This window comes from Phytophthora ramorum (genome assembly GCF_020800215.1).
Source record: "Phytophthora ramorum isolate Pr-102 chromosome Unknown Phyram_PR-102_s0003, whole genome shotgun sequence".
In the NCBI taxonomy this organism is placed as follows: domain Eukaryota; phylum Oomycota; class Peronosporomycetes; order Peronosporales; family Peronosporaceae; genus Phytophthora; species Phytophthora ramorum.
The window spans coordinates 49,313-178,621 of record NW_027150649.1 but is presented as its reverse complement, the minus strand read 5'-3'; the positions used below and the strand labels follow the sequence as shown (position 1 = coordinate 178,621).

Below are 129,309 nucleotides of genomic sequence, written 5' to 3'. Positions count from 1 at the left end.
ACGGGAACTGGTGGTGCTCTGGCGCTCTCCGGTGGCGGTGGCGGCAGTACTGGCGGCGCATTGACGTTCGCGAGCGGCAAAGCATCGAGCGGCATCAGTGGATCTATCACGCTGAACACTGGCGATGGCCTCGCGGCGACAAGCTCCAGCGTGCTATCACGGTAGCGTCTGGACCTACGTCTTCCGGGTCGAGTGGCTCGATCTCTTTGTCGACGGGTGCGTCGACCAGTGGAGGCACTGGTGGCGCGATCTCGCTGTCGGGTTGGCAGTGGCACAGTTGGCACCGTGGCAATGTAAACGTCGCCGCAGGTGGGACTACCGCTGCTAGCAGTGTCGGTGGATGGTTGACATCACGAGTGGTTCGGCGTCGGCGTCTCTGTCGACCAGTGGCCAGGTGACGTTGCGGTCAGCGACCGGTGGTTCGTCTGCCTGGTGACGGTGAGTTCCGGTACACTACTAGTGGCGCGTCGGTTCAGTGCGAGTTGTGTCAGGAACAAGCTCTGGCGGTGCCAGTGGACAAGTCACTGTGAGCGCTGGAGATAGCAGCGGCACGGCTGGTGTTGGTGGTGCGGTCTCGATCTCGAGCGGCTTGACGAGCAGTGCGGCCGGTGCTGGCGGCGCTGTGTCGATCACGGGCGGTACCGGCGGCAGCACGGGAACTGGTGGTGCTCTGGCGCTCTCCGGTGGCGGTGGCGGCAGTACTGGCGGCGCATTGACGTTCGCGAGCGGCAAAGCATCGAGCGGCATCAGTGGATCTATCACGCTGAACACTGGCGATGGCCTCGCGGCGACAAGCTCCAGCGGTGCTATCACGGTAGCGTCTGGACCTACGTCTTCCGGGTCGAGTGGCTCGATCTCTTTGTCGACGGGTGCGTCGACCAGTGGAGGCACTGGTGGCGCGATCTCGCTGTCGGTTGGCAGTGGCACAGTTGGCACCGGTGGCAATGTAAACGTCGCCGCAGGTGGGACTACCGCTGCTAGCAGTGTCGGTGGATTGGTTGACATCACGAGTGGTTCGGCGTCGGCGTCTCTGTCGACCAGTGGCCAGGTGACGTTGCGGTCAGCGACCGGTGGTTCGTCTGGCCTGGTGACGGTGAGTTCCGGTAGCACTACTAGTGGCGCGTCGGGTTCAGTGCGAGTTGTGTCAGGAACAAGCTCTGGCGGTGCCAGTGGACAAGTCACTGTGAGCGCTGGAGATAGCAGCGGCACGGCTGGTGTTGGTGGTGCGGTCTCGATCTCGAGCGGCTTGACGAGCAGTGCGGCCGGTGCTGGCGGCGCTGTGTCGATCACGGGCGGCTTGACGAGCGGCAGCGCGGGCGTTGGCGGCGCTGTCCTGGCCACAGGAGGCACTGGTGGTAGCGCTGGTACCGGTGGTGCGATGACGATATCTGGTGGTGCTGGCGGCAGTACCGGCGGCGCGTTGGCTTTAGCGAGTGGGAGCGCTTCGAGTGGTCTCACTGGATCAGTGCTGGTGACAACAGGCTCGTTGACGGATACAACGACGGCGACCAAGACGAGTGGTGATGTTACGGTAGCGTCTGGACCTACGTCTTCCGGGTCGAGTGGCTCGATCTCTTTGTCGACGGGTGCGTCGACCAGTGGAGGCACTGGTGGCGCGATCTCGCTGTCGGTTGGCAGTGGCACAGTTGGCGCCGGTGGCAATGTAAACGTCGCCGCAGGTGGGACTACCGCTGCTAGCAGTGTCGGTGGATTGGTTGACATCACGAGTGGTTCGGCGTCGGCGTCTCTGTCGACCAGTGGCCAGGTGACGTTGCGGTCAGCGACCGGTGGTTCGTCTGGCCTGGTGACGGTGAGTTCCGGTAGCACTACTAGTGGCGCGTCGGGTTCAGTGCGAGTTGTGTCAGGAACAAGCTCTGGCGGTGCCAGTGGACAAGTCACTGTGAGCGCTGGAGATAGCAGTGGCACGGCTGGTGTTGGTGGTGCGGTCTCGATCTCGAGCGGCTTGACGAGCAGTGCGGCCGGTGCTGGCGGCGCTGTGTCGATCACGGGCGGTACCGGCGGCAGCACGGGAACTGGTGGTGCTCTGGCGCTCTCCGGTGGCGGTGGCGGCAGTACTGGCGGCGCATTGACGTTCGCGAGCGGCAAAGCATCGAGCGGCATCAGTGGATCTATCACGCTGAACACTGGCGATGGCCTCGCGGCGACAAGCTCCAGCGGTGCTATCACGGTAGCGTCTGGACCTACGTCTTCCGGGTCGAGTGGCTCGATCTCTTTGTCGACGGGTGCGTCGACCAGTGGAGGCACTGGTGGCGCGATCTCGCTGTCGGTTGGCAGTGGCACAGTTGGCACCGGTGGCAATGTAAACGTCGTCGCAGGTGGGACTACCGCTGCTAGCAGTGTCGGTGGATTGGTTGACATCACGAGTGGTTCGGCGTCGGCGTCTCTGTCGACCAGTGGCCAGGTGACGTTGCGGTCAGCGACCGGTGGTTCGTCTGGCCTGGTGACGGTGAGTTCCGGTAGCACTACTAGTGGCGCGTCGGGTTCAGTGCGAGTTGTGTCAGGAACAAGCTCTGGCGGTGCCAGTGGACAAGTCACTGTGAGCGCTGGAGATAGCAGCGGCACGGCTGGTGTTGGTGGTGCGGTCTCGATCTCGAGCGGCTTGACGAGCAGTGCGGCCGGTGCTGGCGGCGCTGTGTCGATCACGGGCGGCTTGACGAGCGGCAGCGCGGGCGTTGGCGGCGCTGTCCTGGCCACAGGAGGCACTGGTGGTAGCGCTGGTACCGGTGGTGCGATGACGATATCTGGTGGTGCTGGCGGCAGTACCGGCGGCGCGTTGGCTTTAGCGAGTGGGAGCGCTTCGAGTGGTCTCACTGGATCAGTGCTGGTGACAACAGGCTCGTTGACGGATACAACGACGGCGACCAAGACGAGTGGTGATGTTACGGTAGCGTCTGGACCTACGTCTTCCGGGTCGAGTGGCTCGATCTCTTTGTCGACGGGTGCGTCGACCAGTGGAGGCACTGGTGGCGCGATCTCGCTGTCGGTTGGCAGTGGCACAGTTGGCGCCGGTGGCAATGTAAACGTCGCCGCAGGTGGGACTACCGCTGCTAGCAGTGTCGGTGGATTGGTTGACATCACGAGTGGTTCGGCGTCGGCGTCTCTGTCGACCAGTGGCCAGGTGACGTTGCGGTCAGCGACCGGTGGTTCGTCTGGCCTGGTGACGGTGAGTTCCGGTAGCACTACTAGTGGCGCGTCGGGTTCAGTGCGAGTTGTGTCAGGAACAAGCTCTGGCGGTGCCAGTGGACAAGTCACTGTGAGCGCTGGAGATAGCAGCGGCACGGCTGGTGTTGGTGGTGCGGTCTCGATCTCGAGCGGCTTGACGAGCAGTGCGGCCGGTGCTGGCGGCGCTGTGTCGATCACGGGCGGTACCGGCGGCAGCACGGGAACTGGTGGTGCTCTGGCGCTCTCCGGTGGCGGTGGCGGCAGTACTGGCGGCGCATTGACGTTCGCGAGCGGCAAAGCATCGAGCGGCATCAGTGGATCTATCACGCTGAACACTGGCGATGGCCTCGCGGCGACAAGCTCCAGCGGTGCTATCACGGTAGCGTCTGGACCTACGTCTTCCGGGTCGAGTGGCTCGATCTCTTTGTCGACGGGTGCGTCGACCAGTGGAGGCACTGGTGGCGCGATCTCGCTGTCGGTTGGCAGTGGCACAGTTGGCACCGGTGGCAATGTAAACGTCGTCGCAGGTGGGACTACCGCTGCTAGCAGTGTCGGTGGATTGGTTGACATCACGAGTGGTTCGGCGTCGGCGTCTCTGTCGACCAGTGGCCAGGTGACGTTGCGGTCAGCGACCGGTGGTTCGTCTGGCCTGGTGACGGTGAGTTCCGGTAGCACTACTAGTGGCGCGTCGGGTTCAGTGCGAGTTGTGTCAGGAACAAGCTCTGGCGGTGCCAGTGGACAAGTCACTGTGAGCGCTGGAGATAGCAGCGGCACGGCTGGTGTTGGTGGTGCGGTCTCGATCTCGAGCGGCTTGACGAGCAGTGCGGCCGGTGCTGGCGGCGCTGTGTCGATCACGGGCGGTACCGGCGGCAGCACGGGAACTGGTGGTGCTCTGGCGCTCTCCGGTGGCGGTGGCGGCAGTACTGGCGGCGCATTGACGTTCGCGAGCGGCAAAGCATCGAGCGGCATCAGTGGATCTATCACGCTGAACACTGGCGATGGCCTCGCGGCGACAAGCTCCAGCGGTGCTATCACGGTAGCGTCTGGACCTACGTCTTCCGGGTCGAGTGGCTCGATCTCTTTGTCGACGGGTGCGTCGACCAGTGGAGGCACTGGTGGCGCGATCTCGCTGTCGGTTGGCAGTGGCACAGTTGGCGCCGGTGGCAATGTAAACGTCGTCGCAGGTGGGACTACCGCTGCTAGCAGTGTCGGTGGATTGGTTGACATCACGAGTGGTTCGGCGTCGGCGTCTCTGTCGACCAGTGGCCAGGTGACGTTGCGGTCAGCGACCGGTGGTTCATCTGGCCTGGTGACGGTAAGTTCCGGTAGCACTACTAGTGGCGCGTCGGGTTCAGTGCGAGTTGTGTCAGGAACAAGCTCTGGCGGTGCCAGTGGACAAGTCACTGTGAGCGCTGGAGATAGCAGCGGCACGGCTGGTGTTGGTGGTGCGGTCTCGATCTCGAGCGGCTTGACGAGCAGTGCGGCCGGTGCTGGCGGCGCTGTGTCGGTCACGGGTGGCTTGACGAGCGGCAGCGCGGGCGTTGGCGGCGCTGTCCTGGCCACAGGAGGCACTGGTGGTAGCGCTGGTACCGGTGGTGCGATGACGATAGCTGGTGGAGCTGGCGGCAGTACTGGCGGCGCATTGACGTTCGCGAGCGGCAAAGCATCGAGCGGCATCAGTGGATCTATCACGCTGAACACTGGCGATGGCCTCGCGGCGACAAGCTCCAGCGGTGCTATCACGGTAGCGTCTGGACCTACGTCTTCCGGGTCGAGTGGCTCGATCTCTTTGTCGACGGGTGCGTCGACCAGTGGAGGCACTGGTGGCGCGATCTCGCTGTCGGTTGGCAGTGGCACAGTTGGCGCCGGTGGCAATGTAAACGTCGCCGCAGGTGGGACTACCGCTGCTAGCAGTGTCGGTGGATTGGTTGACATCACGAGTGGTTCGGCGTCGGCGTCTCTGTCGACCAGTGGCCAGGTGACGTTGCGGTCAGCGACCGGTGGTTCGTCTGGCCTGGTGACGGTGAGTTCCGGTAGCACTACTAGTGGCGCGTCGGGTTCAGTGAGTGTTGTGTCAGGAACAAGCTCTGGCGGTGCCAGTGGACAAGTCACTGTGAGCGCTGGAGATAGCAGCGGCACGGCTGGTGTTGGTGGTGCGGTCTCGATCTCGAGCGGCTTGACGAGCAGTGCGGCCGGTGCTGGCGGCGCTGTGTCGATCACGGGCGGTACCGGCGGCAGCACGGGAACTGGTGGTGCTCTGGCGCTCTCCGGTGGCGGTGGCGGCAGTACTGGCGGCGCATTGACGTTCGCGAGCGGCAAAGCATCGAGTGGCATCAGTGGATCTATCACGCTGAACACTGGCGATGGCCTCGCGGCGACAAGCTCCAGCGGTGCTATCACGGTAGCGTCTGGACCTACGTCTTCCGGGTCGAGTGGCTCGATCTCTTTGTCGACGGGTGCGTCGACCAGTGGAGGCACTGGTGGCGCGATCTCGCTGTCGGTTGGCAGTGGCACAGTTGGCGCCGGTGGCAATGTAAACGTCGCCGCAGGTGGGACTACCGCTGCTAGCAGTGTCGGTGGATTGGTTGACATCACGAGTGGTTCGGCGTCGGCGTCTCTGTCGACCAGTGGCCAGGTGACGTTGCGGTCAGCGACCGGTGGTTCGTCTGGCCTGGTGACGGTGAGTTCCGGTAGCACTACTAGTGGCGCGTCGGGTTCAGTGCGAGTTGTGTCAGGAACAAGCTCTGGCGGTGCCAGTGGACAAGTCACTGTGAGCGCTGGAGATAGCAGCGGCACGGCTGGTGTTGGTGGTGCGGTCTCGATCTCGAGCGGCTTGACGAGCAGTGCGGCCGGTGCTGGCGGCGCTGTGTCGATCACGGGCGGTACCGGCGGCAGCACGGGAACTGGTGGTGCTCTGGCGCTCTCCGGTGGCGGTGGCGGCAGTACTGGCGGCGCATTGACGTTCGCGAGCGGCAAAGCATCGAGCGGCATCAGTGGATCTATCACGCTGAACACTGGCGATGGCCTCGCGGCGACAAGCTCCAGCGGTGCTATCACGGTAGCGTCTGGACCTACGTCTTCCGGGTCGAGTGGCTCGATCTCTTTGTCGACGGGTGCGTCGACCAGTGGAGGCACTGGTGGCGCGATCTCGCTGTCGGTTGGCAGTGGCACAGTTGGCACCGGTGGCAATGTAAACGTCGCCGCAGGTGGGACTACCGCTGCTAGCAGTGTCGGTGGATTGGTTGACATCACGAGTGGTTCGGCGTCGGCGTCTCTGTCGACCAGTGGCCAGGTGACGTTGCGGTCAGCGACCGGTGGTTCGTCTGGCCTGGTGACGGTGAGTTCCGGTAGCACTACTAGTGGCGCGTCGGGTTCAGTGCGAGTTGTGTCAGGAACAAGCTCTGGCGGTGCCAGTGGACAAGTCACTGTGAGCGCTGGAGATAGCAGCGGCACGGCTGGTGTTGGTGGTGCGGTCTCGATCTCGAGCGGCTTGACGAGCAGTGCGGCCGGTGCTGGCGGCGCTGTGTCGATCACGGGCGGTACCGGCGGCAGCACGGGAACTGGTGGTGCTCTGGCGCTCTCCGGTGGCGGTGGCGGCAGTACTGGCGGCGCATTGACGTTCGCGAGCGGCAAAGCATCGAGCGGCATCAGTGGATCTATCACGCTGAACACTGGCGATGGCCTCGCGGCGACAAGCTCCAGCGGTGCTATCACGGTAGCGTCTGGACCTACGTCTTCCGGGTCGAGTGGCTCGATCTCTTTGTCGACGGGTGCGTCGACCAGTGGAGGCACTGGTGGCGCGATCTCGCTGTCGGTTGGCAGTGGCACAGTTGGCACCGGTGGCAATGTAAACGTCGCCGCAGGTGGGACTACCGCTGCTAGCAGTGTCGGTGGATTGGTTGATATCACGAGTGGTTCGGCGTCGGCGTCTCTGTCGACCAGTGGCCAGGTGACGTTGCGGTCAGCGACCGGTGGTTCGTCTGGCCTGGTGACGGTGAGTTCCGGTAGCACTACTAGTGGCGCGTCGGGTTCAGTGCGAGTTGTGTCAGGAACAAGCTCTGGCGGTGCCAGTGGACAAGTCACTGTGAGCGCTGGAGATAGCAGCGGCACGGCTGGTGTTGGTGGTGCGGTCTCGATCTCGAGCGGCTTGACGAGCAGTGCGGCCGGTGCTGGCGGCGCTGTGTCGATCACGGGTGGCTTGACGAGCGGCAGCGCGGGCGTTGGCGGCGCTGTCCTGGCCACAGGAGGCACTGGTGGTAGCGCTGGTACCGGTGGTGCGATGACGATATCTGGTGGAGCTGGCGGCAGTACTGGCGGCGCATTGACGTTCGCGAGCGGCAAAGCATCGAGCGGCATCAGTGGATCTATCACGCTGAACACTGGCGATGGCCTCGCGGCGACAAGCTCCAGCGGTGCTATCACGGTAGCGTCTGGACCTACGTCTTCCGGGTCGAGTGGCTCGATCTCTTTGTCGACGGGTGCGTCGACCAGTGGAGGCACTGGTGGCGCGATCTCGCTGTCGGTTGGCAGTGGCACAGTTGGCGCCGGTGGCAATGTAAACGTCGCCGCAGGTGGGACTACCGCTGCTAGCAGTGTCGGTGGATTGGTTGACATCACGAGTGGTTCGGCGTCGGCGTCTCTGTCGACCAGTGGCCAGGTGACGTTGCGGTCAGCGACCGGTGGTTCGTCTGGCCTGGTGACGGTGAGTTCCGGTAGCACTACTAGTGGCGCGTCGGGTTCAGTGCGAGTTGTGTCAGGAACAAGCTCTGGCGGTGCCAGTGGACAAGTCACTGTGAGCGCTGGAGATAGCAGCGGCACGGCTGGTGTTGGTGGTGCGGTCTCGATCTCGAGCGGCTTGACGAGCAGTGCGGCCGGTGCTGGCGGCGCTGTGTCGATCACGGGCGGTACCGGCGGCAGCACGGGAACTGGTGGTGCTCTGGCGCTCTCCGGTGGCGGTGGCGGCAGTACTGGCGGCGCATTGACGTTCGCGAGCGGCAAAGCATCGAGCGGCATCAGTGGATCTATCACGCTGAACACTGGCGATGGCCTCGCGGCGACAAGCTCCAGCGGTGCTATCACGGTAGCGTCTGGACCTACGTCTTCCGGGTCGAGTGGCTCGATCTCTTTGTCGACGGGTGCGTCGACCAGTGGAGGCACTGGTGGCGCGATCTCGCTGTCGGTTGGCAGTGGCACAGTTGGCGCCGGTGGCAATGTAAACGTCGCCGCAGGTGGGACTACCGCTGCTAGCAGTGTCGGTGGATTGGTTGACATCACGAGTGGTTCGGCGTCGGCGTCTCTGTCGACCAGTGGCCAGGTGACGTTGCGGTCAGCGACCGGTGGTTCGTCTGGCCTGGTGACGGTGAGTTCCGGTAGCACTACTAGTGGCGCGTCGGGTTCAGTGCGAGTTGTGTCAGGAACAAGCTCTGGCGGTGCCAGTGGACAAGTCACTGTGAGCGCTGGAGATAGCAGCGGCACGGCTGGTGTTGGTGGTGCGGTCTCGATCTCGAGCGGCTTGACGAGCAGTGCGGCCGGTGCTGGCGGCGCTGTGTCGATCACGGGCGGTACCGGCGGCAGCACGGGAACTGGTGGTGCTCTGGCGCTCTCCGGTGGCGGTGGCGGCAGTACTGGCGGCGCATTGACGTTCGCGAGCGGCAAAGCATCGAGCGGCATCAGTGGATCTATCACGCTGAACACTGGCGATGGCCTCGCGGCGACAAGCTCCAGCGGTGCTATCACGGTAGCGTCTGGACCTACGTCTTCCGGGTCGAGTGGCTCGATCTCTTTGTCGACGGGTGCGTCGACCAGTGGAGGCACTGGTGGCGCGATCTCGCTGTCGGTTGGCAGTGGCACAGTTGGCGCCGGTGGCAATGTAAACGTCGCCGCAGGTGGGACTACCGCTGCTAGCAGTGTCGGTGGATTGGTTGACATCACGAGTGGTTCGGCGTCGGCGTCTCTGTCGACCAGTGGCCAGGTGACGTTGCGGTCAGCGACCGGTGGTTCGTCTGGCCTGGTGACGGTGAGTTCCGGTAGCACTACTAGTGGCGCGTCGGGTTCAGTGCGAGTTGTGTCAGGAACAAGCTCTGGCGGTGCCAGTGGACAAGTCACTGTGAGCGCTGGAGATAGCAGCGGCACGGCTGGTGTTGGTGGTGCGGTCTCGATCTCGAGCGGCTTGACGAGCAGTGCGGCCGGTGCTGGCGGCGCTGTGTCGATCACGGGCGGTACCGGCGGCAGCACGGGAACTGGTGGTGCTCTGGCGCTCTCCGGTGGCGGTGGCGGCAGTACTGGCGGCGCATTGACGTTCGCGAGCGGCAAAGCATCGAGCGGCATCAGTGGATCTATCACGCTGAACACTGGCGATGGCCTCGCGGCGACAAGCTCCAGCGGTGCTATCACGGTAGCGTCTGGACCTACGTCTTCCGGGTCGAGTGGCTCGATCTCTTTGTCGACGGGTGCGTCGACCAGTGGAGGCACTGGTGGCGCGATCTCGCTGTCGGTTGGCAGTGGCACAGTTGGCGCCGGTGGCAATGTAAACGTCGCCGCAGGTGGGACTACCGCTGCTAGCAGTGTCGGTGGATTGGTTGACATCACGAGTGGTTCGGCGTCGGCGTCTCTGTCGACCAGTGGCCAGGTGACGTTGCGGTCAGCGACCGGTGGTTCGTCTGGCCTGGTGACAGTGAGTTCCGGTAGCACTACTAGTGGCGCGTCGGGTTCAGTGAGTGTTGTGTCAGGAACAAGCTCTGGCGGTGCCAGTGGACAAGTCACTGTGAGCGCTGGAGATAGCAGCGGCACGGCTGGTGTTGGTGGTGCGGTCTCGATCTCGAGCGGCTTGACGAGCAGTGCGGCCGGTGCTGGCGGCACTGTGTCGATCACGGGCGGCTTGACGAGCGGCAGCGCGGGCGTTGGCGGCGCTGTCCTGGCCACAGGAGGCACCGGTGGTAGCGCTGGTACCGGTGGTGCTCTGGCGCTCTCCGGTGGCGGTGGCGGCAGTACTGGCGGCGCATTGACGTTCGCGAGCGGCAAAGCATCGAGCGGCATCAGTGGATCTATCACGCTGAACACTGGCGATGGCCTCGCGGCGACAAGCTCCAGCGGTGCTATCACGGTAGCGTCTGGACCTACGTCTTCCGGGTCGAGTGGCTCGATCTCTTTGTCGACGGGTGCGTCGACCAGTGGAGGCACTGGTGGCGCGATCTCGCTGTCGGTTGGCAGTGGCACAGTTGGCGCCGGTGGCAATGTAAACGTCGCCGCAGGTGGGACTACCGCTGCTAGCAGTGTCGGTGGATTGGTTGACATCACGAGTGGTTCGGCGTCGGCGTCTCTGTCGACCAGTGGCCAGGTGACGTTGCGGTCAGCGACCGGTGGTTCGTCTGGCCTGGTGACGGTGAGTTCCGGTAGCACTACTAGTGGCGCGTCGGGTTCAGTGCGAGTTGTGTCAGGAACAAGCTCTGGCGGTGCCAGTGGACAAGTCACTGTGAGCGCTGGAGATAGCAGCGGCACGGCTGGTGTTGGTGGTGCGGTCTCGATCTCGAGCGGCTTGACGAGCAGTGCGGCCGGTGCTGGCGGCACTGTGTCGATCACGGGCGGTACCGGCGGCAGCACGGGAACTGGTGGTGCTCTGGCGCTCTCCGGTGGCGGTGGCGGCAGTACTGGCGGCGCATTGACGTTCGCGAGCGGCAAAGCATCGAGCGGCATCAGTGGATCTATCACGCTGAACACTGGCGATGGCCTCGCGGCGACAAGCTCCAGCGGTGCTATCACGGTAGCGTCTGGACCTACGTCTTCCGGGTCGAGTGGCTCGATCTCTTTGTCGACGGGTGCGTCGACCAGTGGAGGCACTGGTGGCGCGATCTCGCTGTCGGTTGGCAGTGGCACAGTTGGCGCCGGTGGCAATGTAAACGTCGCCGCAGGTGGGACTACCGCTGCTAGCAGTGTCGGTGGATTGGTTGACATCACGAGTGGTTCGGCGTCGGCGTCTCTGTCGACCAGTGGCCAGGTGACGTTGCGGTCAGCGACCGGTGGTTCGTCTGGCCTGGTGACGGTGAGTTCCGGTAGCACTACTAGTGGCGCGTCGGGTTCAGTGCGAGTTGTGTCAGGAACAAGCTCTGGCGGTGCCAGTGGACAAGTCACTGTGAGCGCTGGAGATAGCAGCGGCACGGCTGGTGTTGGTGGTGCGGTCTCGATCTCGAGCGGCTTGACGAGCAGTGCGGCCGGTGCTGGCGGCGCTGTGTCGATCACGGGCGGCTTGACGAGCGGCAGCGCGGGCGTTGGCGGCGCTGTCCTGGCCACAGGAGGCACTGGTGGTAGCGCTGGTACCGGTGGTGCGATGACGATATCTGGTGGTGCTGGCGGCAGTACCGGCGGCGCGTTGGCTTTAGCGAGTGGGAGCGCTTCGAGCGGTCTCACTGGATCAGTGCTGGTGACAACAGGCTCGTTGACGGATACAACGACGGCGACCAAGACGAGTGGTGATGTTACGGTAGCGTCTGGACCTACGTCTTCCGGGTCGAGTGGCTCGATCTCTTTGTCGACGGGTGCGTCGACCAGTGGAGGCACTGGTGGCGCGATCTCGCTGTCGGTTGGCAGTGGCACAGTTGGCACCGGTGGCAATGTAAACGTCGCCGCAGGTGGGACTACCGCTGCTAGCAGTGTCGGTGGATTGGTTGACATCACGAGTGGTTCGGCGTCGGCGTCTCTGTCGACCAGTGGCCAGGTGACGTTGCGGTCAGCGACCGGTGGTTCGTCTGGCCTGGTGACGGTGAGTTCCGGTAGCACTACTAGTGGCGCGTCGGGTTCAGTGCGAGTTGTGTCAGGAACAAGCTCTGGCGGTGCCAGTGGACAAGTCACTGTGAGCGCTGGAGATAGCAGCGGCACGGCTGGTGTTGGTGGTGCGGTCTCGATCTCGAGCGGCTTGACGAGCAGTGCGGCCGGTGCTGGCGGCACTGTGTCGATCACGGGCGGTACCGGCGGCAGCACGGGAACTGGTGGTGCTCTGGCGCTCTCCGGTGGCGGTGGCGGCAGTACTGGCGGCGCATTGACGTTCGCGAGCGGCAAAGCATCGAGCGGCATCAGTGGATCTATCACGCTGAACACTGGCGATGGCCTCGCGGCGACAAGCTCCAGCGGTGCTATCACGGTAGCGTCTGGACCTACGTCTTCCGGGTCGAGTGGCTCGATCTCTTTGTCGACGGGTGCGTCGACCAGTGGAGGCACTGGTGGCGCGATCTCGCTGTCGGTTGGCAGTGGCACAGTTGGCGCCGGTGGCAATGTAAACGTCGCCGCAGGTGGGACTACCGCTGCTAGCAGTGTCGGTGGATTGGTTGACATCACGAGTGGTTCGGCGTCGGCGTCTCTGTCGACCAGTGGCCAGGTGACGTTGCGGTCAGCGACCGGTGGTTCGTCTGGCCTGGTGACGGTGAGTTCCGGTAGCACTACTAGTGGCGCGTCGGGTTCAGTGCGAGTTGTGTCAGGAACAAGCTCTGGCGGTGCCAGTGGACAAGTCACTGTGAGCGCTGGAGATAGCAGCGGCACGGCTGGTGTTGGTGGTGCGGTCTCGATCTCGAGCGGCTTGACGAGCAGTGCGGCCGGTGCTGGCGGCGCTGTGTCGATCACGGGCGGTACCGGCGGCAGCACGGGAACTGGTGGTGCTCTGGCGCTCTCCGGTGGCGGTGGCGGCAGTACTGGCGGCGCATTGACGTTCGCGAGCGGCAAAGCATCGAGCGGCATCAGTGGATCTATCACGCTGAACACTGGCGATGGCCTCGCGGCGACAAGCTCCAGCGGTGCTATCACGGTAGCGTCTGGACCTACGTCTTCCGGGTCGAGTGGCTCGATCTCTTTGTCGACGGGTGCGTCGACCAGTGGAGGCACTGGTGGCGCGATCTCGCTGTCGGTTGGCAGTGGCACAGTTGGCGCCGGTGGCAATGTAAACGTCGCCGCAGGTGGGACTACCGCTGCTAGCAGTGTCGGTGGATTGGTTGACATCACGAGTGGTTCGGCGTCGGCGTCTCTGTCGACCAGTGGCCAGGTGACGTTGCGGTCAGCGACCGGTGGTTCGTCTGGCCTGGTGACGGTGAGTTCCGGTAGCACTACTAGTGGCGCGTCGGGTTCAGTGCGAGTTGTGTCAGGAACAAGCTCTGGCGGTGCCAGTGGACAAGTCACTGTGAGCGCTGGAGATAGCAGCGGCACGGCTGGTGTTGGTGGTGCGGTCTCGATCTCGAGCGGCTTGACGAGCAGTGCGGCCGGTGCTGGCGGCGCTGTGTCGATCATGGGCGGCTTGACGAGCGGCAGCGCGGGCGTTGGCGGCGCTGTCCTGGCCACAGGAGGCACTGGTGGTAGCGCTGGTACCGGTGGTGCGATGACGATATCTGGTGGTGCTGGCGGCAGTACTGGCGGCGCGTTGGCTTTAGCGAGTGGGAGCGCTTCGAGCGGTCTCACTGGATCAGTGCTGGTGACAACAGGCTCGTTGACGGATACAACGACGGCGACCAAGACGAGTGGTGATGTTACGGTAGCGTCTGGACCTACGTCTTCCGGGTCGAGTGGCTCGATCTCTTTGTCGACGGGTGCGTCGACCAGTGGAGGCACTGGTGGCGCGATCTCGCTGTCGGTTGGCAGTGGCACAGTTGGCGCCGGTGGCAATGTAAACGTCGCCGCAGGTGGGACTACCGCTGCTAGCAGTGTCGGTGGATTGGTTGACATCACGAGTGGTTCGACGTCGGCGTCTCTGTCGACCAGTGGCCAGGTGACGTTGCGGTCAGCGACCGGTGGTTCGTCTGGCCTGGTGACGGTGAGTTCCGGTAGCACTACTAGTGGCGCGTCGGGTTCAGTGAGTGTTGTGTCAGGAACAAGCTCTGGCGGTGCCAGTGGACAAGTCACTGTGAGCGCTGGAGATAGCAGCGGCACGGCTGGTGTTGGTGGTGCGGTCTCGATCTCGAGCGGCTTGACGAGCAGTGCGGCCGGTGCTGGCGGCGCTGTGTCGATCACGGGCGGTACCGGCGGCAGCACGGGAACTGGTGGTGCTCTGGCGCTCTCCGGTGGCGGTGGCGGCAGTACTGGCGGCGCATTGACGTTCGCGAGCGGCAAAGCATCGAGCGGCATCAGTGGATCTATCACGCTGAACACTGGCGATGGCCTCGCGGCGACAAGCTCCAGCGGTGCTATCACGGTAGCGTCTGGACCTACGTCTTCCGGGTCGAGTGGCTCGATCTCTTTGTCGACGGGTGCGTCGACCAGTGGAGGCACTGGTGGCGCGATCTCGCTGTCGGTTGGCAGTGGCACAGTTGGCGCCGGTGGCAATGTAAACGTCGCCGCAGGTGGGACTACCGCTGCTAGCAGTGTCGGTGGATTGGTTGACATCACGAGTGGTTCGGCGTCGGCGTCTCTGTCGACCAGTGGCCAGGTGACGTTGCGGTCAGCGACCGGTGGTTCGTCTGGCCTGGTGACGGTGAGTTCCGGTAGCACTACTAGTGGCGCGTCGGGTTCAGTGCGAGTTGTGTCAGGAACAAGCTCTGGCGGTGCCAGTGGACAAGTCACTGTGAGCGCTGGAGATAGCAGCGGCACGGCTGGTGTTGGTGGTGCGGTCTCGATCTCGAGCGGCTTGACGAGCAGTGCGGCCGGTGCTGGCGGCACTGTGTCGATCACGGGCGGTACCGGCGGCAGCACGGGAACTGGTGGTGCTCTGGCGCTCTCCGGTGGCGGTGGCGGCAGTACTGGCGGCGCATTGACGTTCGCGAGCGGCAAAGCATCGAGCGGCATCAGTGGATCTATCACGCTGAACACTGGCGATGGCCTCGCGGCGACAAGCTCCAGCGGTGCTATCACGGTAGCGTCTGGACCTACGTCTTCCGGGTCGAGTGGCTCGATCTCTTTGTCGACGGGTGCGTCGACCAGTGGAGGCACTGGTGGCGCGATCTCGCTGTCGGTTGGCAGTGGCACAGTTGGCGCCGGTGGCAATGTAAACGTCGCCGCAGGTGGGACTACCGCTGCTAGCAGTGTCGGTGGATTGGTTGACATCACGAGTGGTTCGGCGTCGGCGTCTCTGTCGACCAGTGGCCAGGTGACGTTGCGGTCAGCGACCGGTGGTTCGTCTGGCCTGGTGACGGTGAGTTCCGGTAGCACTACTAGTGGCGCGTCGGGTTCAGTGCGAGTTGTGTCAGGAACAAGCTCTGGCGGTGCCAGTGGACAAGTCACTGTGAGCGCTGGAGATAGCAGCGGCACGGCTGGTGTTGGTGGTGCGGTCTCGATCTCGAGCGGCTTGACGAGCAGTGCGGCCGGTGCTGGCGGCGCTGTGTCGATCACGGGCGGTACCGGCGGCAGCACGGGAACTGGTGGTGCTCTGGCGCTCTCCGGTGGCGGTGGCGGCAGTACTGGCGGCGCATTGACGTTCGCGAGCGGCAAAGCATCGAGCGGCATCAGTGGATCTATCACGCTGAACACTGGCGATGGCCTCGCGGCGACAAGCTCCAGCGGTGCTATCACGGTAGCGTCTGGACCTACGTCTTCCGGGTCGAGTGGCTCGATCTCTTTGTCGACGGGTGCGTCGACCAGTGGAGGCACTGGTGGCGCGATCTCGCTGTCGGTTGGCAGTGGCACAGTTGGCGCCGGTGGCAATGTAAACGTCGCCGCAGGTGGGACTACCGCTGCTAGCAGTGTCGGTGGATTGGTTGACATCACGAGTGGTTCGGCGTCGGCGTCTCTGTCGACCAGTGGCCAGGTGACGTTGCGGTCAGCGACCGGTGGTTCGTCTGGCCTGGTGACGGTGAGTTCCGGTAGCACTACTAGTGGCGCGTCGGGTTCAGTGCGAGTTGTGTCAGGAACAAGCTCTGGCGGTGCCAGTGGACAAGTCACTGTGAGCGCTGGAGATAGCAGCGGCACGGCTGGTGTTGGTGGTGCGGTCTCGATCTCGAGCGGCTTGACGAGCAGTGCGGCCGGTGCTGGCGGCGCTGTGTCGATCACGGGCGGTACCGGCGGCAGCACGGGAACTGGTGGTGCTCTGGCGCTCTCCGGTGGCGGTGGCGGCAGTACTGGCGGCGCATTGACGTTCGCGAGCGGCAAAGCATCGAGCGGCATCAGTGGATCTATCACGCTGAACACTGGCGATGGCCTCGCGGCGACAAGCTCCAGCGGTGCTATCACGGTAGCGTCTGGACCTACGTCTTCCGGGTCGAGTGGCTCGATCTCTTTGTCGACGGGTGCGTCGACCAGTGGAGGCACTGGTGGCGCGATCTCGCTGTCGGTTGGCAGTGGCACAGTTGGCGCCGGTGGCAATGTAAACGTCGCCGCAGGTGGGACTACCGCTGCTAGCAGTGTCGGTGGATTGGTTGACATCACGAGTGGTTCGGCGTCGGCGTCTCTGTCGACCAGTGGCCAGGTGACGTTGCGGTCAGCGACCGGTGGTTCGTCTGGCCTGGTGACGGTGAGTTCCGGTAGCACTACTAGTGGCGCGTCGGGTTCAGTGCGAGTTGTGTCAGGAACAAGCTCTGGCGGTGCCAGTGGACAAGTCACTGTGAGCGCTGGAGATAGCAGCGGCACGGCTGGTGTTGGTGGTGCGGTCTCGATCTCGAGCGGCTTGACGAGCAGTGCGGCCGGTGCTGGCGGCGCTGTGTCGATCACGGGCGGTACCGGCGGCAGCACGGGAACTGGTGGTGCTCTGGCGCTCTCCGGTGGCGGTGGCGGCAGTACTGGCGGCGCATTGACGTTCGCGAGCGGCAAAGCATCGAGCGGCATCAGTGGATCTATCACGCTGAACACTGGCGATGGCCTCGCGGCGACAAGCTCCAGCGGTGCTATCACGGTAGCGTCTGGACCTACGTCTTCCGGGTCGAGTGGCTCGATCTCTTTGTCGACGGGTGCGTCGACCAGTGGAGGCACTGGTGGCGCGATCTCGCTGTCGGTTGGCAGTGGCACAGTTGGCGCCGGTGGCAATGTAAACGTCGCCGCAGGTGGGACTACCGCTGCTAGCAGTGTCGGTGGATTGGTTGACATCACGAGTGGTTCGGCGTCGGCGTCTCTGTCGACCAGTGGCCAGGTGACGTTGCGGTCAGCGACCGGTGGTTCGTCTGGCCTGGTGACGGTGAGTTCCGGAAGCACTACTAGTGGCGCGTCGGGTTCAGTGAGTGTTGTGTCAGGAACAAGCTCTGGCGGTGCCAGTGGACAAGTCACTGTGAGCGCTGGAGATAGCAGCGGCACGGCTGGTGTTGGTGGTGCGGTCTCGATCTCGAGCGGCTTGACGAGCAGTGCGGCCGGTGCTGGCGGCGCTGTGTCGGTCACGGGCGGTACCGGCGGCAGCACGGGAACTGGTGGTGCTCTGGCGCTCTCCGGTGGCGGTGGCGGCAGTACTGGCGGCGCATTGACGTTCGCGAGCGGCAAAGCATCGAGCGGCATCAGTGGATCTATCACGCTGAACACTGGCGATGGCCTCGCGGCGACAAGCTCCAGCGGTGCTATCACGGTAGCGTCTGGACCTACGTCTTCCGGGTCGAGTGGCTCGATCTCTTTGTCGACGGGTGCGTCGACCAGTGGAGGCACTGGTGGCGCGATCTCGCTGTCGGTTGGCAGTGGCACAGTTGGCGCCGGTGGCAATGTAAACGTCGCCGCAGGTGGGACTACCGCTGCTAGCAGTGTCGGTGGATTGGTTGACATCACGAGTGGTTCGGCGTCGGCGTCTCTGTCGACCAGTGGCCAGGTGACGTTGCGGTCAGCGACCGGTGGTTCGTCTGGCCTGGTGACGGTGAGTTCCGGTAGCACTACTAGTGGCGCGTCGGGTTCAGTGCGAGTTGTGTCAGGAACAAGCTCTGGCGGTGCCAGTGGACAAGTCACTGTGAGCGCTGGAGATAGCAGCGGCACGGCTGGTGTTGGTGGTGCGGTCTCGATCTCGAGCGGCTTGACGAGCAGTGCGGCCGGTGCTGGCGGCGCTGTGTCGATCACGGGCGGTACCGGCGGCAGCACGGGAACTGGTGGTGCTCTGGCGCTCTCCGGTGGCGGTGGCGGCAGTACTGGCGGCGCATTGACGTTCGCGAGCGGCAAAGCATCGAGCGGCATCAGTGGATCTATCACGCTGAACACTGGCGATGGCCTCGCGGCGACAAGCTCCAGCGGTGCTATCACGGTAGCGTCTGGACCTACGTCTTCCGGGTCGAGTGGCTCGATCTCTTTGTCGACGGGTGCGTCGACCAGTGGAGGCACTGGTGGCGCGATCTCGCTGTCGGTTGGCAGTGGCACAGTTGGCGCCGGTGGCAATGTAAACGTCGCCGCAGGTGGGACTACCGCTGCTAGCAGTGTCGGTGGATTGGTTGACATCACGAGTGGTTCGGCGTCGGCGTCTCTGTCGACCAGTGGCCAGGTGACGTTGCGGTCAGCGACCGGTGGTTCGTCTGGCCTGGTGACTATAAGCTCTGGTGCTAGCAGTGCAGGTGTTTCTGGAGTAGTTAATGTGGTGTCAGGAGCGAGCACGGGGGGTATGAGTGGACTGGTGACGGTCGCTGGCGGAGAAGGTACTGGAGTGGGCGGAGTCGGTGGTGCTGTGGTAGTCGCAGGTGGTTTGACGAGCGATGGTGCTGGCGTCGGCGGAAAGGTGTCTGTTACAGGCGGCCGCGGTGGTACATCAGGGACTGGTGGCGAGATTGAGGTAACGGGTGGTATTGGAGGTAGTACTGGTGGCGCTTTGTCTTTTGCAAGCGGCAAAGCAATGACTGGCGCCAGTGGAGCTATCACACTAAGCACTGGATTATTAAGCGATACAACCGCAGCGACGAGCTCTAGCGGGGCTATTACAGTGGCGTCTGGCCCCGCGTCATCCGGCTCGAGTGGTTCGGTCGCATTGTTGACGGGCGCATCCACTGGTGGCAAGGGTGGGTCGATCTCGCTCTCAGTTGGCAGTGGAACAGTCGGCAATGGTAGTGGGATTGCAATAGCTGGTGGGGGTGCATCTGATGCTACTGCAGGTGCTGGTATTGGCGGCAGTATTACCATGTCTGCTGGCGATTCGGTTTCTGCAACAGGTGGCCTCCTCTCATTAGTCAGCGGAGCAGGAACTGCCAAAAGCTCCGGAAAAATTGACATTCTGAGTGCGAACGGAGGTACCAACGGCGTTAGTGGTAATGTACAACTGGCATCTGGGACTACCGGTGCTGGCAGCTCAGGCTCTCTCACACTTTCCACTGGAAATGCAGTCGGTGGCTCTGGCGGTGATATACTGGTGCAAGTTGGTTCTGGTTCTGTCGGAGCTGGTGGGGCGCTAACAATGGCATCTGGAACAGCCACTGCGGCGGCAGCAGTTGGTGGTCAAGTGTCAATTTCGTCTGGCAACGGCGGCGCTGGTGGTGGAGGTGTGACGATCCAAGCTGGCACAAGTAGTGGTGGTTTAGGCGGATCTATTACTCTATCAAGCGGCACCAGTTCGTCTTCGGCTGGCAGCGGAGAAATTATTATCGCATCCGCAAGTAAGTCAGTCGCTGGTGCGAGCGGCGCAGTCTCCTTAAAGACTGGATCAACAACGTCGGGCGGCAGTGGTAGTGTTTTGGTTTCTTCCGGGTCCACTTCAAGTGGTACTGGCGGAGCCATAACTGTCTCTGTTGGTACCGGAACAACTGGTGTTGGTGGAGGTTTGAGTCTCACTGCTGGCCAAAGTACAGGTGGAACTGGTGGAGACGCTTCCACAACTGCAGGTGGCGGTACAATCGGTGGCATGGTATCACTCGCTGGCGGGCCTGGGACTACAGGTGACGGTGGCCGCATTTCAATCACTAGCGGAGCCAGCACAGGCAGCTCCAGTGGGCCAATCCAAATTGCATCAGCTGTCGGTGGCACTGCTGGCAGTGGAGACACATCTCTTGGCTCTGGAGCAGCGTCTGGCCCGACAGGAGCTTTAACGCTATCCACGGGCGCTTCAACAAATGGCCTAGCTGGCAGCATGTCCCTAACTGTTGGATCGGGTAAGGGAACTTCGGGTGGAAGCTGGACAGCCTCAGCAGGGACAACTACTGCTGGGGTTGGTGGGCTTGCAACAGTCAGTGGAGGAGTGGGGAGTAGCTCTGGTGGTGGCGTTCAGATCAAGGGTGGTAATGGTGGCACAGCAAACGGAGGCGATGTTAGCCTGTCAAGTGGACAGAGTGCTGGCGCAGCAGGAGGCGCCATCTCGCTGACGACTGGTACAGGCGCTTCTGGATCTCCAAGTGGGACTATTACGCTATCATCCGGGACGGCGACAAGTTCTGCTAGTGGCAGTATCATGCTCCGTAGTGGCGATTCATCTGGAGGTGCAGGTGGAGCAATTGCAATGTCTGTCGGAGGAGGAAACACCGGCGACGGCGGGGCTGTCACAATTGCTGCTGGCGACACATCGTCGAGTGGCATAGGTGGCTCGGTCGATTTGAGTGCTGGTGATGCCACCTCGGGCACGGGTGGCTCAGTTTATGCGTACGTTGGTGCAGGGTCGTCGACTACAACAGATGGCGGCTTTTACGTTAAAAAGTCCACCGTTGGCGCGGCGAATATTCTCAAGGTCACAAGTATGGAATTGTCTGGCAGCAGCGCTGCAGTTGCTTTCTCTTCGACGACCTCCACGATAACTCTCACGTCCGCAACGTCGGTCATGATCGCCGGAGCGTCGACGACTGTTTCGGGCGGGGCTCTTCATGTGGACTCGCACAATTTCCGCGTGTCCAAGACCACGACGACAGACGTCTTGTTTGTGGACGTTACGGGGAGCGTTGTAAATGCCCTCGCGATGAATGTTCTTGGGCAATTGAATTTAAGTGCTGCACAGGCGTCCATCGTTCATTCTTCGACTGGGCCTACGGACACGCTAACGGTATCTTCACCAAACTTGAAGTTGACGGGCGGTAATGTCATCTTCGATGGCAGTGCTGTGACTACTGCGTCTCCAGCTCCAACCGGAGGAGGTTCGTGCACCGTCGGAACACTTCTTTACGATGCGAACGCGATCTACTTCTGCGGGAGCGGGGCTGTGTGGAAGAAGATCCCCCTGCAGACGTATCCATAGGGCATTAACTCTAGCTTGGTAGTCAACACATGCATGTTTATATGGGGGAAAAAATACATATCATTTACATTTACTGTGGAGAACGCTGAGGCTGGGCAAATGCAGTCGTCTGTGCGCTCTGCGATTGCGTTCGCTCGAAGGTGTACTCCCCGAGCATTAACAGCGACAGAGGTCTATATTCGTTTAGTGTCGTCGACTATAGTTGTTGCCTTCTGAAGATAGGACCAGGTTGACGACACGGTAGATGCAACTGCAACAGAATACGTCTACTTTGGGACAATGTTCAGCAGTCCGTGGGCGCCTTGTTTCTTGGGGGGAACCAAGATGGCCTTGCGCACGTCACAACCCTGCATATGGCGCTGCACTGCGGGCGAGGCCAATGCCAGCGCCAACACGGCGTCCGAGTCTCGAGCCTCCAGCAACGTGGGGTCCACCAGAATCGTATCGCGCGGCTTGCCTTGCACTTGCAGCACTACTTTCACTTGAGCACAGTCCAGCAGCGCCGGGTCGTACGCCGGCCATGTGCAGGTATGCACATCAGCTGCCTCATTACCGTCCTGCAGAGCCTGGAACATCTCTGCAGCGGTATGTGGGGCCAGAGGCGCCATCATCTGAACCAGCGCCCGTAGAGCCTCCTCGTAAACAGCAGAACCTTGAAGTTGTGTGCGACGCTCGCCAAGCCGGTTGGATAGCTTCATCAATTCTGCGATGGCGACATTGAACGACTGGTAGTCGTTTAGTGCTTCAGTCACGCGCTTAATCGTCCCATGCAGCTCGTGGCGGAGTTCCTTCTCGTCTTCCTCACTAGCAGAAATACTAGCACTCTGACAGCGGTGAGCCAACGCACCATCCAACAGCGACCAAATGCGTGCCAGCCAGCGCGATTGGCCTGCGAGATCTGCCTCATCCCACTCCAACTCGTGCGCGGGTGGTGCCTTGAAGAGCACTGCGAGGCGAGTCACATCCGCACCGTGGCGTGAACGGATTTGCTCCGGATCCACGCCGTTGTGCTTCGACTTGGACATCTTTTCCCACAGCGTCACCACCGGCAACCCAGTCTTCTTTTCTACCACCATTGCACGACCATCATCCATCACCTCTTCGTATTCACTGGGTGCTAGCGGTCGCAGCGAACCGGGAGACTTGTGAGTGCGTCCGAGCACCATACCCTGCGCCAAAAGCTGTGCGAAAGGTTCATCTGTGGCCAGGTACCCTTGGTCAAACATGAACTTGGTCACGAAGCGCGAGTACAGCAAGTGCAGAATCGCATGCTCGATGCCACCGATGTAAAGGTCCACCCCCGCGCGCTTTAGCCATGTTCGCGCCTGCTCGGGCTTGAAAGCAACAGCATCGTTTCGGGCATCACAGTAGCGCATATAATACCATGAGCTATCGACAAAAGTGTCAAGTGTGTCGGTATCGCGCTCAGCTTCACCACCGCAACTCGGGCATTTGCAGTGCTTCCAGCCAGCCATGCGCGCAAGCGGGGAGTCACTGCTACCTTCGCCGCGTAAGTCGTCAGCCACGTCCTCGCCCACGGGCGGCAGTTGCACTGGGAGCTGCTCCGTAGGAACTCCAACTGGCCCACACGACGGGCAGTGAATGATCGGTACGGGTGTACCCCAATAGCGCTGCCGCGACACGAGCCAATCTCGAAGACGAAACTGAGTCATAGCCCCACCGACGCCTTCATCCTCAAGACGAGCGTTGATCGCGGTTGTCGCCTCTTGCGACGTCATGCCGGAGAGCTCGCCACTGTTGCGCAGCACACCATGATCTGTGAACACTTCGTCTTCGTTGCACACAGCCCCATCGCTGCTGCCTACCACAGAACGCACCTCAAGGTTGTGGTGCCGCGCGAAGGCCAGATCTCGACTGTCGTGCGCCGGCACACCCATGACCACACCCGTGCCGTAATGCGCTAATACGTACTCGGCCAAGTAAATGGGCACGTGGCGGCCCGTGAGCGGGTGTCGCGCATACAGCCCCGTGAACACTCCCGTCGTCGTGTCACCCTTACCGCGGTCGTCCTTGCCCATAGCGCGCACCTTAGCGACATACGCGTCGACAGCAGCGCGTTGTGCTGCCGGAACGTGAGCGAGCAGAGCCTCCACCTCCACACTTTCAGGAGCCAACGAAACAAAGCTCACCCCGAAAACCGTGTCGACGCGCGTCGTGAAGACGGTCAGCGAGATCGGCTTCGCAGCGGCTCCTGGGGCGTCCACCACGACTAGAAACTCGACCCGCGAGCCCTGCGAGCGTCCGATCCACGACGACTGCATGCGCTTGACAGCGTCCGGCCACTTGTTGAGCTACCCAATTACACGCCAGATTCTGTTAGCTCAGACCTCCCCACCTCAGCCTTCCCCCGTGTGCCGTACCTTGTCCAAGTCGTCCAGCAGTCGATCCCCGTACTCCGTGATGCGGAGGAACCACTGGTTGAGCGAGCGCTGCTCGACGACCGCGCCGGAGCGCCAGGACCTGCCCTCCGCGTCCACCTGCTCGTTGGCGAGCACCGTCTTGTCCACGGGGTCCCAGTTCACGAGCGCCTCCTTGCGGTAAGCCAGCCCCTCGTGGAACATCTGCAGGAAGATCCACTGCGTCCACTTGTAGTAGTCGGGCATGCACGTGGTGACCTCTCGGTCCCAGTCGAAGCGGATGCCCAGCGCCTTGAGCTGCCGCTTGGCCTGCGCAATGTTGGCCACCGTCCAGTCCGCGGGCGAGACGCCGCGCTCGATGGCCGCGTTCTCGGCCGGCAGTCCGAAGGCGTCCCAGCCCATGGGGTGCAGCACGTCGTAGCCCTGCATGCGCTTGAGCCGCGCCATACAGTCGCTGATGGTGTACACGCGCACGTGGCCCATGTGCAGCTGGCCCGACGGGTACGGGAACATGGAGAGGCAGTAGAACGGCTCCTTCGTCGTGGGCTCGGCGGATGGCGGCTGCAGCTCCTGCTGCGCCCAGCGCTTCTGCCACTTGGCCTCGATGGGCCCCCACGCGTGCGTGGGCGTCGCCACAGTGGCGAAGCTGCGGCGCGCCGCGAGCGCCCCGCGTCGAAGACCGCAGCGCAACATGTCAAGTGTCAAAATGATACTTTGTGTGGCTGGGCGGGGCGATAGGAGATTGTACTATAATACGGTATTACTTTCAAAAGATTTTCAAGTGAGCAGGCGCCGACGACTGACGCATTCATTGAGACGATGGTGGTCGCGGCAGGAGACATCTCGACGTTCAACATCCAGCACGGCTACGTGGAGGGGCTGGTGCGCGGCTTCCGCTCGGGCTTCCTGGATGACGTGGACTACCACCACCTCACGCAGTGCGAGAGCCTCGAAGGTCGTTTAGGTCGTTAAGAACCAACTGCTGGGATCGGTTATTAACACGTGATTGTATGCCGCCCTGCAGACGTGAAGCTGAACCTGCAGGAGACGGACTACGACCAGTTCCTGGCGGACGAGGTGCATGCGCCGCAGAAGAGAGGAGACTGGGGAGCTCAGAGGCTGACTGGTGTTTTTATCTGCTGCTACAGTCCGGTGCGATCTCGCCCGGCTTGATTCAGGCTGGCACGACCAATAAGCTAGTGGAGGAGTTCAACTTCCTGCGCGCGCAGGCCATGGAGCCGCTGGGCCAGTTCCTCGACTTCATCACGTACGCGACGCCCGCCTGTCTGGTGTTCTAGGCACTCTGTGTTTAATCGTTTGTTGCTGCGGGCGAACAGGTACGAGTACATGATCGACAACGTGATTCTCCTTCTCAAGGGAACGCTCAACGGCCGCGACGTGAACGAACTCATCGGACAGGTGCAGAACAGTGGGTGGTCTTTTAGGTGGGTAGTCGTCTAATGCCATTCCTTCGTGCTGTTGTTATTGGTACGAGCAGCTCCACCCACTGGGGAAGTTCGACGAGTCCATCATGCGCAGTATCTGCACGTTCGAGCCGAACGCCAAGGGCTACTCGGACCTGTACGAGACCGTGCTGATTGATACGCCCATCGGTACGCGAGGAATGAATTGAGTTGGCGCTATTGGTCTCTGTCAGCTGACGCCATCCTCTGCAGGAACGTACTTCAGCCAATTCCTGGAGGAAAGCGCTGGCGGGGACCGCATGGACGGCACGTCGGACGTGCGCAACGTGCTGGAGGAGGTGCAGATGGAGCTCATCAAGAACAGCATGCTCAAGCTGTGGCTCGAGGACTTTTACAACTTCTGCCAGGTGCGCTGCTCGTTGGTCGGATTGGTTCGGTTGCAGGGTGGGACGGACTAAAGTATCTTGTCCTCTTGCAGGAAATCGGTGGCGACACGGCCGTCATTATGGGAGAAATCCTCGAGGCACGAGCCGATCGCATCGCCATCAACATCACGCTGAACTCGTTCGGCACGCCACTGAACGAGGTATTGAGTTGGCACGACTTCTTTTGCGAGGTTCCAAACTAATCGTTGCCATTTGCTTCCTCAAACGTGCTTACTCTAGCCTGCCATGCGCATTTCGGATCGCACGCCGCTGTACCCTTCAATCGGCACGCTTTACCCCGACGCAACGGCGATCCTGGCGGAAGCCGGCGACGAGTCGGCGCTCGGAGCGGCGCTGGATCCGTTCCCAGTGTACCGCAAGATCTGGGAGGTGCACCAGGGTGAAGGCGTGGACAGCAAGTCGATCGATGACGCGTTCTACGAGCGCGATGTCCAGATGGCGGAGTTGGCGTTCCAGAGCCAAATGCACTTCGGTACGTTGCCATTGACGACTAAACCCTATCGAGTTCACCCCGTGTGTTGCTGACCCGTGCGTTATTGTTGTTGGCGCAGCCTGCTTCTACGCGTACGTGAAGCTGAAGGAGCAGGAGGTGCGCAACCTGGTGTGGATCTGCGAGTGTATCGTGCAGAACCAGCGTGACGCCATCAACAACTTCATCCCGATCTTCAGCGACAGCGCCCCGTGGCGTGGCAAGGGCTCCAGCAAGCACTAAGCAGCCAGTCGAGAGCTGGCGCACTCGTGCATCCATGCAGGCGGCCAGACCGCCGTCACCGGCCCTGACCGACCGTTTTAAACTTGAATAAGCATTTATCTCTCCTCCATCAGCGGCTTCCTCCTTCGCCAGCCTCGCACGCTGGTGACCTTGGCGGCGTCCCGTCTTTGGCGCCATTTTGCCCTGGTCACCCCGAGAGCTCATTTAGCAGGGTCGACGAGAGCCGCACAACCGCCGCTGCCATGGTACGCTCGGCCGCCTCCGCTGTGCTGGGCTTGCACCTGACCCTGCGCGTTGCTGTAGCACCGCCTGGCTTCTCTAGCGCAGCGCTCGACAGCGAGACGTTCGTTCTCCACGGCGCCGATCTTTCATCGAGGTGCGTAGCTCTCTGGGGTTGGCTGGCTGGGAAGCTCCCAAGCAGGAATGATCAGTATACTGATTGCCACCATGTTCTTCTGCAGCGACCAAGAGGCAGCAGCGCAACAACATCGCGCTCCTGGGGAACAGCGACGAGTACGAGTACCTCAAGGATGAGGTGGCGCGTCGCCTCATCGACCGCCTGGAGGTGCGCTTCGAGTCGAGGGCGAGCGCACTGCTGTCTTCACATGCTGAAAAGGCCTGACTGTGATGCTGCATGGCAGGATATCGAGCGCGAGTTCCCGTTGGCGCTGGATTTGGGCTGTGGCAGTGGCCATCTCTACAAGAACCTGAGCGTGGACGACGGCCTGGGTGGCGTCAAGAAGCTGATTCAATGCGACTCTGCTGGTGCGTCACTCTCAATGAGCGAACAGCTTGGGTCTCTGTCTGACCGGGTTCATATTGCAGAGAAATTGCTACTTCGTGACGCTCTGGAGCCAGAAAACACTACGCGTGCGAGTGGACTGCTGGTTGATATTGCTAAAGAGAGGAGGCTGGCCTAACTCTTGTTTGCTGGCCATCACTATCTATTGCAGTGGTGACGTCCCGCTTGGTGGCGGACGAGGAGTTCCTTCCGTTCCCGAAGCGCCACTTTGACCTGGTCATGAGCTCTTTGAGCCTGCACTGGGTGAACGACCTCGAGAGCACATTTCAGCAGGTGCTTGACACGCTGAAGCCCGACGGTGCGTTCATCGGCGCGGTCTTGGGCGGAGACTCGCTGCAGGAGCTGCGGTACGTTTAGCGTCGACCTGCGCACGTCAAAAACTGCTAACACCGATGCTATTGCAGGAGCGCCTTCATCCTCGGAGACCAAGAGCGCCAAGGCGGCATCTCGCCACACATTTCTCCCTTCATGAACGTCGCCGACGCCGGCAACCTGCTCTCGGCCACCGGCTTCAACCTGTGCACAGGTGAGCCCACTGACATCTCTCTCTGCGTGCTGCATGGCAAGACTGAACTTGTTGTTGCATGCAGTGGACACTGACTACATCCAAGTGGACTACCCGAACGCCTTCGTGCTCATGGAGCACCTGCGCGGTATGGGCGAGAACCACGCCGTGCAGTCGCGAGGAGCTCCGGCCACGCGCGACTCGCTATTGGCCACCGCTTCCATCTACCAGTCCATGTTCGGCAACCCGGACGGCACGGTGCCGGCCACCTTCCAGGTTGTCTACCTCATCGGTTGGTCGCCGCACGAGTCACAGCAGAAGCCGCTGCGACGCGGCTCGGCGGAGCACTCGCTCAAGGAGCTTGGCCACTGAGGCGCAGTAGTCTACTCGTTCCCTCATCCGAAAGGAGCAGCTCACTAAAAATTCACATTAGATGTAATACCTTGATAGTTTTTTCAGGCTGGCTCATTCTCTTCTAGTCCATTTGAACCAACACCTGCACGCACGTGCTCCCCGTGCAGAAGTTCTCGCCAGTGAGAGGATCGAGGAGCGTCAAAGCTTTACTTCTCTTCTGACGGATAGCACGTCCTGCGCATGCTGCATGTGGTATTAGGCGTAAGCGCGATAATAATATTATTGTAACGTGGGTTACGCTAGTCCAAGGTCGGTTACGCAAGTGGTAGCGTAACCCACTACAACTACCGAGGTTGTCTGGTAATAACGGTTGAGTCCACATTATAAAAGGCGGGAAACTCATGGCGGACCCGGCGTGGGGCGCGATGTCGCTGTCCGACGAGGAGATGGCGCGCGCGCTATGCGCCTTCCAGCACAAGGAGCCTCTTCCCACGCAGCGCCGCCGCCCTCTGCAACCCCGTCCGCGGCAGCCGGAGATGCCGCAGCTTGCGGCCGGTGCTCGAGCCGCCAGCGGCCTCTCGGCCTTCGGGTACCCGAGCAACGGCGCGACATACCACACGGCGCCCATGTCTGCGCGCCAGGACGAGGCGGCGTCGCTGCTCATGGGTATGCACTCGCCCTCGACGTCGAGCGACGACTGGCAGCAGCAGCAGAAGCGCGCGATACAGGAACAGATCGAGCAGCAGCAGCGCGAGCTGCAGGCCCAGATGCAGGCACAGCAGCAGCGAGATATGCAGGCGCAACTGCAGCAAATACAGGCACAGATCCAGCGACAGGAACAGCTTCATAGGCAGCAGGAACAGGTTCAGCAACACGTTCAGAGGCACGTGGAGAGGATACAGCAGTCCCCGTACGCGTCGGGGATAGATCAGACGAGATGGGGTGGGCACATGAGCTTGAGTGATGGTGGGAGTCAACGAACTGCTGTACAGCGGCCCACGCAGTTTTATGATGGAGGGTTCCAGCGCAGTCAGCTATTGCCGGTGAGACCTACGACAACAACTACAACGACGTCTGCGTATGCGGTGGATTACGCCGAAGATTCGCAGGCTGGGGTGTCGATGAGTCGGAATGAGGGGAGGTTTGCAGCCCAACAGGGTCCACCGCCAGCGCAGTCGCATTTTCGGGCGCGAAATCCTGAGCATTTTGCGGCGAGTGCGTTGCATCCGTGGGAAATGAGCGAGCCGTTGTCATTTTCAGGGATCCAGGTGGATCGAACGAAGATGCAGACCATGCAGCAGTTCATGCCTCAGCAGCACCAACAGCCTCAGCCGTATCATTCCGCTGAAGTTCACCAGCGCAGCGACCACGAGGCTTCAATGCTGATGCGTGCAAGCCGGGTGGCCCCCGATGTCACTTTCTTGAATGGCGTTATGAGGCACTTCCCGACGAGTGGAGGCTCCAACGTCGGTGCTCTTACCACAACTGCTACATCTAACGCTGTATCTGGTATGTCTCGTGATCATAAGCTCATGTTCACTCCAGCTCCAGCGCAACTTCATCCTCGGGCTCAATATCCAGTTGAAGTGCGGGCGCAAATGGATGCCCAGTCGCGGATGCCACTTCCACCAACCGGCACGACTATTGTCCCTGGTGTATCGCTGGCGTCACAGCCGACGCGCCTTATAAGCATGCGGGATCTTCTCAATGTCGAAGAGATGGCCAGCAAGGTAGCCTCGTCGCGAGGTCGACCCCGAGGAAGCAAACAGCAGTTGGCGCCTCCGAAACGCAAGCCACAGAAGAAACCTCCAGGAAAGCGTCAGCGAATGCCGCAGCAGCGAAACGAGCAAAGACCACAGCAGCCACTAATCAGTAGGCCTAACGGTCTCCTATCGAACCAGAGCTCAAGTCTAGGGCCCACTGGAGCTTCCACGTTGATCACCAAGCCGTGCACACCGATGTATTTAGCGTTCATGGAATCCCGAGCTGCTCGTGCATTACAGCAGACTTCTGGTATCACAAGCACGAATCCGTCGGTTCCGGTAGTCCCAACCACGCAGCCTCAACTCTCTGCACCGTCCTCTGTAAAATCTCCCACCCAAGCCATTAAGCAGGTTGTGGGTGTTGCCACGGATGGATCAGCCCCGGCGAAAAGGAAGAGAGCTTCGTACAAAAGGAAAAGAGTGGATACACCACCAGGTGTGCGTGATCTTCCGGTTATAACTCAGCCTGAACAGCAACAGCCTCTGTTCATCAATGGGCCAGAGCAGACTGCAACAAAGCCAGAGGCATCTGTGCGTACACAAGAACCAGACTTTTCTCTGGTGAGCACTGTCGAAAGAGCTTTGACAAATAAGCAGCACACGGTTGCAGACGATCACCCCCCCCGTTCAGCCGGCATTTCTAATAACCCGGTGGATTGTGCATTTGAGCAGCAACAGCTACAGCAGCAACCTGGCCGACCTTCCGTATTCAACAGCGTCCAATCCCAGAACAAGCTGGAAGGTGGTAGCTCGACACAACGTATACACAGACCAAATTTACCCCAGGCAGTGTCGAATCAGTTGGCTAAGCATGGCGGAGGGCAGCAGGGCGCAGATAATGAGCGTTCATTATCTGCGCCTTGGGGAATTCCTACGGTAAGTGGATCGAATCCAGCCTTCGCGGCTACATCGCCTTCAGTGGCACAGGCGCTTCCGGGATCAAATCTGCCCCGCGTGGAGAATAGAACAGTGGTGATATTTTGTAAACGGGACTTTATGCGCTACCAAGCAGCTAAAATATGGCGCAAGTACCAAGACCAGCTGAAGAAACAAGAAGACTGGCGTGAAGTCCGCGTGGCTGGTAAGCGCACGCGGTATCTTAATTCTCGATATGCTGATGGACTACGAAGACAACACAATAAAACTTACAAACGAGCTGCAAGACCTCGGAAGAAAACGGCGCAGGGGGTTCAAGTTGCTTGCAGCCATGAGGCGACTTCATTAGCAGCTCACGCAGACCCAGTGGAATTAAGGAAAGCTCTAGCCAAGCTGGTCAATAATGATGCTGGTAAGAGCTCTCCGCCAGGGACACCTGAGCTGACAGCTGATGCTGACTCGGGATCGTTGGCGAGTGCAACTGAAATTGTGTCGAATGGGAAACATGACAATTCCAGTCTCGTGGTGATGCGACAAAATGCACCAGTGAAACAACAAGAGCAGAATTGTTTGCACATCTCATCAGACGGGAGGGAGACCAAAAGTGCAGCATCAAACAGTCATAATACTGTGGTTGTTCCTACCGACCTACAAGCGCGTGCGGACGTCACCAACCCGACATCAGATGGGAATTTCAAGACAGCCGCCGCCCCCAAAGCGAATGTTGTAGCCAACGCGACATCAAATGCCAACATCGAGCTCACTACTGAAGCATCCGAAGGCAATCTTCCAGTACACAACGCAGTATCTGATCGTCACCTTGCTGCCTCCCATGAAAGTCCCAGTGGTAACATCAGCACCTCCTTTATTGGCGAGTCATCCAGTGGAAGCATTGCAGTCAGCGACGCGGTACCCGATAACATCGTCATTGTAAGGGCTGCGAACGAAGCACGTATTGACAGCATCGACAGTGCCATCACTCGTGCTAATGACAATATGAACAGCACCAGCCCGGAGTCCAATATCAAGTTCGGTATCGCTGTGGTGGCAACAGGGTCTAATGGAGAAACTGTTGTCACCGCTTGCGTTGCCGAGAGCAATACTGATGAACCTGTCATACCGAGTCAAGCAACAAAAGAGCAGGCGATCAACGACCCAGACGATGTTTTTGGAGACAACCCGTCGCAGCCGTCGGCAGAAAACGCAGAACCACACCCGTTGCTGGGGGAGATGTCGGCTAAGTCGAAGGATCATTGCACAAATTTGGCTACCCCAATGATGGAGTGACAACGGCCAACATTGCTGCTGCTGTTACCGAGACTAAGGACTGTTGCACGAATTCGGCCACTCAGAGCGGTATCCCTTCGAGCTCTACTGATTCTACGGGTGGAGTGACGTTAGTGCTGTTGCCGAGATGAAGGATCGTTGCGTAGATTTGGCTACGCCCAGCAAGGACAGCCGATGGTTACTGATGGAGGAGCGACGGATAGTGTTGCTGTTACACGAAAAGCTGCCGCCCAGGTTCTGCCACCCGAGGATGATTCCTTGCGGATAAAGCCAATCCTTACTGATGGAGCCGACCACGGATAACGTCGGTGCGATCAAGTTCGGCGAGTTTGACCAATATCCATCCAGACACACCAACGTCGTGTACAACAGATTCAGCAATGGTGACGCAACAGTTTTAAGTAGCGAACAACATCAAGATTTTTTTTGCGGGCACGTTGAATCGGCATCGGAGTCGTGCTGAGTAGCGGTGAACTGTACCCTACTTGCATGCGAGCCTTCTACCGATCTCGCTCGTCCTCGTTGTTGCTGGCGAACTCAATCCTAGTGGAACACCGCGCCTTTGACGCCACCTTAGTTCCTATTGTACCTCTACGTGTAGAGGTGGCTGCGAAGGGCTTTCTCATCGTGCTATTGGTGTTGGCCCTGCCGTTGGTTGGCAACCTTCGACCTGCGGTAGAAATCGGTGTCTGTTGCGTGAGCAGATAGTCCAAGGTGACTCCGCGAGCCTGGAGAGCTTCTTCTAAGCGGCCCAGTTGCGTTTGGGCCTCAGCCAAGTCGTGCTCAGCCTTCTCAGCTCGGGCTTCAACAGCGTCGGCCGCGTCTTCGGCAAGTTGTCGCAGCCGAGTCTCCTGCTCTTGCGTCTCTCGAGCTACAACTTGAGCTTGCTCCGCTTCTCGAGCAGCAGCCTCCGCAGCAAGCACCTTCTTCTGCAGCTGCTTCGTGGTGATTTCCAACTTGCTCAGGCGCTGGTTCTCGTGGCGGGACTCGGTCTGGTGGTCGTTGGCGACCTCCCAGAGCTTGCGCTCAAGCTGCTCCAATTTCGCCTGGAGATCGTGCTTGTCTTCCATAAGCTCGGCAATCTGAGCGGCGCTTTCGGCTAGCTTCTGCTTGCCGACCTCCTCCTCACGCAAAAACGCTTGATCACGCTGCTCCAACTTCTTCTGCCACACCTCCGCGACGTCGGCGCGCTTCTCCTTGGCGTGCTCCAACTGCTTCTTCAGCTGTGGTAGCAGCGCCAATTGGCCCTGGAGCGTTTTCGCGCAGCGTGCCAGTTGCTCGTTCTCCTGGAGGGCTCTCTGTGCCTCCTCCCGCTTCTCCTTGAGCATCTTCTGGCACTTCCGCTTGGTCTCGTCGATCACGAGTTTGGTCTTCTTGAGCTCGTCCCGCAGAGCCGCGATCTCCTGCTCTTTCTCCTCCAAGTCTGCAGACGACTGAGCGGTGACTGCGGCTTTCTCAGCCTCGACGTCAGAGACTTGCTGGAGCGTGCTGGCTTCCAACGCAGCATTTCGAGCGGTGAGGGTCTGGATCTGCTGTCTCAGCTTCAGGTCCACGGCCTTGTTGCTGCCTTGCTTTGCAGTCTGGTTGTCTCGGCTGGATCCGGGGGAGCCTTTTCGACCGTAATGAGTCGGCTCCTTCCGAGCGGCTGAACGGAGCTCTTCCTTTTCCTGACGCAGCAAGACGAGCTCCTTCTTCAGCTCGCGCGCTTCTTGCACCGCTCGCTTCATCGTGCTCTCCACGGCCTTGCGCGCCTCGATCTCGGAGCGCAGACGGCATTTCACAAGACGCTGCACCGTTGACAGCAGAAGCCAGGGAATGGCGTTAGGTCATCGCTCAACGTCAACAGTGCAGCCACTTTGGGCACCTGCCATGGACGACGACTCACCTCGATGTCCTCTTCTTGCTGTTTTCTAGCGTTCGCTGACATTTGGCCCCCTCAACTTGCAGTCTGTCCTGGTCGAAGCCACAGCCCTTTGAGCTAAACTGGTTGTGTCACTTGCCCCCCGTGTTCATGGACTTCCACTGCTGAAAATAGTCGACGGCCGATTGAAGTGGAGGGCGGCGATAGCGTTTCGTGCGGATCCGTGCTTCCAAATCCGTCGGTCTCTTCGTTGAGCCTCCCGATCCATGGCGGTGAACGCGCCCATCAAGTCGAGGGAGGAGTTCCAGCTGGGGTCCGACCGCGGACCGCCGCTGGTGTATCTAGACCTGTGTGTGGGCGACCAACCCCCACGGCGTCTGCACATTGAGGTGCGTCTGGCTGGTTGTATGAGTGGAGATCTCGTCTCGACTGGATACTCGCTCATGGGCTCGACTGCTTAGCTCTTCCACGAGGAACTGCCGACCACGACCGACAACTTCCGTCTGCTCTGCACCGGTGCATGTTCCTTTGATCGATGGCGTGCATATGGCTGCTGAGTATCGCACTCCTCCGTCTGGGTCGACTGACTATTATAGTGCGCTGCTCCCTGCAGGCGAGTTGAGGGGCAACGGCAAGGTGAAGGCGCTGTGGTACAAGAACACGCGCTTCCACCGCGTCATCCCTGGCTTCATGATGCAAGGCGGAGACATCACGCACGGTGCGCCCGTCGCCTTGACGGCAGACGCAGGTGGACCCGTAAGTCAGAGCCGCAATAGACTCGAACGTGCCTTCTTCACTGGCGCAGGAAATGGCGCGGGGGGTGCAGCTGCAATGGGGACGACGTTCGAGGACGAGGTCCGTTCTGCGAGGATGTTGCTCTAGGAGTCTGCCATTTGCATTGGCAGAACTGCACCAGTGCATGGCTCTTCCCACTCACTTTCACTCGCACGTTGCCACAGAGCTTCCTCTTCAAGGTTTGGCTGGTTCTGTCGCTGCTGCTCGATTGCCGCCGCGTTCTGACGTCCGCGTGCAGCACCAGGTCGGGGCCGTGGCCATGGCGCACCAGAACTCGAGTAACCGGTCGCAGTTCTTCGTCTGCTTCGGCGCCGTACGTCCACCCACGCCTCGTCTCTTGTGGATAACATGTTGAAGTTGCTCAGAGTGATGGTCTCTCTCTTGCTACAGCCCAGTTGGCTGGACGGGAAGCACGTGGTGCTGGGGCAGGTGCTGCGCGACGACCTGCCGCACTTGGCCGCGTTCGAGGCCGTGGGCTCCGCCTCGGGTCGCCCGCTCAACCCCATCGTGGTCACGGACGCCGGCCAGGTGGGCGGCGCGGGCTTCACGTCGACGCCCATGCTGCGCTCCTGACACAAGAACTATCGGTGGGTTTCGGCCAATCACAGTCTGCCAACTCAAACCACGGCGCTTTTCTTGCGATATCCTTGCTCCAAGGCAAATGCTGGTTAGCAGGTCGTTTAGCGACTCGGCAGCGTTTTGCCTCGAAATGCCGCACCGCCGACTATGATGTAGTAAAGTTTCTCGACAGAACCGGACCCTTTTTTTTATTGCTGCCTCTTTGCGCTTGCCATTCCCCAATTCGCCATGGCCTCGTACGACCGCCCGGAGGACGCCGACTTGCTCATGGACGACTTCCTGTTCCAGGAGAGCGACGCCTTCGCGCTGCCACTGCTGGACTTCGACCCGGACGGCGCGCTGCTGACGCCCACAGAACTGGCCATGGCCCAGACGCAGCTCCCAGACAGCCACAGCGCCAGCTACCAGCCGAGCAGTCCCGTGAGCACGGACGACGGTAGCACAGACGCAGAAGTTTCCACGCCACCGCCGACGTCCGCCCAGCAGCAGGAGCAACAGACGCTGTTGTACCCGTCGGACGCAGCCTCGTCACCTGCGGCGCGAATGTCGCTGCTGGGCTCGTCGGCGTCGATGCACTCGCCCCTGCCCAGCGACCAGAAGCTGCTGGCACCGAGATCGAGCAATAGTCACGACAGCGGCAGCAATAAGAACGGTAACCACGCAGGAACGTCTATGACTTCGGCGGCAAACTCTGGCAGGCCAGTGCAGCCCAGCAAGATGCTCCCGATGCAGACGCCGACGCTATTCCCGAGCACCCTGCCCTACGCCATGCCGGTGGCGTACTTCCCACCGGCGCTCAACGCCACCCAGAAGCGGCCGTGTCCACAGGTTTTTCCGGGTGCGGCGTCACCCGAGGCTGGTCCAGTACCCGCTGCTGCATCCGACAACGACCCGAATGCCAGCAAGTCGAAGCGCGAGATCCGCCAGATGAAGAACCGCGAGAGCGCCAACAAGAGCCGCCTGCGCCGCAAAGCGCAACTGACGACGCTAACGACGGAAGTGACGGAGCTCAAGCAGAAGGAGCAGGAGCTGCAGACCATCATCGCCGGCCTGCGCGCCGAGAACAAGTCGCTGCTCGACCAGAACACGTTCCTGCGCTCGCTGGTGACGAGCTTCAAGCAGGAGCCGTCGTCGTCGCTCAGCAACCACCAGATGGCTGCGTTCGCGTCGTTGCCGCCGCCGATGGAACAGAATTGCCTGGCTCTCAACATGCTGGAGAGCGGTCAAAAGATGGACGTGGACAGTGACGCACAGACTGCAGACGTGGATCTCACAGCGGTGCGGCCAGGCAAGAGGCGTGCAGTCACGTCGACGCTGTCGACGGCGAGTCTGGCTGTGTGTGCTTCTGTGTTCGGGATCACGGTGTTCACCGACTACGACGCCGGTGCAGTCGACTCGGGCAACATCCGTGGCGTTGGACGCGTGCTTCACGAGGCGCCGACGGCGTGCGGTCTGGAAGGTTGCTCGCCCGAAAGTTCGTCGTCGATGGTGGGGCTGGTCGTGACGGCGGTGAGGTCGTGGTGGCAGTTCGTGTCGTCGTCCGAGCTGGTGTTCGGCGTGCTGTTGAACGTGCTGTCATTTATCGCGATTGTGGCGGTGTATCAGCTGTGGCAAACGCACTCGGCGGGTGCGTGGTCATGGAAGTTCCCCGTGCTGTCAACGTCGGGATGTCGTGGTGTGCGCCACCAGGCAAAGTCGTCTGCGAGTGGTAGTGCAACCAGGGACGAGAAGGAACGGAATGCAGCAGGGCGGGATGTCCGAGTGCGTGAGAAGCCGGACATTCGAGGAAACTAAAGGTGCCGTGCTGTAGAATGTCTATCAGTCTAGTCGACATGTAGCGTATCTGCGTAATTTATTCTCGAGAGGTCTATTGCAAATCGAAGTACATCTTCAGGTCTGCCTAATGCTTCCGAAGTTGTAGCAGACCGCTACATCTTCTCAGCCCTCAAGTAGTGGTTCATTCATTACGCAGACACTTCAATGCACACAGCGTCTTCGAGAAATTAATTACTAGTACCAGTAGTAGTCGGACAATCGGTATCCGTCGTCTTGCGCTCTAATGTCCGCGCAAGAAGGGCCAACGCACGCGTCATGGCTTCACGCTCACTCGTACGGGAGGACTTCGTCTGCATACTTAACACGGCGCGCATCTCCGACTCTTTACTATCAGGCTCCAGCTCGATGAAGGCCGCCTCAGGGTAAATACCGCGAATCACCTCTTCTACCTCTTGCACCTCCTTTTCTACGAGACGCGTCACATCCTCCGCATACCAGGAAAGAATAAGCGGTAGATCGTTCTCCAAATCTTTTGTCTCTAAAAACACTGGCTTGTACCTATCAAGCAAAACGTAGCATCATCAGTGCCAAAGCTACACACAGGGCAACCATATCACGACGCGTACATTCGCAGTAGCTTCGCCGCCAGGTATGTTCCGTCAAAATCGACTTCAGCCTGAGGCAACACCACAATTCACATGAGTGAGAACGACAACCCCACAGAACAAAAAGGAGGGATCTTCTCCAAGGTGCCTTCGTACCTTGTAGCTAAACGTCGATGGCCCGACCCACTGTGACTGGACAGCGTACACGTTGTCAATAGACGGACGCGCCAGCAGCAACTCGCGAATACCCTTCTCAATTTCGGGCTCCACCGATTGACCCAATAGAAACTTCTGGTTCAACCGGATGAGTGACACAGCAACACCGCCCAGAAGGAGACCGATAGAAATACTTGCGAGACTATCCCACAACGGGTTGCCTGTGATGTGAGTGGCTCCGATGCCGCATCCAGCCATGATAACACCCGTGCACGCCGACATGTCCTCGAGTAGCACCGCCATCATGAACGGGTCCTTCGTACGCTTCACGTGCTGGTAGAACGACATGTTCTTGGGTTTGGAGGCCAACAGCTCCTGCACCGACCGCTTCAACACCCAGCCGTCGATACTGAAGGAGGCCGCGAGAACACACCAGATCTCCCACGACAGGACAAGCTCTTTGGGCGGGTCCAGGATCGACTGGATCCCGTGGAAAACAGTGACGCCGGAGCCCAACCAGAAGATGCCGAGCGCCGAGATGAGCGACCAAAAGTACGCGGCTCGTCCGTATCCGTACTGATGCTTCTTATCCGGCACGCCCGACGCCTGCTTCAAGCCCAAGATGAGGATAGCCTGGTTGCCAGTGTCGACGAGCGAGTGGATGGCCTCCGAGAGCATGGCATTGGAGCCAGTCTTGAGCCACGCCAGCACCTTGAGCGTCGTGATGGCCGTGTTGCCCGCCATGGCTCGGAACACCACGTCGCGCGACGTGGAGCGGTACACTTTGCCTGGGAAGTAGGCTTTGTTGATGTCTGTGCGCGGCTTGGGCATCGGGTACGTGGGTTCCACGATCTTGGTCAGGAACGGCTCGTCTTCCTCCTCCTTGCCGTCTTTCTCTTCCTTTTTCTTATCGGCCGCGTCTTTCTCATCAGGAGCGCCCGTCGCCAGCCACCGGAACGAAGGCGGGCGCGTCAGCAAGAGCGACTCGTAGCTCCGCGTGGGCGGCAGCGCCATCGGCAGGGGCGCGCGGCGGCGCAGAGGCGCGAATGACAAGCCGCGCAGACTCTGCGGCTGTCGCAGCGACGGTCGCACCGCACTCAGAGCGCGAAGAGACCCCAGCATGGCTGCAGGCAGCAAAGCTCGAATGGTGATGGGTGCAATACTAGCAACTCGACCCCAGATTGCCCTGATGTGCCGCACACTATGTACATTACTGTAATGCTCCGTCTAAATACGTATCAGGCCATGTGCTGATGCCACAACAGAGCCAGCCACGATGCGACCAAGAGCGAGCGGCGCCATGACGCGACTAGCGGATTACTTCGTGGAGGTCGTCGCGGAGCCGTCGGGTAACCCGCACTGAGAGCTTTGAGTTCCCGGTTGTGTGTGTCACTGACTGCCAGGTCTGTCGTCCACGCACCGCAGACGCATCGCTGCAGCAGCAGAGCGAGGACTTTGAGCGGAAAATCGTGACGCAGATCCCTTCGAGCGACCACGAGGACTTTCCTCTGCCCGACGGGGTCCCGTACGTAAGTGGCCAGTGCAGATCATCGTTGGATACTGGCTGGCTCTCGATACTGATGAAGTGAGTGCTGCTGCCCAGTTCTGCATCCCGGAGAGCGAGGCGTTCTTTAATCCGTCAGTGTACGAGCGCAAACCCACGTTCTTCTCCTTTATCCTGACGGGGGGAGATGGTGTGCATGCCTATGGATTCGCCTTGCACTTCTTCGAGGAGTATACTGCTGCTGGTGGGTCTGAGCAGTGGCGAACAGTCTGCACCGGGGAGTCTCACGCTCGTGATATTGTTCCTGCAGCGTCGGACTGGAGACCTCGGGTGCTGTGTTTGATCTCACATCACCCCTTCTTCTCACTATTTAAAGAGATTGTCAGGTATTGTGATTGATATCTTGGGGAACGTATTGTATTTGATGAAAAGATAGGGGGTTGCGCTAACGAATGACTTGTTGGTTGGTAGCTGGACGTATCGAAGCCGCTACTTGAAGACGGAGGATTCACTTGTGCAAACGAAAATCGCGTGTGCGTCTGAGGACTGCAGCTGGTTTCTTTCGCCACGGCATGCAGGGCCCGTATCACTGCCGCAGGAGCCGCAGAATTTCAGCAGAGGGCCCATTGACCGAATCCGAGCATCTGCTCCTGGGTGGCAAGACAATCATCACAGCAAGGTTCGAGAGCAGCACTATCGGATCCTCCCGCAGCTTCTTCGAAAAGCAGGGCGACCTCTGCCAGGGCGAGCGCTGAGTATCCGGATGTACGGACGAGACTTTTTTCGCTACCATGTGCAGCGAGGGAAGGCGGTGCATCTAGATGACTACTGTTTTCAGATGCTCTTTCAGTGTTTGAGTCTGAAGAATGTTATTTACATCATCAACTGTCTGCTTCTGGAGCAGCGTGTCTTGGTCCACTCGAGTGTAAGGACATGCAGCTATTTCATTTCTGCTTGGACCCTGCACTAAACTGTGGCTGTACGCTTTGCGCGTGGTTGTGGGGTTTAGCACCAAGGTCTCCTTACGCCGATTTGCGAGGCGCTCTGCGCACTACTCTTCCCATTCAGCTGGAGACATGTTTTCATCCCATTTCTACCTGTGAAGCTCATTGAATATTTGCAAGTACGTGCTGAGGTTGCTCAGTTCATACTCTGATCTGTGCAATTGTTTCTGAGCTCACTAACCATTTCATCTTTTCTTCTCCCTCTTAGGCTCCAGTGCCATACTTCATTGGTATTCAGACGAGTTCATTAGCTACTCGCGTGGGCTCTGAAATGTTTGCGTCGTGCGTGGTTGTGCACTTGGACAAGGATAAGGTTGTATCTCCTATCTTTTCGCAAGGCGATGATTACCCTGTGGACCTCGTCTTACCTCGACTACCTTCTAAGGAGGTGACCGCCCTCCTTTCATCACTTGAGGACGTCGTTCCAAGCCCCGTTGGTCACACAGCCAATACCCGGAATGGAATGGATCCAACCTCGGAATCGCCACAACAAGAATCAAACACTGTTAACGAGATCGAACTTACGTTTGGCGAGGGACCGGTACGTATGTTGCTTTTCATTCTCCAGATGTCGTATCAATATGAATCACTAACGGGATGTTTGTCGCTTATCTTCCTTAAGCTTGGGATCACTTTCGAGTCTACTCATCTTCGTCTTCTAGCGGCCAGCAACTTCGATCCCGGTCGGCAACTGGGCGGATCAGCCGTCGTGAAGGCACTGCCCAGGCTCCCTAATGGTCTTGCTGGGCCAGCGGAGCGATCAGGACTGATTTTCGCTGGGAGTTATTTGATTGGTATCAATGGTCAGTCCACGTTGGACTTGACTTTTGACGAGACCATCGACTATTTGCGCCATGCAAACCGCCCGATCCGCCTGCGCTTTTTGAATGCAACGCTACCGTACGAAAACGCCTGTCATTTTGCTCAGCGCCTACAAGCTCTGTCCCTTGTATCGGCACTGCAAACCGTTCACGAGAACCAGTTTTTGCCGTGGGTGGATACGCTGCGTGGTGCTTTTGCCGCTATGTTTGCGAGCATATTCCATGACTATCAACGGCACATTGACGTATACCGCAGTGAGGCAGATCCTCTTGATACATCGGGCAGACATCATACACTTCCAACGCCCGAACAGTACGGCCGGTTGCGACGCCGTTCATCAGCACTAGCGTTCCGCGTGCAGTTTGACTACGACTCGTTCTGCAGTGAGGTGCCGGCCTACCAGAGATTCCTGCACGAGTTTACGCGGACGCAGTGTTTTGCAGACTTCATCAACGAAAGCGTCATGGGGACTTCTTCGACCCACCCGCGTGATACGTCCACTCTGTTGGATCTTTTCCAGGAGTGTATACATCTCATTCGCGAGGCGAGCTCTGGTCGGGCAGCCGTGATGCTTCTTTTTGAGCGGGACAGATCACCAGTGGAGTCAACGGTACTTGATCTGCCCATGGTTCCAACAAAAGCTGGCGAGGTGGGCGTGATGTCAGGAGGCTTTAATGGTTCTTCGGACGATACAGACTACTCTGGCAAAGCCGAATTCAGGTCCAGTTTCGAGGATACGAGTGCTGGTTCCGCTGCTGAGGTGGGGTTGATCGAATCTCCATATTCATCTTCGTCTTCTTCGCCTCTGGACGGGAAAGTAAACCCACTTGATGATACGAAGCACTCCCCCGAACACGATCCTGTACACGCCAAGAAAAACGTCCCTGAAGATGATTCGTAGCTGTTGAAAAGCTTGTCGGCCTATTTATTGACTACTGCAGCTGGAGTGAGGTATTATAATAGCACTTCAACGCAACTTTTTTTTATTGTTGGCAAAATAAATACTACGTTCATGAATCACGGACGGAACTAAAGCACAGCGGATCTCATTTCGGCACGAAGCTACTCGTCCCTGGTTGCACTACCACTCGCAGACGACTTTGCCTGGTGGCGCACACCACGACATCCCGACGTTGACAGCACGGGGAACTTCCATGACCACGCACCCGCCGAGTGCGTTTGCCACAGCTGATACACCGCCACAATCGCGATAAATGACAGCACGTTCAACAGCACGCCGAACACCAGCTCGGACGACGACGCGAACTGCCACCACGACCTCACCGCCGTCACGACCAGCCCCACCATCGACGACGAACTTTCGGGCGAGCAACCTTCCAGACCGCACGCCGTCGGCGCCTCGTGAAGCACGCGTCCAACGCCACGGATGTTGCCCGAGTCGACTGCACCGGCGTCGTAGTCGGTGAACACCGTGATCCCGAACACAGAAGCACACACAGCCAGACTCGCCGTCGACAGCGTCGACGTGACTGCACGCCTCTTGCCTGGCCGCACCGCTGTGAGATCCACGTCTGCAGTCTGTGCGTCACTGTCCACGTCCATCTTTTGACCGCTCTCCAGCATGTTGAGAGCCAGGCAATTCTGTTCCATCGGCGGCGGCAACGACGCGAACGCAGCCATCTGGTGGTTGCTGAGCGACGACGACGGCTCCTGCTTGAAGCTCGTCACCAGCGAGCGCAGGAACGTGTTCTGGTCGAGCAGCGACTTGTTCTCGGCGCGCAGGCCGGCGATGATGGTCTGCAGCTCCTGCTCCTTCTGCTTGAGCTCCGTCACTTCCGTCGTTAGCGTCGTCAGTTGCGCTTTGCGGCGCAGGCGGCTCTTGTTGGCGCTCTCGCGGTTCTTCATCTGGCGGATCTCGCGCTTCGACTTGCTGGCATTCGGGTCGTTGTCGGATGCAGCAGCGGGTACTGGACCAGCCTCGGGTGACGCCGCACCCGGAAAAACCTGTGGACACGGCCGCTTCTGGGTGGCGTTGAGCGCCGGTGGGAAGTACGCCACCGGCATGGCGTAGGGCAGGGTGCTCGGGAATAGCGTCGGCGTCTGCATCGGGAGCATCTTGCTGGGCTGCACTGGCCTGCCAGAGTTTGCCGCCGAAGTCATAGACGTTCCTGCGTGGTTACCGTTCTTATTGCTGCCGCTGTCGTGACTATTGCTCGATCTCGGTGCCAGCAGCTTCTGGTCGCTGGGCAGGGGCGAGTGCATCGACGCCGACGAGCCCAGCAGCGACATTCGCGCCGCAGGTGACGAGGCTGCGTCCGACGGGTACAACAGCGTCTGTTGCTCCTGCTGCTGGGCGGACGTCGGCGGTGGCGTGGAAACTTCTGCGTCTGTGCTACCGTCGTCCGTGCTCACGGGACTGCTCGGCTGGTAGCTAGCGCTGTGGCTGTCTGGGAGCTGCGTCTGGGCCATGGCCAGTTCTGTGGGCGTCAGCAGCGCGCCGTCCGGGTCGAAGTCCAGCAGTGGCAGCGCGAAGGCGTCGCTCTCCTGGAACAGGAAGTCGTCCATGAGCAAGTCGGCGTCCTCCGGGCGGTCGTACGAGGCCATGGCGAATTGGGGAATGGCAAGCGCAAAGAGGCAGCAATAAAAAAAAAGGGTCCGGTTCTGTCGAGAAACTTTACTACATCATAGTCGGCGGTGCGGCATTTCGAGGCAAAACGCTGCCGAGTCGCTAAACGACCTGCTAACCAGCATTTGCCTTGGAGCAAGGATATCGCAAGAAAAGCGCCGTGGTTTGAGTTGGCAGACTGTGATTGGCCGAAACCCACCGATAGTTCTTGTGTCAGGAGCGCAGCATGGGCGTCGACGTGAAGCCCGCGCCGCCCACCTGGCCGGCGTCCGTGACCACGATGGGGTTGAGCGGGCGACCCGAGGCGGAGCCCACGGCCTCGAACGCGGCCAAGTGCGGCAGGTCGTCGCGCAGCACCTGTCCCAGCACCACGTGCTTCCCGTCCAGCCAACTGGGCTGTAACAAGAGACCATCACTCTGAGCAACTTCAACATGTTATCCACAAGAGACGAGGCGTGGGTGGACGTACGGCGCCGAAGCAGACGAAGAACTGCGACCGGTTACTCGAGTTCTGGTGCGCCATGGCCACGGCCCCGACCTGGTGCTGCACGCGGACGTCAGAACGCGGCGGCAATCGAGCAGCAGCGACAGAACCAGCCAAACCTTGAAGAGGAAGCTCTGTGGCAACGTGCGAGTGAAAGTGAGTGGGAAGAGCCATGCACTGGTGCAGTTCTGCCAATGCAAATGGCAGACTCCTAGAGCAACATCCTCGCAGAACGGACCTCGTCCTCGAACGTCGTCCCCATTGCAGCTGCACCCCCCGCGCCATTTCCTGCGCCAGTGAAGAAGGCACGTTCGAGTCAATTGCGGCTCTGACTTACGGGTCCACCTGCGTCTGCCGTCAAGGCGACGGGCGCACCGTGCGTGATGTCTCCGCCTTGCATCATGAAGCCAGGGATGACGCGGTGGAAGCGCGTGTTCTTGTACCACAGCGCCTTCACCTTGCCGTTGCCCCTCAACTCGCCTGCAGGGAGCAGCGCACTATAATAGTCAGTCGACCCAGACGGAGGAGTGCGATACTCAGCAGCCATATGCACGCCATCGATCAAAGGAACATGCACCGGTGCAGAGCAGACGGAAGTTGTCGGTCGTGGTCGGCAGTTCCTCGTGGAAGAGCTAAGCAGTCGAGCCCATGAGCGAGTATCCAGTCGAGACGAGATCTCCACTCATACAACCAGCCAGACGCACCTCAATGTGCAGACGCCGTGGGGGTTGGTCGCCCACACACAGGTCTAGATACACCAGCGGCGGTCCGCGGTCGGACCCCAGCTGGAACTCCTCCCTCGACTTGATGGGCGCGTTCACCGCCATGGATCGGGAGGCTCAACGAAGAGACCGACGGATTTGGAAGCACGGATCCGCACGAAACGCTATCGCCGCCCTCCACTTCAATCGGCCGTCGACTATTTTCAGCAGTGGAAGTCCATGAACACGGGGGGCAAGTGACACAACCAGTTTAGCTCAAAGGGCTGTGGCTTCGACCAGGACAGACTGCAAGTTGAGGGGGCCAAATGTCAGCGAACGCTAGAAAACAGCAAGAAGAGGACATCGAGGTGAGTCGTCGTCCATGGCAGGTGCCCAAAGTGGCTGCACTGTTGACGTTGAGCGATGACCTAACGCCATTCCCTGGCTTCTGCTGTCAACGGTGCAGCGTCTTGTGAAATGCCGTCTGCGCTCCGAGATCGAGGCGCGCAAGGCCGTGGAGAGCACGATGAAGCGAGCGGTGCAAGAAGCGCGCGAGCTGAAGAAGGAGCTCGTCTTGCTGCGTCAGGAAAAGGAAGAGCTCCGTTCAGCCGCTCGGAAGGAGCCGACTCATTACGGTCGAAAAGGCTCCCCCGGATCCAGCCGAGACAACCAGACTTCAAAGCAAGGCAGCAACAAGGCCGTGGACCTGAAGCTGAGACAGCAGATCCAGACCCTCACCGCTCGAAATGCTGCGTTGGAAGCCAGCACGCTCCAGCAAGTCTCTGACGTCGAGGCTGAGAAAGCCGCAGTCACCGCTCAGTCGTCTGCAGACTTGGAGGAGAAAGAGCAGGAGATCGCGGCTCTGCGGGACGAGCTCAAGAAGACCAAACTCGTGATCGACGAGACCAAGCGGAAGTGCCAGAAGATGCTCAAGGAGAAGCGGGAGGAGGCACAGAGAGCCCTCCAGGAGAACGAGCAACTGGCACGCTGCGCGAAAACGCTCCAGGGCCAATTGGTGCTGCTACCACAGCTGAAGAAGCAGTTGGAGCACGCCAAGGAGAAGCGCGCCGACGTCGCGGAGGTGTGGCAGAAGAAGTTGGAGCAGCGTGATCAAGCGTTTTTGCGTGAGGAGGAGGTCGGCAAGCAGAAGCTAGCCGAAAGCGCCGCTCAGATTGCCGAGCTTATGGAAGACAAGCACGATCTCCAGGCGAAATTGGAGCAGCTTGAGCGCAAGCTCTGGGAGGTCGCCAACGACCACCAGACCGAGTCCCGCCACGAGAGCCAGCGCCTGAGCAAGTTGGAAATCACCACGAAGCAGCTGCAGGAGAAGGTGCTTGCTGCGGAGGCTGCTGCTCGAGAAGCGGAGCAAGCTCAAGTTGTAGCTCGAGAGACGCAAGAGCAGGAGGCTCGGCTGCGACAACTTGCCGAAGACGCGGCCGACGCTGTTGAAGCCCGAGCTGAGAAGGCTGAGCACGACTTGGCTGAGGCCCAAACGCAACTGGGCCGCTTAGAAGAAGCTCTCCAGGCTCGCGGAGTCACCTTGGACTATCTGCTCACGCAGCAGACACCGATTTCTACCGCAGGTCGAAGGTTGCCAACCAACGGCATGAACAGAGCCAGCAGTACGACCAGAAAGCCCTTGTCAAGCACCTCAAGGGACCCAGCGAGAAGCAGAGCTACAGTAAAAGTGCGTGCCCCGGATGGGGACGCAAAGGCCCCGAGCAGGACGAAGGTGGGGCGGAGCACCAACAACGAAGAAGAGTAAACCTCGGACGAGATAAAAGCGTGAAACAAATAGCAGCAACATCGCATTGTGATCGGCCGTTGCTGCGAACATACACAAACTTGTTGAGGGCAAATACCTGAGTGTAACCTGGGTTTTGTCTAGAACCACCAACTCCTCCTGTCAAGACTGCAACAGATCTTACATCGCGGCGTAGTCCGTCTCGAGAGCGCGGCCACCAGTAGCTGTGAGCTCAGCGAAGAGGTTCTCCTCCCGCTGGCGAGCAATGGATCGCTGCCGGACGAGCACCGCCCCCACAACAATGATCACGAAGACGATGCAGGCAATAACGATCCCAGCGATGGCTCCTCCACCTAAGGCAGCGTCACCAGAAGAAGCGCCACCAGTAGAAATCCCAGTAACTATCGTGTTGCCAGATCCTGTATCCGTCCCAGTCGTTGTTGAGTCGGTCGTACCAGGGTTGGCGTACGTGTCCCCCGCAGACACACTCGTGGGAGGCGCCGTCGTAGTTTTGTCGGTTGTCGCTCCTGTTGATGAATTCGTTCCGGTCATCGTCGCCGGTTTTGTCGTCTTGGATGTCTTTGTTTCCGTCGGGTACGTTGTCGATGTTTCTCCATCGGTTGTTGACGCTGCTGGTGTGGGCGTCGGCTCATCGTAGGACTTCGTCGGAGCAGGGGTTGATTCACCTGGCTCAGTTGGGGCGGGTGTCAACTTCGTCGGAGCAGGGGTTGATTCACCTGGCTCGGTTGGGGCGGGTGTCAACTTCGTCGGAGCAGGGGTCGATTCAAGTGGCTCGGTTGGGGCGGGTGTTGACTCATCGTTGAGCTTTGGCGGAGCGGGTGTTGACTCTCCTGGTTTTGTTGGAGCGGGTGTCGACTCGTCATTGGGATTCGTCGGGTCTGTTGGAGTTGGTGTGGGCTCGCTTGGTCCTGGGGTCGGTTTGTCCGGCTCCGTCGGGTGCGGAGTAGGCTCGTACGGCTCCGGCGTTGCATCTTCATTCGGCTTCTCTGTTCTTGGAATCTCTGTCGGTGCTTCCGTCTCAGGTATTGGGGTCTCCGTAGAATTGTTTTCGCATTCATAGTACTGCCCGTACTCACCAATAACCTTCATGCAGTGGACGAACTCTGGTTTGTGGGGCTTCTTTGGCCTCTTGGTTGGACTCCTAGTGGAGGAGTCACTCGACTCGTTTTCCTTCACTTCTTCCCACGGCTTATAGTCCTCGGTCACATTCGGGAGATGACTCTCAAAGTCATCATTGTTGTAGGGGTAAACAGGAGCAAGTGTTGGTGGTTCAGTCGGAACATCACAAGGATGGCAATCGTCTTGGTCCCATCGCACATCGACAACGGTTGTCTGCACTTCACTATCTTCGATTGCCGGTTGCCCACTGGGTTGTTGACCAGATTGCTCACTCGGACTTTCACTCGGCTGTTCAGGCTGACCTCCGGCAGATTGCTCAGTCGCTTGCTTACTCGACGTTTCGCTTGGTTGCACATTCGGTTGGTCACTCGGACTCGGCTGCTCAGTTGCTGGCACACTCGGTTGCTCACTTGGTTGTTCACTCGGTTGATCGTCCGCCGTCCGTCCCTCTGATTGCAAGTCTCTCGAGAACAACGAGTGGTGTTCATTCCACGGGACGGTATTGTCTAAAAGCTTACCATTCCCTCGCGATTTCGTAGATGTGGTGTCTGATCGTTCGACGTACGCGGTAGCCTCCGTACGATGAGGCTTAACCTTCGTTTTCTCCGTAGCATCGTAGTCGCCCAACTGAGGCCTACCGTTGTTCCAGGGAACAACAGGTCCCATGGCAGCATCGTACACCGGATCATTTTCCTCTGCCTTGTCATGACGGTCGACTCCAGGCGTCTCCGTATTGGAATAGCCACGGGTCTCGAACGCTTGGCTCCGCCCATCAACAATGGAATATGACGGAGAGCTTGCCCTGCTGCCGTATGAAGAATCTGTTTTCCCTTTGTGAGCAGAGCCAGCTGCTTCATCGGATCGAGTTTGCGTGTTCTCGCCATGTAGGGAGCTCGCGTCTGGGCTGTACGGAGAATTTGACTTCTGGGCATGCCCAAACCGTCGGGTTTTATCGTCTGTCGCGGTCGCCTTGGGGTCAAGCAGATTCCCATCCAGCACCGAGTCGCTCTCTTCGGTCGTACTTCTCTTTTCAGCATTCGCGGAATCACCATCCGTTCTCCCAACACCGTGTTCACCACCGTCACCGATTTCGTCAGTTTTGTACCTAGACACTGCTGCACTCGAGCGGCTGGGTGACTCAGCCCAAGCGACGTCAACATCGTGGACTCCATCACCAATGACGGAGCGTGGTGCCGTCCGTGAACTCTCGCCCGACAAACTGTGTTGCTTGTTATTCGGGCTAGACGTAGCATCGTAAGAAGCCGTAGCCTTGTCATCTGATGGAGAGCGCGTTTCCTTGCTGTACGTGGAGCTTGCCTGCTCCTTGGACAGAGCGTTTACGCCTTCATTTCCTGCCTTTTCATTGCCCACAGAGGTCGTCGCTGGTTCTTGACGTAGCAATAGAGACGCTACTCGATCCTTGCTTCGTTTCTCATCTCCATCGTTCGGAGAGCTTGTCGCGTGGCCGTCCGGAGTGCTGGTCTTTTCACTGTATGCAGGAGGTGAAGCAGACGCTTTGGGGAGACCGACTTCGTGGCTGAACGTTTGCCACACAGCCCAATTGTCGCGTGCTGGCAGTGCTGGGCTGGAGTCATCTTTCTTTTCCCTCGGAAGGCCAACCGCCAGTACTTCACCACCATGCTTTTCTCCGCCCGTGGGAAAGTACGACACTGCGCTCCCCGTCTCCCTTGTCGGCACATTTGTCGCTTCATGGTACGGTGGCAGCGCCTTCTCATCGTGCAACATACTAGTTGACGGGGAGCCAGTCTGCGGCTCTCTGCTGTACGGCTTGTTGTTGGACGGAGCCTTCGTTTCCGGACTGTACGCAGAGGTTGTCTTCTGGGTGCGGGCAGGCAGTCCGACGATGTCGTCAAGTGGGTTCTGCAACGCGGCACCCTTGTCGCTATTCCGTCCCCCAGACAGCCCCGATTCGTGTTGCTGTAACTCGTCCCTCTTACCGGCAGCCTTCTCGTTCTCGCCAACCGTCACGCTTGCACCATTCCCTTGCTCCTCAGGCTTTGGCGAAGGTGACTTTGTGCTGGAATAGCGAAGATCTCCAAGAGCTTCCCAAGGCAGAATCACAGCCGTCACCGCCCTGTGCTCCGCGCCAGTAGTGCTATCAACTGACCTGGGAGCAGAAGTTGCCGTGTCTCCGTACGGAGCATTCGCCTTCTCCGGGTTGGTACGAGTTGCAGCCGTCGAAGCGCCTCGAAGCTGGCTGGTCTTGTCTCCGTCGTCCGACAGCCCTGGTTTCGTCCCCGCCTTCCTCTCAAAGGGGTCCGCGAGGTAGTTGTCAGCAGCGGAGGCCCTCGAGACCAGCAGCAGCAACGCCACCGTCGCCCAAAGGAACCGCCTCATGTCGAGCCTCTGCTCAAGACGCCAAACGCTTCTCGGTAGTTGACCGCTTCCTTCTGGCAAGATCCGCAGAACGCAGAATGACAAGCTGCGAGATCCCACCAGACAAGCAAGGCAAGATACACTTTGACACGCAAACGGACGGCGCCTGAGCGCCGGATCTTTGCGCAAAGGTCGCAGTCGCACAAGTCGCATGCCACACAATATTGTGTAGCGTATGCCTGTCACCCAGGCTAGTGGCACTGCGGTCACGTACCCGCAGGCCTGTTTCGCACGGCGTCAGGCCTTTGTCTGCGCGCCGACACAATAGCTCGAGTCCGTAGTGGACGTGGTAGCCAGGTATCCACGCTTGATCTCTTCGGTGACATCGTCGTCGGCGACTCGACGGCGTTGGGCTTGAATTCGTCTGCGGTAGGATTTGTGCTGCTATACATCAAGGCACCTAGCTATCTAGGACTATACCAGTTTGCTCAGAAACAATGGACTAAGGTATTGGTGTCATCAGTGTCTCTTGTTGTTGGAGATCGTGAGAGAGATAGTCGAAGTCGTAAGCATCTATCCAAACGTGGGTATGGTATCAATGCCGTACTGCTCACATCGGGCAACTCTATGGACGCGGACGCTTCAGAAGCACAGCTTCGTGTCTCGCAGCCGGAGCTTGCGCTTTGGTCGCCTTGGTGGCGGCCTTTTCAGCGTCGACTTTACGCTTCCGTTCCTCTACTGCCGCGGGGATAATGAGCGGCGGCGCAGTCGAAAGCTTCTCCTCAAATTTGCTCGCAAACTCGGCGTGGAAGGCGGCAAAGCTGTCCGTGTCAATGGCCGTTCGAATCTCGCGGAAGAAACGATAATAGTGCTGGAGGTTGTGCAGGTACAACAAGATATCACCAAGCATCTCACGGACATTCAGCAGGTGGTGGATGTACGCCCGAGTGTACTTTTGACAGGCAAAGCAGTCACAACCGGCCACCAGTGGGCCGAAGTCCGTCGCATATCGACTCTCACGCAGGTGCAGGACTCCGCCAGAGCGTTCGCGCTCAGCGTTGCGTTCACTTGCACTGATCCCGTCCTCGTCGTCGCTGGTCCAGAAGACTAGTGCTGAACCCGCCTTGGTGACGGAGGCAGGATATGGCGACACAAAGGCGTCAATACCACGATTGACAGCGTCCAGCACGTCGAGCGGGTGGCCAATCCCAGTGACGACGCGCGGGAGCGATGCCGGTGACAGCTCATCCACGACAGCGTCAATGAGTTGCAGACGCTCTGCTCGATCAGTGCACGAGCCCAACCCACTGAGCAGTACGGCCTGGATGTCGCGCTTGCAAGTCTCTGCGGCGCTCATCTGCCGCAGCGTTTGGTCATTTCCACCCACGACCACTCCGCACATGGGCGTACCCGACGAGTTGAGTGCCTGGCAAGCGTCCAGCCATTCCAACGAGGTCTGGACCGCGGCTCGATGCCGGTTCCGCCCCTTCTCACTCGAGATTTCGTCGGCGAGCGGCACAACGAGCTGCGGCTGCAGCAACTCGGTCGCTTGCATGAACTCCTCAATCGAAACTGCGCGCCGTCCGCCACTCGTCTCGATCATGAAACCCGTCGCCCGGGAGCTTGGCGGGTTCTACAAGATGCACCAGAGAATATTAGCTCTCACCCTTCCACTGGCAATTGCAAAATACAGCAGCACGCACAGATTCACTGATGTAGTCCCTGGCCGAGAGCACGAGCGCGTAGTCAGCGACATTCAGAAGCTCTCGGAAGGGCCGCGTGTGTGTCGCCAGCTGAACCAAACTCGAGCTGTATCCAGCCCACTCGTCAGTGTGAAGTGGAACCCACACAGCAAACCCAACGAGCAACGCACATGTCGGCAAAGTCCACCACCTGCGCCGTCAGGTCCTGCACTCTGCTGCAATTGTCTGCGCACCATCAGTGAACACCTCGCCCAGCAGTCTCAAAAACGTCCCACCTGGAGTCAAGTGGGGCACGTTGCCCGCGATGCTCGGCGGCAGGTAGCACGGCGTCTGCGTCCGGCTGAAGAGCCTCGTCACGCGGGACAGCGTCGACTTGGCCAGCATGTCGCCCTCCAGCGGCTTGGTCATTTCAGAATTCCTTTTAAGTACGATTGAAGCAGTTCTATTCGGCCGATGGCGTCTGCTGGAGCTCTTCGCCGCCACGGGTGCGAGGCGCCTCTGCACCCGTCGCAGATTGCGGTGCGTTCTGTGCAGTGCTTGCCTCAGTCTGTGCTGCGTTGCAGCTCACTTGGTGGCGCGTAGGTGGTGGCGATTGGGCTGCTGTCGGCGGTGGATTTCTACGGCTTCAGCGTCAAGGAGCTGCCGGAGCTCATGCGACGCACTGTCGTGCCGCTTTTCAGCGTGCAGTTGGCGACCACAGTCTTGTTATTCGTCATCGTGCGTTGCACTAGCGTTAGTTTTGTGGTGCTGCTCTGTTAAACTCATTGGCGTTTTGACAGATTTCACGCTTCGATCCGGGACAGCCGAGAGATCAAGCGACGCACCCAGCCGAGGATGCTGCGTCGGCTGATGAGACTCAAGTGGTGGTGCCCAGCACAGCAGCCGTTGCGATGGCACCGCAGACCAAGACGAGGCCTGCTCTGCTGTCGTCGCATCCGGTCGTCGCGACGTGTCAGGATTGCGGTCGCTTGGCTCTCACCCCCGATACGAGGCACTGCGGCAGATGCAACAAGTGCATCCCGGGCTACGACCACCACTGCGTCTACCTCAACACGTGCATCGGCTCACGCAACTACCCGCTCTTTGTCGGGTTGTTGTCGTGCTCGACCCTGTTGTTGTTCACGCAGCAGATCGTGACGGGGTTCGCCATCTCGCGTCTGCTTGCTTCGGGACAAGGAGACGGCAGCAACACGCGAGCTGTGGTGCTGTGCGTACTTTCGATTCTGCCTCTGCTCGAGTTCTTCTTCCTCGTGGTGCTTGGCTCTTTCCACCTCTACATCGCGTTCCGCGGGCTGACAACGTACGAGTGGCTTTATCAGTGGCTGGGACGGAGGCATCCCGACCACGCTGACATCTCTTTGCACGCAGCAAGCGCAACAGAAGAAAGCCGCACACCTCTCTGAGATGGCCAGAAGACACCTAGAACTGTAGACGAACGCCATCCATTGACTACTTAACTGTTCGAGACGACATTACCTCAAAAACTGAACTCGTTTCAAAATTGCATCCGTGTCGCGGGACACTTGCATGGCAGCGAAGTCCCCACGGTTCACAGCGACAGCAACAGTGGCGCGATTGGTACCTTCCTCAGCCACCAAGTTTACGAGCAGGAGGTCGTCGCCAGGAGACCACATTTCTGCTGGCGAGGCGCCTTTCAAGAAAGCTTCAGCCATCTCGACGTCCCCACTGCAGTAATACAGGGCGTGGACCACTGTCGGCATGTCGTGCTGCGTTTTGAGCTGGAGCTGGCAGATGAGTTTCTCCGTTTCCTCATCTGTTGCTTGCTCCACTTGTATTATCCTGGACTGCCGTCGCTCCCCACTATCCTCGCCGCCTCCTTCTCCCGTGGGGGCCTCCACGCCACTCGGATTGGAACTCGCGGATTGTGAGCTACGAGCTTGAGCTGCCGAAGGAGGCTCGAAGTACCTTTGCAACATTCGCCTCTTGCTTGGGTCTCTACTCAGACCAGCCCACACACTGCAGAAGAAAATGCCATTAACGCTACTCTTGCTGCCAACACTCTCGGCATCGCTGTCCTCCATTTCCGAGTGCGATGGGCTCGCTTCCTGGCTGTGTGAAGCGCTACTGCTTGGCGTACGCCGTTTCCGGTTTTGATGCCTCTTCCCCGTGCGTCGATTACCTTCTGTTAAGGAGTTCGCTGGACTTGCTGAGGCGGTCGGGGTAGATTGGGTGACTGGAGCTTCTGAAGTCGCGGGGGTAGCTGGGGTAGCAGAAACTATTGGAGTAGTCGGAGTGGCAGTCAATGTCTGCGATACACTTGCAGGAGGCGAAGACGTCAAGGCTTCATCGAAGGCTGGACCTTCACTGAGTTGGAGTCTCTGCGAGATCCTGAGCGGGGATGTCGGCTTCCGCGACCTCGTCCTCTTGTCCCTCACACCAAATTTCTCCTCTTCCACCTCCTTCAGTCGAGTCTCCACTGTGCTAAACTCTCGAGTCGCTGGTTCGTGATTCGTAGCAGAGCTCGCAGTTCGTCTCGAAGACGATAATTGCGTCAAAGTGGTTGACTCAGGGGGAGTGGCCCGTGCTCGAGCCGGCGGGTCCTCTACCTCCATCTCTTCCTCCTCCTCCCCCAGCTCCAGCAACCTGGCTCGTATCATCGCCTACAACCCACCACCAGCACAACCGTTAGTTAGTCGATTTTGACCTCCACGGCCAAGACTTTACCGCGGCCTTGGCCATGATGATCCGCTGCTCCATGGGAGTCTTGCGCTGCAGCTGCTTCCTGAAATGCTCGTGCATGCTCTGCGCTGGGTGAAGTGTCACATTCTCCTCCTCCGCCCGCCTCCATGCACTCTCCGGGACCGAGTCCATGGACTTCCAGTCACGCCGCTTTGCGAAGTGAAGCATCCTGGCGTCCTCCTCGAGCGTGTACTTCATCCTACCACGTCGCTTGGAGCCGCTTTCGCTCTGCTCCGTCGTGAAGATGCCCCCTGAGTACTTGGCCGGGTCCTGCAGCGCCCGGGAGGCCACCGAGTCCTTGATGAACTCGGTGGAGATCCACTCGGGGTGACGTGCGTCCAGTCGCTCGCAGTCCACGATCTGCATGGCGCCCGCGGGGGTCGCAGACACCTCACCACCATTCTGCTCGACCAACTGCTTCAGCTCCGCCTTGGCCTCGACCGACAGCGTGCGCGTGAGGTAGAAGCGCAGCTCCCGGAAGAGCAGCGACGCCATTTTCGCGCGCGATTCAAAACGTAGGGTTCTCTAGGGTTTTTGTAGGGTTTTACTTAATCCCCCATTCACCGATGTCAGAGGGTACGACAAGTCCGAAATTCAGAGGCGACACGTTGATGTCGGCTATTGTGTGAAGGAAATCCACAAGTGTAGGAAGTATAATGCACTTGCGAGGGGAGTTGCTGGCCTTGCTGCCGAGTCCAGACATGGTCTGTCCGTGCAGCTCTCTCAAGTCTAACCTAAAGCTCTGCCCTACCAGTCATATTGTATACCACCTACGCAATTGCCTCCCAGATCAAAACGCATTGCTGACCGCACGCATTGTTCTCATGAACCCAGCTTCAGCAACCAATTCGAAGGTGTTCCCGAAGGTGTTGTTGTTAGTACGCCCCGAGGTTTCGTTGCCAGCGCTTCACTACCCCAGCAAGTTCTCACTTTTCCTTTAGCTCTGTCAAACGGACTCGTTCCGTCTCCAAGCCCAAGCGCTATGTCGGCCAAGGGTGCGCCAGGAAAACGTAAGCGCAAGCGGCAACCCTTTGAAGACGCGGAAACCGACGCAATCGGCGCTGAAGTCGCTTGTACGGACACGGAGGATGAGGATGAGGATGACCTTGAAGAGGATGGCGTAGATCTTGATACGGACGCCAAATCAGGAACGACACGTCCCGGCAAGAGGCCCGACGTCGCCGAGCGCATGAAGGACAACAAGAACCACAGCTTCGTAACTGTGAAGATGTCGGTAGGTTCCTTCTTGACAATCGAGGGGAAGCTGTTGCTGTCGTTTGAAAGCATCCTCATGGACTTGAACATTGGATTTCTAGATGCCTACGCGCTGCTGAACATCCACATGCTACGGTTGTGTGGCAATGGACTCCCCATTTCTCGATTTGAGCAGAAGTTTGTTCGCCAGTGCTTGACAGCCGTGATGATTGAGGTGAAGCGACCTGGGTCAAATTGCCGATGATGGGAAGACATCGCGTCTGCACTGATTGGACTAGAAGGGTTGGGGTTGGTGCCGGATATATCCGGATAGCCCAGCACCTGACTTGGTACCTCAACGATGGTACAGGTAATTTTATTTGCCTGGTACTGCCCTTTCGGTACAGTCGATCATCCGGACACTTGCGATCACCCAGACATCTGCGATCATCTGGGCATCCGCGATCATCTGGACTCACCGGATCAGATCGACATGGTGGTACAGTTGGATCGGATGGATGCTGGGTACAACGTTACTGTCATTCCGATACGAGGTCAAGATATACAGATGGAAGTTCAAGTGTGATGTGCAATCGGTGGGCACGCAAGCGGGATGGGGATAGGGAGAGAGATCTTTAGGACTTTTACCTTTGCTTAAATAGATCCTGATTTGCCTTGCAAGACACAAGTGACGTCCACACATCCCGGGGAAGGAACTACATTGGCCTACCCGAAGAAGGACTCACCCAGTCAACCAAGGACACGACGCGAACCTGGATAGCTTGGCCAGGGGGCGATCGTATAGTCTCATCTCAACTCAAGACCCCGCCAGAGGAGGCGGCAAGCAACGGAAAGGGCTATAACAGCACACCCAAAGGGCACCCCCCACGTGATCGACTTACCCCAAGACCCGATCACCAACCACCGACGACCGCGTGAAGGATACCCGCGTGGCCGTCAACCCCCCCCCCCCCCCCCCCATTCCCCGGAAGGAGCAGTCCAGCTCCAAAAGTTCTGCCTTGGTCACACCCTTGACGTCCTTCAAGTGAACACCGGAAGAGCGTAACCCGCCCCGCCGTCGGGTACACAAGGTGACTACAAGGTTTTCTGATCACGCCTGATCAACGGAGTACCCCCTCCGATAGCCGGCAGTCCGGGCGTACCGCTGGTGAACTTGGGTCGCATCATCCATTTTTGCGATCCCGCTACGCCACATGATTAACGACGGTAACGTGCGCATTGATCCCGAACTTTAGCGATCATTGGAGTTTTACAACTCATTGAGATACCCTACAGATCATCGCGGACGTCGTACTGGCATCAAGTGCGGATGGCAACAGTGCGCAGCTCAGGAGATGATGCGGGCCATCCAGAATGCACTCGAAATGGATTTTCTTCGGCGCTTCAACATGGCGCTGCGGACTCAATACGGTGTAGACAGAAGCACAGCTCACACACTGGTGGCACGCGTTATTACTCCAGAGTTCGAGCGGACTCCACCCGGGGTTGCTAATCATCAGCGTCTCGACAACATAGTTAACATGTGACGTGGAGAAGTCCCTCGGCATCGGAGCGGGCTGGTCGACTACACGGCCTACCGACTGGTGCCTCTGACGTCTTGATTCCTGCAAATAATCGAGGGGCATAACGACAGAGTTGAGCAACGAGTTGCTGCAGCTCGAATGGCACGGGCGTCTGACTTTGAAGTTAGACTGATCCAGGCTGAAGTTATGAACACGTTCACTGTTCTTCCAACGAAGCAAGTTGGCATTAGTCATCTTACGATGGACTCGATTGGGCTCCGGGAACGTTTAATCCGAAATGACATTGCTGTTCCTCCATACGGGTCGAAGTGGAATGAGGTGAGATACGTTTACTGAAGGCGGTTCGTTCGCATTGGCAAGGTGGAGACTACAGACTCTGGGGCATCGCAGGTTTGCGCGAGAGATCTCGACGGACGGCAAGTCGGTAAGTGTCAAAGTTCGCAAGCCAAAACGTGAAATTACAAGGCCCATTGCAAATGATCTCCAAGCTGCCGAGTTTGACTCCAGATGGGGGCTGGATTCAGGTAAATGCAACCTGTTGGTCGCCACAAACCAGGACGACGAAACGGTTGTGTGCTCTGGCAAAGAGTATCATGAAGATGCCTACGTTACCAAGAGCATCCAGAAGCATTTGAGATGGATATGAGATCGTCCAGATATTGGATCTGTCTTTGAGAGCATGCCGACGAAGCAGAGCATATTGCTAGACCGGTGGCGTGATTACGTCACATTTATGACGCAGCACCTGCATCTGCTAGTGACCTTCATGCAGCAGAAACCATACCGTCGCAATCGACTTCTCAAGAGCTTCTTTAAGAAGAAAAAGCTACGTGAGCTCTGCCGGAAACTTGTGCGTCCCGGAGAGTGAGTTGTTGTTGGGTTTGGCAACTGGAGTAACCATGATCCCAATGGAGTGATCAAAGAGCAGCCGTCAACACCCGTGAAACAGTTAGCGCTGAAGTTGTCGAAGACGCCGAACTGTACCGTCGTTTTTATTGATGAGTTTCGGACCAGTAAAGTGCGCTTCGATTGCCAACGAGGGCTGTCCAAGCCATTTCCGTTTCGAAAGGCCGCTTCCCACGTACGCGCAGTCCACGAGAGAAGAACCACGTACCCTTTTACAGTGTACTCCATTGCAGAAACAATGGTTGTTCTGGTATGACCGTGAACAGGGACGTGAAAGGTTTGAATAATATGCTACGCCTGTGTGACGGGGCACACAGCACCTTGCACAGAGGAAGTGCTAGAGAGCGTAAGCTCTCGGTGAACAACAAGTTCACGGTTCCCGGTCTAAGGGAACCGACTTCGACTTAGACGGTAGGTTTAAAGACTGAATATATTTTATAGGTGGGCCAAGCTGGATCCTTACAAACTCTAAGTCAACTATAGTAACAGCTAAACAAATGCCCAATGGTTGGCTTACCGCCAACCGGTACCACGTACCATGGGCACAAAAGAGAGACATCCCGTCACTCTTTATGTAACATGGGTACACGTCGGTGTACCCCGTTACATCCTCCCCCACTTATCGGAGAATCACACCTTATTCTCCAATCAGAAGGGAGAGAATTGGAACTCCCAAATTGGGAATTCCCGGGCGCAGCCACAGCACGGCTGGCGCGCCCTCTCGACAGTCACACAGTGACTTGTGTCCGTGGCGGGTACTGCGAGGTGCTTCCTTGCACAAAGGACGATGTCGGCCGCGAAGCCAACGTCCTTAACAACTCGTGTTGCGGTGCTAGCAAGCGCACAGCGCTTCGGCACGGGATGCTACTGCATCCAAACTTGCGGTGATTCTCGTTGACCACCTGCAGTTCACTTGGGAGGAACCGTGGGCCCTCCCTGACACTTCGTGTGTCTTGTGTCTCCCGTGTGGGTTGACACCATCCCGGGTATCACATAGCCCAAGAGTGGAGGGAGCTCGCAGCTCACCTCCTGCCATGACTAGCGGACCCGCATGGGCCACGCTAGTCATGGCTGAGCGCGTGGAGCATTGGGGCCTTACACGCGCTCAGGTCATTCGTTGACCAAAGCACTAAGCATCGTGCTTCGTCGTAGTGATACGGCGGCTGCCTTTAGCAGCCTGCTCATCACTAAGAGCATTTCAGGTAGAGCAGCAAGCTCCACCCCGCGTCTAGGTCGTCGTACCATAGACGCTTCGGTGTTGGACATCGACACCGAGGTACCCATCGGTACTTGAAGCATGGTGGAGAGTTACATGCACTATCTACCACCTTCACTATGGTGCCGGCGATTGCTTCGTGCATCGCCAAGACCAGGGCACGGTCGGAGTGTGTGCAAGCCTGCACGACACTCGGTCGTTTTCATGACCACGACGGCGTACGGGCCTGTGAGCTCATACGCTAGTGGTTCGCCGTGTACTACGGCTACCACTAGAACATTGAGATGTTCCGAGTGCGTGCAAGCATGCACGGTACTCATCACCACATGTGACCGCGTCGGCGTACGGGGCTGTGCTCCCGTACACCAGAGGTACGCCGCGTGCTCAATGTACCACGGCTGCCTCAAGTGCCGCAAGCGTGCAGCTCTGATGCAGTACAGTTGTTGGCTCATGCCACCAACAGCTTCCGTGAGGAAGCTAGTCCCCTTAGAGACTTGGGAGGAGAGGAATTTCCAAACACCTCCCCCTCTTACGATCGATCCCCCTCCGGGATAACCGGGTCAACCGCGGCTGGAATTCTTCCAGCCCGGGAACAGTTTGAGTCTGTGCGACTTGACTTGGGGAACGATGTTACCCACGTCGGGTGAAGCCACCATGGGCTCACCTCTTCCGTGACTGGTATGTGGAACTATGTTACCCACACAGGAAGCGCAACCCGCGTCTTCCTCTTCAGTTAAGGTCTGGGCGACCGGGCGCGATATACATTGCACCAGGCACGACGTCAACCATGTGACTCGTGCCATGAAGTGAAACACTGGGTTCTTCGGAACCCAAGCGCAGCTTGCGCTTCGGCATACAGCAATGCTGACACTTCGGCCTGTGGTAGCAGCTGATAACTGGCTGCATCATCGAGCCGACCGTGTCTGAGGAGCATAGCTTCGAGTCGTTCATTGCGACTCCGGTCTGGTACGTGCCCAGACCCGACTTTCGGCGGCGACGGTGTCATCGGCGGTGATCAGGACATGGAACTAAGTTACCCACGTCTTGATGGTGGTGCCAGGAGTCTTATCAACTCCGCGTGGAACTTGGTTACCCACACAGGAGGTGCTTATAGCAACCTCCAGCTGGCCACAATCTCGGCCGTGGACTTAAACCACCGGTCCGGTAGTGCCACTCGGCACTACTGAAGTCGATGCCCGTACGGCGCGACGACTTCTCGGCGATGGACGCTGTGGTATAGGGCAGCCACACATGCCGGGCAAGACGCCCTGTCCATCGGCTAAGCCTTTGGCGGTCCGTGAGGGTTACCCGCGATGGACATGGTCTTGCGACCTGTTACGCAGTTATGCGTAATTACGTCAACGGAACTCTTCCAGGACGTTCCTGTCCAGAACAGAAGAAGGGTGCGACTCTTCAGGAGAGGTCTCCGGTTACAGGAGTACTATATCCCCAGCCTTCAGGCTGACCAGGAAGTCGTGCAGCGACATTCCCTCGAGGTTCAAAAAATCTGACACCTCCGACAGGGCGGTCAAACTTATGACCGCCGCCTTCACCTGACAGGTCTCGCCGTCGAAGATGTGATTGCATCTTCGGCCGGCCGTGCCTGAGGAGCGTTGATTACTCCGAGTCGCTTGTGGCGACTCCAGTCTGTTTCAACAGACTCGGCTTACGAAGGCGACGACGTCGTCAATGCCTACCCCGACGTGGTTCTTCGTTACCCACGGCCGGTGGTGACTCAAGGACAGAGTCGGGAATCTCATCGACTCCGTGTGGCACATGGTTAGGTGTTCTCGGCAACTTCAGCCCTGGCCACGGTCTCGACCGTCTTGGCCTCACGTGGACTTGTTCTACTGGGGAGACTTACATCCCCTGGCGCCGATACAGTCGAGACCTGTATGGCGCCACGATCAGGAGCGGTGGGTGCTGCTGGCGTTGCAGCTCCACTCGCTGGGCTTTAGTCCTGTCCACCGGCATTGCCTGTGGCGGTCCATTGCCCGCAGTGGACGGTATCTCAACACTTGTTGCAGCTGCAACTACTCCGACGACTTCCTTAAGTCGGCGGACGCCATTGCGTCCAGGTAATCCTTTCGGATACCGTGTGTTCTGGCAGAGGTGGGGTCATGACTCACCAATGCTCTGCCAGAGGCTGGGTGCCGGCTAGCCTCGATGGCTTTCCGACACCAATTGCTTCAGGGTGCGTGCGTCCATGGCACGGCGCACCCAAGCGGACGCCGTACGTGTCCACGACCACGTACGGGTCGCAGCTGTTCAGGTATGTGAACCTGACAGCAAGGTCTACGCAGACCATTGCCGATGCTCTCTCACAGAGAGTTGGCAATCGCTCCGGCGTACGAAATCATTCGACGCCCCTGGAACTAAACGTTCCTAGGGATATTAACACCCCCGTACACTCACGTGTACTACTGGCAACCCAGCGTTGCCATCACCTGATTCGAGACATAAAGTCTCTCGTAGGCTAAGCCTCCATGGTGTGCGCTACCCGCACACCCGTCACGGAGACTCAACTCTCCCCCCTCTGGGGAAGCCGCCATTACTTGTGGCCGCCGTTCCCTCGGCCACCTGGCCGCGGCTTGCGCCAGCGACCGTTAGGCCCTCGGGGTTTGAGGGATGGGTTCTTCCCCACCCCAGTCGAAGGACACACACGTTGGTAGTGTCCTAGTCCGCCGCATTTATAGCAGCGGACCGAGCCAAGTTCAACAGAGCTCAAGTCCATAGGCTCTGGCTCGTTGTTCGCAACGACAAGTTGCGCAACAACCGGAGTGCCAGCGTGTTTATGGCTGTACTCCTCCTGGAGGGCGATCTTAATCGCCTCCTCCATAGTGGATTCATGCACGCGGAATAACTGCGTGCGTGCGGGACCGACCTTCAGGCCGTCCATGAAGACCGCCGTCTTGACGTCTTCGGGCAGGGGGTTCCCCACCAACGATGATTCCAACGTGCGCATCTCTTGTACGTACTCGTACAGCTCGCGCTTCCCTTGCTTACAGGCGAGGAAGCGTGAGCGCTGGCGGAACCCATCGTTCGCCGGGAGAAACGCAGCGCGAAGCCGCTCGCACAACTGTTCCCAGGATGCAAATCATCCAGGAGACGTCGTCTCCAGCGTGTACGCCCAATTCTTGGCACGACCGCTTAGGTTGGACAACGCGAACGCAACGCGAAGTCCCTGATCCGAGATGAGACCCGCCCTCATGGCGATCTCAACTTCTCGGATCCAGAAGTGAAGGTTTTCACCTTCCTTCCCTTCGAACGCAGGCACAGCCAGCCGCAAAGGCTTCGGCTGGACCGGCTTCGGCTCGGCCACATAGGCCTGCAGGTTTACCTGTACGTGAGCAATGAGCTCACGCTCATACGTGTCGAACGCGTTCACGCGTTCGACTTGCTCGGCTGGCGTCACCGACGCCAAGCCTCGGAGGACATCCCTCCCAAAGATGCCTCCCAGACTCGAACTGCGAGTCGTTCAAGTGAGGAAACTCACTTCGTTCCATAGTGGTTCAGGCTTTGAGACCACAGAGGATTCAGGTAGTCCAATCCTACCCGCGTAGGCATGGATTGACTACAAGTGCTACCAAGTGTGGCGGGGCACACAGCACCTTGCACAGAGGAAGTGCTAGAGAGCGTAAGCTCTCGGTGAACAACAAGTTCACGGTTCCCGGTCTAAGGGAACCGACTACGACTTAGACGGTAGGTTTAAAGACTGAATATATTTTATAGGTGGGCCAAGCTGGATCCTTACAAACTCTAAGTCAACTATAGTAACAGCTAAACAAGTGCCCAATGGTTGGCTCATCGCCAACCGGTACCACGTACCATGGGCACAAAAGAGAGACATCCCGTCACTCTTTATGTAACATGGGTACACGTCGGTGTACCCCGTTACAGTCTTGCCCCGCACACTGCGTCTAGGTCTCTCCAAATGGAGAATTCAATACTGAACGGAGGATGGATAATTACTAAGAGAGGCGGAATTTTGGACAATGGTCTCCAAGCCGCCAAACAAATAGGCGGCGCAGCAAAGACATATCTCCGAATCGACAGCATGGATCAGTGCAAATCCAGGCCACATCCAGGAAGTGGACAGTATTTTTTCGATGCACAATGGAGCACGCCACAGTTCGGACACTGGCGACAACATACACGACACGCACATCCTATCTCCAGCAACAAAGAAGAACACCGGATCCGCTGCAGGACTACCTCACCAACTTCTCGCTACAAGATCAACCAGATTCAATCGACAGACGAATGACATCAGGTCACATATTTTATGACGGTGCCGGTGGTTGTTTTCGAGAGGAGCGTCGTCGGAGTCTTTGCGTGCCCTTCCTTTAACCTCCTCGAGGTGTCGGAGGAGTCAAGACTCTTGGCTATTGAACGACTGGTGGAAAAATGGACGGATCAGGGCGGGTTCCGCCACCAGCTGCAACAAAGATGGCGTCGCCCGAGCAGCGCTTCCTGCAGTGGCTGCACGAGAACGGCACGACGTTCCCCAAGCTGCAGTGGCCGGCGACGACGCCCAACGGCCTGCGCGGCGCCGTGGCCACCGAGCACATCGCGACAGCCGAGCCCATGCTCTGCGTGCCTCGCCGACTGCTCATCTCGGAGGACCTGTGCTGGCGCGACCCGCAGCTGGGCCCCGTCTTCCTGGACAACCGCGACGTGTTCTCGCGTGACGACCCCGTGCTGGCGCTTTTTATCGTGCGTGAGCTGCTTCTGGAGGAGCGCTCTTTCTTCCACCCGTACCTGGCCATCCTGCCGTACCCCGAGAGCGTACAGGACTGGACGCAGGACGAGCTCCGAGAGCTGCACGACCAGCGACTCGTGGAAGCCGCGGCGCGACGCTCGACGGAGATCCAAGTGTACTACCGACGGGTGATGACCAGACTGCAGGAAAAGTACCCGGCCGAGTTCCCGGAGACGCTCTACACCTTGGACGATAGCATTCTTTACTGATCAAAGGCAGATCAGGTCAAAAAAAATCACAAACAGAAAAAGCACGTATACTGTCGCATGATTACGCTTTATACGATTGCGAACACACCCGTCTTTACATGGTACTGCCGTAGCCAGTCGTCTCGCCTGCTCTAAAAAACAGCGTGGCGGACAAAGTCAGCATCAGTCCAACATTCGCCGCGGAGACACCAAGCACGAGGAGACTCGAAGCGCGCCGAAGCAGCAGGAGTCCGGAAGCGCCGCGGAGATCGAAAGCGCCCCCGTGGACACTGGAGAGTCACTGGGAGCTTGTTTATTGTATACACGGTACGTTTTGCTTCATATTTCACTTGTTACAGTGGCCTGATAGACTAACTCATGCAATGTTTTATTATACGCTTGTTTGCTTATAGTCTAAAGAGATAAATATCACACCTCGACTTCTTTCTCTCGTCGCTTGTTTGGTTCTTGTCGCTGCATACTGCTTCGACTTGTATACTTGTATGTATTGGATTTATATTGGTGTGCATTTGGCGGGTTGTGTTGATGTTCTGTAGCCTATTGGTGTGGGTCCTCTGTAACCTAAAGGTGTGGGTATTCTGTAGCCTTTTGGCGTGGAACCTGTAGCCTGATGGTGTTGAGCCTGTAGCCTACTGGCGTTGAACGTTAGACTACCATGCAATAAGACACAAGCATTTTAATGGCAGAGATATTAAGCAATTAGACCAACGATGTACACAACCTTATCTGTATTCGCCTTTAGAATAGCTGTGAGTACACTCTGCAAATGCCTAGATGCGCCTGGAGCAGCGTTGGCCCCGCAGCTCTCGCTGCAGTGCTGCAACATCAGCCCTGTCTAGGTTAGAGACTGGCTCCCACGTGGGCATCCACTGGACTTGCACTTCAACCTCACCTTCGACGTAACGCTGCCCCAAAAGCGCCATGAATGGGTATTCCCCGCCACCGGTTGCAGGGAACACTCTGAGCCTTGAACTGTCGCGCTCACGGCGATGATCGGGAGCCGGTGGAGTGCTTGGACGCGATGCCGGTGGGGTTGGAGGCGCCGGAGGGTTTCTTGGACTCGTCGTATTGGCTTCAATATGTAGCTGGCGGGGCTGCATCTCCGGCTCGGCTTGTGCTTCTTCTACGTCTTGGCCTTCTTGGGGTCCTCGCAAAACCTGAGGATTTAGAAATCGTTTCAACTCGTCGAGCGTAATACGCCGTAGAGGTATTTGATCGAGAATAGCCCTTGCCGACCCAAGAAGCTCACCCGTATCGGTAGCATTATGTAGCTCGTGCAGAAGCCTGCTTCGCAGATGGCGGCTTGCTTGGTCGCTCATGTAACGGCCTTGAGGTCGAAGGTGAAGGACGCAGGCCTGGCGGAATGCCTTTCGATCTGACATGGTCAGACGGGCGGGCTAAAGGCGAATGCATATTTTTTCGCGAACAGCAAAATCTGCGTAGTGCAGAAATGAGTGGATCAGAAAAGTCAATTTTATATTAGATTTAATTATACTGGAAGGCAAACCTATAATTTAAGGCGGCAGCTGTTATAAGCATAGCATAGTGTCTACTCCTGGCCAACGATATACTGGATATTATGCTCGGTGCTGTTATACTGAAGCGTTGTCGACTGTATATTTCTGGTCAATGCAAAAACGTTTTTTAAAGACGATGTTGTCATACTTGCCTATTGTATCCTAGATATTACAGGCCTATTTGTTCATCCCAATACAAAACACTCCGTTAAGACTACACTGCCGTACAAAACTATTTGTAAACGATATATTCCTGGCCTATCGACTCTCTCCAATGTAAAATGTTATATTAAGAGCACTGCTGTTTTACTTGGGTTTTCTATACTGCGTATTACTGGCCTATTTGTTCATCCCAATACAAAACACTCCGTTAAGACTACGCTGCCGTACAAAACTATTTATAAACGATATATTCCTGGCCTATCGACTCTCTCCAATGTAAAATGTTATATTAAGAGCACTGCTGTTTTACTTGGGTTTTCTATACTGCGTATTACTGGCCTATTTGTTCATCCCAATACAAAACACTCCGTTAAGACTACGCTGCCGTACAAAACTATTTATAAACGATATATTCCTGGCCTATCGACTCTCTCCAATGTAAAATGTTATATTAAGAGCACTGCTGTTTTACTTGGGTTTTCTATACTGGCCTATTAGATCACTCCAAAGCTATTTGTTCAGTACTGCGTCGATACGGACAAACGTTTGTTCATATTCAAACTGCACAGTAGAGTGCCACTCACCCTAGCAATGAGAGGCCACCAAGCACTCTGGAAGTTTGCGGAGGGCAGCGGAAGTGCCTTCGCTCAGCTGTACTCTCGGAAACGACAGTCCCTCGTCGGAGACGACCTAGTCGTTAGCGACACTAAGTGGCTATGCAGTCGAGGCGGCTTGGCGCTGCGGAGATCGTGGCTTTCGATTCCAGAGCCCACTCGTATCAATTTGATGAAAGAAACCCCTGACTCTTCTTTTCCCTTTACGACTTCAGGGATTATCGATGAGAGGCGCCTGAACAGACGTACATCCTTACGATCCATGAAGAAGGTGAAAAGGAAGCCGATGGCCAAGTTGATCACAGAATCCTGTTCTGCAACTTCCAACTCCGTTCAAGTGCCTTCATCTGCAACGGTTGGAGATAATCTGAAGCAGCAATTTCGAACTGCGCGCACTCGCTACTACGAAATAGTAGCGAGTGAAGAGCTCGTGCGCATGCAGATCTCATACAACAACGGAAGTTTCGCGGGAGTTCTTGAGGCTCTACTCAGAAGCATCGAAGGAGCTGTCCATGTTGCAAAGTATAAAGATCGATCGACCACTTCTGATGAGGCGTTTAACACAATAGCTTCGAGATTATGTGATGTATTTGCCATCGTCAGAGCGACAACGATGGAGGGACCAGATCCGACAAGCGATGGCCCGAGCGAGGAATTTGCGCTGGCGAGACTGAGCCAGGCTTACGCGCGATACCGAGAATCAGTAGCAAGGATGAAGGCTTCAGCAGACTACAACGCGGATCTCGATGCTCCACTACTATCATATGGCTACCCGTGGTTTGGCCAAGCTCAACCTGCGGACAACACCCCCAATAGCTAGTACAACGTAATAAGCGCGAACACACACTAAAACTAAACGCTTTGTATTGATTTCCAACACATTCTTAGTAAATGGAGTCGGATTCGCTACGGATTGCATAATCTTCGTTTTCGGAGCTATCGTAAGGAATTCCAGCCTGTAATACCCGAGAAAGGCTTTCAGGCGCTGATGAATCCCGGCTCCGAACAACCAGTCTTCTAGAGTCACTTCGAATCAAATTCAGCTCACCATCATCACTGGAATCGTCAGCAATGCCGTCTTGAAGATTATTGGTTGTCATATCGGGGGTGATGTCAGGAAGCTGAACAGGCCGAGGGAGTCTGATCGGCGGTCGTTGAGGTTGTCTAGCTCTTCCATACTCAATATCAGATTTAAGATTTGCGTATCGACGGGCTAATTTCTCGATGCTAGCAGCGAAGTCGGGCAGGTTAGTATGTGACCCCGGAATGGCTGCGTTCAATTCGCGATTGAAACGCTCTAGCGGGTTGTTGGTCCTACTCACGACATTGCGCGTGTACGGCTCCACATTCCAAAGTTTCGGCGGAAATTTGACAATCCATGTTCGCTGGAAATACCCCCAGAACTCGTTCCACTTGTCCATTGAATAGACTAAGCCTGCTGCGACACACTTATCTGCAATGTGGGACTTCACCCAGGTCACGCCTTGCTTCTCCACTTTCATCTGAGGTACTACGGTTAACATATCCAATACCCCACTCCTCATTGCAATTCTAGACTCGGCTTCAGGAATTCTGTACTTCTTCATTTTCCTCTTGCACGCCTGTTTGAAATGGAACAGACACCCAATTGGTGCTGCATTCGGGTAATGATCTCGAACAGCTTTAATCAATCCGGCCTCAAAATCACAGTAAACGAACTCAGGATCCATACATTCGTCGGTGAAATCGAATATGAGTCGCATTGCGTGGAAATACACAGCGTATTTTTTAGAAGTACAGAGAACGAAAGCACAAGGATAGTATCCCTTGGTCGCTGGATCGTACGTGGTGAATACAAGACACTGCTTGAACCGTGACGGAACACAACGAAAAGTGCCATCAATGAATACGGATGTCTTCTTTTGCTTCAACATATTGAGAAGAACAGGGTGACCCCAGCCGAGTAGACGCTCGCGAGTCTTGCTGGCTTTGTCGTAGTAGGAAAAGTGAAAGAGGTGGAAATTTGTGTCTGTAGCCGTCCCATCTTCTGCAAGGACCTGAGACCATGGTGAAACTTCAATCTGACCAAACACAGACCCACCAAATTCTTCAGCGCGCACACGGTTAACACGACGGAGCACGTACTCACGTGTCAAGCCTACAGTCCCTGTAGTTTGATCGCGCGTGCCATAAAATTTCGCTCTTACCATCTCCCAAATACTGGATCTAGTAGCCGTTAAAGTGACAGCCATCCTATCCACTTCCCGCTTCATTGCCAGAGTGACGTCTCGCACAATGCTAGGCTGATCATCCTCAGCATCCGCATCTCCAGCAAAACGTCCACAAGTATGGGCGACAAAGTTTGTGTACCTTTGTAGACGAAAAACAAAATCACATTTCCCCTTACATTGTAATCGATAGTGACTGCATCTGTACGACAACTTCGCCATGGATTTGTTTGCGCGTGTATACTTGTACCCACCGATCCATCGAGTGGTTCGACCAGTTCTGCGGTTAGACTCTGTATCCATATTGCGATTTCCGTCGTCATCATCGTGGAGGCCAGCAGTGAAACCCACTTCGTCAAAATCACAGAACCCAAATTCAAAATCAGCGTCAAAATTACTCGAGTTATCGTCACGCGGTTCACTTAGCGAGTCCTCAGAACTTGATGCAGGGTTCAGTAAGAAATTCATATTTAATTGTGTGGAAAGGAGGGTTGCATTTTCCGTCGTAAGCACAGCGACTTGTCGGGCTGTATTGGCTTGTGTATGAGGTAGCATCAGTGTGTCTGGACAAGTGCACAATGTTAGCCTCCTATGTAATCCATAAGCGTTCCAGCAACATATTTTACCGATAGGAGAATTGCTTGACTCTGTAGACTGCTGTTGAGATGATGGTCTTGAAGATGTCGCAGGTGGTGCATGGGGCTGAAGCCTGGCCGATCGACGCAGGCGAGGCCTCATTATCTCCACCAAAGACGCGGCGCAAAACTCTGCTAGGTGAGGAATACCCGGGAAAAGGAAGAATGAGGGAATCGTTTAAGAGGCGTCCGTTATATACTGTCGTTCTATATGTCTGTTGCCAGCGTCGCTTGATCCCGGGCGGTTAATGAGGTGTCTCTTAGCCGATGGGCGGTTAGCAGCATTTCTGCTTACTCAGAAATGTTCTGTATGCACATTTCCATAAACTACTTTTGCACTCCGCAGATTTCGTTCTGCAGTACCAGCTGCATGGCGTGTTTATTTCCTGACCTAACTTGACCTGATCTACCAATGACCTGTTTTGCGCTCTTCCACCTTGGACAAGTTCAAGTTCGCGTGGAAGACCATCCAGGCGAGGACGTTCGGGCGCAGACTGCCGTGGACAGCGCTCGTGCCGTTCGCCGACTGCCTCAACCACACCAACGTGGCGACCAAATACGACTTTGGCGTGGACGACAACGGTGTGTTCCGCCTCTATCCGTCGGGGACGACGAGCTTCGCCAAGGGTGAAGAAGTGTTCAACTCGTACGGTCGCCGATCCAACTTCCAGCTGATGCTCGACTACGGCTTCGCTTTGGCCGACAATGAGTGGGACTATGTGGATGTTGAGATCGGCAAGGACCGTCCGGGGCCTCGCGGCAGGAAGCTGCGATTCATGAAGCGAGTGATCCGGATCGACCGCCAGAGCTCACTGGACGAGCTGCTCCCACCCAGCTTCCTCGCGGCTCTTGCGGACCCAGACGGAGAACAAAGTGAAGCTGCTGCTGAGACTTCGGAGCTAGCTGCGCTGTGCGACGCATTGGAGTGGCTACGTGAGATCCTTGCAGAGACAATAGCGGAGTGGGGAACTGCTGCTGACGACGAGCGGTTGTTACAAGATGGTGCGTCAGACCGCCTCCATGCAGCGATCACTTACAGGTGCGGTAGGAGGCAAATTGTACAGGACGTCTTAGCGCAGACAAACAACAAGCTATTGACGACGCAGAGAAGAATAGGCAGTACCGTACAGCCACCGGAGGAAAGAGTCGTAGGAAAGCTGGAGGCTCTTACCATTAAGAGCGGCGATTAAGAGTCGAATCGATCTGGCCGAACAAAGTTGCACTACACTCTGCAGCTCTGGCGAATAATATCCAGGAGAGCATCTTTCTTTTCCAGCGAGTCCAAAGTGAACACGCGAGTTTCTGAAGGCCACGCACACGAGATACAGTGTCAGATAAGTGTTGACACACAGTCGAGATTCTCGTTTCTCACCTTCACCACCGTTGGCATTTACCCCCATCACACTAAAAGCAAACACCTTATCGTCGCTCTTGTCAGCGATGGCTTGTGGTTTCGCAAACTGCTCGCACAACACACACCATTAATGCTTTATCCATGAACTGACCCACTCATCGATTTCGCACATACCAGCAGTTGAAGAAGTGGTTGGGACCCCTCTTCAGCGTCATCCTCGCTTTTCCACAGCAAAAAACGATACGGACGGCACACCATGAAATAGCTCTAAGCAGCAGGAGACACGAAAGCGAACAGTGAGCACAGCCACCAATATGTAGGCGTATGGAAACGACAAACGAACCTTGGAGTTGCGATCGCCCTCAGCTTTTGACGAAATGATGCCTGTCCACAGTGCGTGGTAGCGGAGGCAAACGGCGACTTGCTCGTCCTCCTGTTGCTGTGCTTTGCGATTCTTCATGTAGACGGCACGTTCGGGGTTGTAAAGTTCAATCAGGTCCTGGTCTGTAGGAAGAGACGACAGGTAATTCCAGAGGATTTTCCGAACGCGCTTGCTTGTCGGGGCATCGTCAATGAACACGGCGCCAAATTCCGTCACACCAAAAACTAGAATCGCCCAACGACCACGAACGACTGAAAATACCAGCGTCAGCATAGCCACCATGGTGAAAGCGGTTGCAGTTTTCCATGGATGCGTCCAGTTCAACAGATTCTCCGCACAGGCTAAAGCACCGCACGCCCGCCCAATCTCGGTCTGCAGTTGTCTGATAGTGTCTTTCACCTTCCAGAAGGCGTCGAGCAAATTTGCACCGATAATCTTTGATTTTTCCTTTTCAATCATGCTCTCGCACACAAACTCCGAGAAGCTGCGCTCCACGTGACGGACTGGCCGCTTCTTGCGAGTTGTGGTAAGCTGAGCGGGCCTCACCTCCTGCGTCTCACATTTTTCGTGCTGCAGAAGTTTGTCGTTCGAAGACATGTTGCTTCCCTCTGGAACTCGTAACTCAACACGAACCAGCAGGCAGTCACCCTCCGGTTTCTCCGTATTTTGAGACCTTGGATCGTCTGGGGAACTGGGCGTTGAAAATGAAGACAGCGGGAGCACCATCTCACTCGATTTCTTTCCTGGCATGAGAAGACTCCGAAGCGGAATCGTTGCTGTTGCGGCAATCAAATCGGGCGTTTCCTTTGCTTCGCCATTCAGTGAAATACCTAAATCAAATTGTAGAATGCCAGGGAGTAACGACCACGGCACCAAATCATCGCGACCTGAAAAGTTTTTTCGAGAAGCTTGCGGAATCGGGAAGTAGTAGGCGTGGTGGTCAACCCCGCAACTCTGAGCCCCCACAGACGCTTGCGTTTCTTCTTTGATGCTCCGCTGGTACGCAGCACACTGGTCGCAAGTACATGTCCTTGGGTCATGACGCCAAGACACGTTGAAATTCCTGAATGGGAGCACTTTTCGGAGCTTTGCAGTCGGCATGGTGTTTGGCGTAGATGGAAGACTGCTGATGCGCCAAATTGGTTTTCGGCTTTTACCCACAACGTTCGTCCAGGCGACAATAGTTTCCTCGTAGCCAGAGGGGTTGAGCACTATATCTCCTGGGTCAGTCTGGTTATCGTTTGGGCGATACTTGATTCGAACGTAAAAGCCAAGCTTTGAGGACGATACATCCTTCAGGCGTGATTGTGATTCCCTTAGGAGACTGTCCGTCTCATCGGAGAGGTTTGCTTCGTGCACAGCGACGTGCAAGTCCGCTAGTGGCCGATAGAGCTTTTGCTGCTCTTCCTGCTCGAGTTCGTACTCCTCGTACCCAATCCAACGCGCGACAAAGGCCCCTTCAAGCCGAATATGCAGTCGATACAGCATGTACAGGAGAACCCCTCCAAATATGTACGATAGTGTGTACTCGAAGTCGGCGAATAGGCAGCCGTACACGAACACTATAAAGCACACAGCAGATTTTTTCTTGTTCTTCCACGAGATGATGCTGGCATACCCAGCATCAATCCCTTGAAATATCTTCACTGCTCGACCAAATCGTTCAATAGTGACCCGCAATGATTCCACCGAGAACTCTTTGTCCTCACGCTCCAGGAGCGAGGAGTCGTTATCCAGGCGTATGCGAAGCAAGTCTTCCTTGCGCTCCACATACTCTAAATCAATCAGCGCATAGCCGAGCTTCTCATCCGGTTGGGATTTGGACGTCAGAGGTGACGATAACTTGTAATGATCTTGATCTGTTAGCACCGGAACTGCTGCCCACGAGTCGTTGATTGCAGCTTGGTTGGTCTCGTTATTCAGGCTGACATGGCGCAGAGGCTCACGCAAGCTTATCAGCATTGAGTTCGTACGAATGAGCTTGTCTGCTTCGCGCTGGAGAAGCTGAAACAGTGTTACATTCAATTGTGCAATGCACTGGTCCGAATTGAAATCGATCACTTCAATACGAAAGGTCGAGTTCGGATGACGGACTTTAAAACACAAGTTCTCCATGTACATCGGGTCAGCACTTTTAAGCACAGGGCTGGTCTCGTGCACGATGCTATCGAACTTCAGCCGACAGTACGTATCGCCCTCGAAAATATTCTTTGCGTGAAAATCGTCTCGGCAGTGCTTAGTACACAAGTGTAGACCGCGGAAGCTCACAAACAATTCGCCAGCGGGGCGCGCAGCACCGTCTGTTAGAACCCGAAAATTGATGCCCCCGTGCTCCTTTTCCTCCTGCGCAGTACTGAGTACTTCCGGGGCAACACATTCGCACTGAATCGTGGCCTTCATCATGCAAGCCTTATGTACGTCAATTCCACAAAGCTCACACCGATACCCCCAAATGCTCTTCAGCGCATTCATGATCGATCGGTCACCTGTAGCGTAGCGCAATGGCATGTTAGCACACAATCAATCATCGCTAACATCAATATCCCTACTTACAAACTGCACAAATTGGAATCACGAGTCCAATAGACTTCAGCTGATGGACGCGGAACTTGTGCGCATTTGTGGTACTGATTTCCCCCTCGGTCGGTACAAACTTGATTTCGAGCATGATCTTGGGTTGGCCCGTGCTTTGTGTGAGCAGGGCTCGTGATGACAGCGTAAACCACCTCTTTACCGCGATGTTAGGATATCGGAGCAGTGGGCTCATATCCACCAATGTGCAAGCAACTTGATCGTCCGCCAGGTAGTTGTAGTTGTACACTTCAACCTCCAGTAGCGGGATCGGTGTAATGGTGCTGTTGTACATGTGCGAGAACTGCATCAAGTTTTCGTGCGCATCGATCCACACTGGATTGCGCCCGCCGTTCTCAACCGGCTTGGTTTGCAGCGGTTCCTTCCAAGGAAGTAGGGACAGTTTAGCGTAAGGCGCCTGCTTTCCAATTAACTGCGTCCCTGGTAGCTCCATGGCGCGATGCACTGTGACGTGGAAAGTGCCTGGTTTGTTCAAGCTCGAGACAGTAATCTTGGAGATGCTAAGAAACTCCTCGCGTGTGGTGATCTCAGGATGCTGCGCCAATACATCGGCAGTGAATTGTGCGCAGCCCTGGTGCGTGATGATCCCCAGCTTCGTCCAGCGATACATACTCCCAGTTACGTCGTCAGGCCACGAGACCTCGCACATATCACACGTCTTGGGATGGCTTCCAGTGTTCTCCGTGATCTCTTCGATCTCGCCACTTTCAAAAATCGGGTCCAGCTCTGGAGATTGATCCAGTGCGTCTTCCTCACTGACTTTCGTCGTAGAATGAGGACTCGTGCGTTCATCCAGCGTCTTCTGCAGCTTCTTCAGCGTCGGGTTCGTCACGCTGATCTTCTTCAGGCGCGATCTACACCACAGACAATACAAAACTTGTCAGCACTGCTGCATTTACAGCCCAGCAGCAACGCAAAGAGTCTCACAGAGCCGCGCTCATGGGTGTCAGGGCCTTGGGGTGCATCATCTCCGCCGCCACTTCCTGGTCGCGCGTGGCAAACTTGTCCAGCAGCGCGCCAAGCTCCTGCGTCGAGCAGAGACGGACCACATCCCTATCCGAGACGAACTTGCCCAGCTCCTGGTCGCGAGGCACCACGAGGCCCGTAGACTCGTTCATCCAGTGCAGCTCCTCGTTCTCTAGCATGTGCGGCAAATCCCACTCGGCGGCGGCCAAAGCCAGCGGCAGCGACTTTTTGCCCAGCACGCGGCGCTTCTTCGATCCCTCGCACAGCCTGCAGCAGACAGCGACCCAGTCAGTAAGCGGCATACACACACGAGGCTCGCTCCTGCGACCTGTAGCCTACCAGAACGCGACGGTGTCCGCGTCCTCTGCACTCTTCTTGCCTCGGAAGCGCAGCTCCATAATGCGGATTGGATTGTGTCGCAGTTCCAGGCATAATCCGAACCCACTACGCTAAGTGCGACTTGTGTCCAGCCACTTCAACTTGAGTGACGATGCCCTGCAGCAGCGACGCCGAGACTGTACTGGGCGACGAGGAGGACTCATCCTTGTCTCCGTGCGTTTGGACCGCGGCAGTTCACGCGAGGGAGAGACATACGGCTGAGGAGGATGCGGGTGCAGCGGAGCCTTGCGCGTTGCAGGCTTCAACCCCTGCGAGTACGTGCATCTGTGTCATTGCCTCATTGATGCCTAATGGCTGAGCACTGATGTGGAGCACGTGCAGGTTCAAGAGGACGTTCAGCGTTGCGGCCTTCACGCACAGAGCTGCGGCTGTCGCCCGCGTCGCAGCTGAACGTGCTCTCGCAGATCAGCGAGCTCGCGGACGTGCAGGCCGGACAGTCCACCACTGCTGCTGCGTCGAGGCCAAGTCGACAAGCACAGCGTGCACATGTGTGGTCGTCGACAAGTGGAACTGCGAAGCGGAAGCTAAATACATGCCCAAAGGCACCACCCAAGCCGAACGCGAAGAAGCAGAAGAAGAAGCAACCGGCGCGATCACAGGCCGAGCGACTGGCCGCCGACATGGCCGACTGGGAAACGTGCAGCGGTGAGCGGCTGTCTTTATGGGTATTGGTTGCATCATGACCATCTGAGCGCTAACCGCCCTGTGCGTCGAGCAGAAGGAGAACTGTTCGCGGTCGAAGGCGACGCCGACGAGTGGGTCTACGAGGACATCTCCGACAGCGACTTCGAGGCGTGATTAGCGCCAGACAGACAGAGACAGCGTATTTATTTGGCAGTCGAGGCGTGATGACTTCACCCTACTCGTGCATGCAGCTCCATTTACTGCCATTTGAGGCTGCTCAAGGACAGTAGCAAAATCGAGCCAACAATAGGGTCCTCTATTAGGAGTGTCTTTGCCCCTATCAGTTTCTCGCGCCATTATGAATTTTGCCCCATGGCCAGCAGCGCCTCGCGCTGGAAGTCGCCGCCTGCGTCTGCGGCGGACGACGAGGACGGCGGTGCATCCTCCATCTCGGACGTGTTTGTAGACGTACGTGGCTCTCTGTTTGGATGCAGCGTCGAGTCTCACAGCTCGTTCCGTGCAGATGTTAACTGTCAATGAGGACATGATCGTCGCGGCGGCCGAGTGCCAAGCAGAGCAGGACGTCGAAGGCCTCATCGCGTGAGTGCAGCAGGCGCATAGAAATCTGCAAAAGGGTCCCTAGTGCCACTGACTTGATGTCGTTGGTGTGTAGCTACCAGCGCATTTTGCACCGCGACTTGATGGAGATGGCGGAGTTCATCGACTCGATGTTCGGTGTCTACGGCAATGGTAACTGCACTAGTAGTAGTCTAGTCGCTGCCTCCAGTAGGGTGCGAGTGTTTCAGACGAAGAGCGACGAACCGGAGCAGTCTGCTGTGGTGGACCTGATTACTGCGTCTGCAGATGGAGAAGCATCTACAACCACCGAAGAGAAGGTTGATGAGCCCAAGAAGAGACTGGCGGAGAAAGCGCCGCGAGGTGCACTGCTGAAAGCCATTGAAGATGGAGAAAAGGAGCGCGAGACCCAGCGCTCGAAGGAGCAGTGGGTCAAATCGCGGCACCAGGTGCTCGAGGAGGAAGGCGTCAGTGCCATCATGAAGGAGAATACGAACGGCATGTTGGAGGTTCCACGGGCAAAACCAGGAGCGAATGCAGAAGAGGAAGGACACGGAGGGCTGGCATTGGCGAACCAGCTACGCGCGCACCAGCACATCGCTGCTTTCGTGAAAGCCACCACAGAGGCTGCAGCGGGCCCTCCTCCTCCCACAGCGCCAATGAACTTGCTACTGGCCAATCCGCTAGCCGTGTCTACAATGACTCCAGTGCCAGGTTCTTTCCCACCGCCGCCACCTCTTCCCATGGCAATTACTGCTACTGGAGATCTGCGGATCAAGCCGAACACAGCCGGAAGCACCAAGGTTGCGCTGCCGCCGGCACACATGTACAGCATGTATATGCCTTTTGCTCCTCTGATGTTCAACCCTCATGCTGCCGGAGGGTTCATGCCAATGCCGACGTGGCAGCCGCCTATGCAAGCGGCTTTACCAGCTCGGCCAACAGTGTCCGTTCGTCCTCCAGGTGAGTCCATTGGCTTCACTCTCGCCATCTTTCATGCATCGCTAACAGCGCCGTATCGTGCAGCACAAACACCAGAGTTCAAGCGCATGTGTGAATCGTGCCGCAAGCGCCACTTAAGCGTCCGACAGTGCCGTCTCGTTCTCCAACATACAGATCCTGAGTGGCAGCCTGCACAATCAGTGCCATCCAAACGACGGAGACGCAAGCAATCCGCTACCGAACAAGTAACTTAAAACAATTTCCAAGCAGCTCTCATTTACTTGAGTTCTTCTTCAGCACAGTGGAACAACATGGAGAGAATGCAGGGCTAGAAGACAAAAGCGTGGTGCCGACGCCCCAAGCCTCGCCGCCGGTAGTTGTTCTTCGTTGCCGCGATTGCAGCAGCTGGCACAAATGCTTTCACCCAGCCTTTCAGAGCAGGGCGCAAACAGGCATGACGTGCTCACTCACTTCGGGTCACGAAAAGATCGAAACATCAGCTATCGGGACTCGCTACGTTCCAGAGGGTGTTTAGGACGTACCTCTTCCTTCTCCTCACGCGCTTGCGTCCGACGAGCATAATACGTGTCCAGGTGCTTCTTCGGGATCTTCTTCAGCAGCTCCTTCGGGAAGGCACGGAACAGCGACCACGCCAGATCCAGCGACTCGAAGATATCACGCGACTGGTACGGGCCTTGCGCGATAAATTTACCCTCGAACTTGTCGGTAAATTTCAGGTAAAGGTGGTCCTCCAGAGAAAGGGCTTCCTCGCCAACCACGGCCTTCATGGCCTGGACGTCCTTGCCGGTAGCGTAACTGGCATACTGTGCACACAAGCAATCGAGACGGACGGTGAGAAGCTAGACCGTAGCGGCTTACTACCCCACACTGTAAATCGATCTACCAGCTGGTTGGAGACAGCACTGTGGTCGTCGCGCGTCATACCCTCACCAATGGCACTCTTCATCAAACGCGACAACGATGGCAGCACATTAATGGGCGGGAAGATCTGGCGGTTGTGCAGCTGGCGATCCACATAAATCTACAACAACAGAGCAATAATATGGCGTAAGTATCCTAGGTCAGTGCATGCGGCACAGCACGTTCACTACCTGGCCTTCCGTAATGTATCCCGTCAAATCCGGAATGGGGTGGGTGATATCATCGTTGGGCATGGTCAAGATCGGGAGCTGCGTGATGGAACCGTTGCGGCCAGTCACACGGCCAGCACGCTCGTACAGCGTCGACAGATCCGTGTACATGTAGCCGGGGTAACCACGACGCCCGGGCACTTCTTCACGGGCGGCAGACACCTCACGAAGGGCATCAGCATACGAGCTCATATCCGTCAGAATGACCAGAACATGAAGGTCGCGCTCGTAGGCGAGGTACTCGGCTGTGGTCAACGCAAGACGCGGCGTAACAATACGCTCGATAGTGGGGTCGTTGGCCAGGTTCATGAACAGCGCGGTCTTCTGCATAGATCCGCTCTCCTCGAAATCGTTACGGAAGAAACGGGCTGTCTCCATGTTCACACCCATCGCACCGAACACAATGGCGAAGTTGTCTTCGTGGGAGTCCATGACGTCCTTGCGCTGCACCAGGCCGGCCTGGCGCACAATTTGAGCGGCAATCTACATCATAGCGACACAATTAGTGTTGGCACACACGCGAGGTAGTTCTTAACTCGTACCTCGTTGTGGGGCAAACCAGCTGCAGAGAAGAGCGGGATTTTCTGTCCACGGGCGATGGAGTTCATCACATCGATAGCCGAAATGCCAGTCTGGATCATCTCCTTGGGGTAGTCACGGCACGACGGGTTGATGGGCTGGCCTTCAATGTCGAGGTATTCCTCCGCCACGACAGCGGGGGCTCCGTCGATTGCTTTACCGGAGCCGTTGAAGGCGCGACCCAGCATCTCCTCCGAGATGGCCATTTTCAGCACGTCGCCCGTGAACTCGCAGTGGGTGTGGCGGTTGTCGATACCATCCGTTCCCTCGAACACCTGCACGACGGCCTTGCTGCCCTGCACCTCCAGCACTTTACCCTGGCGCTTCTCGCCGCTGGCCAGCGTCAGGTTGACGATCTCGGCGAACTTGGGCAGCTACAAGAGACACAAGGGCGAGATACATACGCGCAGCTTCAGCACAGCAGGTCAAAGCGTGTGCATGGGAAGCCAGCGCACCTTGACGTTCTCCAGAATGACTAGCGGGCCGTTCACACCCGAGATCGTGCGGTAATCTGCGGAAGATCGGATCAGCTCAAGCAAAGTCCACACCGTCTATAAAGGCCCTAGCCACGTCGCAGGCGCACCGATTCGCGGCTCCACGTAGTAGTCGCGCACCACCGCCGCCGCGTTCGCCTGGAAGGCCTGCTCCGCCGTCACCATTTGCGCTTCAAGTCGCTGCTTCCGGCTGCTTGAAAAGATTTCTATGAGGTCCCTCCCCTGCTCTGGATCCCGGATCCGACTAAGTACGAAAACGTTTGGATCTCCGTCTTCAACCTGCGACCAAAAGGCAAGTGCTGCCGGGCTGACAACATTAAGGCAATCAAGTGTCTAGGTAGTGTGTACTGATGCCAATAAGAGCGAGCGCTTGACGCCTTGTTTCTGACTGGGTTTACTCTTCCTCCTTCTTGGGCGTGGACACGCCCGCGTCCTCTTCGTCGGCGGCCGAGGCGACGGCAGAAGCAGCAGCCTCGTCGCTGCTGTCGTTCACGCCCGCGGGCTTCATACGCTGCAGCTTCTCCAGCCAAGAGACGGCGCTGCCCGACGTGCTCGACGGGTCGAACGAACCCCGGGCCGAGATCTGCTGCGGAGAGTAGATGAAGACGTCCTCCTTGAGCTTCTCCGTGTAGTTCTCCTCGGTCGTCCACTTGGCGGTCTGCTGGCGCAGCGAGGCCACCAGCGCTTCGCGACGGCGCTCCACCTCGGCATTGCGCTCCTGACGCACCTCCACCTTCTCCTCGAAGTATTTCCTGCAGACAGAAAGGCAAGACTCGTCAGTCACCTGCGGCTCCTTTTTTCTCTGCCACAGACGCTGTAGTACACAGCCAGCAGAATTCGCCGATCACTACTAGCTCATTGCCCGATGACCCACCTGACTTTCTCGTCGTGGATGGCCTTCTCGCGAGCGACCTCCTTGGCGCGGATTGCCTGCTGCTGACGCTTAATCTCTAGTCGGGCGGCCTTGGCCTTCATGATCTTCAGACGCTGAGTCCTGTGCAATAGAGACGGCAGCACAAGTCAGCATTCACCATCAACTCGCTCTCCTTCTCAAGCAGCCCAGTCGTAAGCCAAACGCACTCTGCATCACGCGCGAGCTTCTCCCTACGCCGCTTCTCCTCCTCGATGAAGTCCTTACGCAGCGACGCGATCTCCTTGCGGTACTCGGAGCGCGCCTGGACGAACGAGTACGTCTCCGAGGAAGTCGACAGCTGTGCGAGCAACAAAAAATACGTCAGTAACACGAAAATCATGGTACTAGTAGATGCAGGTGCACAGCGGCTTACTGCTCGAGCGACAGAGCCGCTCTTGACGGCGGAGGAGAGCCTCACGCACGAAATCATGATGCAGGGGGTCGACAAGCAAAATGCTGGAGGCCACACACTGCAGCGATTCGTGTGCGTTCACATAAGCCAACTTTTGGCCAATCACAGTATTTCCCTGTCGACTGGCATTTAATATGTCATTTCACGGTCCGTAGTATATCCGTACATTTGATATCGGTGCGTACCGTATCTGCACGTTTGACGAGCGTCTTGATGACACGGAGCAAGTTTGACTTGACAAGCCTTTTTCCGCTGTTAAAAGAGATTTTAAGCGCTCACGCCGCAAGAGTGTGCAACCTGCAAGTGTACTACAGACAACGACGGATTTAGCCGGCAACGCAAAAGCCGGCATTTCATAGACGCCCCCATAGTAAAGAAAAAACATTTCCGCCTATCAATCATCCAGATTGTTAAACATTTTAACCAATACCAGTCATTTAATATTTGAATGGCTATGGTAAAAACACACCAACCTATTGCTATCTTTTACTTACTGCTTTGGCGCCATTTCATTCTACACTTCGCGCCATGAGCGGCACCAGGACGCCAAGGAAGCAGCGGGCGTACAGCGTGCGAGAGAAGCGCGCGGCTGTACGCCGTATCGAGGAAGTAGGCGTGGAGGAGGTGGCCCGCGAGATTTCCTGCGCTCGTGGTACTGTCCACGGGTGGTGGAAGCAGGCTGATAAGCTCTTCAGCTTTACCGGCGCTGCCACCTCCAAGACACTGAAGGGGCAGGGGCGCAAGGAGATGTTTCCTGCCGTCCCTGCACTCGTCACCTTCATGAAGGACAAGCGTCGAGAGGAGAAAGTGCGTACATTGAACTCAATTTTGCTATTTTTCAGTTTTACTAAGTGTTTTTTTGTATGGTAGGCGCTTACGACTCGAGGAATGATGGAGTATATGTGGCAGATTGACGCAGCGTGGATTGATAACTACATGGTGGGCAAGAAGAGCGGGCTCTTGGCGTTGCAGCGCCTGGTCCAACGGCTCGCTATTCGGTAAAGTTTAAGTTTTGTGTAATTTTATCATTTTTGTGTACATTTGTATGAAAATGATGTATTTAGACATGGATTTACACCCCAGAAACCCCAGACTGCCAAGAAAAGCACTGCGGACCTCGAGCAGACACGCGCAGAGTTTGCGATAGAGTTCTGGGGAAAGTATGAAGCGTACGGTCCCGGGGGCATGCTCAATGTTGATGAAACAGCCATCAACTTTGACATGCCCCCTGTAACGGGCCAGGTGAGTGCCCGTCACTAGCTTACACGTAGCGGTGAGGAAGCGTCCAATAAGCTCAGGTATACTGAGACCAAGTGTTTAGTCTAGGGTAAAATCAACTCTGGTTTATTATTGGGACCGGGGCGGGTGGCCCTCGGATCCATGTGAACCACTCAAATGCAGGTTGACACCTGATTGGTCGAAATGGGTCTGGCTCCCCACTTTCAACCAATCGCAGGATGACAACGAGGCACACGCTAGCCGCGTGCCTTTGTCTCTACTTTGTAGATCTACCTATATAGATCTACCTACATATGTAAATGGGAGGGGCCCATTACATCACCCCCCTCTTAAGGTTGCACTCACGCTTCCGTGAGTGCGAGCAAAGAAAACTGAAAGAAAAGAAAACTGGGAAACGGCGAGAACGCGGCGTCAACGGGATGGTCTCAACGGCGACGAGCAGCAACCTCTGCGAACCGCAGAGGCACAATCAGAATTGCGCGATCGGAGACAAGATGGAGCGACAGACGGACACGAGCGCAGGGACTCCTGCGGATGGAACACGCGCGAGCAACTCGGCAGCGGAGATAGCGCGGGCAACACCTATGGCGGCGATCGTGGAGGACCCGCCGCTGGAACTCACCCAGCGGACACGCGCTATGGACCGGGAGCTCAAGCCTTGGGCGTTGTACGATTTGTCGGGAGCGAAGTCTCCAGGATCCCTGGAGGAGATGACGGGCTACTTCCGCCGATTTCGTGCGCTGCGGGGGAAGTCGCTGACGGGTGTCTCGCACGATGCGCTGCAGCGGTCGTGGTGTGCAATGATCGTCCGGTGGAACCGGATGCATCAGGAGGGGAGCAACTTCGTCGCCTGGCTCACCAGTCGCGAGGAGGTCGTCGGTGAACACTCTCTCAGCGAGCTGAGAGCACGCGTCTGCAAGAACGCCTGGGAGTCCGATCATGATTGTTACGTCCACGTGCGCGAAGGCTGCACGTCGTGCGAGAGTTCCGAGCGTTTGTCCGAGGAAGAATGGCTGCGTCGCGTCACTGAGCATCCGCTCAGCGAAAGTGAACAGTCGTGGATCGCCAAATATCGCCGCACGCTCTCCGAGGTGGCCCAGTCTACTAATCGCGGCGTCGGACGCCGCGGGGATACTCAGCGGAGTCCTCCGCCGCCACGGGGACGTGCACGCCGGCGTTCGCGTTCTCGTTCGCCGCAGGACCGTCTGCGGCGTCGTTCTCGTTCACGATCATATTCTCGTATTCGCGGACAACATCCGGGACATCCCGGAGGAGTGCGGCGCGAGGCTCCCACGTATCTTCGTCCGGAGCGAACCCGAGCCAGCGTACTCGGTAACGTCGCGCGGTCGGAACCGCGTGCTTGGAGCGCGTACTCGTACGGGTATGGGCATACGTACGAGGTGGATCTTCGTGCTCCACAATACGGTCCACGATCCAGCGGATATCACCAGCCGAGTCTACAATCGGCGGGGGACCTTCGCGACGATAGAGCTCGCGTCCTGGTCGCCCAGGATGACGTGGACGAGGCAGTGAATTGGGCGCGGGACGCTCAGCTTGATGCTGAGGCGGCGGAGGAGCGGGCTCGTCGGGCGGAGGGTGCAGCAGCGGCTGCTCGCCAAACGAGTGCGGAACTGCTGCAACGGACGCGGGAGCTGGAAAGGCGCGCATGTCGGGAGGGACGTCCTGTTCATGCTGCGCCGGCGGATGCTCCGGGGCCGACGGGATTGTAGCTGCGTGGTATTTCTTGAGTCGCCCGACGTAGAACGTCGGGTGTAGTCGTAGGGAAGATGGTATGTCCAGTGTGTAGGCATCACCGATTACCTTCGTAACCCTGAAGGGACCAATAAAGCGCGGCGCGAGTTTGCTCGCGCCAAGATTCGTTACGGCCGAAGAGCGTATGCCGTCTGTCGACAGGAGCACACGATCTCCTGTCGTAAATGTAGCCACGTTCTTGCGCCCACGCTTGTCGGCGTTCTCCTTCTGCTTATCCACTGCTTCTTGCAGTGCATCTCGTACAAATCGGGTGACCGATTGTCGCTGCAGCACGAACTCAGAGACGGCCGCATCATCGACTGGACGCGCCGGAGGCTTCGGCGCGTAGTTAGCTGCGACGGGATCGGTAGCCGGGCCAGGGTTGATTAACGTGCGCGCAGTCCAATCTGTCAGTGAAGACACCGCGTTGTTCGGCGTCGCAAGGGTCCGTCTCGACTTCGCGCGGGTGACTGCATTCAGCGTCACGGACTGGTGGGCTGCACTCGACAAGGGAGCTGGTGGTGGTGGTGTGCCATCCGTGCTCACCACTGGTAATACCGGTATCGGTATCGGTGTGTCTGTGTTCGTACTACCAGCACCATCATTTCCTTCCCCACCCAGAGTGGAGCCACGAGGCATCGTGGGGTGGCCCACGGCGAGCAGAGCGGGAACGCGCGGGTGCCGCGCGTTATTTACAAAAAAAGGGGTCAGACCCGTCGATGCGTATTCCGCGTTGTTTAGCGCAAACTCGGCAAGCGGCAAAAAGGAGCTCCAACTAGTGAACGAAGTCGCGTAACTTCGAAGGACATCTTCGAGGACTCGGTTGACCCGCTCCGTTTGACCATCCGTCTCCGGATGCGCCGCCGTTGACATGAGCAGCTTCGTTCCCAGAAGTTGGAAGAGACTCGACCAGAATGCCGACGTGAACCGCGGATCGCGGTCAGAGACGATCGATTCAGGTAAGCCGTGGTGTCGAAAGACCGCGTCAACGAAATGCACCGCGGACTCAGCCGCGGTGATCGTGTCGGACACCGGAATGAGATGCACCATCTTGCTGAACCTATCCACAAACACCAAGACGCCAGTCCGACCTTCGGCATCGGGTGGAAGCCCGAAGATGAAGTCCATCGACACTGAGCGCCACGCCTCAGTTGCAATCGGCAGGGGTCGCAGGGGAGCCTGCGACGACTTTGACGGCTTCACGCGCTGGCAAATCTCACAAGTACGGACCCACTTGCGCACCCATTTGTACATGTGGGGCCAGTAGAAGTCGCGGGATACTGCCGCGAACGTCTTTTCGCGGCCCAAGTGACCACCGACAGGGCTGTCGTGGAACTCGTGGATGATCCGAGCGCGCAGATCATCGTCGTTCGGGATGGCGATGCGGAGAGCATCGAATCGATCGATGCTGTACGTCAGCAGATCGCCGTCGAGTTGATATCGGTTAATCTGATTGCGCGTGTTATTCGGCAGCGCGCGGAGTGTTTTATCACTGGGGGAAAGAAGATGTGCGAGGATGGCGGCATATACCGCGTCGTCGTTGTACGCAACGGCGATTTCTTCGCGTAGCGACATTTCTGGGGTCACGTTCATCAGGTTGACACCTGATGTCAAGCACATCGCGCAGTGATCTTCGTCATCCTCGTCTTCGTCAATCACTTGACGACCCCGCGTCGCTCGTGGATCATAGTCTGGACGCCGAGACAGAGCATCGGCGAGGATATTGTTCTTGCCGGGCTTGTAGTGCACGACGAAGTTGTACTCAGCGAAGAACGACAGCCATCGTGCCATGCGTTGAGACAGATGTGGAGACTTCATCGCTGTGCGCAGCGATGCGTGATCCGTGTACACCGCGAACGTCTGTTCTCCGAGCAGGTACACTCTGAATTTGATCAGAGCGTATCGCATCGCAAGAAGTTCCTTATCGTGGACGGGATAGTTGCGTTCGGCCGGCTTCATCTGTCGTGATTGATAGCTCACGACTCGTTCGCGGCCTTCGTTGTCAAACTGCATGAGCGCGCACCCGATAGCAAAGTCGCTAGCGTCGCAGACGACGTGAAACGGTTTCGCGTCATCTGGGAGCATCAGTATTGGCGCCGAGGCCAAGCTCTTCTTCACCGAGTCGAAGGCTACTTGATGCTCGGGGCGCCACGACCACGTGGCGTCTTTCTTCAACAGCGACGACAGTGGCTGTATCAAGCCGGCATATCCCTTCGTATACTTGTGCAAGTAGTTAGCGAGGCCCAACCACTGACGCAGCTCAGTGGGGTTTGATGGTGGTGGCCACGAGCAAATAGACGACACTTTTTCCGGGTCAGCACGGACTCCGTTTTTGCTCACGTAGCACCCAAGCACCGGAATTTCCGGCGCGCAGAAGACACACTTCTTGAGATTCGCGTAGAGCTTGTTCTCTCTCATCACTTGAAAGACCTGCCTCAAGTGCCGCAGATGCACGTCGATCGCGCTGAGACCCTCTTCAGCGTGACTGTGCACAAAAATGTCATCGAAGTAACTCGGAGCGAAGTCACGAAGCGGGCGTAGCACATGGGACACCATGCGATTAAATGTGGCTGGTGCGTTCTTCAGACCTTGGGGCATCACGAGCCACTCCCAGAGCATACCGCTGGGCGTACTGACTGCCGTGAGAGGTACATCGCTCTCTCTCATGAGGATCTGATAGAAGCCATCGGTCAAGTCGATGGCACTGTAAATGACGCTGCCCGACATGGAGTCCAGTACCATGTCCTTCCGCGGGATCGGTGTCTGCGCCGGGATGGTGGCATCGTTCAACTTGTTAAAGGCGTGTACGATGCGCCACCCGCCAGTAGCCTTCTTCACACAGAAGGTCGGGCTCGAGTGAGGCGAGATGCTCTCACGGACGTGACCGGCTTGGCGGCGGCCTTCGAAGAAGTCGTCGATGGCCTTGACTTGATCGCGCGGCAGTGGCCACTGCCGCGTCACGCAGTACTTCGATCCAGGCACGAGGTCAATCTCGTGGCGCACTCCGCGATCCGCTGGCAGCTCCGCAGGGATCTTGTCTGGGAAGACGTCGGCGAACTCGCGAGCTGTCTCGTAGACCGGATTGCCGGACGCCTTCAGCGATTCCCACGACTGCGCAGCGAAGCGCTCCTCGCGCGCTGACTTTGGTTCAGCGCTTTTCGGGCGCGACGACGTGTCATCATGGGCAATTGCGTTCGTCTCGTCAGACACTGGGTTGGCATCGGTGATCAGGCACACTTGCTCGATGTCACCAGCCTTGAGATCCCGGAGGAAGCTCTTCCAGGAGAGACCTGGCAGGTCCGTGATGGACTTGGCGTCGCGAGGTGGACTCGCGACCTTGATCATTCGAGCGTGGTTGGGAACACCTCCCACATATTCGACTGCACAGACCGACTCGATTGGTGGCGTCGTGAGTTCCACTGGACTGCGGCGCGGCTTCAAACGTCTCCGCGACCGTCGGGATGTCTTCGTGCGTCTCGAGCCCCTGCTCAAGACCGATGTTTCGCTGTCGCCGGACGATACTTCACCCTCCTCTAGGCGCGAGAGGCCATGCTCGACCGCGCCGCTCATACGCGGGAGCAGCTCCTGCTCGACCGCGGTATCGTCATACGGGAGCCCCTGCTCGACCGCCTCGAAGTCATGCGGGAGCCCCTGCTCGACCGCCTCAAAGTCATACGGGAGCCCCTGCTCGACCGCCTCAAAGTCATACGGGAGCCCCTGCTCGACCGCCTCAAAGTCATACGGGAGCCCCTGCTCGACCGTCTCGAAATCATACGGGAGCCCCTGCTCGACCGTCTTGATGGCATGCGGGAGCCCCTGCTCGACCGTCTTGGTGGCATGCGGGAGCCCCTGCTCGACCGCCTCGTTGGCATGCGGGAGCCCCTGCTCGACCGCTTCATCATCATACGGGAGCCCCTGCTCGACCGTCTCGTAGACACGCGGGAGCCCCTGCTCGACCGTCGGGCTTGTCGCTGGGAGCGCCATGCGCTCCGCCGCCTTGTTCCTCGTCCGCGGGAGCCGCGGATGCTCAACCGCTCGCCTCGCGCGCCCGTAACCGGACGGGTGTTCGACGCTGTCGTCATCAGTCAGCAGTACTGCGCAAGTCGTGCAGAGAGGGCCATCGCTCGCTCTGCGCACAACGTGCGTCGTGGACGTCCCGTCCACGACTGTGACATGGGGCCAGTCTCTTGGTGCCACCAAGAGGTGCGTGAAGACTTCGCTCACATCGAAGTCGCGTCGCCGTTTGACTGACCGGGCTAACCAGTCGATCTGGGGCTGATACCGGGACAGCCATGGTATACCCAGGATACAGTCAAACGCGTAGTTCATCTCAAGCACAATGAAGTTGTCATTGCTGCGGAAGCCGTCGAACGTATACGGCAACGAGACTTCTCGTCGCGCGACACGGAACGGCTTTCCATCCGCAAGCTTGACAACGACATCACCAGGCACATCACGCACGGGAACACCCGCGGGTAGGATCGACAGGCATGAAGCGCGGAAGAAATTGTTCGTCGCTCCTGAATCCAGGAGTGCGCGGAGTGGTCGTCGGGCACCGGCGACATAAAGGCTGACAATAATCAGCCTCGAGTCGCCACTAGCAGTGGTGGCATTAAAGTGTGCATAGAGCACAGGGGGGCTAGGAGGTCGGGCTGCCGCCGGGGGACCCGGACCTCCGTTCCAGCCAGTAGGTCGCCCCGCACCTACTGGCCCCGGCCGTTTTTTGGCTGTGCGGCCGGAATCCTCTCGTCGGGCGTGACGTGCTTCATGTGGGCGAGGATCGGAGCTGGCGCGCGGCACACCGCCGCGCGATGACCAGGCTTTCCGCAGCGGAAACAATTCAGCGAGAGGTCATTCTGACCACCGCGGCCTCTCCCAGAAGACGACCACCGTCGGTTCTGCGAAGCCTCGATCGCATCGATCTCCATTGGCTCGGGTACCGACACCCGAGTTTGTGCAGGCATCGTCTTGGCGTATGACGACGTCACCAGGTAGTCCTCGCGTAGCGCGAGAGCGAAGGCTTCTTCCAACGTGGCAGGCTCGGCGCGCGTGAGACAGTACCGCGTCATACCTTCACACATACCAAACACAAAGACATGGACTTGGGAAGCCATGTCGATCGGCTTCGTGACGATACACGATGCAAGGTGTCGCGTTCTCTGGACGTAGTCGCGCATGGCCATCTTGCCTTGCTTTAGGGCGAAGAATGTAGCTCGAACGCGCGACTCATCTTGCGGTGGTTCGAAGGCGAGACGCAGGTCGCTCTGGAGTGCCTCCAGAGTCGGGAACGCGTACTGGTCGACGACAAGTTTGCCGAGAGCCCATTCTTTGGCCTTTCCGGATAAACGGGATAGCAGGAAGTTCACCTTGGCTGATGGCGCCTCGATTAGCCTCGAGGCGATCGCGATGTCGATCTCTCTGAACCAGCGATTCAGAGGTAGGCGATCAGGACCCTCGCCAGAATAGGAGGATGTCTCCATCTTGACGGCATTGTTCCTGGACGCATGCGAGGGAGTTGATACTCGCCGTTTTGCTTCGGCGAGCTCGCGGTCCATGAACTCTTGGATGGCTTGGCGCTGTTGGTCGGGGGTCGCTGAGCTCAGCAGCGACGTGACGACGGTTTCTCCGGACACCGCCGCGAGGCGGTGCAACGCTTGCCACTCGATAGACGTGAGATGGGGGAAGGCCGCGTGTTCCAGGGTCATCACTGGAGGTCCGGCGGGCTGGTCTTCACTCATCTCGAACTTGGTCATGGGAAGGACTACAAAGTGCTACCAGGTGTAACGGGCCAGGTGAGTGCCCGTCACTAGCTTACACGTAGCGGTGAGGAAGCGTCCAATAAGCTCAGGTATACTGAGACCAAGTGTTTAGTCTAGGGTAAAATCAACTCTGGTTTATTATTGGGACCGGGGCGGGTGGCCCTCGGATCCATGTGAACCACTCAAATGCAGGTTGACACCTGATTGGTCGAAATGGGTCTGGCTCCCCACTTTCAACCAATCGCAGGATGACAACGAGGCACACGCTAGCCGCGTGCCTTTGTCTCTACTTTGTAGATCTACCTATATAGATCTACCTACATATGTAAATGGGAGGGGCCCATTACACCCCCCGCAAGGATTTGGGCGGGCAGAGGACGGCGAGATCCTGCGAGGATTGCCAACGCGTCCAAACACGCAGGCCGTATGACGGCAGTGCTCACAGTTCGGGCGGACGGTAAGCTTTCGAGCAGCTATTGGTATTTTTCCAGCCATGCACTGTACTAAATGAGTTTTTACTTGCAATTTGTTAGGGAAAAAGCTGCCGATTCTGTTTATCGCACGAGGAAAACCGGGTGGCCGCATTGAAGCCACCGAGTTTGACGACTACCCGGAAGGTCACTTTTACACCGTCCAAGAAAGCGCCTGGATGGACGCTGCTTGCTGGCGTTTCTACGTTGAAAGATTGCTCAAGTACGAAGTGGACGGACCCGCTGTCCTCATCCTAGACAACTTTGAGTGTCACGTTTCTGAAGAAGGACAGCGGGTCGTCACTGAAGTTGCTAACGCCCTTGTGGTTCCTCTTCCTCCTAACAGCACGGCATCATGCCAGCCCCTTGACGTGGGCGTCATGGGGCCGCTTAAGGCGAAGATGCGAACCAACTGGAGCGGCATCACAGGCGGCACTGCGAAGGAAAAGCGCATCCGTGCAGTTCGCGCAACTATTGCTGCCTTTGACGCGATTTCTAAAGAGACGGTAATTCGTAGCTTTGAGAAAGCTATTCCACGCTATCCTGAGATTAGTCTCTGATACAACCACCACTTTTGCATCGATTTATGTAGAAAAGTGTATTGTTTTTGTCATTACTGCATGCCCGCTGAATCCATGCCGGGTTTTCCGTCACACTACTTTAGTATGGCGGATGGCACTCAGTGGTGCCGGCTAAATCCGTCGTTGTCTGTACGTGCGCGAGTAGCTAGTAAAGTGTCGACATGAGTCTAAGGAGAGCATGCTGTGCTGTGACGGTGATTCGCGCCAAGAGCTCGACCCGGCACCACGCTATTGTATGCTGCTTCAGCGCAGGTCGTCTGCTGGACCGAAGAGTGAGTTCCGCAGCGGAGCCAGTGGAGACTATAATACCTTGGCAGTTTCTGGACAAGGCGCATCTGGAACGCATTACCTGCGCATGCAACTCGAAAAATGGTTTGGAAGGATGGTTGATGCATTCGACTACGTACTTGGATCATGTACGTTCGGGCGAGGTGCTTCTATGGGCATGTGGCCTGAAGCGCTCACAGCGCAGCGCAGCTACTCGGAGGTGATTGCCATCATGGTTGCCTTGATATTTGGCTTTTCATTTTGATACTCGCTGGTTGGCGAGTAATGATACCTATGATTGGTTGAAAAGGCTAGTAACGAGCCAGCTGGTGAACCCCTGCCCGCAGTGGGCAGACGCCGAAGTGCAAGCAGAGGGAAAGAAGTCGAGGAAAGCTTCGCTGTCATCGCAACCGGTGCCGTCACTAGCGGGGGACGGAAGCAGAGAACGATCATGAGCAAGTCCAAGAGCGGCAGTAAGCTGTCGGAGAAGGACATGGAGCAGCACCGTGAGTACATGAAGAAGTACAAGATGCAGTCGAGCGACCTGGAGACGCAGGGAATGCGATACAAGGACCACTACGAGCTGCTGGGCCTCCCTCGCGACGCCACCCACACGGAGGTCAGTGAACCGCGGATAGTAGAAGAGTCGAGTGTGTAGCTGAACTAACGGAGAACCTGTTGCGCTGACAGATTCGCAAGACTTATCGCAAGCTGGCGCTCAAGTGCCACCCGGACAGGAAACCGTCGCCAGAGGCGCTGGCTCGCTGGGAGGGCGTGCCGGCGGCCTACGCCATCCTGTCCAACCCGAACGACCGCACAGAGTATGACGCCACCCTGCCGACGCGGGACGCGCTCGTGGAGTTCTACCGCGCCTACAACCCGGCCAAACTGGACAACGCCACAATCCAGACCATTATCGACGGCTGGTACGGCCGGGAGGTGGAGCTCTTCGAGATGCTCAACGCCAAGTATGAGGTGGCTCCGCACCAAGGCACGACCAAGAGCGCGCAGCGAGCAGCTGCGAAAGCGGTGCCGCGAGACAGAGCGCTCAAGATCGCGATGGACAGCCAGACGTACATGCCCAAGGACGCGGCCAACGCGGAGATCACGTGGACCGGCACGATCGGCTCGGCCTTCTGCTGCAAGGGCGTCTTCTCGCGCATGTTCGGTACTACCTACTACGAGGTGGACACGACCAGCCCGGGCTTCTTGGCGACCCACGGAGCTTCGGACACGCCCGGCCAGGCCATGCCGATGAATTTGGAGTCGCCCGCGACCCCGACGGGGTTATCGAAACCTGTGAGCCCAGAGTTTGGACCTCCTGTGGACGTCGAGAACTCGTCCACTGCAACAACTGCTGACGGATCGCCTCCCAGTGGCGACGATAGCTGCGCAAGGGTTGGTAGCAACTACAGCGTTTCGCCGCCGACTTCGCGAGCAGCACAGGCCAATGTTGCAGCGGCCAGCTAAGCGAATCGTAGGCGAGTGATCGATTCGTAGTGGCCCTTCACAAGTTTCACAGCCTTATTGGTGTCAGGTAGATGCCGAATAAATTATCAATGTGTTCCAAGTAGTATATCCTACGCTGGTGCGCGCTCCCTGCAAGCTGATGCGACTCATAAATGAAGAACGAGGTGTCATCTTCAGACCGACGACGCGAGCGAGCGAGCACTGAAGCTACGCAAAGTCTGCCAAGGGCTCTGCGGAAAGGGAGAGCGACCACGAGATGGCGCCCTTGCTCCATTCGAGCTCTGCTTCCTTCATCCAGTCGTTCATCCAGCTACCTTTCCTCAGACTCTCCTGGAGCGGCGTCTCCGCGGACGAGGTAACACTCAGCTCGTCCTGCGATAGGTCTGTCAAAGCCATATCCACGAAGGCGGATGGATCGTTCCACTCGTCGGAGCTCAACGGCGAGGGCGATTGATCGATCGACGACGAAAAGCCTAGTATCTCTTTCATTGACGGCGCTGCGCTGGTCCCTTGGCCTTTCAAGGGCACCTCCCCGTCATCCTCGACTTTCACTGAAGGCGCGCGCTCAAGGAGGCTCGAGACTGAAGGCAGTAAAACCGACGTGGGGGTCGCGTCACGAGCGGTGGTAGTAGCTGCGATGGCATTCTGTCGGTCACCGCTGCCACCTGCTTCTATCGTCGACGGAGTGGTGAATTCCACCTTTTGTCCAATCTTCGTGGCAAACTTGCAGAACTCACGGATCCAATACTCCGCTTCGGCGGCCTTGAGCTCCTGGATGTCCAGGTTGGGCCCGAACTTGCAGCGGTACTGGACGTGCCAGTAGTAGTGGTTGCGCAGGTTGGACAGCTGCTTCTGGAGCTTCACGTGCAGGTTGTAGCAGTAGGTCTTGTTGCGCTGGTAGAAGAAGTTCTGCTTCCCAATGGCCTGGCCCGCGTACTTTTTGGTCACGCGCAGGGGGTCGCACTGCAGCATGTTGGCCATGAAGACGCGCAGGTGCAGCCCGTCGGCGAGCGGTAGCGCCCCCACCTGGAACTGCTTCATGAGCATGCCAGCGTACTTGTGCTCGTCGATGCCCCACTTGCCCTTGCGTGCCGACGAGTTGCTGCGGTTCTTGGGCTCACGGAACACGAGCACGTTGGTCACGGGCTCGTCACAGACCTCGCAGTGCGTGGCCGGCCACGCGTAGATGCAGCGCGGGTGGAAGCGGTGCCCGCAGCCGTCCAGCTCCAGGACCGCGCCGCAGGACTTGCACGCCTCACAGCGCGTCGAGTTGTCGCCGTTGCTCGCGCCTGCTGCTGGAAGAGCCGGCTCCATGGCGGCAAATTGAAAAGTGAACGTGTATAAACGATCGTCTGCAACAACCATCATTCTCGACCAATCAAAATAGCCGATGCGGAGAACTTTCCCACGCTGCGGATTGGTTGACAGTACGATCGCGATACTATTGCAATACGCTGCCGTGGGTGTTGGTGCCATTTGAGCTTGTGCAGGGAACTTTGTGTGTCGGAATCCACTTGGCTAACATATCAACGACCAAACGCGTGGACTCACATTATTATTCTAGCAGGGCCGACAGCGCAGCTACGCGCGAAGATGTTCACCAGTCTCCAAATGGCACAGCCTCTCACACTTTACTCGTTCAGGTTGTGCAACCGCTCAATGACGTCGAACACGGATGGTCGCGCGGTGGCGTCTTGGGTCAGGATCCACCTGCAAAACCCAGCAACAAGTCAGTAACCGGCAGCTGCATCCATCTACTCCAAGACCAGCACGAACACACCGAATCATCTCGCAAAACTTTGGCGAGTATGCGCAGTTTTTCGGGAACTTGATCGGTCCGATGACTGCCAGATACGTGCACTCAACGACGCGCACGACGCCCGAGTCGTAGAAGGAGCATTCAAACGGCGAGTACCCGAACGCCATGGCGTACAGCAAGCAGCCCAGCGACCACACGTCGGTTGCGCTCGAAATGTGCGTATTGTCCGGCACATCGTACAGCTCTGCAGCAAAGCGAACGGTTAAGCACGTCGAAGTCGAGGCCGAAGCGAGTGAGAGGCAACGCCGCCTACCTGGTGCACGATATGCCATCGAGCTCTGCTGCGCAGCGTGTTCTTGCAGCAATAGAGCGTCGGCGCGTTTGGTGATGGTGACATCTGCCGTGGTGGCGGACCCAAAGTCCGTCAGCAGCGGCTCACCCTCGTCCGACAGCAAAACATTTTCTGGCTGCAAAGTGAGCAACCATGGATTAGCAACATGACGAACCCCACAACCTCGTACCGAGCACCTTGATATCACGGTGGGCGAGTGGTGGGGACTTCGAGTGCAACTCCGCCACGGCACGACAAATCTGGAGGAACATGTCGAGAATATGTGCCTCCGGAATCCGCACGTCTTGGCTGTTCATATAGCCGCCAGGAAGCAATTAACCAACAGCACACGCATTCCACACAACAGCGATTCGTACCTGATAGCAGTGTTGATCATCTCGCGCAGCGTTCCATTCTGTCCATGACGACAAGTGAGTCTCCTGCCCAACTGCAGTGTCCACCAACGCCTGCCACGCACCTCCATGAACGGGAATAGCAGATAATACTCAAACGTCTCCGGTGCCGTCGATACGACCGCATAGTCACTGAGCGGCATGATGTTCGGGTGGGCGAAGGCCTTGTGCGCTTGGATCTCCGCCTTGGCCAGCTGCACCTGCTCGTCCGCTTGGCACAGAATCTTCTTGAGCGCGAAGGCCTCACCCGTGTCCGTGTCTCTGGCCTTGTACACGAAAGAGAAGCCTCCCTGCGCGATCTCCGAGCTCACCGCCACTCTACAGTGCAGTCAATAGTCAGAGGTTGTCACAAAGAAGAAAAAGGGTTAATAGCACACACGTTCGGCCGCTCTGCATGCGGACCGAGTGCGAGTAGCCCAGGCACGACAGTAGCCGCTGCGCCGCGTAGAAGGGGAAGAGCGTCACAGCGGAGCAAATGCGGCCAGACGTCGCCGCGGGCGAGTGCCGCGTCACGGGCAGGAACGTCTCCTTCTCCGCCATGACTAGCGAGATTATCGAAAACTACGTATAAAAAAAATACTTGTTCAATCTCTGCACCATTTGGCCTTTCAACGATGGCAGGCAGGCGAGTGGTGGCGCGAGGGCTTGCGACGGCTGCAGCGCTGGTGGAGGAGACGCCTGCGTGTCGGAAGAAGAGTCTGCTGGTGGACGGCAACAATGCGCTCTACCACTTCTTCGATCCGCTGTCCACCGTCGAGCAGTAAGCGCCAGCGCTTTCTCTCTCCTGTCCAGCTGATTGACGACTAACTCGTGGATGGTAGTGACGGACTGAAGACTGGCGCAGTGGACGGACTCCTGCGGCTGCTGCGGCGGATGGACAAGACTCACGAGCCTGAGCACATTTCGGTCGTGTTCGACTCGAGACAGCGCCCCACCACGAGGCGAATCATGCAGCCGACGTACAAGAGAGACCGAGCGCCGACTCCGCGGTCACTCGCGCCGCAGTTTGCGTACGCCAAAGAGGCTCTGGCAGCAGCCAATGTAAACTGCATCGAGCGCCCGGGACTCGAGGCGGACGACGTCATCGCCTCCTACTCGACGCAGTGCACGGCCGCGGGCCTCGACGTCTTGCTGATCTCCAACGACAACGACTTTCTGCAGCTCGTGCACGACGCCGACGTGTCTCCGGCCGTCGTGGAGCTCTACCAACCATCCAAGCGCCGATACATCCGCGAGCGGAACTTGAGAGGAAGGTTCGGGTTGCACCCCAGGTTGCTCCCGGACTTCCATGCGCTGTGCGGTCACCATTGGAAAAAGCTTCCCAGAGTGGCCAACGTGACGGACGAGGTGGCGGTGCAGTTGCTCACCCAGTACGGAGGACTCTACCCACTGCTGAGGCAGCTTGACTCGCTCGATGACCCGGCCTTGACCAAGACCTTGAAGCAGTACATCACCTCCATTGAGTCCTCGTATCGCATGGTCAAGCTCGTCGATACGGTCGAGTTGCCGGTATCGATCGAGGAGCTGCACCGTCCCAAGCTGAACTAGACCCCACTTCTTGCCGCACCCGTGCACAACAGCCAACACCGCGTATATACCCGTCGACAAAGGTGTAAAAACACATTAGAGATCAAAAGCTATCGAACCCAGCTTGCTTGGCCTATTCATCAACTTTCATAGCCTCTGCTTCATGAGGGTTGCCATCGTTAACAAGTTTTCGCGTCTCGCCAGAGGCAACCGTCCCGCCGACAGCGTTGCCTGCATGCCCAGTTTGAGTAACAGGCGCGGCCACAGCAGTTGGAGCCTCAGTTTCTTCGCGCTCGTCATCTTCAGTGTCGGACGCTCCGCTCTCCAAAACACCTCCCCGAGTCTCCTTGATCTTCATCTTGATCAGGTCGATACGCTCTTTCGCGCGCCGGTTGGAGAACCACGTCTTGATTCGCTGCTTCGTCACGCCCAGGGCGTTGACAGAGTGCTCGTCCGTATGGTCACCTTGGTTCAATACCTTCTGCAGCTCCTCCAGCCGGGCTACAGTCGGCCGCGGATTCTTCTCATATTCCTCAATGATGGTCGCGAGCTGCTTAACGTTGAAGATCCGTCCAGCATGGATGCTGCCCGCAGACTCGTCGTCGCTCTTGATGACTCCTGCTTCTTTATTCTCTGCAGCCTGCGCTGAGGGTGTCGCGGGCTGAGCGCCAGGCGCCTCCTTTTTCGGCCGCTTGACATTAGAGCGGTCGTCGCCCAAGGGGGCTTTGCGCTTTGCGCCAGAGCTGGCGGGGGTGGACGTTGAGGTCTTTGACTTGGCGCGCGACTTGGATCCCTTTTCCGACTTGCTGTCGTCATCAGACTCGGTGTCGCTGGAGCTCGACGAACTCGCTGCAGCGTCATCGATATGCAGATCCGCGCTGCTCAAAGCTTGAGGGGGCTGGTTGGCCGACCGGCGCTTGTAAAACCAGCAGCGAATTTGCTTGTAGTCGATAGATCTCTGAGCCACATCGCTTGACGGGTCCAGTGAAGCAATACCATTCAGCCGAGCTGCAATCTTGTCCAGCTTCTTCTTGCTTGGCGTATCTTCCTTGTGGAAATACTTTTCTAACTTTACCAGCTGGGCCAGCGAAAACTTGACGCGCGGCCGCCGCGATTCCGGTGAAGGCGTTGGGCCCGAACTCGGTGAAGACCCAGGTGTCCCAGGCAATGATTCCGTGTCCACACTCAGCAGCAGCGACCGTGATTTCTCTTTTCGCTTCTTGCCACTAGCAGACTCTCCTGATATCGCTGCCACCACACCGGGTGCGTCGCCGTTCTCCACAATTGATTGAAACTCTTCCTGTAGCTTCTTCGTCTGTCGTACAAGCTCTTTGTTGTCCTTGTGTGCAATCAGAATCAGTTCCAGCTGCCGCTGGAACCCGGACTCAATCAAGACAGCGCGCGGGATAATAAGGGACAGCAGTAGCTCGATAATGTCCGTAAGTTCTTCAGCAGGAGCATCTTCCTCTAACAACTTCAGCATTTTCAGCTTGATGTGTGATACTTCCTCTTTGCCTAGAGGCTTCGACGGGCCCGTGCGCGCATTCTTGTACGGGACATGCAGTCTCTCTCGCGCGCGTTCAATAGCTGCACTACGCAGCGCCTTGGTCTCCTCTTCGCCCTTACCAGCATCTCGTGCATCCTTGATGGCCTTTCTCACCGAAGCAACATAGTCGATTCTAATACGCTTCTTCTGGATGCCGGATGCAGAGCTGGGTGGTTTGGAGCCCTCGTTCGTATCCTTGCTGCCTAACAACCCGCTGTTGGATTTACCTGCACCCAACGGGCTGGCTTTAGGAGTTTTGCCATGCATTGCTGTGTCAGCAGTATTAGCAATCAGAGCCATGTCCGCTTCGTCGACGACATGACCAGATCCTTGGCCGTTCTCACGCATCCGCGACACTCGAGCTTCTAGCACCTCCTTCGCCTCATCAATATAAGCGGCCTTCATTTTCTTCACACTGTCAGCATCCATATCAGTAGTAGAGATATCTTTCATCTTCAAGCGCATGTAGTCCAGGCGTTCCTTAGCACGTCGGTTGTCGAACCAGATGCGGATTTGCTTCACGGAGATACCTTCAGGTTGTAGCTCTGGATCCGCATAGTCGGGGCAGTTGATGATGCGGTACATTGAGTGAATCTCACTCGACTCCGGCCGAGACGACCGCTGGTACCATTCCTCCAGCTTCTGAATCTGTTTTGAAGAATACAAGCGGCTAGCACCACTCTTTCCCTTCGAACCTGATGCAGATCGGCCTGCCGTTCCTGATGCACTCTGCGATTTCCTAGCTCCACTGCCGGATGCCGGCTTGCGGTCTTGGTTGGGGGCCGCCTTGGTCTCCTTGATAAAGTCCACCTCAAACTGAATACCCGCAACCTGTAGTTGTTCTAGAAGCTGTTTCATAGAGTCCAAGCCGTTGCGCACACGACGGAGTAGAACATCCTTCTCTGAGACAGGTGACGATCCTGCGTTATTCCACGAGCCAGCAGTGCCATTGCTGGCACCTGCACGTAGAGTGCTGTCATTTGTAGGAACAATCTGAGAAGAAGCGGCAGAAAACGCATGAGACGACGACGAGGCTGGAACCAGCAAGAACGGAGGCGGTGGTGGAGAGAATACCTGCTGCTGCACGGGATTGACGTTGTTGCCATTGCTGCCAGCATAAACGTTCCCGTGAGTTGCACCGCCAGCGTTTTCAAGCCAAGTTGGGCCCATGACGCTTTCAATCTCCTTAGTGAGCGTCTGCGTGATCTGCAGCAACTCCCCCGTTTGCTCCAGGATCGTAGCATTGATGTTTTTGCCGCCGCGCAGTGCTAAATCCGTCAAGCGCTGCACTTCTGTCTCTGCAGCACTTGTAAACCCACCCGCTGCTCCGGACCTGTCATCGCCACCTTTGCTGCTCGCAGAGGATTTTGAGCCGCGGCTACTGCGCCCCTTGACAGAAGAGTCGCTGCGCTGCTGTTTGCGTGGTGTGCTAGCAGGCTGCTTCTCGATCGAAGCGTCCTTCACGACCGGCTCACAATCCGGACAAACCCACTGGCTATTGGATCCCTGCGTCAGCTTGGAGAACTGCTGGCGGAAACAGCTGATGTGGTACATGCACTTGCACTGCACGCACAGCAGTGCGCGTCGGCCATTGCGCGGCTCGTGGCAGACTTCGCACTCTTTACGAGCCGCCGTGCGACGTCGCGCTCCGATAATTGCGCCCACGTTGGACGTGCCCGACTTGAGCGTCAACGGCGTCGAGTCATCCACCTGTTGAATGCTGGCGTTGCTGGGACTGGGCGATGGCACGCGGTTCGCAGCCGCTTCCGAGGCCGAGTCCGTCTCGCTGGGCACGGGCGTCTTCGTCTTCGTCTTCTCGTCCAGGGCAGGGGACGGCACCGCGGAGGACGCCGCGCTTTTAGGCAAATCGTCGTCGTCTTCGTCGTCTTCGGAGCGCCTGGGGGTGGCTGTGCTGTCCAGGTCGTCGTCGGACGGCGCGTTGAGCGACTCGTCGTCGTCCTTCTCCACCTGCACGCCGCCCTCCTCCTCGTCCACGTCCGCCTCGTTCCCTTCCCCACCCACCGATGCAGCGCTTGTCACTGGGCCTCGGGGCTGTTCCAGGTCGCGACCCCTCGCGGGTGGCGGTGGCGGAACCCTTGCGTCGCTTTGGACGGGCGCCGCCTCATCGTCTTCCTCCTCGTCCGAGGCGTCGTCGTCGTCCGAGGCCGACTGGAGGTTGCTCTTGTACACCAGCAGCGCCTTCTTGCGCTCCGTCGCGTCGTCCAGCGCCGTCTTGTCCTCCATCTCGACGTCAGCCATCAGTCGCTCCCTCGCTCGCTCTCTGGCGTTTGCTTCCTGATGTGTGGGCGGTTGCCCGCGGTAGAACTATAACCCTCCGTTTAAGTACGATATGGATGAATATCGTCAAGTGTTACATCATGTTATTATTGGCCAATAAGATGGCGGCATTTACAAAATGTGACCAATTAGAGAACCAAATAGTAATAAATCTGACCAATCAGAGATCAAATTGGTTGGGCATGTTCGGCTCGGCCGTTTGGCGATTCTTGAACTCGGATCCCTGCCTCTGTTGCTGTTTTAACGGTTCCAGGCACTGATGAGGCTGGGCGCCCCTGCCATCAAGATCAGCTCCAGCCAGTTCCTATACAACCCGATCCAGGTCATCGCGTACCCCTACATGTTAGCACGATCACTAGATCAGACAGTAGCACGCATTCGCGAACGAGATCTTTCAGCTACAAACCGCCAAGTAGCATACGGTGTTTTTTTTCAGCGATTATACACAGTTGTGGCGTTGGGTTTTGGTGCCGAACTGTCACGGTTTGGCTGACGTTGCACCTTTCAATGAACGGCGACAGAGCGTCTTGATTGGCGGGTCTCATTTCCCGCGCTATAGTGACCTAGGAACAATAGTGACCGAGGTCTCGGCTGGGTCTAATAAAACCCCGGCCGAGGTTAAAAGCCTCGTTTGTACCCATTTCGTGTCGTACCCTCGGCTGTGTAGAGACGGCTGTACGATTCCCCACAGAGATCTGTTTACACTTGATATTTGTATAGAGATATAGGACTAGCCAAATGATGACCTACAGAGGCTCCCAGAGCTGTAGGATAAGAGAAATAAATCAGCAGTCTTCCCCACAAGCCACCAAGGGTCAAGTCCGTCTTCGGTAAGTCTAGCTAGCTTGTCTTAGGGTCTGGATACGCTCGGCTGCGTGGGATGCCTGTCAGCGAGCTTGAGGTACATTGAACCGAGAGTTTGTTGCTGGTCAGTCCAAGAGATAGGAGTGGCCGAGAGTTAGGGGCGACAAGGAGTGTCGGTCCCTATATATTGGTGGAACCCGAGTGTTCCCAAGTGTATTTCACTACCCCCCGAGGTTACCCTCGGCAAACCCGTATTAGGCGTGACTGCCGGTACCCTTACTTCTGAGGGACTGCGGGGGTTCGCGCGAAAGCGCAATATTGCATTCTAGCCCTCGCTCGTGGCTAGTAGTGCAGGTTTTAAGGTTGACCGAACTCAACCTTGGTATACAGAGGCGCTTACAACCAACCCGGTGTAAGGGATCGTTCCTGGTCTTCAGGTGTTGATCCAACGTTCGCTGACCTTTCGCGAGGGAAGCGTGTGTTGTTGGTGGGACTCATACCGTTCGGTAGTGAGATTTTCTGCGTGTTCCTACACGACAACTGGTGCCGCGACCCGGGATTGGTGTGACCTTCTGTGTGTCTTGGTTGCATATAGGTTCTTACTGTGGTGGAGCGGGATCACGAAATTGCTGACGCGATCGCAACTCACCAACGGTTGCCCGGACTGCCGACTGTCGGAGGGGGTACTCCGTTGATCCGGCGGATCTTGACCTTACAGCTCACCTTGTGTACCCGACGGCTTGGGCGGGTTACGCTCTTCCGGTACTCACGCGAGGGAAGTCAGTGGTGAGCAGGGCAGAACTGGGGCTTGAGGGCCCTTCAGGTATGGGGGGTGGTTGGCTGCCACGCGGATATGCTTCACGCAGCAGTCGGTTCGGGTGTCGGTCGTGTGTGATCGATCACGGGGTGTGTCCTTTACGGGGTCCTTTTCGATGCTTGCCGCCTCCTATGGCGGGGTCTTGATGAGTTGGAGGGAGAAGGGGAGCGCACCTGGCCAAGCTATCCAGGGGCTTCCGCGTTCTCGCTTGAGTCACTTCAGGTGGTTGTCCGGTCGTCGGGTAGGCCAATATACTTCCTTCCCCGGAATTCGGAAGACCACTTGCGTGCTACAAGGAAAATCTCTCTCTGTTTATCCATTAAGAACTACGTGCCTATCCCCCATCTCTCTTGCGTATCTCATGATTGCTGACATTCTTGGACCTCCGATGTGCCGGTATTTGTGGTACGTGCTGATCTGATCGGCTGATTTGTACCCATGTCAATCTGATCGGTCGATCGGAACTCATGTTGATCCGATCGGTTGATCTGAACTCATGTACCCAACATGTGGTACCGCGACCAAATCTGCCAAGATCGGAATGATGGTCTTCACATCCACCATCTGGTCGTCCGACCGTTGATGCCGCCCATCCCAGGTCCAAAGCCATCCATCCGTACCCATCAACCAATCCCCTGCTCGGACACGATCAATCCATCTCCAAAAACTTCTGGTCACTTCTCCACAACCGCCCCCTGTGCGAGAGGCGATTGTACAGCACTCAGCTCTCGCCACAGTCTTCAACTTGCCGCCGTGCACCTACTCCTCCGACCGGGTCTGGTCGTGCGCCGTTCACGGCCATCTGCCATCTGCCTCCGCCATGTCATCCAGCGACCGATCGTCGACAACCCCTTCGCCTTCATCCGCTTCAAGCACTGCTTCTCCTGATGTAATCGACGCCGAACCTGCGCTGCCTCCCGTCGTCCCAGACATTACACGCGCTATCCCCCAGGCATTGCGCCATGGCACGCTGCGTGGGCTCAGTGCGTATGCTGCATCGCCTCCAGCCGGTATTACACCGGCTGCGCAAGCTCCGGCGACCGCCCCTGTGGTGAAGTGCTCTCCGGAAATGTGAGCGGAAAAGAGTGAAGTGGCCACAGTTCCGGAACAGTGACAGAAGAACGGGTCCGATTGACGGATCCGAACTAAGAAGACGATACGACCAAGAAAGGTGACAGAAAGTGCGAGATGAGAGATGGGTCCCGCCAGGGACGCCAGATCCAACAGATAGCCCAGACGAGCACCCATGTCCAGATCAAGATCGGAATCTGTGGAGTGTAGATTGGGGGAGTGACGGCGCACCTGGATCAGGCGTCACCGAGATAGCGGATGCCTTGGAAACCGAGCCGACCAGATCGGGATCTGGCCCCACAGTAAGTTTTGCCCAGATCACGATCTGACTCCGTGGGGAAGCAGAAACGGATTCCGGATCCTGGATCTCGGATCCTGCCCAGATCATGATCTGGCTCGGCAGATCCCGGATCTCGGATCCCGGATCTCGGATCCCGGATCTCGGATCCCGGATCTTGGATCTCGGATCTTGGATCTTGGATCCGGCCCAATAGTGGAGCATGGGATGGTGAGGTATCGCAATCAGGTGATTACATAAAGGTACCCCGTACAGAGGACGACGGAAAGGATGGGGAGATGGTAGAAAAGACGCATAGTCAGTCGTACACCGTGGATGAGTGGATGCAGGATAGGATCAAGGATGTGATAGGACTTAACCATAAATCAGAATCGAATTTGCCCTGAACTACAAGAGTGCTTCGCCTCCGCCAAGAAACGGGAACTACATTGGCCCTACAAGGTGTTGGCAAGTCAAGGAGTAGCTGATCTAGTGGTTGTGTAAGTCTGGATAATATATTGGCCAGATCTTACCTACTCTAGTGATCTATTATCAAGTGCAGATCCCAGATCCGACGGAGTTATTACTTGGCCCGAAGATCTCTCGATTTCTCAAACCCCCAGAGCCCCCGCTATAGGAAGCGGCAAGTAACGCAAAGGAAGGAGACATCCACACCCCAAAGGCAACCCCCGGCCCCGGATCAAGTCCAGGCCGCCAGATCAGAGCTTGATTGAATCGCTCTGGATCTGGATCCATAACCGGCAGCAGAGCGAAGACTTCCGCGCTGCTCCACCCCATCCCCGCGTCCCGCCAGGACGGTCAAGAGACACATAACCACATCTCTTCGGAGCGCCGAGAGAGCAGATCCAGCCCACCAACGGGTACACAAGGTGAGAAGTTCAGCAGATCACGGATCATCGGGGGACCCCCTCCGTTAGTTGGTGTCTGGGCATTGTTGGGAAGCCGGATCCAGTCTTAACCAGATTTTGACGGATCCCGCTACACCACAATGGTGCGCGTGCCCGGATCTCTTGGCGACTCAGAATTTCACCGTGAGTTCGCAGAAGAAGATGTTCAAGTGAAGAAAGAACCAGGGGACCAAGCGTCATCGGAGATCGGATCGACGACGACGCTGCTGAATGAAGCAAGATCCGCAGATCGACAGAGCCCTGGGAGGAGCTCTGCCGACAGACAAGAAGAGGGAGATCCGGACCCGGATCTAAAAGAAAAACCTCGATTTCCTCCCCAGGTCCCTTCGGGGACCCCCGCAGATCTCGATGCGAATCGAGATCTGCCGAACGATGAGGTGAAGGCAAAGCCTGAACCATATTCGTTCACAAACCCGCCAGCACCAAGATCCACCACGAAGAAGAAAAAGAGCAAGGCTACGCGGAAGAAACTGAAAGCTCCAGAGTCGGATGCCGAAGATCGTGGTGCATCTGCGCTACTATGGAACGAAGACTCACTGGAATATGCATACCATCGCAAGAACCTAGGTGAGTTCTTACGCCGGGATCCGATGATGAAGATCCTGATCCCGAAGCAGATCGGAGTTCTGAAAGGACCGGTGTCAGTACCACGAGTCCGCTCCAACAAGCTGGACGCTGTGAAGGAGCAGTTTCGGTTACTGGACGACTCAGGCTTGGTGGCGGGAGCGTTCGAAGCGAACGAGCTGTTCGATCTGGATCTAGACACGATTCACTATGCGAACCGAGGCCTCTTTGATTGCCTGAAGCTTCTGGTAGGCGAAAGACCTCAGATCCAAGATCCCGAGCCATCGCCTCAGGTCAGCACTGCAGAGTGCCAGACTGGGTCTTCGCACTACGCATCAGCTACTTCGGAGCCAGACTCGGACAGCTCTGCAGATCCACGACGTATGCCTCTTGGCCCATCCGGAATGGCCCTGATCGGATCCCGCGCGAAGATGGCGGATATAAAACCACTAGATCCGCGGGACCAGCCGGCCACGTCGGCTATCCCGATCTCAAAGCCACGTTCGAGAAACGAGCCAAGGATGCCCGTGGCTACGATCGCAGCGCAAAGCCCATGGACAAAACCAACGATGCCCACAGCTACGATCCCGATCACCTCTACGACAGATTCAACGACAAGCAGTTTGGAATCCTACTTCCAAGCTGCGATGAGTCGCTTCCTCAAAGAACAACAGGTGATCAATACACCTCGAGTGCCCACGGAACCTAAGTACGAAGATGTGGACATGGAGTCAGTCGGATCCCACCATCCCTCACCATGGGATTATGATCCCGACGATCTCGAAGCTCCATGCTCAGGACGGGTCACCGTGGCCACCGCAGCCGCCGGATCCAATGGAACTTCCATGATTCAGAGGGTTCGGATCTCGGCGATCTCGGATCTGAAGGAATTCTTGGGTAAAGATCAGGATGAAGATCGCGCTCGATCTTGGATCAGCAAGGTCAAGTCAGCATTTCTCCGAGACCAAGCTTCGGATGAAGAGAAGTGTCTGACCTTTGCGGATCTACTTGCTGGCCCAGCCAAGAATTGGTACCGCCAGCTAAGCCGAACCACTCGAAGCAAGTGGAGTGATCTGCTGCGCTGTTTCCAGGTGCAATACTGTGGATTAGGTGTTTCGGTTGCCTGGCAGTATTATCACGCACGTAAGCGGTCGGATGAATCACCACTAGAGTATCTCCACCGTCTGAACGTTGCTGCTCTACGTACCCGCCTCAAGATCAAGGACGGGGAACCGAAAGATCGCCGGGAACATGTGGATCACTTTATCGAGACCCTCGGAGATCAAGATCTGGCTGATCAATTGACGCTACTACGGCTCCCAGATGCCGATGCACTAGAAGAAGTCCTCCGAGCGAGGGAACGTGCGAAAAGCCGGCAGAAGCGGTCAGCATTTGGGTCGAAATACCGACAGAAGGCGGCAGCGACAGCTCCGGCAGCTCCAGCCAAGCGAGCGGTACATGCGATCCAGATCCAGGGCTCAGATCCGGAATCCGACCTCGGATCAGATGGATCGGATGCAGAAGGCGATCTGCGCCGGATCTACTTGGCCTCGGGCGAGGAGAAGTCACGCGAGGTAACGAATGCCCCGCCCCCGACAGACCCACTACGGACGAATTCGAATTCGCCGGAGAAATCACCACGTGATCCAAGATCTCAAGGTAGATTCGACGGATCGGATCACAACCGGTGTTCGCATTGTGGATCCCGTAAGCATACGGATCTCGGTTGTTGGAGACGCCTTACGTGCCAGAAGTGTGGCAAGCGAGGGCACCCTGCGGATCATTGCCTGTTTGTCTGCCGTGGATGTGGCGAGCTTCATGATATGGGCAAATGTCCGATGGAGGAGTTCTACAACCAGATCCGCCAGTGGTACAACCCGACCAAGCATGCCGGGATGTTACCAGCGATGGCAGAGAAGATGTTAAACTAGGACGCTCGTCGGTTTGGAAACCGATACGAGCCGAGCGTTCTAGGTATTGCATTTATGCATTTGTGAACAAGCTATCGCTAGATCAAGGTAGTCAACGACCAGATCTATGCGGTAATACATGTGATCTGCACGAGGAACAAGTTGCCAAGATCTCCAGCCTGCGATCAGATGAATTTGACCGATCGGAGGTTGAAGTGTCGCTAGATCTACAGTCTGGGGAATTTCGCGGATATTGGGGCCAGCGTGACCAAGAGGAATGGTTTCGACCAACCGATGGAGAAGCTGTCACTGCGACCTCAGATCTGGATCTACCCCACGTCAGTGAATTCCGCAGATCTGGCGCCAGACCCTCTATGGACCTCCTACCCGGGGAGTCGAGGGGGTATTGGAAACACCATGCGCCGGGGAAATGGTTTCGCCAAGCGAAGCTGACTGGCAAGATCAACAATGAGAAGGTGATCTTACTCCTAGATACAGGTGCCGAGGTGTCCATTGTGGACACCACCTTTGCTCGTAAGGTTGGGTGCTATATCGACACGAGTAAGAGCCAAGAATGCGTTGGAATTGGCGAGAACGTATACACTACGGAGGGGAGAACTCGGATCAAGATCACGTTAGCCGGAGTGTTCGTGTACTTTTTCGACATCTGGGTTGGAGATTTGTCCGGACAGGAAGCCATTCTAGGCATGGATTTCATGGTCCCAGCCGGGATCAGACTGATCTGGCCGACGGATCGATTTGTCTGCCAGATGAGGTCCAGATCCAGCTTAGCGGACGACGCCAGCTCTATAATGACAAGGTAAAGATGCTACGGCTGGATCAGCACATGCAGATCGGAGTAGGAGAAACAGTGGAGCTGCCTATACGACTGCGACTGTCCGATCGAGAGAAGCTATGGATCACTCGCGGAGATCGCTGGGTTCCGACCGTGGTCAAAGGACCAGGAAGGACACGGTACTTGCAGATCACCAACATCAGTGAAAAGGTCCTAATTCTACAAGGCGATGAGAAGGTCGGCATGTGGCTGGCTGGAGACCGCGTTCCCCGCCTGCCAGGTTTCGTTTCGATCGGATCTCGTCGTTACATGGAGTGGCAGAATCTAGTACTCGAGTCTACCGTGGAGTCGAAACCGATGCAAGCAGATTCACCGGAACTCGATCAGGGGCCCGCCGTGGAGCGTCCAACATATGTGACCCCACGAGCGATACTTCGGAGGAACCCGATCGCCCAGGTCACCCTTGATCTGAGCAAGTCCGCCACTAGAGACTCGGATCCGGATGTTATAAGATCGCAGGAAGGAGTGGAGATTGCCCAGGATAGTGCGGCAGGACATGATCAAGAAGACCCAGGTGCAGAGCATGCAACGGAGTCGACATCGGAAAGGCCAGATCAAGATCAAAGTACCCCTGATCCGGATCTAACCGCTGACCCAGCTCAAGAGGAGGAGGACAGGATAATTGATGTGGATGCACAACTAGGCATGGTTGACCAAGATAAAGGTAGACGCAATCCCGCCGATCAACCGGATCCTGAGCGCCGAACCGAGCGACATGGTTTACCTGCTCCACCAAAACTGCCGGAGCAACAGGACGTCGAGATCCCCGCCGAAACCGACCAGATGCGGAATGTCCCGTCTGGTTGCGTTTCCAGCGATTGTGCCGATCCGACGGCGCCCATCCCGACAGATCAGCTGGACACATCAAGTGTCGGCCAGAGACGGCACGAAGATCTAGATCCAGATCGGTCGATTCCGGTGGTGGAGTCGGAACGGAGCCAAAAACAGGTCGCGGAGCCGCTGGAAGATGAACATATTTATCACCACGAAGCTGGTGATCTGCTTGCTGAAGATGTGGAAGGCGAGATGGCAGTATTGCCAGAGATCACGGCTATGACGAGCGAAGTGACCATTGACGATATCCAGGTGGGTGATCCAGGTCGCAGCACTCCAGATGAGATCGATCGTCTGCGGCAGATCATCTGGCGGAAACGACACTTGCTGATAGGCAAAGGTAATGCCTTACCGCCAGCTGCCCGAGGAGTCGTGTGTGATATCGATGTAGGAGGTGCGAAGCCGATCGTGCAGTGGGTGCGGAAGATAGCACCGCAGTTCCGGGAGAAGGTGTCAGATCTGATCAAGGGGTTGCTGTCAGCAAAGATGATTCGACATTCGACATCGCCGTGGGCATCACCGATCGTGGTGATCATCAAAAAGAACGGGATCGACATCAGGCTATGTATAGACTACCGACTGGTGAACGGTCTCACTCGACTAATGATCTACCCCATGCCTCTGATCAATGATCTATTAGAGGATCTGAACAAGGTGTTATGGTACTGTTCGCTGGACATGGCAAGCGGATTTTGGGTCGTGTCGATGACGGACCGAGCTCGCGCGATCTCGGCTTTTATAACTCCATTCGGCTTGTTCGAGTGGAACCGGATGCCTTTCGGACTCAAGAACGCGCCTCAGATCTATCAGCGGCTTTTGGATAATGCGTTATATGGGTTTACACGGATTCCGCCTACTGACGAGCCAGGACTTGCTCCAGATCCCTTTGAGGCTGGAGAACCGGAAGATCCAGGTCGTCCGTCAGTGTTAGGACGCAGATCCTACATCGATGACATCTTGGTAACAGCTGGATCTTGGGATCAACTGTGCCACCGAGTGGAGAATCTGCTCGAAGCGTGTGATAAATGGAACCTATCTATAAGTGTGGTGAAGAGTTTCTGGGGTCTTCCCCGGGTGGAATACCTGGGACACCGAGTGTCCGACGATGGCATCGAAGCTAATCCGAAGGACTTGAAGACTTTGACGGATCTACCTTTTCCGGGATCACTCAGATCCATGCAGTCGTTTTTGGGCAGCCTGAACTATTACAGCCGATTTATCGAGGACTATGCGATCTATGCTGCCGTTCTATATGAATTACGCGAAATGGAGTTCGCTGAGTTGAAGAAGCGCCCAGATCTTCGTCGGATCCTGGATCACAATTCGTCTGAACCCGATCCCGAGATCTCCCACTCAACTACTGCAATCCCGGTAATGTCAGGTGTGGATGCAGCGGACGAGAGATGGATCAGAGCATATAGGTCGTTTGCAGCGTTGAAGGACAAGATCGCCACCGCTCCAATTCTGCGCCACTTCGATCCCGATTTACTCCCAGTAGTAGTTGTCTTCGCTAGCGAATGGGCTATTTCCGCCGCCTTGATGCAAAGTCACGATCAGATCTACTATCCGGTCACTTTCGCCAGTCGGACACTGAAATCGAACGAGCTGAATTATAATGTGGTCGAGAAGGAAGTGCTGGCGTTGCTACGGATCTTGGATCTGAATTACAACCTTCTGGTAGGACGTGAGATCCGGATCCTGACTCGACATTCGACGTTAGCATGGTTGTTCCGATCACCGGGGCTACAGGGACGTCTGGGTCAATGGGCAGCTCTTCTGTCGCCATGGACACTTGAAATTATGAAGTGCACCAAAGGTGAAGACGAAATCCTAGGGGCGATGGCTGCCAGTATTACACCTAGGTCCGATGTGGAAGAGGCGTTGATCGCGATCGCGCCTAAGAAAGAGCCCCGACGGCAGATCCAAGCTCCTGTACCCACGGTGAAAGCTGATGAAGAATTGTACGTGGTAAGCTTTGACGGATCGGCCCGAGTACAACGAGGAGGAGGCGCGTACAGCGCGATCCTGTGAAAACTACCAGAATGGACCGTGCTGAAAGCCCGATCGGGTTATGCAGAAGGAATGACGGTGAATGAAGCGGAGTATAATGGTCTCTTGTTGTGTTTCGACCTCCTGGCTGAAGTGAGGCGTGGACGGTTAGTGATCTGCGGGGATTCCAACTTGGTGATTCGGCAAGTGAGAGGGGAAATTGATTGTAAGGCCCCAGGTTTGGTTCTGTTGAAACAGAAAGCTCTAGATCGAGTGCGAGAATGGCCAGATCACGAGCTGTTACATGTTAAGCGAGATTGGAATGGTTCCGCTGACAGCCTCGCCGGAGCGGCCCTTCAGCGACAGTCAGGGATCCTAGTGGACGAGGAAGACTATCCGGATTTGGTGACCCTAAACCGGTTGGACGAGATTCTAACCGTACAGTCCGAAGAATCCGTGGTCCGAGTTTCGCCGGTGATCACCCGATCTGGAGTCAGATCCGGATCTAGTCCGAAGGTAATGCAGGAAGAATTGGTGAGGGAGCTCAGGATAGAGCGAATTCGTCGGGCCCAAGATGAAGAGTCATGGATCGCCGGAATGAAGAAGTATCTGGCTGGCGATGTAGCTACGTTGGCCCAGGAAGAAGCTCGATCCTACAGCAATCTGGCAATGGATTACGAGATGGATCTGGACGGATTACTCTTCTACTGTCCACCAAACCGGAAGTCTGACGAAGATCGAGATCTTGCGATGCGGTTGGTTGCACCCGAAACCCTCCAGCAGGATATCCTGCACCACTACCATGCTAGTGTAGAGGGAGGCCACCAAGGGATCGGCCGCACTTACCAGCGGATCCGAGACCACTTCCACTGGAGAGGCCTGTACCGGAGTGTCCAACGGTATGTTGGGGAATGTGTAGACTGCGAGACCGGAAAAGGTCGGCCAACTATCCGAGGCGAGTCGCCAGGGAATATCCAAGCCACCTATCCGTTCCAGATCATAGCCATGGATCACATACCTTCGCTGCCGAAATCGCATAGAGGCAACACGGAGTTGCTGATCTGGGTTGATCTGTTCACTGGCTATGTGATGGCCAAGGCCAGTTCATCCAGGACGGCTCAAACAATAGCGGAATCCTACGAAGAATGTGTGTTCCGCCGATTTGGCGCAAGCGAGGTAATTCGACACGATCGGGAGCCAGGATTTATGTCCGACTTCTTCCGAGCGTTCAACAAGATCCTAGGACAGCGTCAGAGGGCCACTATGGCTTACCGACCGCAAGCGAATGGGACGGCGGAGCGCATGGTTCAGACGATCACGCGCGCGCTCAAGATGCATGTCCAGGATCTGGATCAACAGGATTGGGACGAGTACGCCGAGCGGCTTACGTTTGCCCTTAACACAGCCCAAGATCGGATCCGAGGTGATACGCCTTTCTATTTGGTACATGGGTGGGATCCTAGATCTACATTAGAGGCCACGATCCCGGTGGGTAGTACCCGACGTCAAGATCGTGATCCACGCCGATGGCGCTACCGGATCCAGCGTTATTACACGCGGGTCCGAGAACAAGTCAACGAAAAGCTCCGTGAGGCAATCGCAGATCGAGCAGATTCGCATAATGACGACGTCCGACCCCACCCGATAGAAGCTGGATCTCGCGTCTGGCTATACCTGGATCGCGTGAAAGAAGGTTACGCCCGTAAGTTGGCGCACTTGTGGCACGGGCCATTTCGAGTGGCAGAGAAAATCCATGAGTACGCGGTCAAGCTCGAAACTGCCGGAACGGATTACCGTTTGTTCCCGGTGGTACATGTATCGAAATTGAAGTTGGTGAAGGAATTCCCAGATCGCCCGCTCGTTCAGCTGGTTGTGGACAATGTAGATCGGCTAGATTTCGATGAAGCGCTATTACCGGAAGATAGTTGGATCTCGGATCTCGGATCCGATGAATACGAAGTCGAGAAGATCACGGATCTGAGGTCCGGTAAACGTACGAGATATGGACGGATCTATCGTGAATTCTTAGTACACTGGCGTGGATATGAGGAGCCCAGCTGGATCGACGAAGCGGATCTCAACTGTGGTGCGTTGTTGCACGAGTTCCTACGGGATCGCGTGAATCACAACCGATTTGGTGTGATGCAGTCTCACGAGGAATAGTGAGGCGGGACCCGTTGGTGTGGGTTGGCCACGCCAGCGGGAAATTGAAGAAGGAACTGCAGGAAGGCTGCAGTTTTGGAGGAGTGGAATGTATATGGGTCAATGAGTATGCAATCGAAGAAGAACAAACTGGTGAGCCCCAGATCTGGATCCGGAATAATCCACCCGGGAGATCCAATGTCCTGTCGCCGAGTGAATATGTGTACGAACGTGCAAGTGTAACCAAGAGACGCGACGTGTTAAAAAGGAGTGGCTTATTACGGACCGGAAAATTACGTGGCGATGGTGGAGGACTAGATCCGATTTTCTGCAGAGATCATGGAGTAGCGGCCGGAGCTGGCTGCACGCCGAAAAATTTGCCTGCGAGGCGGGGAAGGCGATGCGCCGGATGAGCCGCCGGCGAATCACGGTAATGGTTGCGCCAAGGGTCTGCCTCATTACATTCGTCGAGCGCCTCTAAGAGGGTGGTGGGCTCGACGCTTGGTCGGAGAGGGTTTGCCAAATTCGCGAGACGCGAGACTACGCCGGGATACCACGTAACCTTCTCGGATCTTGTGGGAAAGTGAAGAAAATAGAGATCCAGCAGGATATCCAGATCGCACCAACCATCTCGCATAGCCAAGATCAGGATCCAGAGTAGTTGTTTCCAACGATTCCCCGCATGGCCGCGGCGATTACTACGGCTCTTGCGGTAACGAGCCAACCATGGGCTAGCCAAGCATTTGGCTCGGGAAATCGGAAACGGATGCGTACTTTCCCAGTAGGCCTGCAGATCCCGTGTCTCGTGAACGAGATACTGTCGGGCGAACTCACCCAACCGACCTGCCGTAGCCGGATCAAAACTGATCGCATCTCCAGGATTTTCCAGAACCTCCCAGGGACGAGTGTCCAACAAGTCGCGGACGTTCGTCTCCGTGATCAGATCCTCACAATATTGGTTCTCACGTAACGCTGGCATCGCGGTTTCATCCGTCGGAAACATCCACCCAGGCGTGATGGGGAGTGTCGGGAACAACGCGGAAATCGCTATGTTCATGATCGAGATCTGATTGAGACCTCGAACAATCCAGGGTTCAACATCTTGCATGTACATAACTCGAGGTTGAGTACGGCCCGGGATGCAAACGGAGTCCGGCCCGAAAGGTGCCGCCGGCAAGGTGGTGTCTGCCGAGCGTGGGGGACGCGGAGTGGCTGGATCAGCGTCACGATTTGGATCCGGGGATCTAGGGGGAGGAGAACTTCCTCCGTGAGATGATCCACCCGGCGAGCCAGACGGATCCCCAGATCCACCAGTTGTCCGGCCCGAGGATGGTCGGTGAGGAGGCGTGGCATGTTTTTGACGACGGTCCTCCGAACGTGACCGAGCCAACGCTCGCAAAGTGTCTTGATCGAAAGCGTCGTCCGCAGCCTCCGCCTCTGCCGAATCCTCTTCCTCCTCCTCCTCTTCTCCTTCCTCGCCAGTCTCTGGAGGCGAACTGTGCCCCCCAGATCCTGATGCACCGGATAAAGGGGACCGCGAAGGGCTTCGAGTGGAATGGGCGGAGTGGGACTCAGATCCAGGATCCGGAGATCCCCCAGGGACCTCGAAGGCGTTCTCGGACGGATCCCCATCAGGATCCCCATGGTTATCGGCGTCAAGGAGATCTCCGTCTTGACCACCGTCGTCGTCGATCTCGGAGAGGTCACCAGGCGCTTCATTGTCCTCGATCTCGATTGGACGATTGCGCTTTGGCGGACGTTGGGGGGAAGATCCACGGGAAGAAGATGGGCTACGAAGACGTTTCGAAGAGTCGCAGTTTGGAGAATCGAGAGGACTCCTCGCCCCGCCTCCGAGGTCATCAGCATGACCACTAGAACCCGGAGATATCGGCGATCCCGACGGGGGAGGACTATGGCGGTCGTGCTCTGACGCCGGATGCTCTTCAAGGGAGCCCGGATCCGGCCCCTCCTGACCCTCATTGGGCCCCCCAGGAGGGAGATCAGCTGCTGACCCATCGGATTCCGCCGGCGGTTGCTGATCTGGGATTGGAGACAAAGTCGCGTGCGCCCGCGCGAGACGCGGAGGCGATGCCCCCACCGCGGTAGCCACTATGGCAAGGCGCTGAAGGGCAACATCGCGTTCGATTGTCACCGCATTATTGTCGCGCGCGAGAACTGCTTGTCGGGTCTCCAGATCCGCCATCTCCCGTTGTAGTCGCGCCACGGTATCACGAGCGACATTGAGGTTGCCTCCTGCGGAAGCAAGTTGTGTGAGTTCATGGTCAACCAGCCGCAAACTGAGACGGCTGAACGTACCAAGATCTGCCAGGTGGCTTTGGAGCCCGACGATTTCATTTTGGGCACGTGTAAGATCTTGTGTTTTCTGATCCAACTCCGCCCGCAGTCGAGCCCGATCGTCCGATGCGACAGACAGATCCGCCTGTGCCAGATCCCGATCCGCGTCGACCCGTGCCAGTGCGTCACGGAGGCGTTGAAGCTCCCCATCAGCGGAAGTGTGCGCCGCCGCCGCGGCTAGCGCATGGTCTCGCTCGGCTGTCAAGGCCATCAGAGCGGCGGACGGGGAGGACGCACTACGAACAGCCAGCTGGTTTTCGACGTCGTACAGGTCGTCTCGCAGACGTTCCAGAGTGTCTCCAGTAACTCGCAGATCATGATATGCGCTCTCAAGGGCGATCTCAGCCTCACGGCGATCGTCCTGAGCCGCCTCGGTCTCATCACCGGCCAGCTGTGCCTCCCTTGCGAGCCGATCACTGTTTTCCAACTGTTCGTCGCGCTGGCGGGATACGCAGTCGAGTTGACATTCGAGACGGTAGATCTCAGCAGCTTGCCGATCGGTGAACTGGCGAAGCTGTCGGATCGGATCCGATGGTGCCCCACCCGGATCGGAGTGCACTTGCAGGCGGACGACTTCATCGTGGAGACGGGATATCTCTTCCTGTTGGCGGTCGCAGACTCGTTCGCAGGCTCGGAGGTCTTGAGTAGAGCGGAGAAGGGCCGTCTGCACGTGCTCCTCGTTACGGAGAGCCGCATCCCGAGCCTCCCTAGCATCGCGAAGCTGAGACGACAACCGGGAAATGCGGTCGGCGAGACCACCAATCTGACGACGGAGTTGATCTGGGGTCGGAGCAGCGGCCGCCGGGGAGGTCGGCCGAGAAAGGATGATCGAGGTCGGTGGGGACCGATCCCCGTCAGGACTGCCAGGCGAGGCCTGATCGGGAGCAGACATCAGGACCACCCTAGTCCACACCGGAGTCAGCGGAGAACACTGGGAGCTTGCTCGCAGTGATGCCGTTGGGCGGCAACGACTACGCGCAGGAGGCGGTTGTGGTGAAGTGCTCTCCGGAAATGTGAGCGGAAAAGAGTGAAGTGGCCACAGTTCCGGAACAGTGACAGAAGAACGGGTCCGATTGACGGATCCGAACTAAGAAGACGATACGACCAAGAAAGGTGACAGAAAGTGCGAGATGAGAGATGGGTCCCGCCAGGGACGCCAGATCCAACAGATAGCCCAGACGAGCACCCATGTCCAGATCAAGATCGGAATCTGTGGAGTGTAGATTGGGGGAGTGACGGCGCACCTGGATCAGGCGTCACCGAGATAGCGGATGCCTTGGAAACCGAGCCGACCAGATCGGGATCTGGCCCCACAGTAAGTTTTGCCCAGATCACGATCTGACTCCGTGGGGAAGCAGAAACGGATTCCGGATCCTGGATCTCGGATCCTGCCCAGATCATGATCTGGCTCGGCAGATCCCGGATCTCGGATCCCGGATCTCGGATCCCGGATCTTGGATCTCGGATCTTGGATCTTGGATCCGGCCCAATAGTGGAGCATGGGATGGTGAGGTATCGCAATCAGGTGATTACATAAAGGTACCCCGTACAGAGGACGACGGAAAGGATGGGGAGATGGTAGAAAAGACGCATAGTCAGTCGTACACCGTGGATGAGTGGATGCAGGATAGGATCAAGGATGTGATAGGACTTAACCATAAATCAGAATCGAATTTGCCCTGAACTACAAGAGTGCTTCGCCTCCGCCAAGAAACGGGAACTACATTGGCCCTACAAGGTGTTGGCAAGTCAAGGAGTAGCTGATCTAGTGGTTGTGTAAGTCTGGATAATATATTGGCCAGATCTTACCTACTCTAGTGATCTATTATCAAGTGCAGATCCCAGATCCGACGGAGTTATTACTTGGCCCGAAGATCTCTCGATTTCTCAAACCCCCAGAGCCCCCGCTATAGGAAGCGGCAAGTAACGCAAAGGAAGGAGACATCCACACCCCAAAGGCAACCCCCGGTCCCGGATCAAGTCCAGGCCGCCAGATCAGAGCTTGATTGAATCGCTCTGAATCTGGATCCATAACCGGCAGCAGAGCGAAGACTTCCGCGCTGCTCCACCCCATCCCCGCGTCCCGCCAGGACGGTCAAGAGACACATAACCACATCTCTTCGGAGCGCCGAGAGAGCAGATCCAGCCCACCAACGGGTACACAAGGTGAGAAGTTCAGCAGATCACGGATCATCGGGGGACCCCCTCCGTTAGTTGGTGTCTGGGCATTGTTGGGAAGCCGGATCCAGTCTTAACCAGATTTTGACGGATCCCGCTACACCACACCCCCGTCCCGATGTCGACCGCCACGTTGTCCCAAGCGGATCGCGATACACTGCAGGCGTCGCGCGCCACGTTGGACCGGATACTCGGCCACCTGAGCGATCAAGATGCGGTCCAAGGAATATACGCCGATTTGGCGCAAGATCACGTCGCCCTGCAGGCCCGAGCCCACGAACTGGAGCAAGAGCTGGATCGTGTGTACTCGTCGTCGACAACCTTCGTGCAATCTGCTCAGGAGCAGTATTCGGCGCTGTTTCGCGATCATCAGGGTACGCGTCTCGCGTTAGCTGACGCTCACAATGCCCTGGCAAACCGACTCGACAACAGCCGCGCTCTCGACACGGCTCGCACGTTACTCGCCGCAGAACGTCGATCGCACGACGAGGATGTGGTATTCCTCCACGACCGGATCGGTGCTCTCGAGCGACAGGTCTCCGATCTGCAGGCGAGAGTCAGCGCCCCATCGCCCCGAGCGCGATCAACTCGATCTTCTCGTCTCAGCCGTCACATAGTGGTCCAGCAGCGAAACTTGGTGGAGTTGGGTGCGTGTCGCGATCGGGTGCTTGCTGACCTACAGCGTTCCCGTGGTGATCTGCAAACGTCTGAGTCGACTCGCCGCCAACTGGAGACCAGCGTGCGAAACTATGAGACCCAAGTCAAGAGCCTCGAAGACCGCCTTGGTGACCTTCAACGCGACATGGATCGCCAACTTTCGGCTACACATCGTCATGTGGCGCGTAGCAACACTGAACGCGACCAGTTTCGCCGTCAGGCCTCCGACGCCTCCACCAGCTCCAAGCGGTCAGAGATCAACTCCAACGGACGATCACCGAACGCGATCAGGCCGCGACTTTGCTGTTGTCCTCCCGTACGTATGCGTCATCTGCCCATGTCAAATTCTGTGCTAACTGTATGTCGTTTTGTTGTCTTCCAGGTTCCACTGTGGCTTCTCTGAGGGCTGCCATCGCTCGCTTGAAAGGCGAAGTTACTCGCCTCCAGGGCGATCGCAATCGCGTGCAAGTTTTACAGCGGGAGAATGCCACCCTGGCTGGAGACTTGACCGCTTCCCGTGCTGATCGCGCGGCACTGATTGATTCGCGTGATCGAGCTGTCCGTGAGTGTGACGCCATCCGCCAACGCGTGGCAGGGCTGATCTCCTTTGTCCAACCCAGTGGCAATCCCCAAGATGAGAATGCAGATAGACGCGAGGCCGACGACGGGGATGGTGCAGTCAATGAAGACGGGGATTATGACGGAGATGCCGACGACGACGAAGCCAGCGTCGAGGATGGAAACGGTTCGCGGCGTTTGAATCTGCAACCTTCTCGTCGGCGGCGTACACGATCGTTTTCACAATCGCCTCCGCCGTTATCGCGACGTTCTCGCCGCGCGTCTTCTGGTCGTCATTCACAATCTCCATCGCCGACTTCTTCGCATCATTCTGGACGACGACTTCGGGGAGGCAGTCGTAGCAGAGCCACTTCCCCACAGGTCACTTCTGATCTGAGTGATAACGAAGAAGACACTTTGGCCGCGCTTTCTCGCTCTCGCGCGTCTGATCGTCGACGTCGACAACCCCGTGACTCTTCACCCCGAGGGTCGCCCCATCGACCGATCAACGTTGGCTCTTCTGGTTCCGACACCGGGGCCCGGCAGACGACGCTGGTGGACCTCCTGGTGGTTCACCTGACTCTCCCGGTAGCCCTGCCGATTCTCCACCTGGTGGTGGCTCACCTGGCTCTTCCGGCAGTGACGGCAGCGTACCCCGTCGCGATCGTACGCATCGGAATGCTATACTGGGGCGTCAGGAGTATGATCGCTTGGAAGGCACAACTGTGCCTCGCGATCAATGGATTCCTGGATATCGCGAGCGCGTGCGACGCCCCGCTGCGGATGTCGCCCCGTGGGACGCTCGATACATGCGTCGTATCAGTGTCCTCGAGTTGGATTTGGACTTGCTGTTCCATCACTTCTGTCAGCCACGTAATTGGTTGATTCCTGAGCGTGCAGCTCGTGCTCCACGTGATCATGCTTGGCGGTCAGATCTGATCACCGCGGCTCACGTCCGGGCGTTGCACGCGACGCGCCCCTGGGAGACTCTCCACACTGCCGTCACCCCGATTTCGTTCGTGCTCGTGGGTTGGTTTGCAACCATGGCTCGTCAATATGCGGACCTGATACACGAGCATGCACAGGCCGTGTGGGAGTCGTTGCACTACTTCTCCATCAGCACCAGCAGTCGTCGCGGGGACGTTTACCTGGATACTCTCGCCGCTACCCGAAAACAGCGGCAATCACGATTCGGTGCTCGCTGGAAGTTCTTTCTTCGGACGATCTTGCGTGGACTGGTCGAGGGTCGGTGTGATTTGGACATTCTGCTCGATCCTTTCTTCATGCACCGACCTCGGCCGGGTGAGGAGAAGATGTGGTATCCAGGGCAGCATGGCAACTCGCAGGCGACGAATCTGGTCACCGCAGTCCAAGAGGCGGACTTGGCTGAGCCCTGGCGAGTCCAATACCGCCACGACATCCGATCGCACCCCGCGCAACGCATTGCGCGTCTTCGTAGCAAATTCGTCATCCCAGCTTCCCCTTAAGCGTACACTTGAGTGTTAGTCTGCATGTAATTCCATTTTCACCTCTTTTTCTCCAGTTGTCTTCCTTGATCGGGTCGATCGAACCTCGTAATCGGTTCTCTCCCCCTTCACGCCACTTGTTTTTTTGTACATATACCTCCTCCTTCTTTCTGAGTGCAGCCGCCCTGCACCCAATTCACTCTCAACGCGCAGCAATCGCCACGAGTTGCCCTCCTTCTTCCTAAGTGCAGCCACCCTGCACCCATTTCACTCCCAACTCGCAGCGATCACTACGAGTTGTCCTCCTCTGCCTCGTGCGATTGCATCACTCCGAAGCGATTCCGTCTAGTACGCTCGCGCTCAAACTCGTGCATCAAAGCCCCGCAGTTGAGGTCAGCCTCGTCGACCCAGGACGGTTCGGTGTACCCCTTCCAGAAGACCTGGAATTCCCGATGGACGCGTCCATATCTGGTCTTACGGCCCGATCGGACATCTGTGATCCGCTCCACTTCAAACTCGTCATCACTCCGATCACCTTCCCAGCTGTCCTCCGGCAACAACGCCTCATCAAAATCAAACCGACCATTCTCGTCCGTTGCTAGCGTCACGTCAGGGCGATCAGAGAAAACCTTCACGGCCTTGAGCTTCGAGACGTGTACAATTGGAAAAAGACGATACTTGGTGCCGGCCACCTCTAGCCGGGCCGCGTAGGGGCCAATCATCTCGCGCACCCGGAACGGTCCGTGCCACATGTGTGCCAGCTTTCGGGCATAGCCCTCCTTAACTCGATCCAAATATAGCCACACTTGTGACCCGGCCTCAATCTGGTGCGGCCTTATCCCGTCGTTGTGGCGATCGGCTCTCGTTTGGATCGCCTCCTTCAGGCGCGCGTTGACCTCCTCGCGAGCTCGCTGGTACTGTTGCTGGATACGATATCTCCATCTGCGCGGGTCGCGATCGCGACGTCGCGTGCTGCCTAACGGTAGCGACGCTTCCAAGGTCGATCGTGGGTCCCAACCATGGACAAGGTAAAACGGCGTCTCTCCTCGTACTCGATCGTGAGCAGTGTTGATCGCGAAAGTCAGGCGTTCCGCGTATTCGTCCCAGTCTTGTTGATTCACATCGGCGACATACATCTTCAAAGCGCGAGTAAGCGTTTGCACCATCCGCTCAGCGGTACCGTTTGCCTGTGGTCGATAGGCCATGGTGGCTCGTTGTCGTTGTCCCACTATACGGCTGAATGCGCGGAAGAAATCAGACATAAAACCGGGCTCCCGATCATGTCGGATCGCTTCACTGGCTCCGAAGCGGCGGAAAACGCATTCCTCGTAGTTCTCCGCGATGGTCTGCGCTGTCCGAGACGCGCCGGCCTTAGCGATCACGTACCCTGAGAACAGATCGACCCACACGAGAAGCTCCGTGTTGCCCTTGAACGACTTTGGCAGAGATGGGATGTGGTCCATCGCGATGATTTGGAAGGGGTAGGTGGCCCGTACATTCCCAGGTGATTCTCCTTGAACCACGGGGCGCCCCTTCCCTGTCTCGCAATCCACGCATTCACCCACAAACCGCTGGACACTCTTGAACAGCCCCCGCCAGTGGAAGTGCGCTTTGATCCGTTGGTACGTCCTCCCAATTCCCTGGTGCCCTCCTTCAAGGCTGGCGTGATAATGGTGAAGGAAATCTTGGTGTAACGTTGCAGGTACCACCAGACGCGCGATCGAATCTCGGTCCTCGTCTAACCGGGTGGTGTTCACACAGTAGAACAGCAGGCCGTCTTCCCCCACTTCGTAATCTCCAGTGATCTTGGCGCACGCTTTTGCATCCCTGGTAGTTAAGGCTGCTACGTCGCCCCGTAGGTACGACTTCAGGTCCACGATCCACTTCTCTTCATCCTGAGCTTGTACTAACCTCTCACTCCTCATGCGTTGGATGATCTCTTCTTGCATAGCTGCCGACACTTGACGGTGCCGTCGGGCTGATCGGGTCACTGCTGATATTTGAACGACGGGGTCGTCATTACTCGGGTGGAGCAACTCGCCCAGGCGGTTGATCGTGACGAGATCGCCAATTTCGCCCTCATCAGTTACGATCACGCCTGCTTCTCGTTGCAGTGCCGCACTTGCCAACCGATCGGCGCTCTGATTCCAATCACGCTTCACATGGAGGAATTCGTGTTTCGGCCAGGCTTTCACTTGATCCATCGCTTTCTGACGTAGTATCTGGAGACCCGGTGCCTTGCAATCGATTTCACCACGCATCTGTCGGATGATCAGATTGGAATCTCCACAGATCACAACTCGCCCCCTGTTCTGATCGGACAGTAGCTTGAAGCCTAGCAGAAGTCCGCGATATTCGGCTTCGTTGACAGTCAGATCGTCGGCGAATTCGGATGGGGCAGATATGATCGACCACTCCGGGAGCTTCCAAACAATTGCACTATACGCTCCGGCGCTCCGCTTGACGCGTGCTGACCCATCAAAACTGACGACGAGCAACTCTTCATCCAGCTCTACCGTCGGCGGAGCCATCGCGATCGTTCGTTTGGGCTCTTTCACCGGTGCAATCGCGATCAAGGCCTCGTCCACTTCCGCTCGGGGTGTAATGCTGGCGGCGATCGCGCCCAGGATTTCGTCCTCTCCTTTCAAGCACTTCCGGATTTCCAAGGTCCACTCGGACAGCAGAGCTGCCCATCGTCCCAATCGTCCCTGGAAGCCCGACGCATTCAGCAACCAGGCGAGCGTCGAATACCTCGACAGCACCTTAATCGATCGGTTGGTCAGGAGTGTGTAACACACGTCCAAGATCCGGAGGAGCGCCAAAACTTCCTTGTCCACTATGCCGTAATTCAATTCGTTCGACTTCAGCGTACGACTGGTGAAGATCACAGGCCAATACATGCCATCATGTTCCTGAACCAACGCAGCTGAAATAGCCCACTTGTTGGCGTAGACCACGATCAGAGGCTGGCGATCGGAATCGAAGTGTCGCAAAATCGGGGTGGTCGAAAGCTTGGCCTTCAGTAGGTCGAACGCCGTCCTCGCTCTAGTCCACCGATCGTCGGACTCCGGTGCTCGGTCCTCATGCTTCCCGTGGTGCATCTCGTAGAAGTCCACTTCTCGCAGTTCGTATAAGATCGCGGCGTAAACGGCGAAGTCTTCAATGAAGCGACTGTAATAATTCAGGCTTCCTAAGAAGGACTGCATCGATCGCAACGTCTTCGGAAACGGCAGCTTCTCCAGCGATTCCAGATCTTTCGGATTGGCTTCCAAACCATCGGCCGATACCCGATGACCCAAGTACTCCACCTTCCGATGTCCCCAGAAACTCTTGACCACGCTGATCGACAGGTTCCATCGCTCGCAAGCGTCAAGCAGTGCCTCGACCTTCTCGCAGATCGAGTCCCAGGTGTCAGCGGTGATCAGGATATCGTCGATGTACGATCGCCTGCCCAGCACCGAAGGTCCTGGGTGTGCCTCGGGTTCCCCTTTCTCGAACACGTCGGTTGGTTCCGTGTGGTCTCGATCAGGACTTATCCGGAGGTATCCGTCCAGAGCATTATCGATCAGCCTCTGGTAGATTTGTGGGGCGTTCTTCAGCCCGAAGGGCATACGCGTCCACTCGAAGAGTCCGAAAGGCGTAACGAACGCGGAGATCTTTCGCGCACGTTCCGTCATGGAGACCACCCAAAAACCACTAGCCATATCCAAAGAGCAGTACCAGAGTACTTTGTCCAAGTCCTCCAAGAGATCGTTGATCAGCGGCATGGGATATACCATCAACCTGGTCAGGCTATTCACCAAACGGTAGTCGATGCACAGCCGGATGTCGACTCCATTCTTCTTAATGATGATCACGATCGGGGATGCCCATGGTGAGGTTGATGGCTCAATCATTTTCGCGGACAACAAACTCTTGATCAGATCAGACAGTTTCTCTCGGAATTGAGGGGCCACCCTCCGCACGCGTTGGGCGATGGGAGCGGCTCCCCCAACGTCGATGTCGCACACCGCACCAATCGCAGCGGGTGGAAGGGCATTCCCTTTACCGATCAGCAAGTGTCGTCGCCGCCAGATGATCTGGCGAAGTCGATCGATCTCCTCGGGTGTATTCGTTTCCGGATCACCTACTTGGATGTCTTCGATCGTGACTTCGTCGGTAGTGATCGGCACTTCGGGTAGGATAGCCATCTGGCTTTCAACGTCTTCCGCAAACAAGGCACCACCTTCATGGAAACACACCTCTTCGTCTTCTGGAGTCCTAGGCTCACCAATTCGCACTTCCTCAGCTGAGTCCGTACCAGCGATCGCCCCCGTTAAGGAAGACGGGAGCACCGAAGCCACCACGGGTTTTGATCCTTCATGATCACGTCGCAGGATTTTGGTCGGCAGGTCATACCGAGGTCGATCCACCATTGGTCCTTCTGGCAAAGGTTCAGGTTCCTCGTCGCTGACCTGATCGGTTGTCGCTTGGAACGCTAAATTCTGCCATTCATTGTATCGACGTGAGCCGATCAGGACAAATCCTGGAATGCGAGGTACTTGACCACCAGAGAGCCACATGCCAATACGCGTATCGTCTTGGAGTATCAGCTTCTGATCGCTGACGTTCGTGACCTTCAAATAACGCGTCTTCCCTAGTCCAGCCACCAGGCTCGGCACCCAACGATCACCGCGGGTGACCCAGAGTTTCCGATGGTCCGAGAGAATGAGTCCCTTCCGGAGCTCGACCGACCGTCCAACTTCGATCACACTGTGTTCGCCCAGATCGATCGGTTGCACCTTCTCTCCGAAGAGTTGCCGCCGTCCAGCTAACTGGATTCGCACCTCATCCGGGAGATTGATCGATCCGTCAGCTAGGTCAAGACGAATGCCTGCTGGCACCATGAAGTCCATACCAAGTATCAAATCCTGACCACCAGTGGGTGGTCCAACCCAAACATCGAAGTAATACACCAGCGATCCCGCGAGTGTGATCTTGATTCTGGTACGTCCTTCCGCCATATAGGGATTCTTGCCAACACCCTCACACTCCAACTCCTGATTGTTATCTATGTAGCACCCAACCTTACGAGCAAAGGCGGCATCCAAAATGGACACCTCGGCGCCACTGTCAAACAGCAGAGTGGCTTTTTCGTTGTTGATCTTCCCCACGGCTTTCGCCTGGCGAAACTTCTTGTCTGGCACGTGATACTTCCAATATCCTCGGGATTCTCCATGCAAGAGATCCAAGGCCATCGTCACTTCCGATCGCGAATATTCGTCGACTTGGTGGATGCTGGAGATCGCCACGGTACGCTTGTCATGAAGATCACATGTATTGTCAGTCGGCCGAATCAGCTTACTCACCTCTGACTTCGACTGTTTCTCGACATATGCATAGATGCAGAACTGAGAACGCTCGTCTCGTACCGGATTCAAACCCGGCGAGCGATCTAGTTTAACATCTTCTCGGCTGCTTGAGGGAGCATCCCGCCGTGCTTGTTCGGGTTATACCACTGACGGATCAAGTTGTAAAACTCTTCCATCGGGCACTCTCCGGCTCCGTGGATCTCGCCGCAGGCTTTGCAGGTGAAAAGACAGCGATCGGTCGGATGACCCTTCTTGCCACACTTCTCGCACGTCAATCGCTGCCAACAACCCAAGTCCGTATGCTTGGTCGATCCGCAGTGGGAACACGGCTTCCTCGGCAACTCTCCTTCCGGTACCCCAGTCGGCTTGTCGTGTCTGCGGCAGTTCGCATCTCGGTTTGGGCGTCGCTGATCTTGCTCCTGCGTCGATCGCACCCCTCGATCAGCCGTAGCGGCCAGGTGGATCTTGCACAGATCGCTTTCTCCATCTGATCCGCTGACTTCTGGCTCGGAATCACTCGAACTCGCTGCTTTTCTGATCGCGCGAATTGCACGAGCATTTGCAGATGGAGCGACACCAGTTGGCGCCTTCGTTTTCGGCTTGATTGATCCATATACCGCTTTCCCTTGTCGGGCTTTGACTCTCTGTCGCGTCCGTAGCGTCTCCTCCAAGGTGTCTGCGTCGGGAACCCTCAGCAAGGCTAGTTGGTTAGCCAAGTCGCGATCGTCGAGAGTCTCGATGAAGTGATCAACGTGTTCACGTCGAACTTCGATCGACCCATCCTTGATCGGAAGATGCGCTCTTAGACCGGCGACGTTGAGACGGTGCAGATATTCCAGCGGCGATTCTTCCGATCGCTTCCGTGCATGGTAGTATTGTCTCGCGACAGATACTCCCCTGCCACAGTATTGCGTCTGGAACGTTTGAGATAAACTCTTCCAGTCACTCCGTGTAGTCCTGCTTAGCTGTCGGTACCAGTTACGCGCTGGTCCCTTGAGCAGATCGCCGAACACCAAACACTTTTCGCTATCGGGTGCTTGGTCGCGGATGAAGGCAGACTTCATCTTGCTAAGCCAACCCCTGGCGCGGTCCTCGTCATTGTCCTTTCCGGAAAACTCCTTTAGTTCAGAGATCGCCGACACTTTGATTCGAGTAGCAGAGAGCGATCCGCCACCAGAATTTTCGGCGGACGCGACCGCTGCACGAGTAGGAGTTCCTACGCTTAGATCATCCGGATCGTATTCGCTTGGATGAGAGTGGACCGCGTGGTTTGATTCCACTGATTCCATCTCGACGTCTTGAGCTCCGGGCGATTTGGTCCGATCGATAACAGGACGATCGGCCGTCTGCGGGACTGCCGGCGACTGTTGCTCCTTCAGGAAACGCTCCATCGCTGCATTGAAGAAGGTTTGCATGCGATCGGGTGTTGCCTGGGCTTGGCCAGATCTTGGGTCAGCTGATGTCTTGACTTCCGATCTATCTTTGTGTGATCGTAACATGGCTACTCCAACTGGCCCGAGTGTCGTTCGTTGCAGTTCAACCGAGCTGTCTGACCCCGCCTCTGACGTGGCAGACGCGTATTGGGAAGATCCCGTCTGGCTGCGGACCGTAGGCAATCTTGCTTGCTGGATCGGGACTACGCTGCCCACCATAGGCGTCAGTTTGGCGAAGAGAGTTCGAGTTGCCTCTCTGATCGTTTCCAGTTCCAGATCAAACAGTTCATTCGCATCGAACGCACCAAGAACTATTCCAGCCTCCTTGAGCATTCGCATCAGGGCTTTGACTGCGTCCAACTTGTTCGACACTTCTCTGGGTGCCTTCACCGGACCTTGGAGATCGCCGATTAGCTTCAGCTGCATGATCTTCATCGTTCGATCTTCGGTCAGGAACTTGTACAGGTCTTTCCGATAGAAAACAGATTCCAACTGCTCTTCTGTCCAGCCGTCATTGTCCGTCTGGTCCTCAGCATCCGATTCTGGCGCTTTCATCTTCATGCGCGATGTCTTCGACTTCTTCTTCGGTGCCGATCGAGAGGTTGGAGGAGTAGTTGTGGATGAAAGTCCTTCGGTTTTCACCGTCGGACCTTCATCCGGCGGATCACGATTCGCATCGTGATCCGCGGGGGGCCCCGTAGGGGCCTGGGGAGGGGGGTAAGGCTTCTCTTCTAGGTCCATTTCTGAACCCGCCTCCTTCGCATCGTCAGAGCTCCTCCCGGCACTCTGTCGATCAGATGATCCTGGCGCTTTCAGCGCCGTCGACGACGATCCATCTTCCGTCGACGACTCCATTCCTGGTTCTGTCTTGCTCTTGACATCCTCTTGAGTAGACTCACGGTGAAATCCCTGTGAGTTACCAGAAGATCCGGGCACGCGCACCATTGTGGTGGAGCGGGATCACGAAATTGCTGACGCGATCGCAACTCACCAACGGTTGCCCGGACTGCCGACTGTCGGAGGGGGTACTCCGTTGATCCGGCGGATCTTGACCTTACAGCTCACCTTGTGTACCCGACGGCTTGGGCGGGTTACGCTCTTCCGGTACTCACGCGAGGGAAGTCAGTGGTGAACAGGGCAGAACTGGGGCTTGAGGGCCCTTCAGGTATGGGGGGTGGTTGGCTGCCACGCGGATATGCTTCACGCAGCAGTCGGTTCGGGTGTCGATCGTGTGTGATCGATCACGGGGTGTGTCCTTTACGGGGTCCTTTTCGATGCTTGCCGCCTCCTATGGCGGGGTCTTGATGAGTTGGAGGGAGAAGGGGAGCGCACCTGGCCAAGCTATCCAGGGGCTTCCGCGTTCTCGCTTGAGTCACTTCAGGTGGTTGTCCGGTCGTCGGGTAGGCCAATATACTTCCTTCCCCGGAATTCGGAAGACCACTTGCGTGCTACAAGGAAAATCTCTCTCTGTTTATCCATTAAGAACTACGTGTCTATCCCCCATCTCTCTTGCGTATCTCATGATTGCTGACATTCTTGGACCTCCGATGTGCCGGTATTTGTGGTACGTGCTGATCTGATCGGCTGATTTGTACCCATGTCAATCTGATCGGTCGATCGGAACTCATGTTGATCCGATCGGTTGATCTGAACTCATGTGGTATCGCGACCAAATCTGCCAAGATCGGAATGATGGTCTTCACATCCACCATCTGGTCGTCCGACCGTTGATGCCGCCCATCCCAGGTCCAAAGCCATCCATCCGTACCCATCAACCAATCCCCTGGTCGGACACGATCAATCCATCTCCAAAAACTTCTGGTCACTTCTCCACATTACCTTAACGAGCATTCGAGAGAAGAAAGAAGAGAAGAAGAAAGAAGATGGCGAAAGAAGCGAAGTCAGCGGTACCAGCAACGCCGGCGAGGTCAAGTGGAACGCGTACCGAGGGTTCGGGGCGTTCCGGTTCGTCGTTCGCGACGCCGAGTACGTTGGCGTCGATCAACGAGCGTTCGGACAGTTTTGATGAGCCGATGGACTATTCTGACGCCAAGGAAGATGACGAAGAAGATGACCTGGAAGAGAAGGCAGCTATGCCCGAGCTTTCGGAAGCCGCTGCAGTATCTGCAGGACGCAGTGGAGGGGTGAGGTCGCTTGCGCGAAACCTCACCGAAGAGTTGAACGAAGTGGCTGGTCCCGAACCAGCCAACGGTTACGACGAAGATGGGTCCGACGATCACCGATCGTCGGCGATGGCCGAGGATGCGAATTCTCGGCCGAATGGCGGCCGGCCTCCTCTTAACGGAGACACCCCGGCCGCCAACCGAGTTCTGGGTCGATACCTAGAACTCATGAAGGTGAAGAGCAACTGGATGCGATCCTTCGCTCCAGAGGTTGTTCGCCAAGCCATCTGGATGGAGCTCGGTGGCGAGTTAACTGTGCCCGTGGAGTCGTGGAGTACTCGGCAGGTGGCCGAGGACACGGTGCAACTCCTACGCGCTATGGGATGTGAACCCCAAGTGTTCCCGTCGGAAGCAGACCTCCGAGCATGGGCACCCGAGGACGCCGCTACCGCGCTTCGCAAGTGGAAGCAGAAGCTTCGGTCGGCCTTCGGGGTGGCCGAGGCGGGAGTTAGCCGTCCACCGAACGTCCGCCACGCATCGGATCCGGTCGACCCGTCCATGATTCCATTGCCAACGACCCCTGGGAGACGCCCCAGAGGGTCGACCGAGGCCGGAATATTTTCGGCCCAAGGTGCGACGTCGACGTATTTCCAAGACTCTCACATGGTGACGCCAAGGTCGGTCAGTCGTACAGAACGACTGGCGAGAGAGGCCGAGGGATATCGAACCGCTCCGACTGCTGGACGAAGTGCAAGTCGGACGCCCAGCCGACGTTACGACCTCCGCGATGACTCATCTGACGAAGATTCGTTCGACGTCGGAGACACCGGGGGTGACTTGACGGGAGAATGGGCACGCCAAATTCGTGAGTTGAGCGCGGTGGAGAATGACAGTGCGACACCGAGGCTAGAGATCGCCACGCACCTCCCACTCGGAAACATCAAGCCGTACTTGGGACTCCGCGATAAGAGCGAGAAGTCCATGCAGTGGCTCCGAGCGTTCAT

The 129,309-nt window shown here is 57.2% G+C and overlaps 30 protein-coding genes across 30 annotated transcripts; 16 read left to right on the top strand and 14 right to left on the bottom strand.

Annotated features, from left to right (window-relative positions):
• Positions 1 to 20,092: 20,092 nt before the first annotated feature.
• Positions 20,093 to 21,184, top strand: KRP23_3223 (uncharacterized protein; the record flags this gene model as incomplete). Its single annotated transcript, XM_067888043.1, has 1 exon — positions 20,093 to 21,184. One exon carries the CDS (start codon positions 20,093 to 20,095, stop codon positions 21,182 to 21,184), a length of 1,092 nt encoding a protein of 363 aa, XP_067747322.1.
• Positions 21,185 to 21,450: 266 nt separating this feature from the next.
• KRP23_3222 (Leucine--tRNA ligase) lies at positions 21,451 to 24,255 on the bottom strand (the record flags this gene model as incomplete). Its single annotated transcript, XM_067888042.1, has 2 exons — positions 21,451 to 23,496; positions 23,566 to 24,255. The coding sequence occupies 2 exons, from the start codon at positions 24,253 to 24,255 to the stop codon at positions 21,451 to 21,453; spliced, it is 2,736 nt and encodes a 911-aa protein (XP_067747321.1).
• A 126-nt stretch (positions 24,256 to 24,381) lies between these two features.
• On the top strand, positions 24,382 to 26,144 carry KRP23_3221 (V-type proton ATPase subunit d 2; the record flags this gene model as incomplete). The annotated part of the gene is made up of 9 exons (XM_067888041.1): positions 24,382 to 24,517; positions 24,587 to 24,639; positions 24,711 to 24,829; positions 24,900 to 24,981; positions 25,061 to 25,175; positions 25,239 to 25,393; positions 25,465 to 25,572; positions 25,652 to 25,904; positions 25,984 to 26,144. 9 exons carry the CDS (start codon positions 24,382 to 24,384, stop codon positions 26,142 to 26,144), a joined length of 1,182 nt encoding a protein of 393 aa, XP_067747320.1.
• A 242-nt stretch (positions 26,145 to 26,386) lies between these two features.
• Positions 26,387 to 27,823, top strand: KRP23_3220 (Arginine-hydroxylase NDUFAF5, mitochondrial; the record flags this gene model as incomplete). Its single annotated transcript, XM_067888040.1, has 8 exons — positions 26,387 to 26,389; positions 26,448 to 26,520; positions 26,606 to 26,709; positions 26,786 to 26,909; positions 26,970 to 27,014; positions 27,098 to 27,293; positions 27,351 to 27,472; positions 27,537 to 27,823. 8 exons carry the CDS (start codon positions 26,387 to 26,389, stop codon positions 27,821 to 27,823), a joined length of 954 nt encoding a protein of 317 aa, XP_067747319.1.
• A 383-nt stretch (positions 27,824 to 28,206) lies between these two features.
• Positions 28,207 to 31,731, top strand: KRP23_3219 (uncharacterized protein; the record flags this gene model as incomplete). The annotated part of the gene is made up of 2 exons (XM_067888039.1): positions 28,207 to 29,623; positions 30,581 to 31,731. The coding sequence occupies 2 exons, from the start codon at positions 28,207 to 28,209 to the stop codon at positions 31,729 to 31,731; spliced, it is 2,568 nt and encodes an 855-aa protein (XP_067747318.1).
• Positions 31,732 to 32,231: 500 nt separating this feature from the next.
• On the bottom strand, positions 32,232 to 33,658 carry KRP23_3218 (uncharacterized protein; the record flags this gene model as incomplete). Its single annotated transcript, XM_067888038.1, has 2 exons — positions 32,232 to 33,518; positions 33,617 to 33,658. 2 exons carry the CDS (start codon positions 33,656 to 33,658, stop codon positions 32,232 to 32,234), a joined length of 1,329 nt encoding a protein of 442 aa, XP_067747317.1.
• Positions 33,659 to 33,858: 200 nt separating this feature from the next.
• On the top strand, positions 33,859 to 34,960 carry KRP23_3217 (Peptidyl-prolyl cis-trans isomerase CYP18-3; the record flags this gene model as incomplete). Its single annotated transcript, XM_067888037.1, has 7 exons — positions 33,859 to 33,981; positions 34,054 to 34,108; positions 34,206 to 34,310; positions 34,398 to 34,447; positions 34,552 to 34,566; positions 34,626 to 34,700; positions 34,778 to 34,960. 7 exons carry the CDS (start codon positions 33,859 to 33,861, stop codon positions 34,958 to 34,960), a joined length of 606 nt encoding a protein of 201 aa, XP_067747316.1.
• A 234-nt stretch (positions 34,961 to 35,194) lies between these two features.
• KRP23_3216 (uncharacterized protein) lies at positions 35,195 to 36,760 on the top strand (the record flags this gene model as incomplete). Its single annotated transcript, XM_067888036.1, has 1 exon — positions 35,195 to 36,760. The coding sequence occupies one exon, from the start codon at positions 35,195 to 35,197 to the stop codon at positions 36,758 to 36,760; it is 1,566 nt and encodes a 521-aa protein (XP_067747315.1).
• Positions 36,761 to 36,969: 209 nt separating this feature from the next.
• Positions 36,970 to 38,625, bottom strand: KRP23_3215 (Zinc transporter 9; the record flags this gene model as incomplete). The annotated part of the gene is made up of 3 exons (XM_067888035.1): positions 36,970 to 37,300; positions 37,369 to 37,418; positions 37,504 to 38,625. 3 exons carry the CDS (start codon positions 38,623 to 38,625, stop codon positions 36,970 to 36,972), a joined length of 1,503 nt encoding a protein of 500 aa, XP_067747314.1.
• Positions 38,626 to 38,779: 154 nt separating this feature from the next.
• On the top strand, positions 38,780 to 41,734 carry KRP23_3214 (DENN domain-containing protein 4B; the record flags this gene model as incomplete). The annotated part of the gene is made up of 8 exons (XM_067888034.1): positions 38,780 to 38,852; positions 38,929 to 39,032; positions 39,107 to 39,251; positions 39,318 to 39,393; positions 39,479 to 39,932; positions 40,017 to 40,130; positions 40,220 to 40,552; positions 40,634 to 41,734. 8 exons carry the CDS (start codon positions 38,780 to 38,782, stop codon positions 41,732 to 41,734), a joined length of 2,400 nt encoding a protein of 799 aa, XP_067747313.1.
• Positions 41,735 to 41,895: 161 nt separating this feature from the next.
• Positions 41,896 to 43,398, bottom strand: KRP23_3213 (uncharacterized protein; the record flags this gene model as incomplete). Its single annotated transcript, XM_067888032.1, has 1 exon — positions 41,896 to 43,398. One exon carries the CDS (start codon positions 43,396 to 43,398, stop codon positions 41,896 to 41,898), a length of 1,503 nt encoding a protein of 500 aa, XP_067747312.1.
• A 235-nt stretch (positions 43,399 to 43,633) lies between these two features.
• On the bottom strand, positions 43,634 to 44,731 carry KRP23_3212 (Peptidyl-prolyl cis-trans isomerase CYP18-3; the record flags this gene model as incomplete). Its single annotated transcript, XM_067888031.1, has 7 exons — positions 43,634 to 43,816; positions 43,890 to 43,964; positions 44,024 to 44,038; positions 44,143 to 44,192; positions 44,280 to 44,384; positions 44,482 to 44,536; positions 44,609 to 44,731. 7 exons carry the CDS (start codon positions 44,729 to 44,731, stop codon positions 43,634 to 43,636), a joined length of 606 nt encoding a protein of 201 aa, XP_067747311.1.
• Positions 44,732 to 44,931: 200 nt separating this feature from the next.
• KRP23_3211 (uncharacterized protein) lies at positions 44,932 to 46,370 on the top strand (the record flags this gene model as incomplete). The annotated part of the gene is made up of 2 exons (XM_067888030.1): positions 44,932 to 44,973; positions 45,072 to 46,370. 2 exons carry the CDS (start codon positions 44,932 to 44,934, stop codon positions 46,368 to 46,370), a joined length of 1,341 nt encoding a protein of 446 aa, XP_067747310.1.
• Positions 46,371 to 46,529: 159 nt separating this feature from the next.
• Positions 46,530 to 49,847, bottom strand: KRP23_3210 (uncharacterized protein; the record flags this gene model as incomplete). Its single annotated transcript, XM_067888029.1, has 2 exons — positions 46,530 to 47,035; positions 47,087 to 49,847. 2 exons carry the CDS (start codon positions 49,845 to 49,847, stop codon positions 46,530 to 46,532), a joined length of 3,267 nt encoding a protein of 1,088 aa, XP_067747309.1.
• Positions 49,848 to 50,451: 604 nt separating this feature from the next.
• On the bottom strand, positions 50,452 to 51,937 carry KRP23_3209 (Queuine tRNA-ribosyltransferase accessory subunit 2; the record flags this gene model as incomplete). Its single annotated transcript, XM_067888028.1, has 4 exons — positions 50,452 to 51,459; positions 51,530 to 51,635; positions 51,700 to 51,754; positions 51,805 to 51,937. The coding sequence occupies 4 exons, from the start codon at positions 51,935 to 51,937 to the stop codon at positions 50,452 to 50,454; spliced, it is 1,302 nt and encodes a 433-aa protein (XP_067747308.1).
• Positions 51,938 to 51,982: 45 nt separating this feature from the next.
• Positions 51,983 to 52,932, top strand: KRP23_3208 (Protein S-acyltransferase 21; the record flags this gene model as incomplete). Its single annotated transcript, XM_067888027.1, has 3 exons — positions 51,983 to 52,048; positions 52,112 to 52,246; positions 52,309 to 52,932. The coding sequence occupies 3 exons, from the start codon at positions 51,983 to 51,985 to the stop codon at positions 52,930 to 52,932; spliced, it is 825 nt and encodes a 274-aa protein (XP_067747307.1).
• A 69-nt stretch (positions 52,933 to 53,001) lies between these two features.
• Positions 53,002 to 54,724, bottom strand: KRP23_3207 (Telomeric repeat-binding factor 2-interacting protein 1; the record flags this gene model as incomplete). Its single annotated transcript, XM_067888026.1, has 2 exons — positions 53,002 to 54,150; positions 54,215 to 54,724. The coding sequence occupies 2 exons, from the start codon at positions 54,722 to 54,724 to the stop codon at positions 53,002 to 53,004; spliced, it is 1,659 nt and encodes a 552-aa protein (XP_067747306.1).
• Positions 54,725 to 55,211: 487 nt separating this feature from the next.
• Positions 55,212 to 55,688, top strand: KRP23_3206 (uncharacterized protein; the record flags this gene model as incomplete). Its single annotated transcript, XM_067888025.1, has 1 exon — positions 55,212 to 55,688. One exon carries the CDS (start codon positions 55,212 to 55,214, stop codon positions 55,686 to 55,688), a length of 477 nt encoding a protein of 158 aa, XP_067747305.1.
• A 7,850-nt stretch (positions 55,689 to 63,538) lies between these two features.
• KRP23_3205 (uncharacterized protein) lies at positions 63,539 to 64,060 on the top strand (the record flags this gene model as incomplete). Its single annotated transcript, XM_067888024.1, has 1 exon — positions 63,539 to 64,060. One exon carries the CDS (start codon positions 63,539 to 63,541, stop codon positions 64,058 to 64,060), a length of 522 nt encoding a protein of 173 aa, XP_067747304.1.
• A 4,620-nt stretch (positions 64,061 to 68,680) lies between these two features.
• On the top strand, positions 68,681 to 70,372 carry KRP23_3204 (Protein-lysine N-methyltransferase EFM1; the record flags this gene model as incomplete). The annotated part of the gene is made up of 3 exons (XM_067888023.1): positions 68,681 to 68,692; positions 69,648 to 70,197; positions 70,260 to 70,372. 3 exons carry the CDS (start codon positions 68,681 to 68,683, stop codon positions 70,370 to 70,372), a joined length of 675 nt encoding a protein of 224 aa, XP_067747303.1.
• Positions 70,373 to 70,417: 45 nt separating this feature from the next.
• KRP23_3203 (uncharacterized protein) lies at positions 70,418 to 74,887 on the bottom strand (the record flags this gene model as incomplete). Its single annotated transcript, XM_067888021.1, has 7 exons — positions 70,418 to 70,497; positions 70,568 to 70,655; positions 70,724 to 70,816; positions 70,893 to 73,417; positions 73,485 to 74,377; positions 74,451 to 74,756; positions 74,829 to 74,887. 7 exons carry the CDS (start codon positions 74,885 to 74,887, stop codon positions 70,418 to 70,420), a joined length of 4,044 nt encoding a protein of 1,347 aa, XP_067747302.1.
• A 92-nt stretch (positions 74,888 to 74,979) lies between these two features.
• Positions 74,980 to 75,686, top strand: KRP23_3202 (uncharacterized protein; the record flags this gene model as incomplete). Its single annotated transcript, XM_067888020.1, has 3 exons — positions 74,980 to 75,142; positions 75,210 to 75,533; positions 75,607 to 75,686. The coding sequence occupies 3 exons, from the start codon at positions 74,980 to 74,982 to the stop codon at positions 75,684 to 75,686; spliced, it is 567 nt and encodes a 188-aa protein (XP_067747301.1).
• Positions 75,687 to 75,884: 198 nt separating this feature from the next.
• KRP23_3201 (uncharacterized protein) lies at positions 75,885 to 77,284 on the top strand (the record flags this gene model as incomplete). Its single annotated transcript, XM_067888019.1, has 4 exons — positions 75,885 to 75,980; positions 76,036 to 76,112; positions 76,186 to 77,051; positions 77,115 to 77,284. The coding sequence occupies 4 exons, from the start codon at positions 75,885 to 75,887 to the stop codon at positions 77,282 to 77,284; spliced, it is 1,209 nt and encodes a 402-aa protein (XP_067747300.1).
• Positions 77,285 to 77,497: 213 nt separating this feature from the next.
• On the bottom strand, positions 77,498 to 79,419 carry KRP23_3200 (V-type proton ATPase subunit B; the record flags this gene model as incomplete). The annotated part of the gene is made up of 7 exons (XM_067888018.1): positions 77,498 to 77,500; positions 77,573 to 77,854; positions 77,935 to 78,072; positions 78,143 to 78,664; positions 78,724 to 79,134; positions 79,216 to 79,271; positions 79,344 to 79,419. The coding sequence occupies 7 exons, from the start codon at positions 79,417 to 79,419 to the stop codon at positions 77,498 to 77,500; spliced, it is 1,488 nt and encodes a 495-aa protein (XP_067747299.1).
• A 229-nt stretch (positions 79,420 to 79,648) lies between these two features.
• Positions 79,649 to 80,597, bottom strand: KRP23_3199 (uncharacterized protein; the record flags this gene model as incomplete). The annotated part of the gene is made up of 4 exons (XM_067888017.1): positions 79,649 to 80,006; positions 80,129 to 80,248; positions 80,335 to 80,465; positions 80,541 to 80,597. 4 exons carry the CDS (start codon positions 80,595 to 80,597, stop codon positions 79,649 to 79,651), a joined length of 666 nt encoding a protein of 221 aa, XP_067747298.1.
• A 10,501-nt stretch (positions 80,598 to 91,098) lies between these two features.
• Positions 91,099 to 92,117, top strand: KRP23_3198 (Chaperone protein DnaJ; the record flags this gene model as incomplete). Its single annotated transcript, XM_067888016.1, has 2 exons — positions 91,099 to 91,266; positions 91,338 to 92,117. The coding sequence occupies 2 exons, from the start codon at positions 91,099 to 91,101 to the stop codon at positions 92,115 to 92,117; spliced, it is 948 nt and encodes a 315-aa protein (XP_067747297.1).
• A 207-nt stretch (positions 92,118 to 92,324) lies between these two features.
• On the bottom strand, positions 92,325 to 93,431 carry KRP23_3197 (uncharacterized protein; the record flags this gene model as incomplete). Its single annotated transcript, XM_067888015.1, has 1 exon — positions 92,325 to 93,431. The coding sequence occupies one exon, from the start codon at positions 93,429 to 93,431 to the stop codon at positions 92,325 to 92,327; it is 1,107 nt and encodes a 368-aa protein (XP_067747296.1).
• Positions 93,432 to 93,748: 317 nt separating this feature from the next.
• On the bottom strand, positions 93,749 to 95,160 carry KRP23_3196 (Serine/threonine-protein kinase 16; the record flags this gene model as incomplete). Its single annotated transcript, XM_067888014.1, has 7 exons — positions 93,749 to 93,827; positions 93,898 to 94,120; positions 94,190 to 94,343; positions 94,405 to 94,516; positions 94,585 to 94,622; positions 94,686 to 94,938; positions 95,000 to 95,160. 7 exons carry the CDS (start codon positions 95,158 to 95,160, stop codon positions 93,749 to 93,751), a joined length of 1,020 nt encoding a protein of 339 aa, XP_067747295.1.
• Positions 95,161 to 95,234: 74 nt separating this feature from the next.
• KRP23_3195 (DNA polymerase I) lies at positions 95,235 to 96,168 on the top strand (the record flags this gene model as incomplete). The annotated part of the gene is made up of 2 exons (XM_067888013.1): positions 95,235 to 95,380; positions 95,442 to 96,168. 2 exons carry the CDS (start codon positions 95,235 to 95,237, stop codon positions 96,166 to 96,168), a joined length of 873 nt encoding a protein of 290 aa, XP_067747294.1.
• Positions 96,169 to 96,280: 112 nt separating this feature from the next.
• Positions 96,281 to 99,937, bottom strand: KRP23_3194 (uncharacterized protein; the record flags this gene model as incomplete). The annotated part of the gene is made up of 2 exons (XM_067888012.1): positions 96,281 to 98,686; positions 98,768 to 99,937. The coding sequence occupies 2 exons, from the start codon at positions 99,935 to 99,937 to the stop codon at positions 96,281 to 96,283; spliced, it is 3,576 nt and encodes a 1,191-aa protein (XP_067747293.1).
• Positions 99,938 to 129,309: the final 29,372 nt, after the last annotated feature.